This window comes from Monodon monoceros, unplaced genomic scaffold (assembly GCF_005190385.1).
Source record: "Monodon monoceros isolate NGI ecotype Baffin Bay Population unplaced genomic scaffold, NGI_Narwhal_1 Super_Scaffold_1, whole genome shotgun sequence".
Taxonomy (NCBI): Eukaryota; Metazoa; Chordata; class Mammalia; order Artiodactyla; family Monodontidae; genus Monodon; species Monodon monoceros.
Genome location: NW_021703765.1, coordinates 25,673,467 through 25,817,645, shown reverse-complemented (window position 1 = coordinate 25,817,645; position 144,179 = coordinate 25,673,467). Strand labels below are relative to the sequence as shown.

Below are 144,179 nucleotides of genomic sequence, written 5' to 3'. Positions count from 1 at the left end.
CTTGGGAGGGACCCAAGGAAAAGCTGGGGCTTCCCCTGGGCCCTAGCCAACAGGAAGAGGTGGAAAGGGGTGATGGGGCTGCCCAGAACAAGACAGAGGCCTGGGTGAGCCCAGTGCAGGCAGGGAGGGATGGTGGGCAAGCCAGCCTGGGCACTGACCTCTGGGCACGTCCATGGGGTTGAAGCTGGCCAACAGGTCGCGACACCACTGGCGGTCACCCTCCACCTTGCTCAGCCAGTTGTTGCAGTTGAAGTAGTAACGGAGGTGAGGCCGCTTCATGTCGGTCACAATCACACGGTCCAGGTACCAGCTGGCGTTCAAGCCTGTGTTGTCATGCTCGATCCTGGTGCAGAAACAGACACCCGCACCGTTACTGGCAGAACAGAAACGACGCCCCTTCCATACCAATACCCCAATGTTTGCTCCCAAGAGAGGTTTAATCATTTTGATGTTGTTGTTACTTTACCTCTCCAACCTCAGTTTCCTTATCTACAAAGTGGGGACTCCTTGCAAGGTGGATGAGCTTATGAATGAATGTTGCATCGTTACATTGCCCACAAGGAGATATTGCCTTCCATGGAAAATCCAGGATTTTTAAGGCTTGCAGCGGGACCATCTTGAGCTTCCCCTCTCTCCCTGACTCCCAGACACACCCCCGCACCCCAGATACTCAGTCCCACCACCCAGAGGATCCCCCATGGCCACATAGAACTGGTGTTGCCCCATAGAAATATCACATGAGCTTCATGTGTGAGCCAGATAGGTAATTTTAGATTTTCTAGTAGCCACATTGAAAAAGAAAGACACTGGTGAAACAATTTTAATAATATATTTTGTTTAATCCACTTATCATTTCAGTGGGTAACCGTGTAAACATCTATTAATGAGCTATCTTACATCCTTTACTTCATACTAGTTTTCCAAAGACCTGGTGTGTTTTTGCACACACAGTGCATCTGGTTAGGGCTAGCCACATTAGAGTGATCAATCGCCCCGTGGGGCCAGGGGCTGCTGCGCTGGGCAGCAGAGATCCAGACTTTTCAAAACCTGGCCCCGATTATCTTCTGCCACTTCCTACAGTCCTCTTCATCCTTGGCAAGTCCAGTTTTCTCTTTGAGGCCCAGCTTCTTCCCCAGAACTTGACCCTTGGACGACCTCACTTTGCACCAAGCATCCCATCACAGTGAGGCCTTACAACTTGCAGGTCTTAACGGGACAACCACAGTCCAAGACGACACACACATGGATGACACATATGATGTACCCAAGGATGCATGCCTCTGCCCGGCATGGAGCCTGGCACATAATGGACCTCAGCTTAGTGGCTGCCTTTCCCACACACTGACACCTTCTTCCCGACCCTCCCCCATAAGAGCCCCTTCCATGTTCATAACCCCCTTTCCCCACACAACCGGTGCCAGGGCCCTCATAAGTCCCTTATTTTCCCAGTAAATAGAGTTCATGGCCCTATATTTTCTAGTGGGAGGAAAAAAAAAAAACAAGGACTGAATGGAGGCAGCATTTCCCTTCTGTCCAGGCCCTCTAGTCTGGGTACAGTCAGACCATAAGTGATCTTGACATGCTGGCAAATGGGCATGACTTGATTCGGGGTGGTAGTAGGTGGAGGGGGGCAAACAGGGGCAATTGAAGGCTGTTCCTTAGCAACCAGGCTGGTAGAGTTATCCCTCCCCACACATTCACAAAAACTCCACCAGACAGAGCAAGATTAGGGGAGATCTCTGTCAAAAGGCATCCTGCAACGTGACCTGGCATCTCTAACACTCACTGGGCGCTTACTGTATGCCAGTTAATATTCTAAACACTGACTCATTGAATTCTTACTAACTCTAATGGTGCCCTAGGAGCTGGGCACCATTATTACAGACAAGGAAACTGAGGCCTGGAGAGGAAACCTTCCCAAAGTCCCACAACTGGTAAATGGCAGGGCAGAAATTTGAACGAAGGCAATCTGGACTGAGTCTACTAACCACTTTGCTAGGGTTTCTCAGAGCATATTTCCCAAGTGTGTGAAAAATGGTCTCAAGTTGTCTTAACCCAAAGAAGTGAAACTCTAATGGGCAAATTTAGGGCACAATGACTCAGAGTGGGAGGGAAAGATTTGGGCCTTTGGTCACCCGTCAGATGATGTCAGGAGAGCAATCAACACCCAAAAGTGTCAGTAGTGAAATCAGTTCCTATTCTACTTGCCTTCCTCTCACCCAACCTGGTCAGGGGCCAGGTTCTCACCTGATTTTGTAGATGAGGCCCACGTTATTGGTTCTCACCCGGAACACATCGACGTTGGCTTTCTCAAAGGCAGATTCGCTCCTGCAATGAAGGTGTGCACAGTTAGCACAGACCAGCACTTGGTTCACAGGCCCTGGAGGAGAGCCAAAGGCTGGCATCCCCCTACTTCCTCCACCATCCCACTCCAGGAAGTGCTACTGCCAGCCAATCCCATTCTGAGATTCCTTTCTGACATGGTTTGGAGAGGTGGAGGGCAAGGATGGTTAGTATTCATTCCTTGCTTTCACGCCCAGGTTCTTATAGGATCCTTGCTATGTATCATTAAGGCAAGCATGGTGGGCAACATTAGCCCCATTTTACAAACAAATAAATTGCTAGTTAGTAGCAGAGCTGGGACCAGAACCTGGCTCCCAAAGTCATGATCCAGTGCTCTGTGGTTGCTCTGGGTTGGGAGAGTGGAGGAGGAAGGAAGGTGTGATAAATGCCATGGTGCTCTTGGGTCTGCAGGCCTCCTGGCCTCTCCTCCTCACCTGCCTTGCTCTTGCTGGGAAGAGTTGCAATGGCAGCCCCAAGTGGATGCAAACCTTGGGTGGTGGGCCATGGTCCTGCCATTCCAAGGAAGGAAACATTCAACCCAAACCAGCGACCAGGGAAGTGGGGGCAGTGAGGGAACGCATATCTGGCATCCCGCAGAGGGTGCAAACAGAAGCAAGTGCACCTGAGATGTTTCTCAATGAGATGCCCAAGCAAGTCGAGACTCGGGAGCGTCCTAGCATCCACCAGCTTAGACACAGGAAGGCTGGAGCACCGAGTCCTCTGGGAGTGGAAGCCTGAACCTCACGTGGACATCTGCTCTGTCCTCTGTGTAGGCCAGGACGCCTGCCGCTTGAGCCCAGGCCTGCTTGCAGCTCTTCCTGCTACCACAGTGAAGGCCTCACAGGGCTGAGAGCTGTGGACCTCCCTCAGTGCTCCCGGCCAGGGCTTTCAGCAGCAGCACACAGCCCATGGGAAAAGAAAAACGCAGAAGGTATGTCTGTTCATTGGCCATCACGTGTTTCAAAATAAAGAGGGAGGTGAAAGGCCTTCTCCCCAAGGCAGCAAAGGCTCAGACTCTCTCAGTAACAGAAGGCTTTTAAGGTTCTAGAGACCCGGAAGCTGTGATTCTGCAAACAGACCCACTCTGGCAAACAGTCTGGTCTGGGGAGATATTTCCTTATGGTGGGCACAGCATGAGACATGGGGCCCAGGGCCCTCCTAAAGCAGTGCAGAGCTCACAAAATCAGGTAAAAATGTGCACCGAGGCCGCCTTGTCAGGGAGAAGAGCCCCCAGTGGTGTAGCCCGGGGAACAGAGCGGGAGGAGAGAGTGGCGGGAACTTCCGGGTTTTGCTGGAGTGAAAAGGCCCGCCCCCAGGCTGGCGACATGGACCTGTCAGAATCTCACTTCCAAGGGTGAGTGACAACATGGCCTGTATTCTGTTGCAGAGTCAAAGCAGTTGTTAAATGACTTGCAAAACACATGAACATCGATTATGTGCATCAGGACTGTGTGAATGGGAAACAAGGAAATGAATAAGAGGTATTTTCTGTTTCAGTATACAAGACAAGGAAATCGATTTTCAGAATAGACAGGAGTCTCTATATCATATAAATACCCTACAAAGCAATCACCCTGGGAAGCTCTATGATGGAATATCATGCAGCCATTAAAAATCCTATTGTGAAAGAGTATTTAATAAAACAGAAACAGGTTTATGAAATAGGCTTAAAAGAAAAAGCGGGTTAAAAATAGAACGTATAAACAACAACCAATACAAAAAGGACACCAAGTTCATTTAAAAACAATAAAGAGGGGGAGGATTTATACAAAAACATCATGTCTACATAATAAGACTATTATGAAGTGCTGGTTATTTATTCTTGTGTTCATTTTTTTCAGTTTTCTGAAGGGAGCACATCTTGATTTCGTAATTATGAAAAAAGTACAGTCCCCTGCTTCAGAACCCCCCGCTCCACCCAGCCCACAGCTGCTTGTGGTGAATTCTTCGGAATGAATTTGAGGCTCGCTGGGCTTCATCTGCTGAGGGTGCATGGAATTTGGGAAACAACCAACGCCAATGAGTAGGGGAAGTGGAGGGTGATTTGGAAAAGAAAACACAAGGTGTGATTTGGACGGAAAGCAGCTGGCTTTTTAGGGTGCTTCTCATAAGAGTTCCAGCTCCAGCAGCTGCATCCAGCAAGGGGAGCTCTGCACCTTCAAAAAGGCCCTGCACACGCGACCAGGTGGAATGTGGGTTGGCGCTTTCCAGCGTGTTTGTTAAATAATCGACCATGCTGCTTTACAGTCACTCAAAAAAGACATTTTAAAAAGCGAGGTGGAAGAAGGGAAACGAGGAGGAAAGGTTTGCCAGGATGGGCAGAAGGCGTGCTCCACGCTGTCTCAGGACCACACTGGAGCATCCAGGGCGTCACAGAATGTGACGCAATCATCCACAGTGTTTACAACATGGAGACCAATATCCTGGCGGACAAGAGCAAAGCCTTCTGCATTTCAGGGGTCTCTCTTCAGAGAAGGGAAAGCAAAGGACTGCAGAGACAGGGCTCTACAGACTCCCTCCTCTCAGGGAGGGGCCAAAACAATCCCAGATGAGCTCCAACCCCAGCCCACTTGGGGTCAGACTCCGAAATCCCCTCTTCCAATAAGTCAGAATGCAAATGCTGGTGGGTTTCAGAAAACTGACTGAAGGCGGTGTGGAAACAGCAAACGACAGAGGTCCCTGCCAAAGAAACATCAGAAATAGACACTTCTTCACATTTCCTTGTGGGAGATGGCAGGTTTTCCACAGCTCCTGGTCAATCCTCAAATGCAGGACACAGCTCCCTGCCCGTGCCTGCCGTTCCACAGGGATCCCACCCTTTCCAGGCAACACAGGGCATTTTAGCTGCCCCCTGGGCAGAGCCAGCAGGCTAAAATGCCAGGATTCTACCACACTTGCAGTTGGTGAATTCTCAGCGGGAGAACCGTGTTCCAGAAGATACACGAGATGCCATCCTTTTGCCATATCCTAAGCATGTGACTCGTTGTTGGGGGTGGTCCTGGGTAACGGGGAAGGGGCTTCCTCTGGGACCCAGAGCTGTTGGTATTTCGCTAGTGTGGAGGTCAGGGCAGAGGTCAGCTAGCAGGGGAATGAACTGAACGTGTCCCACTCTTTGCTGCCTAAGAGAGGGTCCAACGTGTGCCGAGGAATTTAGACCCCAGACCATGAGGGTGAGACCTGTCAGCATTTTAACATCAGGCACCGAGGTTCTTCTTGCAGCAGGAATTATTTTGTATTGGAGAATAAAAAATCCTAATAAGCCACCCGGGAGTAGAAGGTAAAGGCCTGGGGCAGAGGAGAAAGGCCACAAGAAAGAGTGGAATTGATGGGAGAGAGAAGAAAGAGGATGAGGGAGAGGCAGGAGAGAAAGGTGGGGTGAGAGACACAGCCAGAGGCTGCAGAGAAAGGGGTTGGGGAGAACTTCCAGGAAGGGTGGTGGCTTAACTTTAAGACCTTGCTGCGGGCAGGCGGGGCGTCTATCTAGTATTCCATTTTAAGTTGTCTGTGTTGCTTCCATGTGAACTCTGGCACCCCGAGTTATCAGTGAAGTCTGATGCACACCAAAATGCCTTGTGGTTTGTGTGCGTGTGTGCGTGTGTGCATGTGTATATGTGTGCTTGCGTGGATATATGTGTGTGTGTTTGTGGGTGTAAAACAAGGAAAAGGAGTCAGTTCCAGTTGACACAGGGGTGTGGGTGTGGGTTTGAGGTGACACGGTGTGGCCAGGAGGGAACAGCAACAGACAGTGAGAGGACAGGAGATTGCGAGACCAGTGGGCCAGGCCCCAGGGACTGTTGAGGGTGAGGGCTGGGCTGGGCTAACTGCACCTAAATCTCACAGAGCTCGGGGACCTCCGTGGCCATCTGCATGTTGGTTACACGGCAACCTGGACTTCCTTGAAAGCAGTACTCCCCTCCCAGACTCGAGATCTCCATCTTGAATTGGAAGGGTCTCAGATGGTGAGGATTGTGTCTATGCGATTCTCTTTATAGACAATTTCTCAGGTCTTGCAACAGCCAGACTCTGGTCTCCTCTTTCCCCATTTATCCTGCTCACCGCGGTCAGATTAACCCTTCTTGTCTGCACCGTACGTCAAGCCTCCACAAGGCCTTCTCCAGTCTGGTCCTCCCCTGCCTTTCCCACCTCCCTCCTCTCTGCCCCTTCATGCAGCCGGTAAGTCCCCATCCAGCCCCCATTGGTCTGCAATGTCCCTTGTGGCCTCCATATTTTTTCAAGCTGTTACCCCTCATCTAAAGTACCCTCTTTCTGCCCCTCCTCTGTGAGTCCTTTTCACCTGTCAAGGTCCAGATCACATATCCTTCCCTGTAAAGTCCTATTCTAGCCACACTGATACCAAATCGTTTAGTGAGCTCTATTTGCAAAGAACTGGGATAGGTGCTGCAGGCACAAAACAGACCTCCCATCATCCTCTGGCTCCACCTATGCATCCCTCTATGCATCACCTCTCCAGCCTCTCCAAGGACATACAGCTGATGCTGCAAATATGCCTGTATCCCTGAAACTACCCATTTCCTGTGGGCCCCTGAAGCCTCTGGACCAGCTGGATTGGGATCCTGGCCTAATCTCTGCCCCTGATGCCCAGCTTGGAGCAGGACACAGATACAGGAGGGAGCCCTACCAGCAGACCCGTGGAGTAATTGGGGGGAAGTTGATTCCCACATGCAGGCTATGTCAGAGAAGCTGGCTGCCTCTGTGTGGCTTCAGAAGCACCCGGAGACCTGCTGGCCCTGCCAGCTCAGTCACGCCTGAGACCCTTTACCGTGACGCAGCCTTCCTTCCCATTGAGAAGGAAGGCTGGAACTCAGACTCCCAGGGCAAGGGGACACAGTGACAGACCTTCACATGGGGTTATAAAAGTTGACTCTGGGGACCTTCCTGAGAAGGTGTTTTAACAGAGGAAAAAGGTGAGGGGGGAGAGTCTGAGGGTCCAGGTGCATGAAAGGAGGAAAGCCAGTGAGGAACCACCACAAGAGGGGAAATGGTTCTTTTTGTTAAAAAAAAAAAAAAAAGACAGGCTGGGGACTCCAGAAACGAAGCTGGCCGACTCCCCAGGGTCTAGTGGCTTCTCCCTAGAGGGGTGCACTCCGGGGAGGACACATGGCAGAGAGGATGGGCATTTCATGTATTCTCTTTACCGTGCCCACAGCACTGGAGAAAAGGGCTTCCACAAGCGAGTCACTCGGCAGTGTAAGCAGTACAAGAGGGCAGGTACCCTGTTCTGCGGAAATGGACAAAATAGGACGTTACGCCTGCCTCAACGCTGTCTCATTTACACCAGAGGCTGCCCTCAGGGTAAATGTGTTCCACTGGGCCTGGTCCGTCTGCTAAGCACAGAGTTTGTGGATGTCCTCGCCTGTGGACCCACCTTTCTACTGCTTCGCCTGCCGCCCCTGGAGGTGCCAAGCTATAAACCCCAGAGGTCACACCCTGGAGCCCCAGGAGGCCTGCAGGGGAGTCTCCCACACACCCTCTAGGGCCACGGGGTCATGTGCTTGAGGAAATGTCTGCATCAAGACCCTGGGGTTTGAGGACCAGCTTTACCATCAAAAGCTCCATGACTCAGAGCTGCTCACCACTCCCCTCTAGGCCCCAGATTCCCCGTGAGCAGGTTGGAATAGATTTAGTTGTTTTTAAATTTTTCTTGGCTACAGAGCCCACGGTGCAAAGAGTATCTGACTGAGAATCTCGGTGGATATGATAAACATAAGTCAAGCTGCTCCAGGGGGAGGAACGCTAGGGTATTGGGAGCCCAGAACCAACTGACCAATCCCCTGTTCCACTCAGCACAGGGTGAAAAACAGCTGCCCAGGCCACCAGTGAGGTCCCTGGCCATCTCTGGAATTCCATGATTCCGCTAGAATGTTGCCATGTCTAGTAACTGTGTGTGCACATGTGTGGTGGGGGGGAGGGGATGGAAAGGAAGAGACAGCAACCTCTGCTCTCAATGGGACACAATGAAATGGAGGGCACAAGTGCGCACACACACACACACACAAGCACATCTACACAAACACACGCACTGACTTGAGTGTGTGTTAGCGGGCAGGCAGGTTCAGTTTGATGCTGGTCCCAGGTGAGACGTAGGTGCAGAGCATTTAAGCTCATGGCTCCCTCACATGCATGACCTTGTCCCCTCTTCCCAAAAGTCCTATGCGTTTGGTAAAATGAGGATTATCACTTCCAGATGACATATGAGGAAGCCAAAGCTTTGGATGCCAAGAGATTTGACCAAAGTTATATGGCAACTAAATGGTAAAGCTGGGCCTAGACCAGGTTTCTTGATCCCGAGGGCTTATTCTCCCACGTCAAAGGACAGCCAATATGAATTCTTGGGAATTCTGAGATCCAAAGTAAGCATTACTATACACAAAAAAATCAAGAGAGGAGCCGAGGAAATCACTGGGAGGGGCCTGGCTGGCACGTGATCGGTTGTTAGCAAGGCCCACACCACTTAATACACCTGTGGACACACCTGTCTTCTCTCATGGGTTCCAGAACTTTATCAACCCCCACTAACAGCCCAGGACCCCACCAATGCTGAGTTGGTACTCACTTGCTGGTAAGATGGAGCTTGGGAGAGAGCCCATTCTCTCCAAAAATGGTGATGAAGACATTGGCATTGGTCCCTGCGCCACGAACATCCCCCGTGGCTGTGACCACCTCGTACACTGGAGGAGGAAAAAAGACAGACCGCAGGCTCAGGAGAAAGCCCAGAATCCTACGTGGGCTCGGAGAAGCCATAGCTCCTGCCGGATCCACAGGGGGATGCCCAGCCACAGAGCACGCTCTGGACCCCTGCTGCAACCCGCAAGCCTCTGAGCCAGGGTCAGACCCACACCAAGCCCTGCTGTGAGACCACAATCTCCCACTTAATGCTGCACATTCATTCTACAGGTAAGGAACCTGCAGGCAAGGGGACAAGCCCAGGTCACACAATACACAATGTCAACACCAGAGCCCAGCCCAAGGCCTCCCAATGCCTGTCTGTGATCTTTCCAGCACAGCACATGTGTGCCATCCTAGCCAAGACCTTCTTCAGAGCCCGCCCCTTGCTCTCACCTTTCTCTCTGCCCTCTACACAAGGCTGCCTTGCAGGCCTCACTTCCTGTGACCTCCTGGGTGTTGCCATGGCAATCTCAGGATAACACATCTTTGCCAGTGAGTCCCTGTAGGCAGGGGCACTGAATTCCCCTCTCTTTGTCCCCTTGAAGCTTGTTCTGTTTGCTGTTGATGTCTTTTCTTTTGATGTCTCTGGTTCTGATGAAGGTCCCCGTGAGGGGGAGAAAGGAAGCAGTACATTTGTGTGACTCCCTGTCTCTTGTGATAACCAAAGCCTTCATTCTTCACAGTCTACACCACAGGGATTCCTGATCGGCAAACAACTCCTAGAGCCCTCCCTGAGATAACTCCAGGACCTGAAGTGTTGCCCATGTGGTTTGCACGTACACAAGGGTGTTTCCCAACTGAGTGTTCGTAGGAAAATGACCAGCACGGTGGAAATTCTAGAACCACATCACATGAGAGAAGACATATAGGCCTGGAGATGCCTGGTTTAGAGAAAGGAGTCTGGGGTATGGGGGAGGGATAAAGAAACTACCTCCATAGCTGCCCCAAGTGTACAGAGCTACTTCTCAAATAGGACACTAACCATTAAAAAATGATAAATTAGACAGTTAAAATTAAGACCATCAGGAGAATGAAAAGGCAAGCCACAGACTAGAAGATATTTGGAAGGCACACACAGGCATCCCACATAATACCTTGTTTTATCACAATTCCCTTTATTGTGCTTTACAGATATCATGTTTCTTACAAATGGAGGGTTTGTGGCAACCCTGTCAAGCAAGTCTATTGGTGCCATTTTTCCAACAGCATTTGCTCACTCAGCATTTGCTCACTCCTGTCTCTGTGTCACGTTTTGGTAATTCTCGCAATATTTCAAACTTTTTCATTATTATTATATTTGTTATGATGATCTATGATCAGTAATCTTTGATGTTACTATTGCAAAAAGATTGACTTGCCAAAGGCTCAGACGATGGTTAGCATATTTTTTAGCAATAATGTATTTCTAAATTAAGGTATGTACATTTTTTAGACATAATGCTATTGTACACTTAATAGACTACAGTATGGTGTGAAACATAACTTCCATATGCACTGGGAAACCAAAAAATTGGTATGACTCGCTTTATTGTGATATTTGCTTCATTGCTGGGCTCTGGAACCAAATCCACAATATCTCCGGGGTCTGCCTGTCGCCAAAAAAAGGACTCACACTCAGGAAATGTAAAGAATCCACACAAATCAGTAAGAAAAAGAAAGACCAGACAATCGCTTTAATGGGCAATAATTTGTTTTAAAGATAAACATACACTTACCATAAGACCCAGAAATTCCCCTTTTAGGTATTTACCCAAGAGAAATAAGAACATGTCCACACAAAGATCTGCACACAAACTTTCATAGCAGCTGTATTCATAATAGCTCTAAACTGGAAAAACAACCTAAATGTATCAACAAGTGAATGAATTTTTAAAAGTGTGATATATCCAGACAGTGGAATCCTACTCAGTGATAAAAAGGAATGAACAACTGACATATGCAATACGGATGAATCTCAGGCACACAATGTGGAGCAAAAGAAGTCAAACACAAAGCACTACACGATATGTAATGCCAGCTATGTGAACTGTAGTCTATTTTAACAGAAAGCAGAACATGGTTGCCTAGGGTTGAAGTTAGGGGGAATTGCCTGGGAAGGGGCACGTGGAACTTTTGAGGGATAATTTAAATGCCCTATATATAAATGGTGCTAGTGGTTACATAGATGTATACATTTGTCAATACCCATCAAATGGCACATTTAAAGTAGATTCATTTTATTGTTAATTATATTTCAATAAAGTTGAAAAATGGGCAAAAGACTTAAATAGGCATGTCATAAAAGAGGACATCCAAATGGCCCACAAACATAGGGAAAAGGGCTCAGCATCATTATTCATAAGGGAAATGCAAATTAAAATTACCATGAGACACTACATATACCCACCAGAATGGCTAAAATTAAAAAGATGGACAAATACTAAGTATTGTCAAGAATGTGGAGCCATTGGCACTCTCATACATTGCTGGTGGGAGTATAAATTGGTACAATTCCTGGTAACTAAACATAAGCCCACCCTATGACTCAGTGATTCTACTTCCAATTATAAATCCAAGAGAAATGAGTGCATGTGTCCATCCAAAAATGTGTACAAGATCTGTAGCAGCTTTATCCATAATAGCTAAAAACTGGAAATAACCCCAAATTCCATCAATAGAATGGTTAAGCAAATGGTGATATATTTATAAAATGCAGTAGTACACAAATAATAAAAAAGAACAAACTATGTAACAAGTCACAACATGGATAAATCTCTTGGATATAATGTTGAGTGAAAGAGAAGCTAGACACACAAAAATGTGTGTACTGTGTGATTCCATTTATATGAAGCTCAAGAGCAAAAAACTAATGTATGCGGGGCTTCCCTGGTGGCTCAGTGGTTGAGAGTCCGCCTGCCGATGCAGGGGACGCGGGTTCGTGCCCCGTTCCGGGAGGATCCCGCGTGCCGCGGAGCGGCTGTGCTCGTGAGCCATGGCCCCTGGGCCTGCGCGTCCGGAGCCTGTGCTCCGTAACGGGAGAGGCCACAGCAGTCAGGGGCCCACGTACTGCAAAAAAAAAAAAAACAACTAATGTATGTGATAGAATCAGGAGGGCCATTTTAAAGGAGCTTTCAGGAGGTTAGAAATGTTGTGTCCTGTTCTGAATGGTGGTTACACAAGCATGCACATGTGTTAAAAATTCACCAGCTGTTCTTTTTGAGTTTTGTGCTAATTATATATATTACACATATAATTTATATGTGCACATACATATTATATATATTCTATAATGTGCTGTATATACATATATATAACATGTATATTATCCTCCAAGTTAAAATTTTTAATTTAAAAAGTTCAGACATGGGCTTCCCTGGTGGCGCAGTGGTTGAGAGTCCGCCTGCCGATGCAGGGGACACAGGTTCGTGCCCCAGTCCGGGAAGATCCCACATGCCGCGGAGCCACTGGGCCCGTGAGCCATGGCCACTGCGCCTGCGCGTCTGGAGCCTGTGCTCTGCAACGGGAGAGGCCACAACAGTGAGAGGCCCGCGTACCGCAAAAAAAAAAAAAAAAAAAGTTCAGACAGCTGAAGAACTATCTTAGAGAAGACAGATATCTCATGAAAGACACAAAACTCTGTTTGGTCCAGAGAGGAGGGTCCCAACTAGTAACATCCCCTGGTCAGCACAAAGAAGAACTGTCAACAGCAACAAGCATTGTTCCTAGCACAGAGCATGACAAATGGGAGATGCTCGATAAATAATTACATGGATGAATGAATGAAAAAACAAATGAATGAATGAAACAATCAATGAAATGAATGTGGACTATGGAAATAAATTGACCAGTATGTAAATCTCAATTCTACCATACTGGCTGTATGATTTCAACCAAATTTCTTACTGAGATTCATTTTCCTTATCACCGAAAGAGAGAGAATTTCTTCCTTGAAGGATTATCATAAGGATTAAATCAAATAAAACAAAGTTTTCAGCTTTCATACTCATTGACCTAGCATATTTCCACTTCTGGGAATTTATCTTACAGACACTCCTTCGCAGCTGGATGAAAGATACACATTCCATAAGTGGTAAACTGTTACCGTCATCACATCACCATCATCATCTCCACTGTTGTCATCGTCAACATCACTACCACCATCTCCATTAACAACATCCCCAAGAAGGAAGGCTGCCTTGGGAAACTGTATTCCAACAGACGCTGGGTAGCCCCCTGTCTGGGATACAGGAGAGAAAAGGGCCCCAGGGCTAGAAGCTTGTGCAGCATGACCTCTGAGGTCCCTTCGGATCCCAGATTCTGGTAGGAGCCACTCTCTTCCCCTCACGGGCCCTGTAGTAGTCAGGAGGTAGACCAGTGCACCAGCCTCAGCCTACCCTCAGAGCATGGAGGGAAGCTGCTCTCCTTCCTCTGGCTGTTGGTAAACTCCAGTGTAGCCTGGAGGCGACCTGAGGAACAGAGAAGGAAACCTAGGCCTTCCTCCTCTTCCTTCTTCTTCCCCATCACACTCATCAAGATTCTCCACATAATGCAAGAACCCAGTGCTCAAAGGGAGTAGGCGACACATCGTTCTAGAGCAGAGAGGGTAACAATGACAGTGCAGGTAAAGTTCAGACAGTGACTACTGTCAGAATCTTACCCATTTATCGCCCAGTCCTGTAGCTGACTGCAGAGTCAGTGGGTCTGTGTCTCTTAGAAATGTCAGCATGGCACCCACCCTGGCCTGCTCTCCTCCAGCTATTTTCAGCAGAGTCAAGATTGGACAGTACAAGAGTAAGGACCAGCCGGAGCAGCAAGATTCAAATCCTAACTCTGTTACTTCCTAGCTTTGTGATCTTAGGCATGTTACTTAACTTCCCTGTACCTCAGTTTCTTCACCTGAAAAAGCAGATTTTAAGAACCCAACCCACCTTGTTGGGTTGTTGTGAAGATTAAACCGATCCACATGGGTAAAGTGCTCAGCGTGGTGCCTGATGCATTAAATACATGATTCTACCTTACAGCATCGTGGCCTGAAGTGGGGACTTGTCTTGGGAACCGTTGAAGTTCTTGTCTCTCCTGCTTGTGACCTTGTTGAAATCACGTCAGTTCTCGGAGCCTCAGTCCTTAACCTGAGACTAATCACACCTGCCTTGACTGTTCTCGGGGATATCGAGGATTCCAAGTGAGAATGGAAGTGAAGAGGCTTTGAGAAGGGTAAAAAGAAGAGGGAAGCTGTGAAGGATCATGTAGACACACTAAGGCAGGCAGAACCCATGCACAGAAGTGGACGGGATGACGGCTATGAGAGGCTTTCGAGTGCTCTCGCCAGCAGTCGTGCTGGCTGGGGCAAATCACCCCAAAGCTGAGAGTATTTGTTACGGGTGCTGCCCGCACATCTAGCCTCGATGCCCCTAGCCCCACCAGACAGAGCTTGGAGCACACGCGCTGAGAAAAGGCAGCAATACCTCACTTGTTCTAGGTCCTTCTTTCCTCCCCACAATACCCACCTCCACCCCAGAAGGTGCCCAGGACACCACGCCGGGAAAGAGGCTTCAGCAGAGTCACAGCCTCAAAGTGCCATAGCAGCGACCACCTTCTCTGAGCCTGGGGTCTGTGCTGGGAGCTGGGTTAGGAGTCAAGACAAATAAAGGAGCCCCACCCCCACCTCCCGCACAGAGGTCAGGATGGCTGAGGCCACAAGCCCAACAGAATCGGATATAATCAAGGAACTCCCAGCAGACAGGAATTAAGGAGGGCAAGCAAGCCCATGGCAGGCACAGAGCAAGCATTCGATACTTATCTGGTGAATGAATGGGGGAGTCTGGTGCTTACAGGGAGAAGTGAGCCAGTTTAGAGGAAGCACTGAGAATTTAAATGCCTTCAGGGACCAGGCAGGCAGCATTGAGGAGTAAAACAGACCTATGAGTGATAAAGTCCGCTGCCTATGGGCATTCACAGTCAATCATATTTTTTTTAACTGTAAAAGTAAAACACCACCAACAAAAACAGCAAAGCAACAAAAATCTCTCTGCAAAAGCCAACACTGGCTCCTGGGTCCCCCGTTCACCCCTTCTCTGGTTTACCTGACAAGAAGGTAGAGCATTTCTAAGCAGCTCCCATACACCCCAGAGGAAGGTGAGACTGGAAGGACTGGGCCCGGGGTCCAAAGCACCAGCTGCCCTCCACATGTGGGCCAGGGCCATCACCTTGCAAAGTCCCAGGCCCTCACCTCCATCGGCCGCAGTGGGCAGCGGCCCCCAGCCCCTGCTCGGCACCTGCTGAGTGACCAGGTCTCTTCCCACAGGCCTCTGCACAGCCTGATGCAGGCCACACCTCAGAGACCAGGCGCAAACATGGCTTCTGGGACGTGTAGGACCTGGAGAGTGTGGGCACTTCGGTTCTAGTCTATTCTGTGCCAATCAGACTCTGTGACCCTCGCTACAGTGGAGGCCCCAGTGTACCCCAAGGGGATGTAGGTTAGACCCAACAGGATAATCCACAAGAAAGGGGTTGGGTTGGAACCTAAAGTTCCTCCTTCAAAACCAGGGACAGGATGGTATGGGCCCCGTGGGCCCCGCCTGTGCCCCCGCCCCACAGGCCAGGACCCCGCACACCTTTGGCCTTGTAGTACTCGTGCTGCAGCTCCTCTTCGTCGTCTTCCGAGGCGTAGCTCAGCAGCTCCTGCTCATACAGGGCTAGAAAGTCGATGTCCTCCTTCCTCCTCTTTCTCTTCTGGGGCATCATTTTGCCGGCTGTCCCTTCCTGCCACTCACTGGCTCACGGTGCCCACCCCTTTGCACCTCCTTGGACCCGCGGCCCTCTCACCTGGAGCTCCCATGCACACGCCGGGGGGGGGCCAGAGCCCACACATGCCCACAGAGCTGCCCTGCTCCCCTCTCCTCGCTGGCCCCTGAGCAGAACCTCGGTGCTTTATCTCTGGCCCCTCTCTCTGGCCCCCTCCTCTGCACCTGCCGTTCTCTTTGGGTCTCATGACTTATTCATGGGGACTGAGGACAGGCTATCCTCCTTACCCCTCCCTTCACCACCCGCCCCCCTCCCCCTTTCATGGAGAATCAGGTGACATCAAGCCCTTGGCATCTGTTTCCTACCTGGCCTCACAGCAGGGGCAGGTGGGGCATCTCCCTTAAAGATGCCCCAGCCTCACAGCCCCAAGGGCCGTGAAAGATGCCCCCAGGGCCTGAGACCTTTCTGAGGAGGGCAGGGCCCCAAACAAGCTGGGCCCCCAGGACTCAGAGGACTCCATTTCTCTCTATTATTCATGACCTCTGCTCATCTTACGGGGCAGGCAATGTTTTTACTGGATCCTTCTCGATCTCTCTGCTTCCACCTCCTCAAGTCTGCTGGCTCTGGAAGTGGCCATTCAGCCAGGAGAGACCTGCTGCTCTGATGAGCCCTCAGACCACCCACAGAGTGTTTTCGGAGTCATGAGTTCCTGGTGTTGCAGCCAGAGCTGAGGGCACTGGGAAAGCCCGCCGAGTCCTAGGTGACCCCCACAGTGCCCCGACAGGCCGGCAAGATTAACCGGCATCTGTTCTAACAAGAGCTCTCCATTTACCCATATTGCCCTCTGCGCTCGCAAGGAGATAATAGAAACCCTGAGAGCTCGCCTGGATGCCCACCCCACTCAGCCCTTACCATCCCTGCAGCCCCACACGGGGATTCTGAGTGAGAGAGAACCAGAGGCCCCTCTCTACCCCAGATCAGCAAGCAAGTTTCCCTTAGGGCCACTGGACTCCTCTTCCTTGCTTATTTTATTTTATTAAGATTTTATTAAGATTTCTTACAACCCGAATTTAAGATTTCTATGTAAATCCTGAAAGCTAGAAATTTTCAATCCTCTCATTCCTCTGTCCTGGTGGTGTGAGGTCATCAGACAAAACTGGTCTGCCCACCGCCTCCTGGCTGTGCAGCCTGGGCAAGCCTGTCTCCCCACCTATAAAAGGGGGAGAATGACTCATTAAAGCATATTGAGCACTTGGAGAAAATACTCAGTAAGCGGAAGCCCCTGGAAGACAGTAGAAGCTTAATAAATGTTCATGACTGAGGATTTCTCTCTTTCTTATTTTGTATGGCGGGGGCGGGGGTGGTGGGTTGTGTGTGATGCTTCCTTATCATCTCAGATTGTCCCAGAAGCCCTCCTTCGGGTCCCGTAGGCAAGGACCAACCGCCGGTGTCCTCCTTCCTCTGTGGGTCCCGACCCACACTAACACATCAGAGACACTAGTGAACAGATGAGAAATCCAGTTTCCTGGGAGGACTGTCTTGTAAGGCCCTGCTTACTTGTTACCCATCTCCCGCCTCTCCCAGCCTTGAGCTCTGTGAGGGCAGGGCTGGTGTCCCCTTGCTCACTGTTAGGTTCCCAGTACCTATAAGATGCCTGGCACACTGTGGCCTTCAGTACCCCTTTGTTCAGTGAACGAATGGATGCACGAATGAGCAAATTGCAGCAGAGCTCTAAAGCAGCTACAAGGAAAACAGAATGGGCTGAAAAGCAAACACACTTTACAAGATAGATTGGTAAAGTGTTCCAGAACCAATATCCTTCTGAGCACGTTTGGCCTGGAGAAGAGGACATTTCAAGGGTCTACAAATGTGAATGATTGTCTAGACTAAGGCTGAAAGGGCAATCTTACACCCGCAGGTGGTGATTACAGAAAGGCAGGTTTCAGCTCAATCCATGAAGAAGGATGGGAGCACTGCCTGGGGTGACAGTGTCACAAGAGATATGAGGGCTGGATAGCATTGCTTGTCTGCCTACAGCAGGGGGCGCTCCAGGGGCCTTTGTGGATTTGGACCTGGCGGACTCTCCATCAGGTAGCTGGGACATTCTATGACACTGAGTGGCAGGTGCAGGTGGACATTGAGGAACAATGACAGGCCCCCCAGCTAGTGGCCACCGTGATTCGCCAGCTCTAGCTCTGCTGCAGAACCTAGATCAGACAGAGGGGCCTCTGTCCCACCACCACCGGGGACTGAGGAGGGCAGGAGGGCCTCTGCCCGCCATGCCTGGCCCCCCAGCCTGAGGTGGGGTGCAGAGAGGAGGAGGGAGCTGGTCTGCAACAGCCACAAGACTTTCATGGTTCCTTTCTGTCATCTCTGTGTCTCACAACCTCTTTGCCCGGAGCTGAGCCCACCCACAGTGCCCTTAGCCTCAAGCCGCAGTGCCCAGGACCCCCTGGCACCACCTCCCCTTCTCTGTTCTCAGTCTCCTACCCTCTGAGATGCTGTCAAGGTCAATTTTTCCTAAGGTGGGATTCCAGGACTCTGGATTCGACTCTGTGGAACAACTCATCAAAATGATAATTTCTGATCCCTTACCCCCAACCACTGAATCAAAATCTCTGAGGGGGAAACTTGGAACCTACATTTTCAACAACCCCCCTCTCCTCCCAGGGATTTTTCTATGTACTGAAATTTGGAGCCACCGTGACCTATATGTCCCAGGTGAACTCACTAACTTGATCAGCTCACCTGGGCCATGGGGGAGGATTAACAAGCTTCCATCCCAGGGTGCACAGCCCCGGCTGCACATCAGAGCCACCTGGAGAGTTTTTAAACGCTGATGCCTGGGTTGTCCCAGAGATCAGTCTGGGGCAGCCTGGGCAGTGGGAGTTTTCAAAGCTCCTGGGTGATGCAGGACATCCAAGCAGCAGTCAGCACTCACATCCCTCCCCAGAGCCTGGAGCAGCTTTGTGTTTTGGAGCCACCCAAGTCCCTACCAGGGGAAGGTATTTCTGGCCCTAAACGTCATCACTCAGGAAAGATCAACTTTACCTCCTCCTCTGTTCTGCTGAGGGATGGTATAGGGTCCCCTCAAAGACTGAATGAGGAATAGAAGTGGAGTTTAAGTGTGGGTGACGCACGCCCCCTGCTGGCACCATATGGTTTGACCTCCGTGGTTAATTACGCATTCGGTTCTTCAGGATGGAGACCTTAAAAGATTACTGGGAAATCACTAGGGAAATAATATTTTTCATGAGGATCCATTCAAAGAAAAAAATGAAATGAAGTGTTCATTTTACATGAGGACCCATTCAGAGAAAAAACAATTTAAATTTTTATTGGAATTTTTTCAAAAAACTGAAACCAAAATATTTTTAGAGAATCCCATGGCCTTAGAACACAATGATTAAGAGAGCAGAGTCTGAAACCATACCAAGTGTTGATGGGGACGTGGAGCAACTAGAACTCTCACACCGCTGGCGGCAGTGTAAAATGGTACCACCACTTTGCAAAAGAGTTCGGCGCTTTCTTATAAAGACCCTTCCCACACAACCCATAATTTCCGCTCCTGGGTATCTACCTAAGAGGAGTGAAAATATATGTCCACACAAAAGCTGCATTTGAATGTTCATAGAAGCTTTATTCACAACAGCCACAAACTAGAAACAACTCAGATGCCCATTGACTGGCCAAGACTATTCAGCCATAAAAAAGGGAAGAAGAGGTGATACACGCCCAAACACGGATGAGTCCCGAAAGCATTATTCGTAGAGAAAGAAACCAGTCAGAATAAACTACATGCTGTCTGATCACATGTATCTGACATTCTAGAAGTGTTGAAACTAGCCTAGTGGTTGTAGGGGCTAGGCACGTGGGGAGGGGATTGACTGGAAGGGAGCATGAGAGGGCAGTGCTGGGCCTCAGGCTCTGCCCTGTCTCTCACTGGCCTGCCTCACCTTCTGTCTTCCACTATGAAAGCTTATCTGGGCCAGGCCCCCGGTGCAGTCCTGGCTGCTGACCCGATCCCCATCCCAGGCTCTTTGGTGTGAGGACCCTGCACATGTTTGACTTGGGAAAAGGTGCTCAGGGCATGATTTGCAGACCTACCTTCCATCCCAGGCAGAGTGAGGTCTGCGTCAGCCACCTTGTCCAACCTAGGCTTACCATGAGGCCCTGAACATGGACGTATACTTCTGCACTCTTGATAAAGCTGACACAAAGTGCAGACAGGATAATTATTGGGGCCCCAAACTTCTGGTTAAAGGAGGGGCCCTTTTATCCCATTGACCACTGGCACGTGTGCACAAATGCATGCTTGCACACACATGCTCTCTCACACACACAAAACGATCTCATTGCCCAAGTCTCCTTCCCCTTTAACTACATCCCCCTGCTGCTGAATCAATTCTCCTAAAGCTTGCCTTTGGTCGTGTCACCCTCCAGTTCAAAAACCTTCAGTTATACCTCAGCACAGCCAAATTTTATCAGCCAGGATTCTGGATTGCAAGCAACAGAAACTAACACTGGCTAGTTTAAGTAGAAAAATTATTTATTTAAAAGTTAATGGGGGGAAGAGGGGTTTCAGGATTTTCCAGAGGGCTAAGAACCATGCTTAGGGGCTGCACCCTGGAAAGATGCCTGAGGTCATGTGGTTAGGTAAGGCCCCGCCCCCACCGATGCTGGACCAGAACGGACTCTGCTGCCTTGTGCCAATTCAGAGTCTGGGTCTTGTGCATCTGATTGGTTGAGCCTAAGTGGTATGCCCACACCTTGCTGGAAAGGAGGCTGGGAAAGTGAGGATTTGGCATTTTCAGCTCTTACCCTGGGACCTGTGCTCCCCTCAAACTTTAGAAGGGCATTCAGATGTTGGGCTGCCAAAAAAAGGATAACAAATACCCCCGGCACTAATAGAATTCCATGGCATTGGAGGTCCTGTAATCTGACCCAACCTCCCCCTTAGGAAACCCACACTGAATTAAACTGAAGAAGTTCTGTTTTCTAAACATACCTGGTGCTTTCCTTGTGCGAGCCCTAGTCTACTCTAACATCGGAGCTAGAGTGTGCATCTCCATACCAGCCAGCTCTTGCGACACAACCACCACAGAAATCTCAGTGGCATAAGCATTATTTCTCACATGTCTGGGGCTCAGCTGGGGTGACATCTACACTGGGCTCACCTGCTCTGCATCCAGCTACAGGACCAGCTGGCTGTGGCTAGGGCAGGCCTGCGCTAATGGGTTCAGCTGCCCGGAGAAAGCTCTTCTCATGGCCATGGTCGAAGGGCAAGGAGGGCCACCCTGACAAGGCAAGCACTTTCATCAATCTGCTAACATCCTCAACCAAGCAAAGCAATGCACATGTCTGAGCCCATTGTCAAGGGCTGTAAATGTACATAGCAAAGGGTGTGGACACGGTGAGGGGTGAGAACGAGGGCAAAAACTCAATCTTCCCCAATGACTTCTCTCTTCCACCAGACACAGCTCCTTCCCAGGAGGTCCTGTGTATCCCCCGTGCCTAGCAGAGTGTGAGTGTGACTCAAGCAATGATGAGTGAATGATTGAATTACAGGTATGTGTGTTGGGGGTGGCTACAGAGCATATACAAGTGCAAAGAACAGGAGTGCTCGTGCTGGCAGCTCTGGCTCCCTCCCGTGGCTCCCTACCCACCTAGTGTCCCTAATTTCTCATTCAAGGTACTAGCTGGTCTGGTATCTCAAAATGAACCACCTCTTATTCTGGGAGCAGGACAGGTGATGCAGTGATGTGGGATTGGTGGTTTTCCTGTTTCACTGAAATGTTAGTTCTCACAGACATTTTAGGCAAACCCTGTCCCTGTTCCTGCTACCTGGTGTATCAGGAAAGTACATCTTCAACCACTTCCGCTCCCTTCCCTCCTATCCACTCTGCTCAGAGCAGCCCGAGGGATTTTACTTAAAAATAAATCAGATCATGTCACTCCCCAGTGTATATGTTCCAAAGGCTTCTCATGCCCTTAGAATAAAGTCCTGATCCCTCCTCAAGGCCCGTAGGCTCTCATCTCCTCACCCCTCACTATCCCCCCCCCATTCTCCAGCCATGCTGGCTCCAGCCCCCCACCCCCATTTCTACCCACTCCTCTTCCCGTCCCAATCAAAAAAAGTGCACGTACACACACACCCATTGTCAAGGGCAAAACCCCTTAGAGCACGTCTTTGCAGTCGACCCCTCCTCTCTGTCCCCTGTGCCACCTTCTTAGTCTCCACCTTCCTCCTCTCTCACTGGGACCATGTCCCCTAGCTGGATGCCCAGCAAATCTCTGTCCTCCTGCCAGGTTGCTTTTCCAGAAAGTTGATGCGGACACATTATTCCCTTGTTGCCCCATCTCCTAGAAAACAAAGTACCCACTCCTTAGCTCCGCTGACTAGGACCCCAAACCTGGCGCTGTCTACTACTCCAGCCCAGTCCCAGGCCCCTGCACCCCACCCCACCCTGCCTGAACACACTCACCAAACTCATTCTTTGTGATTTTCACAAGGTCGGGGAAGGGGGGAGGTGCGGAACAGCCTTCTATCCCTCTGACCTCCTCCCTCTCTTGGGGACTGGAGGTCTGACCCCACCCCACACCCACCCCACTGCAGGGTTGGGTCCCTTGGATATTTAAGGCCAACTCTTCCTTGGGAAACTTTGTGTTTGCTCCCAGGACTCCTTCCAGCTCAGCTCCCTGCCCCTCCTTTGGATGGACAGTTCCTAATCCAACCTCAGCTTCTGCCCCAGCAGTGCATCCCCACAACCCCCTACTGCCAAGGGTCCCTCCCTCTGGCAGGCTACCCTCTTCCACAGAAATCCCCTGTCAAATGACCTCTGGCTGACCTCTCTGCCGCACATCTCTTCCAGGACTCTATTGGAACTTTCCCCACTCGCTGGACCATGCTGCCCTGAGCCACTTTATCTTCCCCAGGCAAGAGTGGGGCTCCAGTGCCCTGCATTCCAGGGTTAAGAGGTATCATTGACCCCCACCCCACCCCTTTATCTTGGGGGGGGGTGACTGGTCTCTACATTGGAAATCCTTCTCAAAAACCAACTATTCTATCAACTCTGCCACCTCTTTTATAATCTTCAGTCTGCATGAAGGGGCCAAGAACAGTTTAACTAGTTTTGAGCAAATTTGTCTAAAAATTGTGTACATGGTCCAGCACCTCCTGGGGAGGTGGCATCCATTGTTGGTTGGTACCTCGATTGAAACTTCCCATTTGGTGAATTTGTCACACTTGCTGATCTCTCTCCTCCACCGGCCAATCCCATACTCAGGGCAGAGCTGGCGTCTCAGCCTTCTGTGTCTCTGCTGAGAAAGTGTCATCCTTGACACCTCACTTCCCCTCCCCCACCCCCATCAATACCTCTCTGAACCTGATCCATGGTCTGCTTACTCTGTTTATCTCCTCCAGAGCTCTCAACTCTGCCCCTTTGCTCTACCCTAGTCCTCATCACCGTCAGTAGCCTCCCAACTGGTCCCCAGCAATTCCACACTCCACATCACAGAAGGGAAAATTGTCTTTTTTCCTTTGTTTAAAAATATTTTTAATTGAAATATAGTCATACATATTATGTTTGTTTCAGGTGTACTATATAGTGATTTGACATTGGTAGACATTTTGAAGTGATCACCATGATAAGTCTAATAACGATCTGTCCCCGTACAAAGTTATTATAATATTATTGACCATATTTCTTATGCTGTATATTACATCCCCATAACTTATTTGTTATATAACTGGAGGTTTGTCCCTACTAACCCCCTTCACCTATTTTACCCATCTCCCCACCCCCTCCCTTCTGGTAACCACCTCTGTATCTATGAGTCTGTTTTCATTTTGTTTTGTTTGTTTTATTTTTTAGATTCCACGTTAGTGAGATCATGCAGTATTTATCTTTCTCTGACTGACGTTTCACTTAGCATAATACCCTCTAGATCCATCCATGTTGTCACAAATGGCAAGATTTTATTTTTTATGACTGAGTAGTATTCCATTATTTATCTATATCTATAATTTCTTTATCCACTCATCTATCAATGGACATTTAGATTGCTTCCATATCTAAGCTATTGTAAATAACACTGCAATAAATATTGGGGTGCATATATATTTTTGAATTAGTGTTTTTGTTTTCTTCTGGTAAATACTCAGAACTGCTGGATCATATGGCAGTTCTAGTTTTCTTTTTTTTTGAGAAAACCCCATACTGTTTTCCATAGTGGCTGCACCAAATTCCGTTCTTACCAACAGCACACGAGGATTCTCTTTTCTCCACATCCTCGCCAACACTCGTTATTTGTTGTTTTTTCTTTGTGATAGCTATCCTGGCAGATATGAGTGGTATCTCATTGGGGTTTTTGATTTGCATTTACCTGATGATTAGTGATGTTGAGCATCTTTTAATGTGTCTTTTGGCCATCTGTATTTCTTCCTTGGGAAAACATCTCTTCAGGTCCTGAGGCCATTTTTTAATCTGGTTGTTCATTTTTTGTTGTTAAATTATAAGAGCTCTTTGTATACCTTGAGTATTAACCGCTTATCAGATATCTTCTTTTATTCAGTAGGCTGCCTTTTCATTTTGTTGATAGTTTCCTTCATTGTGCAAAAGCTTTTTAGTTTGATGTAGTCCCATCAAGCACAATTGTTTAAAGCTGTGCTTTTGTTTCCCTTGCCTGAGGAGACAGAGCCAAAAAATTTTGCTAAGATTGATATCAAAGAACATACTGACTGTTTTCTTCTAGAAGTTTTATGGTTTCAGGTACCTACATACAAGTCATTAATGCATTTTGAGTTTATTTTTATTCGTGGTGTGAGAAAGAAGCCCAGTTTGATTCTTTTGCATATAGCTGTCCTATTTCCTAACACCATTTATTGAAGAGGCTGTCTTTTCCCCACTGCATATTCTTGCCTCTTCTGTCAAATTAATTGATCATATAACTGTGGGTTCATTTCTAGGATTTCTATTCTGCTCCATTTATCTATGTGTCTGGTTTTGTGTCACTACTATACTTTTTGATTACTATAATTTGTATATATAAGCCTAATACCTACAGCTTTGTCTTTCATTCTCAAAATTGTTTTGGCTATTCACGGTCTTTTGTGGTTCCATACAAATTTTAGAGTTATTTGTTCTAGTTCAGTGAAAAATGCTACAGTTATTTGGATAGGGATTGCTTTGATCTGTAGATTGCCTTGAATAGTATGGTCATTTTAACAATATTAATTCTCCCAATTCATGAGCACAGTGTATCTTTCCATTTGTTTGTCTCATCTTCAATATCTTTCATCAATGTCTTATAGTTTTCTGAGTACATGTCTTTTACCTTTTTGGTTAGATTTATTCCTAGGTATTTTATTCTTTTTGATGCAATTGTAGATGGGATTGTCTTCTTAACTTCTCTTTTTGATAGTTTATTTTTAGTGTATAGAAATGTAAAAGATCTGTATATTAACTTTGTATCCTGCAATGTTATTGAACTCATTTACTAGTTCTAACTGTTTCTTGGGGATGTCTTTACAACTTTCGATATATAGTATCATGTCATCTGTAAACAGTGACAATTTTACTTCTTTTCTAATTTGGATTCCTTTTATTTCTTTTTCTTGTCCGACTGCTGTGCCTAGGACTTCCAATACTAAATTGTCAGTTGAATAAAACTGACAAGAGTGGTTCCTGATCTTAGAAGAAATGCTTTCAGCTTTTGACCATTGAGCATGATGTTGGCCATAGGTTTGTCATCTATGGCCTTTATTATGTTGAAGTATGTTCCCTCTACAACCGTTTTGTTGAGGGTTTTTATCATAAATGGATGTTGAATTTTGTCAAAACTTTTTCTGCAACTATTGAGATGATCATGTGATTTTTAGTCTTTAATTTGTTAATATGGTGTATCACATTGATTGAATTACAGATACTGAACCATCCTTGTATACCACTTGATCATGGTGTATGATCCTCTTCATGTACTGTTGAATTTGTTTTGCTAATATTTTGTTGAGGATTTTTACACCTATGTTCATCACTGATATTGGTCTGTAATTTTCTATTTTTTGTGATATCTTTTTCTGGTTTGGAGATCAAGGTGATGCTGGCCTCACAGAATGAGTTCAGAAGTGTTTCTTCATCTGCAACTTTTTGGAATAGTTTGAGAAGGATAGGTGTTAACTCTCTTCTAAATGTTTGGTAGAATGCACCTGTGAAGCCATCTGGTCCTGGACTTTTGTTTGTTGGAAGTTTTGTTTTGTTTTTTACTGATTCAATTTCATTAGTTGTAATTGGTCTGTTCATAATTTCTATTTCTTCCTGTTTCAGTCCTGGGAGATTGTACATTTCTAGGAATTTGTCCATTTCTTCTAGTTTGTTCATTTTATTGGCATATAATTGTTTGTAGTTACCTCTTATGATCCTTTATATTTCTGTGGTGTCAGTTGTAACTTCTTTTTCATTTCTAATTTTATTGATTTAGGCCCTCTCTCTTTTTTTCTTGATGAGTCTGGCTGAATGGTCATTCATTTGGCTTATCTTTTCAAAGAACCAGCCCTTAGTTTCATTGATCTTTTCTTTTTTCTTTTTTTTTTGGTCTCCATTTCATTAATTTCTGCTCTGATCTTTATGATTCCTTTCCTTCTACTAAGTTTGGGTTTTGTTTGTTCTTTTTCTAATTCCGTTAGGTGTAAGGTTAGGTTCTTTGAGATTTTTCTTGTTTCCTGAGGTAGGCTTGTATTCCTATAAACTTCCCTCTTAGAACTTCCCTTTTGCTGCATCCCATAAATTTTGGATCATTGTATTTTCATTTTCACCTGTCTCCAGGTATTTTCTGATTTCTTATTTGCTTTCTTCAGTGATCCATTGGTTATTTAGTAGCATATTTTTATCCTCCATGTTTTTGTGGGTTTTGCCTTTTTTTTCCCCCTTGTAATTGATTCCTAGTCTCATAGTGTTGTGGTTGGACAAGATGCCTGATATGATTTCAATATTCTTTCTTTTACTGAGATTTGTTTTGTGGTCTAGCTTGTAACCTATCTTGGAGAATGTTCCATGTGCACTTGAAAAGAACATTGCTTTTGGATGGAATGGTCTATATATATCTATCACATCCATCTGGTCTAAGGTGTTATTTAAGGCCAGTGTTTCCTTATCAGTTTTCTGTCTGGGTGACCTGTCCATTGATGTAAGTGGGGTGTTAAAGTCCCCTATATTATTGTAGTACTGTCAGTTTCTCCCTTTATGTCTATTAATATTTTCTTCATGTATTTAGGTGCTCCTATGTTGGGTGCATATATATTTACAATTGATTGATCCCTTGATCACTATGTAATATCTTTCTTTGCCTCTTGCTACAGTCTTTGTTTTAAAGTCTATTTTATCTGATATAAGTATTGTTACCCAGCTTTCTTGTCATTTCCATTTGCATAGAATACCTTTTTCATCCCCTCACTTGCAATCTATGTGTGTCTTTAGATCTGAAGTGAGTCTCTTGTAAGCAGCATATATATATATGTAAGATTGATTTGTATCTGTTCAGCTACTCTATGTCTTTTGATTGGAGGATTTAGTCCATTTATATTTAAAGTAATTATTAATAAATATGTACTTATTGCTATTTTGTTAATTGTTTGGGGGTTGTTTTTATAGTTCTTTTTTTCCTTCTTATTTTGTTCTCTTCCCTTGTAATTTGATGACTATCTTTATTGTTATGTTTGGATTCCTTTCTCTTTTTTGTGTATCTATTTTAGGTTTTTCGTTTGTGGTTACCATAATTTGTGGCTCATATATAACAACATAGTTAGCTAGCTAGCTAGCTAGCTAATAGAGATAGATATAAATATATATTATATATATACATGTAATTATTTTCAGTTAATGACTTCTTAAGTTTGAACACATTCTAACAACCCTACTTTTACTCCCCCCTCGGTGTTTAATTATTTTGATGTCATGATTTAATTCTTTTTGTTTTATGTATCCCTTAACTACTTATTGTGGATATAGATTATTCTACTACTTTTGTCTTTTAATCTTCCTACTAGCTTTATAAGTGATTGATTTTCTACATTTACTGTATGTTTGCTTTTACCAATGAGATTTTTCCTTTCATAATTTTCATATTTCTTGTTGTGGCCTTTTTTTTCTGCTTAATGAAGTCTCTTTAACATTTCTTGTAAGACTGGTTTAGTGGTACTGAACTCTTAGCTTTTGCTCATTTATAGAACTCTTCATCTCTCCTTCAAAACTAAATAAAAGCCTTGCTAGGTATTCTTTTTTAAATTTTATTAGTTTTTTTTAACATCTTTATTGGAGTATCATTGCTCTACAATGGTGTGTGTTAGTTTCTGCTTTATAACAAAGTGAATCAGCTTTACATAAACATATATCCCCATATCTCCTCCCTCTTGTGTCTCCTTCCCACCCTCCCTATCCCACCCTTCTAGGTGGACACAAAGCACCGAGCTGATCTCCCTGTGCTATGTGGCTCCTTCCCACTAGCTATCCATTTTACATTTGGTAGTGTACATATGTCCATGCCACTCTCTCACTTCGTCCCAGCTTCCCCTTCCCCTTCCCCGTGTCCTGAAGTCCATTCTCTACATCTGCGTCTTTATCCCTACCCTGCCCCTAGGTTCTTCAGAACCATTTTTTTTCTTTTTTTTTTTTTAGATTCCATATGTATGTGTTAGCATACGGTATTTGTTTTTCTCTTTCTGACTTACTTCACTCTGTATGACAGTCTCTAGGTCCATCCACCTCACTACAAATAACTCAGTTTCGTCTCTTTTTATGGCTGAGTAATATCCCATTATATATGTGTGCCACACCTTCTTTATCCATTCATCTGTCAGTGGACACTTAGGTTGCTTCCATGTCCTGGCTGTTGTAAATAGAGCTGCAGTGAACATTGTGGTACATGACTCTTTTTGAATTATGGTTTTCTCAGGGTATATGCCCAGTAGTGGGATTGCTGGGTCATATGGTAGTTTTATTTTTAGTTTTTTTAAGGAACCTCCATACTGTTCTCCATAGTGGCTGTATCAATTTACATTCCCACCAGCAGCACAAGAGGGTTCCCTTTTCTCCACACCCTCTCCAGCATTTATTGTTTGTAGATTTTTTGATGATGGCCATTCTGACCGGTGTAAGGTGATACCTCATTGTAGTTTTGATTTGCATTTCTCTAATGATTAGGGATGTTGAGCATCCTTTCATGTGTTTGTTGGCAATCTGTATATCTTTTTTGGAGAAAAGTCTGTTTAGGTCTTCTGCCCATTTTTGCATTGAGTTGTTTTTTTTTTTGATATTGAGCTGCATGAGCTGCCTGTATATTTTGGAGATTAATCTTTTGTCAGTTGCTTCATTTGCAAATATTTTCTCCCATTCTGAGGGATGTCTTTTCATCTTGTTTATGGTTTCCTTTGCTGTGCAAAAGCTTTTAAGTTTCATTAGGTTCCATTTGTTTATTTTATTTCCATTTCTAGATAGAGTATTCTTGGTTGTAGGTTTTTTTCCTTTCATAGCTTTGAATATATCATGCCACTTCTTTGGGTCTGCAAAGTTTCTGTTGAAAAGTCAGCTGATAGTCTTATGGGGGTTCCCTTGTACATAGCTAGTTGCTTTTCTCTTGCTGCTTTTAAGAGTCTCTCTTTATCTTTAATTTTTGCCATTTTAATTATAATGTATTTTGATGTGGACCTCGTTAGATTCATCTTGTTTGGGACTCTCTGTGCTTCCTGGAACTGAATGTCTGTTTTCTTTCACAGCTTATGGAAGTGTTCAGTTATTATTTCTTCAAGTAAGTTATCTATCACTTGCTCTCTTCTCCTTCTTGGACCCCCTATGATGTAAATATTATCATGCTTGATGTTGTCTCAGAGGTCTCTTAAACTACCCTAATTTTTTAAAAATTCCTTTTCTTTTTTCTGTTCAGCTTGGGTGATTTCCTCTACTAGGTCTTCCAGCTCACAGATCCATTTCTTTGTATCATCTAATGTACTGTTGATTCCTTCTAGTGTATTTTTATTTCAGTTATTGTATTCTTCAGTTCTGTTTGGTTCTTCTTTATATTTTCTAAGTCTGTTAAAATTTTCACTGTGTTTATCCATTCTTCTCCCAAGTTCATTGAGCATTTTTTGTTTTTACTTGAACTGCTTTATCAGATATATTGCTTATCTCCACTTTTCTAAGTTCTTCTGTGGTTTTATCTTGTTAATTTATTGGGAACATATTCCTTTGTCTCCTCATTGTGCCTAATTCTCTGTGATTATTTCTATTTATTAAATAGACCAGTTATGTTTCCCAATCTTGGAGAAGTAGCTTTATGTAGGAGATGTCCTATGAGGCCCAGCAGCATTCTCCCCTCTGGTCATCAGAGCTATATGCTCTAGGGACAACCCCTATGTGGGTTGTGTGGGCACTTCTTTGTGGTGGGGTCAACTACTGTGAGCATGTTGGTAGGCTGGGCTGGACTCTGGCCCAGTTGGCTGCCAGGTCTTGCCTTGAATGGTGGCTACCAGCCCACTGATGGGGATGGCCATGTCCTGGGGCAGCTGGCTGTATGACCCAGGAGCATCTTGGGGTTGTTGCCATCCCCGTAGTGGATGGGGCCTTGTCCTGCTGGTGGGTGGGTAAGCTCCCAGCACTTATAGGCTAGGTAGAGCACTCCAAAATGGCGCTTGCGAATGCCAGTGTTTTCGCAGTAGGACAAACTCACAAAAATGACTGCTGCTATCATTCCCATCCCCAGGGGGAGTCCAATTGTCTCCTGCCTCTCCAAGAGGCTCTCTAAGATCAACAAATAGGTCTGCCCCAGGTTCCTTTCAAATTACTGCCTCTGTGCTGGGACTCAGATTGTGTGAGATTTTGTGTGCACCCTTTAAGAGTGGAGTCTCTGTTTCCTGCAGTCCTCTGGCTCTCCCCTGTGCAAGCCCCGGTGGCCCTCAAAGCCAGCCATTCTGGGGGTTTGTTTTCCCAGTGCAGGATTGGGCTGGGAGTCCATTGTGGGACTTGGACCCCTCACTACTTGAGGAGAACCTCAGCAATTGTGATTATCTTCCCCCTATTTGTGGGTCACCTACCCAGGGATGTAGGTATTGACTATACCTCATCTCTGCCCCTCCTACCCATGTCATTGCTCCTTTTTTATATCTTTAGTTGTGGAAAATCTTTTCTGCCAGTCTTTAGGTCATACTCATAGATAGTTGCTCTGTAAATAGTTGTAATTTTGGTGTGCCCATGGGAGGAAGTGAGCTCAGGGTCTTCCTATTTGCTACCTTGGCCACACCTCTCAGGAATTTTTTCAGTGTAAATCTGACTATGTCCTCTTCCTCAAAATCCTTCAAGGGCTACTTGATTCTCTTCGAATCAAAATCAGAATCATTGGGCTTCCCTGGTGGCGCAGTGGTTGAGAGTCCGCCTGCCGATGCAGGGGACACGGGCTCGTGCACCGGTCCGGGAAGATCCCACATGCCGCGGAGCGGCTGGGCCCGTGAGCCATGGCCGCTGAGCCTGCGCGTCTGGAGCCTGTGCTCCGCAACGGGAGAGGCCACAACAGTGCGAGGCCCGCGTACCGCAAAAAATAAAAAATAAAAAATAAAAAAAAAAACAACAAAAAAAAACCAAAATCAGAATCATTAACATGACCCACCTCTTCCCCACAGAGTCTTGCCTCCATCCAGCCCTCCAGACTTATCTCCTGCCATGTACCCCCTCCCTACCCTTGCAAAATCCTTCCTCCAAGGTCCCAAGCTCTCTCTCCATCCAGGGCCCTCTACCTGGACTTACTTCCCACACAACTCCACCCTTACCTTTCACCTGGTTAACCCTTCCTCACTCTCCAGCTCTCAGCTCAATTGTCCCTTCTCCAGCAGAGTGCTCTTTGTGCTCAACCTCAGGCCAAGGACATTTGCCTAGCATCTCGTAGCACTGCACACTCGTTTGAAGCACTGTCTATAATTAAACTTTGAACTGTGGAACTTTTTGATTACCTTTATTGCTCTGGCCAGACTCTATGTCCTGTAAGTGCAGAGATGGCATGTGTGTTTGCTCACCTTTGTATTCCCCAATTCTCAAGTTGCCTGGCCCAAAGTAGGGGCTCAAGAAATGCTTGTTGAATGAATGAATGAAGTGACAAATTGTATGCATCTATTTATTAAATAAATGAACTACATTCAACTTCTTTCCCCAGTTCTTTGGGTCATTCATTCATTCATTCAAATATACATATTGAAGTCCTATTTCCCTGACCCTCAGCTCTTTTTCTTCCTATAATAGACAGTGCCCAGGTCTCAGGGATAACCTTCAAACAGTATCCTTAGGTTCCATAGTTGCTTGCTTGAGTGTTTGGCATTTTACAATGGTAATAAGGAAAGTTTAAATATCTTCCAGCTGGCATGGAAATTCTTGTTACGGGGAAGGTAAAAGGCGAGCTGAGATCTAGGCTCTGCAGGAAACCAAGCACACAGAGGATGTTTAAACAGCTCCAAAGAGAAATAGCAGAAATGTGTTCTCCATTGAGAGGGAGGTGGGGAGTAAGAACAGGAGGCCAAAGAAGGGGGAGGAGAGGAGGAGCCAGATAGATGGACTGAGGCTGGGGCCACATGAAGTATCCCCATTGGGAGGTTGGCCAGTGGGTTAGCCAGAGGACACCCAACATTACATTTGAGATTGTTTGTTTGGAATGTTTTCCATCCCTTTCCCATCTCTTCCCACATCACTCTGGAATGCATTATATGATCACTGATGTCAAGGAAAGGTCTGCATCTAATCTAGGTGGTTAAGGGTTATAAAACAGAAACATGCTCAGAAGCTCAAAAGTCTGAAGGCCACGGGATCATGAAAATGTTAGCCCCTGGGAGCTTGCAGAGATCATAGGAAAGGCTTTGGACTTCCCAAAATGCAGATACGTGAAATCCAAGCCATTTTATCTGCATCCCATAGGGCAGGCCAGACCCAGCCAGGCAGTTTGTGCATGAATATTTTTTTTATTTATTTAATATAATCCTATTTTAAACACACTCATGGATATTGGCATTGAAAGAACTTTCTTTTTTTTAAAAAATAAGAGGGTAATTAATGTTCAGATTCCTTTGCTGTGACTCCGGACCTTGACAGAGCTAGTTTGCTTAGAGAGAGACAAGTCTATGTAGCTAATGGATCTGTTTCCAGGTGTGAGCACATCTCAGATCCCACCTGCCCTAGCCCTCCAGCCCTCAGGGACCCTCCTTCCTTAGTGGAAGCCTGCGGTCCTCCATGCCCTCCTGCTCCCTGTATACTGTCAATTCAGCACTCCACCCAAATTAGTCTAGATCTTGGTTTCTGAGCCCTTCCTGTGAGCCCCTATGCTTACATTGCCACTCTTGTCAGACACAGACAGGCCAACGCTGCCCAAAGATGGGCCCCAAGTGGCCATGCCTTCTTCACAAGAGCTGGGAGCCTCCACACATTGGGCTGTGCTGCATCAGCCTAGTCCAGCCTCATCCCCAAACACAGACACACACAGACACACACACACACACACACACGGCCACAGCCAGAGAGTCTTTGCTAAATAAGCCATTTGACTGGTTTTACTGGATGGAAATTGAGGGCTTTTCAAACACAGTGACAGATACAAATTACCCTGATTATGTTCTTAGGCATAAGTCACAGTCACCACTTCAGGATCACTCAAGGACAGCCACATACATACAAGCTAGAATTATGCTGCAGGAGTTTGTATAAACCCCTGCTCCTCAACAAAATTTGCATGACAATAAGATAACGGCTGCAGCCCCATCTCCCCAACGCTTTGGAATGGCACAGAGTGTTTCTCTCCAGGGCAAACAGAGGGAGCAAATCAACCAGAGGAAGGGAGGGATTTTTTTTTTTTAAGCAATGCTCCAGCTCCACACCCAGATCGAGTTTCTCTACATCCCAGCAAACAACATCTCAGTCTCCTTTTTCTTCTCCAATGGGAAAGGCTCTACAGAACACAGTGCCATGTGATGTGGCCCTTGAGAGAGGAAAGCAAGGGAGGGATGGGGCTGCAGAGCACATGCATGTCACGTCCGCGTGGCCACTTTGTCTTTACACACGGTGGCCACTTAGGGATGAGTCCGTGCCACCAGCCCCTCGGAGGTACTCTGCTGGCTGCCTTCACATGCACTCCTGGAAACTGCCATCAAGCCTGGCTGAAAGCACGTGCAGGCGCAGGGCAGGGAGCACGCGGCTGCAGGGCCGAGGTTTCCGCAGCTCCCCTGTGGTCCACCATCATCTGTCCTGGCTTCACTTGGGGAGCAAGGTGGCAGGGGCTTTTGAATCCAAACTGTAGCTCTGAACAGTTGAACGCTCATTGAGTTAAAGTGTTAGTTTAAAAAACACATATGCATTTACATATATTTCACAGTTCAAACAATACGGCTTTGAAGAAGAGTTATGGCTTTCTGAAGGGAGGTCAGTTGGGTCCAGAAAGGGAATTTGCAGGCCACCAAGACCCTGCCTCACCCCTAAAACATGTGTGCAGAGCGTGGAAGCCTCAGGGAGGACCAGCTGTCCCCCAAACCTTGGGAAGAGGGACTGGCTCAGAAGCCTGCCACAGTGAGGCCAGGGTCCTGCCCGAGAAGGTGCAGGAGGGCTGGCAGGAGCTGTCACTTGGGATCCCAGCAGCACCCCCCCGCCCCCCGCAAACGGCCACAGCACCAGCGGGCTGCGTCGCTGTGTCTGCTGCCAACTCCCTGCACACTCCTGCTTTGCCGCGGCCTTGGGTGACCCTCTGCCAAGGGCAGCTGCCACCTTCCCCACACCAGGTACAGCCCCCATGCTTGGGGCCTGGAGGGGAACGGAGCCCAAAAAGGCCCCTCCTCACTGACGCTGGGCAAGGCATGAGGCCAGGGGTAAAGCTCAGGCCTGAACCACACTGCAGTCAGCCTGAAAACCCAGAGGGAAGAAAACACAAGGGCTTCAGGGGTGAGAGCAAGACACGGCTGCCTCCCCCTGCCCCTTGGGGAGCTTGGGCACCCAAAAGAAGCTCACCACCATTCCATGTGACCCGGGGCATGCCTCTGTCACCTTCCTGGGCCTCAGTCCAGTCGGGATGCCACCACCTGCCTTACCCTCCTCCTAGGAACACAGCGAGGGCTGGTGAGAAATTAGATGATGAAGATGTGTAGAAAGTAGAAGTGTTCACTTTCATAAGAATATGAAAAAAATAGTCATATTCTTAAATTCACAAATAAATCCAGGCCGAGTCACTGCAGAGCCTGCCCTGGCCCCGGCTGAGATCCACATCCCCCTCCCACATGCAATAGAGACACCACAGGTGGAAGCAGAGGTGCAGGAAGAAGACACCCCGGCCACCACAACCAGCCCCACTGCACGTCCCCTTTAAGACGGGAAAGTAGAAGGGGTGCCCTTCTCCCTCCTCCTTGGGGGCGGGGGGGGGGGGCGGCAAATGTCAGAGGGAAGCTAAGTCTAAAAGAGTGAGTTTGCCCATCTCATGAAGCCTATATTATCAGATAACGAACTAGTTCACCTACCTGAACTTCAAGATAACTAAGGGCTAATCCTTTAAGCACCAAGACATCTATGAATGTGTTTTAAGTGTTTGGGGATGGAAATAATTCCAAGTGGATAAAACGCTTCTCTGCCTTCTTAAGCACAGTCTACCGAACGTTGTTTGAGCGTTTTCGTACCTCTACGTGGTTGTGGATACCGCAGGATGGGCTGCTCTGAGGGGTCATTTGTTGCCCTTGGGGTTATTACTACATATTGGGCCCTCCACTAAACTACTTGCCCCTCCACTAAATAGCCTCAGATCACTTGGTATTTTCTGAGATGTATAGATTTGGTCTTTTTAATGCCATTATTATTAGTCTATTAGCTGCCACTTTTTGCTAAATCTAGCACCTGTTATCATTCTCTTAATTTGCTTTATTATTAGAAACCAGAATCAAGTTCATTAGATTTGAATTTAAAATTAAAGTGAATGCCATGAGGGATTTGCTGTTAGCAAAATATTTGGTCTTTGATACAGAGCTTTATAGCAGCTACTTTGGGGGCTTAAAATTAATTTTCCTTTACCTGAGTCCACAGCTGCCTGGGGCTTAGTGAACTTGCTGGGTAAGTGGCCCTGGGAAGTGAGGTGTGCTTTGACCTTGTTTCAATAACACAGTAACTGTTTCCTCCCTTAACAAATTTTTGTGGCTGAATGAGGAATTGTGAGCTGCCATGGGGATAAAGTGCTCCCTGGGACCACACTGCTGGGGGCATCTTCAGAGGGAAGGGGCAGGGGACTTGCCTCCAGTTGGAGACAGAAGAGATTGAGGCAGTTTCCAGGCACTAGCTCGCTGGTTGCAACTGGAGCCTTTTCCAGCGGAAGGTGGGAAAGGAAGGCGGAACATAATGCAGGTGTGAGCCCTGGGTCACATTAGCCCATTTCTGTGAGATGTTTCCTCATCACCACCTTCCTTTTTTGTTTTCCATGGGCATGGTAGGCAGAGTGCCTGGTCCAGCTTTGTGTTAAAGAGAGCATTGTTGTGCTCTGATCTTTCCCCAACATCAGTTACAGGGTGACCCTCAGCTGGTCACAGGCTGGTTCTAAGCTCCAGAGACCCAACCCCTTAGCTCTGATCCCAGAATGCAGCCTGATCCTGGGCACAGATGAATTCTTAATTCAGGTACTCTGAGCTTACTAACCCTGGGAGAAGAAATCTATGTAACTTTGCTTTCAAAAGATTTCTAGTGTTTATTTAAATGTTGAAAATGTTCAGAAAAAGAGCTGTTTGGTACCTTTCAGAAATCTCAAGCGTGAATCGATGCTCCCAACCCCTAACCAGGAAACAAATGCAGCAGAGCAGGGCCGAGCTTCTTACAATATCATGTAGAGCAGGGCTCCTCAACACGTAGTCCCAGGAGCAGCCTCAGCATCGCTTAGGAACCAGCGAGGAAGCTCCACGCCAGGCTCGCCAAATCAGACTCCAGGGAGGGGCCCAGGAACCAATGAGCTCTCCAAGTGATTCTGACACAGGAGCTGCTGACCTAGAACAACAGTTCTCAACCTCGGCTACATAGTGGAATTATTTGGAGAGTCAGAAAAGCCCTCACACTCAAATCACACCTCAGACCAACTGGGTCAGAACTTCTGGGCACAAAGTTCAGGCATGAGTCGGTCTTAAAGCTCTTCAGATGACCCCGATGTGCCACCAAGGCAGAGACCTTCTGCCTCAGGACAACGAGCCTCAACCACTGCGCAACAGAGTCACTCAAGGAGATTTTTAAAAATAAGAATATGGGGTCCCATCCCCAGGCCAAGTGAATCAGATTCTCTGGGAAGATGAGGATCTGGAATGGGGGTGGTTTTTTTTGTTTTGGTTTGGTTTGGTTTTTTTTTGTGGTACGCGGGCCTCTCACTATTGTGGCCTCTCCCGTTGCGGAGCACAGGCTCCGGACGCGCAGGCTCAGCGGCCATGGCTCACGGGCCCAGCCGCTCCGCGGCATGTGAGATCTTCCCGGACCGGGCACGAACCCGTGTCCCCTGCATCGGTAGGCGGACTCTCAACCACTGCACCACCAGGGAAGCCCATGGGGGTGGTTTTATAAAGATCCCCAGGTGAATCCAATGTGCATATAAGGTTGAGAACCATAATTCTAGAGGAAATAAAACTTTTACCTCAAAGCTGAGCAAGTCATTTAGTTGAAAAAAAATGAGTTACTTGGTTGCCAAGGGAACCATCCCCCTACTGGAAAGAGAGACAGTCACTGATTTCTGGCTTTTGTGCCAAGAGCTAAGTCACTGTAACATATGTATGTATGTATGTATGTATGTTTGTCTCTCTCTCTCTCTAGTGAAAAAAAGAAGGTTCACTGAAGAGACCATGCAGGGGAAATATCTAAACACTTATAGAAGCTGTGCTGTTGCCTCTTAGGACACTGGCTGGCCAGCACAGCTGAGCCAAGCTAGCAAAGCAAGACCAGGTCTGTTCTGACCCTCAGCAAAGGATGCTGAGGCTGCCAGAAGCTAGGGACCAACCAAGGGCCCAGGACAACTGCTCCAGGCAAAAATCAAAACCAGAATCCTATTATAGGGACACTAAAAACAGTTCATGTCATTTGAGAGCAGCTTATATCTAAATGATTCTATATGAAATAAGCCAGTTGCAAAAAGTCAGATATTGTACAATTCCATTCATACGAGGTCCCTAGAGTGGTCAAATTCAAAGAAACAGAAAGCAGAGTGGTGGTTGCCAGGAGCTGGGAGGAGGGGAAATGGGGAATTGTCCTTTAATGGGTATAGAGTTTGAGTTTTGCAACTAAAAAAGAACTCGAGATTGGCTGCACAACTTAACACTACTGAACTGTGCACTTAAAAATGGCTAGGATGGTAAATCTCATGTATATTTTACCATAGTTGAAAAATAGAAAAAAAAATCTCTGATAGTGTTGAGGCCAAAACAGATTTCATAAATGTTATAGATTCCTGAGCAGTTAATTTTTGTTGCTAATTTAATAGTGGACTATATTTTATATTCATATTTCCAGAACTCGCTGAAGTTATGTGCCAGATTCTTGGTTTTGCTCTTTTATCACTTAAGACTCCAGTCTGAATATCAAGCCAGACATCACCACTCACCTGGCAGTAGCCACTGACCCACAAGCGGTGCAGAGCCCAGTTCTCCAGCGGACATGGGCTCTAAGACCACCCACCGGGAGATGTCCCAGTGCTGGTTGCTCAGCATCACCACCCCACCCCTCCCCCAGGTTCTGAGTCCAGAGGGAGGGGTTTTAACAAACACTCAGGGGATTCTGATATAGGTGATCTACAGTCTACCCTTTGAAGAACACACTGCTTTATCAGGACGCCTTGTAGGATGTAATCAACCTCAGACTGTCCTGGCTTGACCAGCCCTCCAAAGAACAAGAGAACAGGGCACACCCTGGGCTTCAGCACACCCCGAGCCTGGCCTCACCTGGCTGTAAGCCACAGCCAGCCTCCTCCTAGAAGGGTGCCCTGGTTGCAGGGAGAGAGGTCAGGGTATGTGTTGAACTTAGAGCAGCACCGTCCCCTCCCCACAGGGAGACCCCCAAGCTCCTGCCTTCCACTGGGCAACTGGAGTGGACATTTTGCAAAGCTCATCTCATCTGTTTCCCAGCCAATAAATAAAGCACTTTGCACTTGTCCTTGAGCCATTATTGAAAAGTCCCTCGTATACTGCTACCCAGCCTGTACCTCAGCACAGCAGTTTCAGATCCTGACAAATCTCTATGGTTCTGAAGGAGGGAAGGGAAAAAAGAAAATCTTTCCCTCTTTTGTTTAAACTAGAGAAAGAGGGTTGAAGAACAGGCAAGAAGCAGACGAGCAAGATTATAATGGGAGGAGGCAAAAAGAAGGTAGCGGAGACTGGGTGATGGAACCGACAAGCAATTGCAACAGGGACATTTCAGCCTCCTGCGTCCCAAACTCCCCAAAAGCAGGTGGGCAAGTCTTTGTATAGCTCAGTGCTTCCCACACAGAAGGTACCAGGCAAAAAAATAATGAGCAGAGTACTCTCTTAAGCTGGCAATTACCCCAGGGTGTTACTCGGTTTATTAATGGGGTCTCCTGAACCACTGGAACCCACCAGCTAACAGAGACCCCACTGCTATAGTTAACACATGGCTCTGTGCCAGTGCTGAGGGCCCCAAGATGAGCCAGATACAATGCATTCTCCTGGGGAAAGGACAGACCCTCGGCCAAGGACACACGTAGTATGCTGTGAGGACGTCCTAATAGAAGTCAGTGATGGTTGCTACAGAAGCACAGAGAGTGCCCAGCCCACAGAGGGGAAGAGGCGGGGACCATCACCTGACATTATCTGCAAAAGTGGTGGGGTAAAGGGGAGGAGGGAGGAGGTTGGAATGTGGAGCCATTCCAGGCATTTCCAATAGCTTGTGCAAAGGCACAGCACCTAGAGGAGTATTAGAGGGATGGTGCTGGCAGGAGGGTCTCTGGAAAGGTGAGTGAGCCAGCGTGGGACATACTCTGCACATCTGGGTAAGGAATCTGGACTATATGGTATAAGATGGCAATGGGCTCCACCAAAGGTGTTTCCAGAAGTTAATTCTCTAGAAGCAGAACGGTCAGTCAAAAGGGTCTGAGTTAGGGCAGTGGCAGAAGGAATGCAGGTAGGGAATGAATTCAAGGGATATTTATGAATCAGAATTGATAAAATTTGGTGAACAAATAGACATAGAAAGTGAAGGAGAAGGAAGAGCCAAGAGTGACCCAGGTTTGGGGCTGAAGGGCCATTGATGTGGTAGAGCCATTCAGCAGGGGAAGAAAGGAGGAAGAGGGAAACTGCTCTCTGGGTGTCTAGTTTGTGCCGGCACTGTGCTAGGCATCGTGCAACCCTATTCCACAGCTGGTGAGGCTGGTGTCCTGGCCTCAACCTCAGATGATGAGTCAGAGCCTCCAGGGGCTTTGGTAGCTCCCCCAAGGTCACTAGTAAGTAAGGGCACATGACTTTGAACCCAGATTGCCCTTTTAACTGTACCAGTTGAGGACATGTTGAGGTCTGAGATGCTGAGCAGGTACAGACATTCAGACGGCCATGGCAAGCGTGTTCCTGATGCTCCAAGGGAGAAATGGCCTCCAGGAGAGGGGTGTAAGATGCAAGGACAGGAGAGATTTGAGGCTGCGAACAGACGTAATTTCTGCAGAAATGCTCCTAGAAAGAGAAAAGAACCCTGAGGAAGCTTCACAGAAGATGAGTCAACAAAGAAGCCTGAGCAGGAGCGTTCAGAGAGGCAGGAGGAAAGTCGGGGGAAAGTGGTTCCTTATAAAAAAACAAAAAGGAAGAGAGGACTCAAAAGACCAGTGTGGTCACCCTGTCACACGTCACATGAATGTTGAGAATGAGGCCTGACATGGATCCACTGCTTTGACAATTACAGTCATTCTGCCAACCTTCAGAATTCAGGACTGACCCCGGCATGGCCAGGTGTTCCTCTCGTGCTAACTGTCCCTGAGCCCAGACTTGCTAGCACTCAGCTCAGCTCCTACGTGTGCCTGGGGGACTCAGTTCAGTACCTGGACATGCCCACCGGACCATAAGCTCCAAGAGGGCTGGGGCTACATTCTGCTCATCACTAGTTCAACGGCCCCTTGCACGATGCCCAGCACAAAATGAGCGCTCAGTAACAATTTGCTGAATGCCTGGCTGAAGCCAGCTCTGTGCTGTCCTTCAGTTGTGAGGAGGTGCTGCCACTGCTTCCCCCCTCTCCACTTACTCAGCAGAGTCAAGGGCAACGGGCTCCCTGCTCTCTGCAGCGCCAGGTCGTCAGTGGGCAGAGTTGCCGCAGCAGCATTGCTGAAACGGTCTCAGAGGCCACATCTGACCTTGAGCCACCTTCCTTTTTGCTTGGCTGAGCACCAAGTCGTTTACTTGTTTTTGCTGCCTTTCAAGCCTGGAGCAGTGGGCTTAGCACAAAGGAAGACACGATGGTTGTTTTGTTTTGGGGAATTGATTTCCCTTATACAAGAGTGTCACTGGTAGTCTGCATGGTGGGATGGGGGTGGAGTTGCGAGGAAAGTGGTGGGGTGGGGCTTCCTGAGTCAATGCCCAGGTCTCTTCGAGCCTTTGAAAAGGTGCATTGCCTACAAACACTGGCTGCAGGAGAAAAGTGTAGCCTGGAAGTCAGGAGGCTGAGTCCCAGTTGAGTCACTAGCCGGCCATGTGGCCTTGGGCAAGTCCCCCAACATGCTATCTTTTAATATGTACCCCTTCTGCAAAATGTGGAGACAGCCTCAACTCCCCTGCATACATTGCACTGTGGGCGCATCTGTACTGCTGCCAGGGCCAGGGCTGGGTGGGTGGGGGAGAACCTACAAGCAGCCTCCCTCCTGGACCCATAACAGCCTCCCAGAGCACTGTCCCTAGAGCGGGGCCCAGCACCACCCTACAGTGGCCTCTCAGTCAGGATCCCTCTTGTTCCAGCCCTGGTGACACTGGCTAGGAAGCAGCTAAGACAGGTTTGGAGCACAGGCTTTGGGGTTCTACAGACGCGGGTGCAGTTTCCTCCACCGGGTGCTTGGCCATCAGCCAGACACTGAATGGCTCTGAGCCTCAGTTTCCCCACCTGCCCAATGGAGTCTTCTTACCCAAGGGGGTTTTGTGATGATCACAGGAGACAGTGCAAAGAAAGTGTCCAGTGTAGGGCCTGACACAGAATAAGCGTACAGCAAATCTTAGCTATTATAATAATAAATATTATTTATGGCTTAGATCCATACATCATTAGTACTTCCAAAAACTTAAATAAAATTAAAGATTACAGAGACCCTAGGGATATTTTTTAAGCCTTTAGTTGTAGAGATGAAGAAACGTAGACCCTAAGGGAGGAGAAGGGACTTGCCCTAAGACCCAGCAACTTAAATAGGACCGAGAGCAAGGAGTCCAGCTCCTTCACAGGATGGGTCACGAGGCTCCATCCCCAGCCCCTACAAGGGACCTGGCTGGGGCAGACACTAGCCCATGACACCCTTGGCTGTGAGAACCATGGTATTTGACTCACCAAGGCTGTTGCCCCCAAACACTGCCCTATCTGGAACATAAACAGGGCTTCTGGCAGAGGGTTCTGTCCTCAGCAGGCACTCAACAGAGCCCCTGGCACGACTTGACCCAGGTCACCTCCCTGTTCTGGGCCTGTTTCCTTATGTGGGACAAAATGGTCTTTAAGAGCCTTCCAGTTCTGACATTCTGTAGTTTCAAGAAAGGGGCTCAATTAACCACAAACAAGTGGCTGGAAACCTCAGTTAACTGGAATCTTTCCAGCCATTCCTTCCTTGGGAGAAATAGGCAGAGCACAAGAAAGCATAACCATCCACCATCCTTAGTAGTGTTTCCTGGTTCGCCAAGTGCTTGGGCCTAATTTACCTCATTGGCTACTTCCTTGCTCTGCAGACAAGCAGACGGGTTCAGAGCAGCCCCAGGTTTTCCCAGTGAGGACCAGGGCTCAGAAGCAAAGACAGCATGTAGAGCAGTGTCGTGCATGGAGTACTTGCTCTATATTGGCCCACCAACATGAAATCCAGGCAAGAGGAAGGGGTTCTGCCCTGGATGGGGAGCCTGGGGGCCCGGGACAAGGCCTGTGCCCACCTGTCTCTCACCAGCTGGGCCTATTGCTCTGCCTGTAAAATGAGGTGATCAGATGAAAGGTCCCGTTCCCTGCTGTGCTCTCACAGTCCCTCCCCCTCTGAACACCCAGTGGGCGGGGCCAGAATTTGCCTATGGTCTGCCCTCCACTCCTAGAAGACAGAGATACTGCCTTTATGTATCACCTTGTCTTCCCAAGCCCAGCCCCAAACCAAAGCAGAATAGGCTTCTGGAAATATTTATGGGAAGGAGGGGAGAAAGGAGGAAGGGAAGAAGGGTGAGAGCAAAGAAGGGAGGGGGGAGGGAAGGAGGGAGGAGGGAGGAGGGAGGGAGCTGAAGGTCTTTCAGGACTAATACTCTACGATTCCACAAAGCTAAATTCTAAGGCAATTCATACCACGCAAAATTCTAAGGCAAAACACCACGGGGGAAGCAAAGGGATGTGAAATGACATGTGAACCCCTTTTAGCCTAGGTACAGCTGACTTCCCAAAGCAGAGGCCCTGAGGGTCCGTGCTTGTGAAGGCCACCAGGCTGAGTGCTGTGGGAAGTCCCGCCTTTACAGTAGAACCTCAGTGATGCTGGTGTTAGAGACCATGGCTCACTCCCATCGCTAAGCTCACCAGTCACATGTCAGCGTTTTCCAGTCTGGAGCCTTACAGTTCCAATTCAGGAACATTATACAGCAGGATTGTGCAGTATTCAGGAACACACAGAGGGATGGATCTTATAAATAACTCCTGGTTAAAACAGAGCTGAAGATAGGGAGACAGAAGAGGAAGCAAGTCGCTAAGCACTTATTGAGTCGATAACATTGGCTTGGAAACCTTAGTGCAAATGGCTGGTCTGGTTTATTTCCTTCTCATCAAAAGATCAAACGCAGGATTGAACTTGGAGGCACCAAGACTTATGTGTGTGCCTGCGGATGCGTTTGAAGGGAGTGGCTCTCCTTGGCTGACGGTGTCTCGGCGAAGATTGGAACACACAGGCCTTGCATCAGATCTCACAGTGCCGCTTAATGGACTCGGTTGGTGGAACCTTGGTTGGTAATCCCTGGACCTCTCTGAGCCATTGTCCCCACAGGAAGATCTGGCCGCTGGGTTGGCCTCTAAGCTCTGAGGTTCTCTACAACAATTCAGGGCTGAGGCCTGGGTATAAGGCTCAGGAACCCAAAATCCTGAGTTAAATCTTAACCATGCTCACATGTCCTGTCTCCCTCTTTTCCGTTCCCGCTGGGGCCTTCCTTTAGCTGCAAAGAGGCCATACAGTTTGTGCTCTCTTGGTTGCTAAAACTGAGTGGAAATGTGCTTGATTCACTTGCAATCCCCAGGGCCGTGACCTTGAGCTGTGGCCCAGCAGTGCGCTACCCATGCGCAGGTGGGGGGCGCTCGGCATGGAGCTGACTCCGCCTGGCCCCCAGCCCAGCCTCCCAGCCCACAGGACCCAAGCCCAAAGCCGAGCGTCCGAGGGCGTGCCAGCCTCAGCGCCAGGCCTTCGCCCTGCCCTGCGGGTGGGCGGGCGAGGAGGAGCGAGGTTCCGTGTGCCGGGCTGGCGGGCAGCCTGCGCCGCCCTCAGCAGCAGTTGCAGGTGCCCGTGTGCACGCGCAGGATGCCGCGGCTGTGCAGATGCAGGAAGTTGAAGATCTCGGAGGGCATGGCGTGGAAGCCCGGGCGGGGCTTGACGTTGTCATAGTAGTGGTGGGTGATGTAGAGGCCCGAGGGGTTCATGGGGAAGGCCCAGAAGCCGAACAGGTGCACCTCCTCGCACAGTTCCAGCGCCGCCGTGACCAGGATGAGGCCGGTGCTGATGCGCTTGGCGCGCACCCCGAGGCTAAGCCAGTAGCGCGACACGTTGACCAGGTACTGCGGGTGGAAGTAGTACACGGCCTGCGGCGACTCGAAGTCGTCCAGCACGTACTTGACGCGGATGGACACGTCGGTGTTGCGCGTGTTGTAGAATGCAGGCAGCAGCACGGATGCGTTCTCGTACACCTGCAGCACCCGGTAGAAGGGCCGCCGCCACTTCTCCAGCTTGTGGAACCTGGCGGGAGCGCAGGGTGAGACGAGGCCCCGGGACCCTCCGCTTGCCCCACCCCTGCACCCTGGGGTCTTTTCAAAGGACGTAGGAGCCCCTCAAGGCCACCCCCCCTTCTTTCGGCTCAGTCACTTAGCAGATGAATGTCCACCTTCCTCCGAGACGGTTATATTTTTGTAAGTGAGTGCCGGAGAGGGCAATCTGGACCCAAAGGGACAAATATCTAGTGTGTGGTTGCAGGGGAAGGGTAACACTTAACCCATACGGCTGAGGGTGCCCGGGGCGGGCTCAGAGGGGAAGGGGCGAGGGAGTGGAGGCTTTCCCTAGAGCCCTCAGGACTCACCTGTCCTGCCTTCCCCAAGGACTCACCTGTCACTGCCTTCCCCCAGTGAAGAACACCAAACCAGCTGCCTGTCCTCTGAGCCCTTCCTCCCCTCGCTCGCCTTTCTCTTTACACTGAACAGCCCTCCAAGCTGGCTCACTGCGCACCTCTCTGAATGCTCCCTCACTCAGCTGACTCCTTGTAAATGTGCCCGGGCATCTGACCGGATTTAACAACTCCCCCTCCTCTTACCCTTCATCTGACCTGGAGGTGTGACTATGCCCCAGTTGGAGTTTTAACCCCATTAGCCCCTCCCCCAGGCCTCCCAGACGACCCCAGGAGGGGAGTCAGGAGCGGGGGTTGAGGTCTTTGCATGAGGCTTCTCCCCACTGCCAGGTGGACACACTGTGTAGGGAGCTGCCTGCCCCCGTCACACACTGGAAAGCTCTCTGGCCCATCTCTAGGGAAAGAGACCAGTGCTGTCCAAAAGAAATATAACGCAGGCCTAGTAATTTTAAATGTTCTAGGAAGCACATTTAGAGAAGTAGAAAGAAGTAGGTGAAATTAATTTTTACAATAGATTTTATTTAACCTGATATACCCCGAATACTATCATTTTAATATGTAATCAATATAAAAATTTAATAAGGCATGGCCCATCCTCTTTTTCATATTAAGCTTTTTAAATCAAGTGTGTGTTTTGCACTTACAGATGGCACATCTCAATCTGGATAGAGCCCAGTGGCCACACATGATGAATGGCTATCATATTGGACAGCACAAGTTTAGAAAGAGGGCCACTGACCTCTCTGTGATGATGCTGGGGTTCACCGTGACCACATCTGTCTTCACCCCTACATCCATGGTGTACTTCTCCGAGATGGGGGGTAGGTTGCACCTGCAGAAGAGATGAGGCAGCCCGACTGCATGTGGTATGTCATTCTAGATGGAGATGGGGAGCTGGGGTGTGGCGAAGAAAGGGCTGGTGATCATGTGGGCAGAGGGACACAGAGGAAACCAGCTGGGTGGAATCTTCGTGCCTGGGCATGGAAGGGCAAGTTCAACCCCTTCCCTCACCAACCCTGGGTGACCCAATGGCTGTAGATCCACGACCCATGAGATCCCACTGCAGCCTCAACCCAAGTCTCTTTGCTTTAAACTCTCATCTTCAACCTATCTTCTTCACCCAGGCTAAAGAGGTAAGTGAGGGTCCCCAAAGAGATAAGAAGGGCTTCTACATAAGGAAGAAGAAATACAAGGACAAGTGTCTAGCTTAGGTAAGGCAAGGGTGAAGCTCATATTGGTGTCAGCCACAAGACTACCCTGGTTCCAAGCGGTGCTTCCAGAAGAGTGGAGCCCAGCCAGAGAGGTGGCTGCCCAGACGACCTCACCAACAGATCTGCATGACCCCTGGGAGTCCTCAGTGTCTTCACATCTATTATGCCATTTGCTCCCATTCTGCAGATGTGGAGACTGAGGACCTGAGAGATTCAACCCCTTGCAAGGGACAGAGTTAAAGGGGGAAGGGACAACCCAGAGCATGAGGTCTGCAGGGGTGGGGAGTGGGGATTAATCATGTAAATGGCAGCATTAGCAGGCTGGGGAACCAGAAAGGGGGCAGGCACGGAGGGGGAGGGCCATGGCAGGTGCAGACCCGGGGCAATTCTTACCGGAAGACAAAGTCAGCGCTGTTGATCTCCCTCCCACAGCGGCTGTTCTTTAGGATGCCCCCATTGCCCACCACGGCACATTTCTTAAATTGGGACCGGTAGTAGGGCATGTCCTGGGGAGACAGGGGCACAGCTGTCAGAGGCGATGCCCCGCCTGCCTTCATCTGGTGCTCTCACCTCTGCGCCCACGTCCACCTCCACTCCTCGTAGCCTCACAAGACAGCCTTGTAGTAAATGTGGGAGAAAAGTGGTTATTCCACTTTGCAGATGAAAAGAGAGGTCAAAAGCTTCATTCTCAGTTCCACGGGCAATTAGGAATGAGCTAGAACTGGAAGCCAAATCTCCACAGCCTTTTTCAATAAGCCCTGGGATGCCTCCGGTTTCCAGAAAGATGAGAGTACAAGTTATGGCTAACCCTGCTTGCCTTTGGTTTTCCCAATGGAAGCTCAGCTTCTTTTACTTCTAATCCACATATTTTAATGGTTAATGCAGACCTTCTGGGAGATGACAGCAGCAGAGATGTGGCAGAGCCACCAGGGACCAGGGCCCTAAACCTAGCCCTCACCCCTTTCAGCTCAGGGTAAGGTACAGACCCTCCCTCTGCTCCATGGGGACGGCACAGGCCTGGGATAGAAAGGTCATATAGACTGGGACAGATGCCAGGACTTGGTAGCAGCAGAGACAACTGACGGGGGTGGGCAAGCAAGGCCACACCAGGGGAGCAGTGAGAGGCAGGGACACTGGGATCTCTGTCAAGAAAAAGCGTTGAGCACAGAGAGCTCAGGACTCACTCTAGTAATGATGACAGCCACGGGGGCACTGGGAGGGAGCATCCCCCAGCTCTCCAACCTGGTCATGCCTCGGCTGGTGGTGTTACCTTGGTCTGGGCGCTGGCTGCCCACAGAGACTCCCTGGGCATGCTTTCCAGGGGACCACAGGCAAGTAGGCAGGAAAAAGCAAATACTGGCCTGATTAGGAGACCTGGTTCTAGGCCACGTCCCCGTTCTAGGCCTCGTGGGCATCCTGAGGCAGGTGGGACCAGGCAGGCTCAGGGCACGAGTGTAGACCTGGAGTCCAGGGTAGGGTGACCAACCATCCCAGTTGGCCCAGGACTAGGGCACTTTGCTTGGGATGCAGGACTTATATTTGGTCAAACCAGGATTGGGCACCCTAGTCAACGGACCCAGTTCAATCCTGGTTTTGCCCCACAATGAGGTGAGGAAACCACGGACAAGTGTTTCGAGCCCTCGGTGACTTGGTTTTGTAAATTTTGTAAAGTTTATTACAAATTAAACTTTGTAATTTGTAAAATAAGAATAGTAACGTGTATTTCCTGTGACTCTACATTTGAGATGATGTAAAGCAGAGCTTCTCAACTTGGCACTACTGATACTTTGGAGCAGCTCATTCCTTGTGGCGGGGCTGGCTGTGCAGTGTAGAATGTGTAGCGGCATCTCTGGCCTCTTCCCACTAGATGCCAGGAGCTCCCCGCCCCCCCACCGTCATGACAAGGAAAAGCATCTCCAGACACTGCCAAATGTCTCCACCTCCCTGCCCCCCATGTTGAGAACCACTGGAGTAGATGAAAAGCTTACCCACTGCAGTGCTTGGCGCAGAGATGTCTCTGCAAGGGGACCAGGTGGTTATTACGGGATGGCCCTGAAGTTACCCTCCATCTCTGTCACCCAGAGGCTGCCGGGCAGCTTTCCTCCTATCTCACACCAGCTGGCCAGCCCTGAGTGACAGTGGCCCTGGTCAGCACCTGGGGCTTACGTTGGAACCAACTTCCAGACAAGTGTCACGGAAAATCCCAGTACAATAGGATCATCAGCAATTAGGCTAAATCCAAAGGAGATGCTGCACCTGTCTGTGGGAGACTGTCCTTCTTCATGGCACATTTTCCCTGGAGGGACAGGCTCCAGGAACCGGGACGGGGAAAACAAGGGCGTCTCATGGCCAGTGCGGGGAACTGCACTGTTTGACTTTGACCAGAGAAAGAATAAAAACAAAGTCCTTTTTGGAGAGATCATCAAGGGCTTTTTATGTTCTATGTCAGTGTTTCTCACACTTCTGTAAATCGAAAACTACCTGGGTACTTTCTGAAACTACACATTCTTAGCTCCATCCCAGAACCACAGAATCAGAAGCTTCAGGGTCAGGGTAGGAGCCCAAGAAGCTGCATATTTTTCAACCCCCCCAAAAAAACTCACCTTAGGGAAGTTTGGGAAATACTTCTACATCACATGCTCTAATTCGGGGGTGGTAAATTACGGCCTGTGGGCCACATCTGACCCACCACCTATTTCTGTACAGCCAGCAAGCTAAGAATAGATTTTATATTTTTTCAAGGGTGGGAAAAAAGAATACTTTGTGATGTGTAAAACATGTAAAATTCAAATTTCAATGTCTAATGGGAACTAAAGCGTTATTGGGACCCAGCCACACTCTGTTGCTTACTTGTGTCTGTGGCTGCTTCATGCTATAACGATAAAGGTGAGTAGCTGTGACAGAGACCATATGGCCTGCGCATTTGGCAACCCCTGTTCCATTTCCCTGGGCCTCAGTGGCCCATCCCCATGGCCCTCCTTGCATCCATATGTCATACCCGAGCTGTGTGTCACCCACTGGCATTACCTGCAAGTTCACCTGCTGTCACCAGTCTCACGTTCCAGGCCTTGAAAGACCCACCTCGTAAAGACGACTCACACCCCATCGTCCTCCAGCGCTGCTGTGGGAGGGTATGTTTGACACCCGTCCACCTCCAGCTCCTCCCCATTGCTCCCCTCCCCACCCCAGGCCCAGTCATACCAGTGCACTCTGGTGCTCGTAGCAAGAAGCAATTATACTCCAATAAAGATATTTTTTAAAATAAATAAATAAATAAAAAAGAATGCAGGGAACCCCTGGGCTTTGCTTCATTAGCACTACCCGGAGCAGGGCAGCCCAGCCCCGCACATTTCATCCAGCAAGAACTGAACCCACCCCACCCCCTAGTTTGCTAGAACGCCAGCAGTTCTACAAACTGGACCCGCTAAACCCTGCCCTGGGCTGGCACTCTCCAGGGGGTGCCTATAAACACCTCGCATGGAACCTCCCTCTTCAGGTGGTAACCATCCTCATGCGCTGAACATACAGGCTCCAGGGTCCCTTCTCCAAGGGTCTGGTGCAACGACTAGGCCAGAAGCGCCTGCCTGCGCCTGGGTTCTGTGATCTGAGCGCTTGGCTCACGTGGGTCACTCATTCTGTGGTCCCCCTGGCCAAGGAGCCTCGTGCTGGCCCTGAATGAACAGCCTCCCTCCAGGCTTCTCACAGGTGAAGGAAAAAATAATAATAAACGTCTCTCCTGTTTAAGTCTCTGATATTTTAGATTTTCTGTTCTAAGCAGCCAAACCTATTCCTAGTCCAAACCCCGGTGTTACAGACAGTGAGGGTGGAGGCTTGGGAGACAAAAAGGACTGCCCAAGGTCAGCCAATACGAGATCAACCTTTCAGCGCTTTACTTTGTATGGTTTGCGCTTTCTTGTGCACACAACCTTTGCATGTACATTTTTTAAAATTATTAATTAATTTATTATTTTTGGCTGTGTTGGGTCTTTGTTGCTGCGCACAGGCTTTGTCTAGTTGCAGCAAGCAGGGGCTACTCTTCGTTGTGGTGCGTGGGCTTCTCGTTGCAGTGGCTTCTCTTGTGGTGGAGCACGGGCTCTAGGCGAGCGGGCTCAGTAGTTGTGGCTCCAGGGCTCTAGAGCACAGGCTCAGTAGTTGTGGCACACGGGCTTAGTTGCTCCGCGGCATGTGGGATCTTCCCGGACCAGGGCTCGAACCCGTGTCCCCTGCATTGGCAGGTGGATTCTTAAGCTCTGCGCCACCAGGGAAGTCCCTGCATGTACATTTTTGCTCTTGTGCCTCCCTCGGGATGGGGACAAATGCTTAATCCTGCTCCCAGATAGCTTCGGGATGTTCTCTGCAAGCAAGGCAATAACCAAAACTTCACAACCACTTTCTTGCCAACAGTCATTCAAATAACAGCCAGTTGGCATTCTTTGTGCTCCGACAGAACCCCCAGGAACCCCGGAGGACGGTCTACTGAGCCTAAGAGAATGGCAAGCCAGGACCAGGACAGCTGGGTGCAGGGCACAGCTGAGTGATGCCACGCGACACGGGCATGGCCACAGAGGGCCCTACTGGGTCAGCTCCATTGTCCCACCCGGACCGCCCTGCCCAAAGCAGCACCTTGGGAAACATGTGGAAGATCTCCCGGTTGATGTGGTACATGCCGCTGGTGTCCACCTCATACTTGAGTTTCGTCCCCAGGGGCGTGTTCTTCTGGGTGGTGAAGAGGAAGGAGGGGGCATTGCAGCACCTGGACAGAGTGGACCTGCCGGGCAGGAGATGGACGGAGAGAGACCAGTGACACAGGGCAGAGCAGAGCCTCTCAGAGAACAGAGGGGTCATGGAACTGAGGTCCCTTGGGGAGGCCAGGGAGCGCCATACTCTCCCACCCACCCCCGCACCTCTGCTTCAATACTCCTCCCAATGCCCAAGCCTTTCAGGGTCCAGCCTGGTCTCCCTCTGTGAGCTCCCAGCTGCCCTGTCCCCACTGACCGCACTGGCCTCTAAAGGCCCAGAGCACAGACTGGGCATCACTCGCTTCAGCATCTGTCAACTCCCTCTCCGCCTGAACGAAAGCGCCTGCGTGGCAGGGACCCTGCCTCTCCGGATCCTGCACAATGGCAGACATGTGGGGGTCAACTACCAAAGTCCTGCCAACTGCGGGCTGAAGCATTCCCCACATGAGACTTCACAAGAGCCGCTAAGCCTTCTACTACTTCTCAGAAATGCTTCCTTATCGAGCTCTAAAGGAAAACACAGGCATGAGAGCTCTTCCTTGGTTTTTGGCCCCCATATCTGACTCCAGACAAGGCTAACCCTGTCTGATGGGGTCAAAAGGCAAGACATACACAGTCAACAGAAATGTGCCATTTCAGTGATTTACAAACTGTCTTAGGAACAGGGGAGGGTCAGAAATTGGGATGGTGGGTTGATACTAGATGACTGCCTGCAGAAAGTGGAACCTGGCTTCCAGAAGTTTTAAGGAGTTCATTATTTAAAAAAAAAATCGCTGTGGTTTTCGCTGACAAAAACACTCAGACATGAGCTACAGAAAGGTTAGAGCTCAGACGACGCAAGCAGGCTTAAAAAAACAGCCTTCAAGGGAGAGTGGGGCTGTGAGGCAGGCTCGGGAGCTAGTCAGGCCAGAGAATCCCGATTTCCTCTTCTCTGCGGCTGGTGTTCCGCCCGGCAATGTATTCTCCCAGGGTGCCTGCAAGGCTTGGTGATGGGGTCAGATCCTAGGCACACGCTGCTCCCCTATCCTGGGGACCCAAAGCCCCACCCTGGCTGCAGAGGGGCTGGATTTGACAAAGGATGCAAAATGCCACCCTCTCACAGGGGGCTGTGAGCCCACGAGGACCCACTTTCTCCACAAACAGCAGCAGGGGGCCAGTACACACTGGCCTTCATCCCCCAACACTGGCTCTGGGCACAGTTACCTCCAGCCTCTGGGCAGCCCTGGGAGGAACGGAACGCCATCCCCATGGAGTCTGGATGATGACCACTAACTAAAGTTGAGGACGAGCTTTCTGGAAAACCCACACCGAAGGTGTGGCATGGAAACTTGAGCCGCCAACCTGGTGTCAGGAGGCCGGGCTTCTAGTTTCTGCTCTGCCCCCACCAGCTGTGGGGCTTCGGGCAGGTCTCTTCCCCTCTCTGAGCCTCCGTTTTCTCAACTGTAGAATGCAGGGCTGGCTCTTCTGACCCTCTGTAATCCTGTGACTCCAGATTGCCAAAGCCAGGAAGGCTGCACCCATTGCTTTTTGTGACTTTATCTCTTGCAGGGACTTCACTGGGGAGCTCAGTTGGCTGCTGGCCATAGAGAGCGGTCTCTGCTGGGGAGGGTTGGGTTTTAAAATGTGACTGAGGCTTCCCAGGGGCAAGGCCAGAGGCCTGGCCAGGCAGGAGCCATAGGTCAGCATTACAAACAAGCATCTGGCTGGTCCAGAAACTCCATTTTGTCAGCCCACTGGCGAGTAGCCAAGTGAGGGAGACTGACTCAAACTAACCAAGCTCACGAGTGACTGATATATAAACCAGAATGCCAGAGTGTCCATTTGTAAGCAGCAGGGCCGGGGAGGGCCTCTGTTACAGGATTCCTTTCCTGTCACTGGAATGCTCATGCCTGTGTTCTAGCACACTCCCGCATCCCACCCCACTTCACTGCACCAGGTTCTTGCACCTAAATTAAGAGTCTCATCATCATTCAATGAGCTTGTAATGAGAGCAAAGGGGGACGACCCACTGGCCTTGAAGCTTTTCCCATTCAGAGCATAGCAAGACTGGATGTCACTTCTCTTTCCCCCACCGCCAGAAAGGTCTCAGCTCCCCCAGAGCCTCTTCCCGGATCGTGCTGGCTGATCCCTGCCAAAGGCTTCCCCGCGGATCCTGGTTTTTCTCTTGCCACATCATTTTGCCGTTGCTACATTACTTCCTTAGGTATGTGAATCCCACTGGCGAGGCTTCTGTCCAGCTCTCAGCCTGGACAACATCCTTTGGCATCTCACTGACCTCGTCCACGCTGAGTTCGATTTCAGTGTGCCCTCAGTGTGCTTGGGCCTCCCCGTCATGCACCACCCTCAGTATCGCTTCACTCTAAGGGCGGAATTGGGGCTGCATTTACAGCACAGACCTTGGACCCGTTGCCCACATTCTAGTCTATGGTACGTGGGTCTCTGCAAACTACTGCCGGGCCTTAGCTGGGTTTCTGCAGAGTCTCCTAGAGGCATCTGGTTGGGGGCTGCTGGCACCTGCAGCACATTCCTAAAACGTGCCACTTAAAACTGCCTCTCAACTTGGCCCAGAATTGCAACAAACTGGAACAAATGACTTATACAGAAAATACAAAATACTTAGTGTTATTTGCTTTTCACAGCTTCCCGTGTAGGATTCCTTCATGCAGATGGCTCTTCAGCACATTCAAACTACAGCCTGAGTTGCTAAAATCCAACTTATACACACATTCCCAGGATTCTGTCAATTCCATTCAATAAGGTCTACCCTGCACTAAAAATATACCATTAACTCCTAGAATTTTAGAGTGGAGAGGCCCCTATAGCTCACCACTAATCACAGAGACTGTCTGGACATCTGCTAGGCTCTCAAAGACAGGAGAACATTAAGATACAGCTCTTGCCTCCTGGGAGCTTATAACCTGTCAGTTTCGGTTAGAGAGCAGTTAGGGAATAAGCTACAGCAGGGCTCAAATGGCTGGTCTAGGCTGTAGAAGCCCAAGCTCTCTGAGAAGGAGAGGACTGCTAAGTTAGAGCAGCTGCCCGAGGAGCGGGGTGGGGAACGGGGTGAGGCCTGGAAGATGCTTCATGTAGCTGAACGCACGGGCCTCCTGGAGACCTCAAGCACCTCACCTCACAGTCAGGGGCTGTACTGGAGACAATAGCACTGACCACACAGGGCTGCTGCTAGGACTAAGGGCAGGGACATGGTGGACAACACTCAGCAAGATGCCAGCCTCAGCCTGTGTGCTGAGTCAGAACCTCCCCACTCCCAGATTCCAAAGCCCAATCAGAGCCAGCTCTGGGGAAGATGTCCCTGGGGGCTGGCCTTGCAGGACGGGGGAGCTCTGAAGAGGTGCCTGGGAGGACCATATGAACAGAAGGGCTGGGGAGCACAGACGAGTCATAGATACTTGAACTGGTTGGCTTCAGAGATGTTCATCGCCCATTTGCACATCTGGAGGCTCTTCCACCTGTCGAACAGCTCCAACTGCTTCACCCTTGGGAGTGGAGGACAGAGAGTGCATGAAAGGGCCAGGCTGAACAATGTCATCATCCCCAAACATGCTCCCTTCCTCTTCCCCCTTATGCCAAATCCTGGGCTGGTCCTTTGTATTAACTGTATTTTCTAATTTGCTATACTCTTGATTCTCTGACATCTGGGGACTTGTGAATTCCTAGAGATAGCAAACCACTCTCCTGCAAGCATGCCTTCCATACACACCTCAGCTAGTCCAGAGCCCACACCTTCAATCACCTCCTTTATGAACAGAGCCACTAGTCCCTGCCCTCATCAGCCCAGAGCTAAGGATCAGACAACCAGGGGCAGTCCTTATGCCCCAAAGCCCACGGAAATTATTCAAACTAGCCAGTCGTGAACCTTTTTATCCTGCCTTGTCCATTCCTTTCCACGAAAACCACAATAAAGGGTCTCACCTCTGCTTTCCCCTCATCCCTTTGCCTCCTGACCAACCCTGTTGCTTCCCCATGTGTCCCTGCATGGTGTGCCATGCCTCCTGTCTCTAGGAATCTGTGAGCATAAGAACGTCTTCCTTCACAATAGCCGTTTGCATGTCTGTGTGTCTTACTATATGTGATCAAAACAAATCCCGGCACATTTTAAAACACCTTCCTCACATGCCCACCCCCAAGGGCCTTCACAGTTCTCCCAGGAACATCTGTCTATAGAGGGTGTAAGACCACTTCCCTAAGGTCTGTAGATCACCCCACACTGTGCTCAGCACACAGTAGGGCTCATTGCAAAGGCACAATGCCCTTCTCTTTCTCTTTTCTCAAGGGCAGATCACAATTTCCAGCGACAGAGAAGGAGAGGTGAGAAGCCTTTTGTCTGAACCACCATCTGCAAGGCTTTATGCCAGTTGGGTTTAGACATCTCAGCATTGTGACATCCCAAAGCACTCCCTGGAAAGGGAATGTCTAAATCATGTAGGATTCTTCCTTTGACTGAAACCAGCAAAAAGAATTGGATCATGGAACCCTTTTCCCATTGAGCAGCGCCTCTGACTGGAGTTCTCAGGAATGCTGGGAGATGCTGGACAGACCATAAGTTCCTTAAAGGCAGAGCCATGACTTTTGTCTCCTGACCTCCCACATTCCCCATCCCACAGTTAGGCATTATACGGTTGTCCAGGGTTACCTGGCTGTGGCCCGGTTCAGATGCTGGCTTGTCTTGGACACTGATGCAAGGGGAGCCTTTAAAGGTCATTCTGGTTTGGTCATGAATGGGAAAGTGACAAGCCCCCAGGAGCTGACTGTTATCAAAAAACTACCATTAATTGTGGTTCTTACTTTGAGGTCCACCAAAGGTGTTAAGGAAACCTATGAACCCTCTGAATTATAGGCAAAATCCCCTGTCTGTCCACCCATGTGCACATCTTAGGGAAAATCTGAAGCTTTCATCAGCTTCCAAAAAAGGTGCACGATTTCGAAAAAAGGCAAATACTTAACTGTAAAGTAAAAAGACAGGTTCATTCTGCAGAGCTGTGTCCCCCTGTGTTTAACTGGAGGGGGAAACAGTTGTTCCCAAACTAGGCAAGCCTCACCTACAGAGAGAGTATATGACTGGTGCGGGGAGGGATGATTGCAGGAAAAGTCATACAGGATAGTGACTAAGTACATAGATTTTGGAACCAGAAGGGGAGTTGGGCCTCAGACCCAGTTTAGGCACTTCCTAACTATGGGACCTCAGGCAGGCTATGTGACTGCTCTGAGCCTCAGTTTTCTCGCCTAGAAAATGGTCATAACACTAGATTATTGCTCACCCACCCAGATTTGTTAAGACTACTAACTAAGACGATGCAATAAATGACTAAGAATGGTGTCTGGCACGTGGAAAGTGCCCTACAGGTGTAAGTTATTATCGCTGTTAAACTAAGCTGTCTGGACAATGCTGACTCCCAGCCCCCGTACTTTCCCCTTCTGTAAAACCCACAACCTGTCATTACCTATGCCTGATACTTCCCACTAAATAGTAAACACCCTGGGGCAGGGGATCATGCCTGACGGTGGCTCCAGTGCTAAGGCGCATAGCAGATGAGTGGTAAATATTTGTTGAGTATATCAATAATTACTGAATGAATCAATAAGTCTGAGTTCAAATAAATTCTATAACTATTTATGGAATTCCTCGATATGGCAGGAACTGGAGATACTGTGGTGAACAAAAAAACTCCCTGCCCACACAGACCTCACAAATGGGAAGCAAATATACAGGGATACGACACCGACAGCACAAGCAATAAAAACAAAAATGGACACGTGGACTCCATCAAACTAAAAACCTTCTGCACAGCAAAGGAAATAATCAGCAGAGTAAAAAGACAACCCTACCAAACAGGAGAAAATATTTGCAAACCATATACCTGATAAGGGGTTAACATCCAAAATACATAGGAACTCCTACAATGCAATAGCAAAAAAACAAATAACCTGATTTTAAAATGGGCAAAAGACTTGAAAAGACATTTCTACAAAGAAAACATACAAATGGCCAACGGGTACATGAAAAGGTGCTCAACACCACTAGTCATCAGGGAAATGCAAATCAAAACCACAATGAGATACTGCATCATACCTGTTAGAATGGCTATTATCAAAGAAACAAAAGATGACAAGTACTGGCGAGGATATAGAGAAAAGGGGACCCTCATACACTGTTGGTGGGAATGTAGAATGGTGTGGCTGCAATGGAACAGTATGGAGATTCCTCAAAAAATTAAACATAGAACTATCATATGGTCCAGCAATCCCACTTCTGGAATTGAAATCAGAATCTTGAAGAAATACTTGCACCCCCATGTGCACTGCAGCATTATTCACAATAACCAGGATATGGAAACAACCTACGTGTTCACTGATGAATGAATGGATAAAGAAAATGTATTATATACATACAATGAAATATTATGCAGCCTTCAAAAAAAATGGAAATCTTTCCATATGTGACAACTTGGATGAATCTGGAGGACATTATCCTAAGTGAAATAAGCTAGTCACCAAAGGACAAATACTGCATGATTCTACTCGTATGAGGTATCTAAAATAGTCAGTCTTATAGAAATAGAGTAGAATGATAGATATCAGGGGCTCGGGGAAGGAGAAATGAAGAGTTGCTATAAAGTTTCAGTTATGTAAGACCAATAAGTTCTAGAGATTTGCTGTAAAACTTAATGCCTACAGTTGACAATACTGTATTGGACACTTACAAATTTAAGAGGGTAGATCTCATGTTAAGTATTCTTACCACAACCAGAAAAAAAACAAACCCAGATATTTAATGTCATGTTAGGGAGTGGTGAGCGCTACAAAGAAAAATGAAGCAAGGGACTTCCCCGGTGGTCCAATGGTTAGGACTCCATGCTTTCATTACCGAGGGCCCGGGTTCAATCCCTCGTTGGGGAACTAAGATCCCACAAGCCACTCGGTGCAGCCCAGAAAACAAACAAAAAACCAAATTAAAAAAAAAAATTAAAAAAAAAAAAAAACCAAATTAATCCATTAAAAAAAAAAAAAGAAAAATGAAGCAAGAGGCTCTAAGGTTATATCATACAGCACAGGGAATATAGCCAATATTTTATAATAACTATAAATGGAGTATAACCTTTAAAAATTGTGTACCACTACATTGTACACCTGTAACTTATATAATATAGTACACCAGCTATACTTCAATTTAGAAAAAAAGAAATAATAAAAAAAAGAAAAATGAATCAGGGGTTGAAAAGTGACTATTTCAGATGGGTTGATCAGGGAAGCCTTCCCTGAAGAGGGGAATCTTGCACAAAGGACTGAAATGATGCATGAGTGAGCCACACAAACATCTGGGGAAAGAGTATTACAGGCAGAGAAGAGTGAGTGCAAAGGCCCTGGGGCAGGAACCTGCCTGGCAGCTTTAAAGAGCTGGAAGGAGTCCCTCCTCTCATCCTGATGCCTTCTTTCCAGCTTTCCCAAACCTCCCACAGCAGCTTTTGCTTATTTAGCTCATGTGACATTGGAGGAGAGGTGCCATTACACAGCGGCAACCTTGCTCACCCACTGCTGCCCTCCCTCACTCCCTGCAACCCACAGGCCCCTAGGGCAGCACCCTGAACAGCCAATGCCTCTAACGCCTCCAGAAACACAACCTTGGCAACACTGAAGGCCAGGGTTCCAAGTTCAACTGTTACCAGTGTCCAGACCCCATTCTCTGTGCCTCCAATGTCCTTGTCACACACTGGATCAAGGTCGGGGCCTGGATATCCAGCCTGGAATCCTGGTTCCATCTCTAACTGGCAATATGACCTCAGACAAGTCATTTAATCTCTCTGAGACTCAGCTGCTTTATCTGTAAGACAGATATAACCTCTGCTCTGCTGATCTCAAAGGTTGTCAGAAAGATCAAACGAGGCAATATGTATAAAAATATTTTATAAGTTGCTTTACAAATGCACAGATCACCTTTACTCTAAGATGAAGGGTTGAGCCAGCCACTTGCCTCCTTTCACCCAAGACATGACTGTTATTCCAGAAGAGGGATAAAAAAAGACTAGATTGCTCTGAGAACAATCTAAAAAGAAAGAGCTCTTGGGGAAAAATGAAAATTCATTAGAAAAGTTGGAAGGTAAAGTCAAGGAATTTCTCAGAAAATAGAAGCAAAGGGCAAAGAGATAGAAAAGATGAGATTAAAAGATATTCAAGGAGCAATCCAGAAGAATACCACCCTTAGAGGTACCGGAAAGAGGAAGTGGAGCAAATTGGAGAGGAGGAAATATGAAGAAATCCAAGAGAAAGTTCAAGGGTTTGGAGTGAGCTCCAGATTAAGAGGTCTCCATGAGCGTGTATCCTGAGGTCCACCATCGGGCTATTCCAGAACTGTCATGATCTGTAAAGACTCCGGACAGAAGAAAACAGGTCACCTCCAAAGGAACAACTAGTACCGTGCTCATACAGCCCCGGATACCAGAAGATGATGGAGAAGGTCTTCAGCGTTCTGTGGGTGAATGATTTTCACCTAAAATATCAACCCCACCAAACCAAAAATTAAGAGAAGAATTAGGTCATGGAGACACAGAAGGACTCAAACCCTTACCTTCCACCCACTATTTGGGGGAAATTTACTTGAAGATGGGTGGAAGCAAAATGAAGGAGTAAACCAAGAAAGAAGCAGCTCCAGGTGAATCTAACCTACGGAGGCAGAGAAGGGAAGTGACAACAGTGTGTGACCCACCAAGAGAGCAGCCTGTCCAGGATGGAGAAAGAGGATGAGGGGAAACCCTGGGGGAATGCCTGGTCGATGGACAGGCAGGAAAAAAAGGGGGGGGCATGATAGAGACAAAGTGTTCAAAGGGAAAAGATGACTAGAAGCTCGAGAAAAAAAGGGGAAAAAATGAATAGGAAAAGAGATGAGAATCACTGTTTTCTGATCTTCAAATTTTAGAGTCTGCCCATAGCAGGCCCCAAAGAGGCTTGCTATGGTTACAAACAGAATGTAAATGTTATCAGCCTTGACATTCTAAAGGTAAACTCACGGATGACTGAAGCCAGAGGCTGGAATTAAAAAGTTGGGGTAATTTTAATAGCCTCATCTTACAAAGTACAGGATCAAGAGATACTGCCAACATTTGGTAGAACAAAAAATAGGTTACTTAGGCGATCTATAGATAGAAGAACTAAAAATAGCAGTACCCCTCAACTGGGAAAAGTGGGGGGAATGGTTTGGGCTGGGTAAGGGAGCTGAATCCCCACGCACCACACCAGGATGTCAGTGAATGCTAAACACGGCATACATGGCACGCATAGGGCTGAGAGGTACAAGGTAATTCCCAGAAGAAACAGCTGAGTAGCAGGCCTGGGGGAGAGGCTGTGGGGAAGGGGACCTTTGCTTTTTATTATTATAAACTTTTGTATTCTACCTGATTTTTCTAGTCGTGTGCAGGAGATGCTCACCTTCATCTCGTTCTCCCTCATCGTTCTCCCCCTTTTCCGCCATGGCCTCTTCTGTTCCCACCTAGGTTTCGTCCACTTTCTCACTCATTTAACAGACACATTCTGAGCCTGGGTAGGGTCAGGCAACAAGACTCAGAAAAGTGTGGGCACAAAGGGACATCCAGCCCTGAAAGCTCTGCCCAGCCAGCCCTGCTCCCAGCCTCTCTCCTGGTCTCAGTACAGGGCTCTGTGCAGGGTTCCCCAGCCCGGAAAGATGGGGAAGCGGTGGCAGGAGACACCAAGGGTGAGGTCCCAGGCATGGCCCCCATCAGTGTGTGAGCACAGGCAGCAACTGGTTTAAAAACAAAGAGGCCCTAGAATGACTAAAAGTCAGCATAAATAATTTTTACAAGTATTAGGGACAATGTGATTTCGTAACAAATCATCACAGAGTAAATCCTCATTGTATTGGATATTGTCTGGGAACGAGGCCTTTACCATATGGGAATTTTCCAGCTGACTGATTTTTACCATTGACTGGAGCAATTTTGGATCAGAATCATTCCCAGATGAATCACACACCCCACTGTCTCCTCAGATGGAATGCCAGCTGACGTTCATATACCGGAAGGGCCTCTGGGCACATCCGTCCAGCCCCTTCCATTCACAGATGGAGATTTAACCTTTTCCAGAAGACTCAGGGTCTCCACCGTGAGCACCACTCCTGGCTCTGGGCTGGAGCACAGTGATGCCCACAGGTGCCCAGGTATCATCAGAAAGAGTCGGATTAGAGACCAGCCTCTGGCTTCTCTGATTCCAGCCCTGGGGGAGCCCACTGACCTCAGCTTGAGGACTCAGGAAAGGTATCACTCAGGAAAGATATCACTTGGTATCACTGCTCCCTGATGACCCAGCAGGCTCACATGCCCCATGAACAGCCCGGCCTCTCTCCTCTTAGACCCCCAGTACCACCAGTGCCAAGACTCCAGGGTCAGGGGACCACATGGAGGGCAATTGACATGGAAGAGACAGATGGGGTAAAGCTCACAGGTCGCCAGCTGGGATGGCCGCTCAGGTCAGGAGAACAGAGAGGGTACCCCAAAGGCAGAGACAAGAAGTAGAGCCAAACACGCAGAGGACCTTTTGTCACCAACACAAGTCCCTGACAAGGGACAAAGGGTGGCCACAGATCATGGGGGGAAATGAGGTTCCCATCACACCCCGCAATGTTCAAGACTTAGGCTTGAAACAAAGGGCCTGGTAACTTCTAATATGGTCCCTAAATGGAAGCTGTGATAAGGATTATTATTGGCTGAATTATATCTCCCTCAAAATTCATCTGTTGAGCCCTAAACCCCAATATATCAGAATGTGACTCTATTTGGAGGTAAGGTCTTTAAGAGGTGGTTAAGCTAAAATGACATCACCAGGATGGGCCCTAATCCAATATGACTGATGTCTTTATAAGAAGAGGAAGTTAGGACACAGGTACGGAGGGAAGACCCTGGGAAGACAGAGAGAGAAGATGGCCATGTATCAGCCAGAGAGAGAGGCCTCGGGAGCAACTAAGCCTGCCGACACCTTGATCTAAGACCTCCAGCCTCCAGAGCTGTGAGAAGATAAAGTTCTGTTGTTTAAGCCCCCCAGTCTGTGGTACTTTGTTATGAGAACCATAGCAAACCAAAACAAGGACTTAATACTAATGCAGAGAAAATATATGGGTAGAGGATGGGATGTGACAGAAGGATGGCCCATTTACAGGGTCTCTCAGACTTCCTGTCTAGATCTTGAAGTAACCATGAAGAAACTGTCTGCATTTTAAAATTTAAAAGATTAATTCTTTACCCTTTGAAAACTCTAATGTATGCTCTCAGTGAAGAGTGCTCCGGCTGTCCCCAGCGAGACATTTAAGGGGCCAAGATCTTTGAGTTCTGAGAAAAGATAAGGCCCTCTGCTTATACATTTGGCTCCTGCCTGCGGGCTGGACAGACGTCTTTGTCACTAAGTCACAGCTCCTCGGCAGAGCGTATCAAACACCAATCACATTATCCTCCCCCCACCCCCACTTGTTTAAAACCTTTCCCATGGGTGCCCATGGACCTAAGAAAAGGATAAAATCTAAATCCCGGTCCACACTGCAAGGCTCCACAAGGTCTAGCCCTGCCTGCTCCTCCAGGGACATGGCTCCTGTTGCCCCTCAGGCCAGCTCTCAGAGCCTGGAACACAGTGGGCCCCTCCTGACACAGGCCTTGGCACAAACTGTCCCCTCTAGAATCCTCTTGGCCCAGTTAACTCCTAGCGCCCTCCATGGTGTGCTCCGCTCAGGGCTGGGTGGGATGGACAGAAGGTGAGCTGCCTCCTGCGGTCCCTCTAGAAGCTATACAGACCCTCGAACAGAACAAGGACCGTGAACAATGCAGCTGATCCCAGCTGGACGTTTGGCCTTATCCCTGGAGCTTTCCCGCACTACTGAGCTGATGGAGTCTGTGAATGTCAGCCCAGAAAAGCTGCTGCTGGTTCCAAAATGGAAAGAAAGGGGGGGGAGGAGAGAGAGAGGGCACATTAACATTTACTGAGCACCTACTACGTGTGCTGCTGTAGATGTGCACTGTTGGGCTATCTATTTCACATGTTACTTCAGCTAGTCTTTACTGCAACCCTTAAAAGTAGGTAATTGTGTCCCCATTTTTATAGGTAAGGAAAGACTCAAAGAGGTTAAGTAATTTGTATAAAGATGCAGAGCTTCTAAGGCCCAGAGTCAGCTTTGGATCCCAAGTCTGCCTGACCCCAAGCTCCAAGCTCTTTCAATGACCCACATGACCTGGAAATCATGTCAAGTGGCTGAAGGAGCAGTGGCTCCTGCCTGTGGGCCATGGATGGAAGTCCTGGGATCGTGTCAGGGCCCATGAGTCCACATAAGCACCCAGCACTGCCTGGCTCCAAATCAACTGTACTTCTCCCACATCAGATGTTCAGTTGTCCCTTGAACAGCGCAGAGCTTGTAGTCAGCCCTCCCTGACCACAGCCCCTTGGCATCCGCAGATCCAACCAACATCGGACCAAGCAGCACTGCAGCATTTACTCTCAAAAAATGTCTGCATATAAGTGCACCTGCGCAGTTCAAACCCATGTTGTTCAAGGGTCAGTGATAACTGTTTTCAAATAAACATACATCCTGCCATGATTAACATGACACAAATTCCTCTCAATTCATGGCAGTGCTGTGAGGGAGGCACATACACACTGGTGAGTCCAGAATGCAATGCGTTTTCCCTCACACAGGTTGTAAAAGAGCCACAGGTGATACACTGTTGGTGGGGAGTGGGGAGCACAGTTTTCTTGCTATTTGTATTAAAAAAAAAAAAAAAAGGTAAAAGACATCCACCCATGGGTGCTGGTTATGCAGACCCTCTGGAAGGATGCACGAGGCTACATGGGTGGCCTCTGAGGGGCAGACTGGAGGGGGATAGCTGTGGGAAGGGGACTTCTCACTGTATATCTTTTTGTACCACTTGAATGTTGTATCCTTTAAATAATTTTTAAAAATTTAATGAATAGCAAGAGGGCAATGCTTAAGCCACAAAGTACTGAATTTCAGATAAGATGCTCCGGTGCCCTCTTCGATTTCTATCCAAGAGGAGCCCAGTGATGATAACCATGGACGCTGGTAATTGAGCCGGGGACTGGAACGCCCAGTCACCAGAGGTAACCTTGCAAACTTGGCAATTTTCATAAAACACGAACAGTCATCCCTGTGTCGAGCCCTCCAGAGCTCTTCGAATGCCAGAGGCCCCGGGGAAGCACCCTAATTCTTTCTCTGCAGTGATGCACCAAGTTTCCAGTTTCCTTGGGCCAATCCCTCACCCCCCACCCCACCCTGCCTTGCCCGTCCCCACATGCCCGACCCTGCACCCACCACCCACCCGGCCACACTCACATGGAAAGCACCTTCACTTCCAAGATCTCGTGCCTCAGCTCCAGGCATCTCGTGGAGTTATACTCAAAAGGGCCCTCGTAAAATTCAAAGTACCTGGGGACCAATAGGGACAGAGGTTACTACGCAGAGAAGCGGCCAGACTTTCAGGGACCTGTCGGGGCTCTTGTTGTCGGGAGGCGGGGGGCAGAGGGGTGGTATCTGGCCAAATTAATAGAGCAAACCAGCCCACCCCAGCAGACGACCTGAAGAGGGTCTGTTTCCAGGACTGCTGGCGCCCTCTGGCCTGATCACTTGGTGGCTGATGACTCTCAGCACCCCCATCAACCTGGAAGTATAAGCATGAACCCATTTCAGTAAATCATGACATTTAGAAGCAGGTTTGGCTCCACGTGGTGGCTTCGAAGGAGAAAGAGGATGCTCTGGGCAGGTTCTCATTTGCGTTCTTCCTCTGACCAGTCATTGATGGAGGCAGCCCTGGGAGCCGGGGCAGTGAGGCTACAGGTCTTCAGCTGGTCCTGCCCTTTCCTGCTCTTTTCTCCTTTCTCCTCCACTTGGGAGAAATGTCACACAACGACAGTCACAAGCATAGCTGAAAAAACACAAGCTGCTTTTTCTACTATAAAAAGCATTTGTTTCCATTAGCTCACTGATGCCCATGCTCGCGCCGTGACTAGGTGAGACTCTTTCTTTCTCCCCATTTGGCAGCTGAGAAAACTGAGGCTAAACAGGCGGCACTCCAGGTGGTGCTGTCAGTGTAGAGGGGCCCGAGCCCACTCCCACACCAGCTGGCTCCAGGCATGTCAGAGTCACCTCGCAGTACCTTCTGCAGCTTCACGCAGAATAACAGTAGCAATTTCAGCCAATACTGCTGAGCCCTTGTCATGGGCCACGTTCAGGGCCCGGCACTCTACGTGGAAGCATTCACTTTTCTTTCTTTTTAATTGAAGTATAGTTGTTTACAGTATTATGTTAGTTTCAGGTATACGGCATGGTGATTCAGTATTTTGCAGATTATATTCCATTATGGATTATTACAAGATAATAGGTATAGGGCTTCCCTGGCGGCGCAGTGGTTGAGGGTCCGCCTGCCGATGCAGGGGGCGTGGGTTCGTGCCCCGGTCTGGGAGGATCCCGCGTGCCGCGGAGCGGCTGGGCCCGCGAGCCATGGCCGCTGGGCCTGCGCGTCCGGGGCCTGTGCTCCGCGGCGGGAGAGGCCATGGCAGTGAGAGGCCCACTTACCACAAAAAATTAAAAAAAATTTTTTAAAAAAGATAATGGGTATAATCCCCTGTGCTATACAGTATATCTTTCTTGTTTATCTATTTTATATACAGTACTTTGTATCTGTTAATCTTATATTCCTAATTTATCCCTCCCCCCTTCCCTCTCCCCTTTGGTAACCACAAGTTTGTTTTCTAAGTCTGTGAGTCTGTTTCTGTTGTGCATGTACAATCATTTGTATTATTTTTTAGATTCCACATATAAGTGATACCATAGAGTATTTGTCTTTCTCTGTCTGACTTATTTCATTAAGCATCATATTCCCTTTCAATCTTTATTACTAGCCCACCAGGAAAGTGGGCATCACAAGGAGGCTCTGGGAGTTAACTCACTTGCCAGAGTCGTGTGGGTGGCAGGTGGCAAAGCTGCATTGTGAACCAGTGCATACAGTCAAGACTGCTCTTGTCCACCCACTTACGAGGACAGCTGGTATCCCCTGGAAAGTGCCCTCTGGCCTCCCATAGCTGCACCTGACAGTTTTCACCAGCCCAGGGAACATCCGCCTGCCTGGGGGGGTGGGGAAGTCGGAGATGGGGAGGTGGGGGAGTCAGGGGGGAGGGTTCCCACCAAGGTAAAACACAGTAGTTCACTGCTGGACTTGGCCACAGAGGCAGAAGGGGCCTCCAGGTGCACCCTTTCCTCACGGCCTCTCTTTCAGAAGATGCTTGGGCAGATTAAGCTGGGAGGGTGGGATCCCGTGACAGCCCAGAATCAAGAAGTCTGCAGGGTCAGCCTCTCTAAACTTGGGGCAGTGGCCTCTCAACAGGTAGCCCTGGAGAACAGGAGGTGGGGATGGAGCCCCAGGACTGCTGCTGGGCACTGCAAGCCACAACCAAGGATTTAAAATAAAGTCAGTCCTTGAGCATTTCCCACAAACCTCCCAAAATGTGGTAGCAGCTATTTCACATATATTCTCACTAACTTATGTAGACAAACTTATGTCTGTGCTGCTTTAGAAATATTGAGACATTTATCCAATAAATTGGCTTCTTTTTAAAATATCGGTATTTTAAATAATTTAGAAATACAATTTAATATTTAACACTTTAAAACTATTATATTTGTAAATATTTGTTCTTTCATTTTAATGTGATTTAAGTTAATTTTTAAAATATTATAATTATATATTTAAGAAATTTTAAATAATATTTTAGAATATTAAAATATTTTATACAACAAATTGGCTCCTATTTATACAAAATAAATCCTCTCCTTTCTCTCATGTCTTAAAAGAATTTAAGCAGATTTCATAAGAACTAGGCACTGAGGATCCCCAAAATATCACACTCTCCTTTCTCTGTTTCCCTTGTGTTTTACAACTCCTTTCTCTGTCTTTCTCACCTGGCAAACTCATATTGATCCTTCAGTACCCAGCTCAAATGCCCCCACTTCTGGGAAGCCTTTTCTAATGCTCACTCTCAGGGTCCCTCTATACATTTGCCCCTAATTAGAGCAGATACCATTGTATCATAATAGTCTGTTTATATATCTATTTCCCCTTCCAAATGAGGAGTATCTCAAACACAGGGACTTTGTCTTTGGTATCTCTGTACCTTTTGTACTACAGAGACAAGAAAGCTAAAAACTACATTTCCCAGACTCCCTTGTAGCTAGGGTCCTTGAAGCAATTTAGGTTCAACAATCAGGAGCATGAGACTGAGTCAGAGCCATGTTCTAGAAGAATAACAAAGCTCAATGTATTGTTTTGCTGGTGCAGGATGTGGCAGAGGTGGCATGGCTCTTGGAAATTGTAGTGGTGGCAGCACCTTTGCGATTATATCAGAGGCAGCAGCTTCCACGGTGGCCCAATTTCACAATGCAGTCTGCAGAGACATTCCTGGAAGCTAGCCTAGAGTCTTTCTTCAGCTTTCCCAATGATTCTGTGCTATCTCTACCCTTAATAAATCCCTTTCTGCTTTAGCTAAAATGGATTCTGTTATCTGCAACTAAGAACAAGGTATCAGCCTGGGGCTACAAAAAAGTCCATGACCTTGGCTCCAACTCATGTCATTTTTCCAGTCACATAACAGTAAGTGAGGTCTGGTGTCTTATCACAAAGATCATCATTTGCAACCAGGGCCAGTGACACAAAGCCCTTTGGAATCCACTGGGTCATCTGAAGCCATGATCTCAGGATGCTACTAAGAAAAGCTCCAGATTATAATGACGCAGGAGATTATTGAGAGGAGGCTTATCCTAGCATTCTCAGGGAGTTGGGACACTTGCAGACACATCTAGGATATGCCTCTAAACCAGCTGTGTGGCTTTGGGTAAATCACTTCCCCTCTCTGGGCCTCTTTTTTCTCCTCCTAAAAATAATCTGAAAGAGGTGGTATCTAAAGTCCCACCCAGCACTTAAATACAATCCCCAAGTTTCTCTCAGTTTTTCCCACTTACTAACCAAGCCAGAACAATACTATGAATTAATGATCCACAAACAGGAGAAAGAAACTCTCAAAGGAAGTTAAAACCAAGCAGCACCTCCCTTTGATCAGCCAGCCCCTCCATTGCCTTCACAAGGCCATCCTGGCCTTACCTCTGCCAACCTCCACTCAGTCTTCCTTTTTCCTGAATCCCCATCATCACTCATATGCACATCACTAGGCAGTTCAATGATTCCAAATGGTCTTGTGTGGTGTGTTTAGTGGCTATTAGGTGGAGAGGATTTCGGAATAAGGTTCACGTCCTTCTTTGCCTCTCATTAGCCACCTTAGGCCCATCACTTTCCTGAGCCTTAGTTTCTTCATTTGCAAAATCAGCACTAAAAATGCAGTACACTTGTGACAGGGCTGAGAGAAGATATTGATGAGAATTTCAGAGAAAGCACTAGTAGAGTGCCTGGCACACAGGAAGTGCCCAAGGCATGTCCATTTCCCTTCTTTCCCTTTCTCCTGCCGTTAAAGGGCAAGAGCTGCCAGTGGATGCCCAGGGAGTCAGAGACATGCTTACAGTCCCTCAGCTAGCTGATGGCAGAGCTGAGTCAGAGATGAATAACTCAGGAAGTTCTCCACCATCTGGATTGGCTGCCATCCTCCTTCTGCTGCTATTAGTAAACCTCTCCCCTACCACCCTGAGGATAAAGCCCATGCTGAATTCTGCTTGGACGTGGGGATGTCCCTGATCACCCATCTCTGCTGCAGACTCCACAGATTAACTATGTGTTTCTGATGCTTTGACATCTGGGGCCTTGCTGGCCCTGGAGAGACTGCCTCTCCTAGAACGAGTCAATTCCTAGAGATGGTAAACAGCCCATGAGCACACCTTTCATACGCAAACCAAGCAATCCAGAGCTTATACTCCACCACCACCACCACCTCCTCCTCTCACACTTAGGGCCACTTATCCCTCTGCCCTAATCACCCCAAGGCCAGCTGCCAAACAACTAGGGACAGCCCTCTGCCCCAGAGCCCACTGAAATTATTCACACTAGCCAATCTTAAGTCTGCATACCCTGTCGCATCCATTCCTTCCATATAGGCTTTGCCTATATGGCTCTTGCCCACTTTTCCCCTTCACTCCTCCTGCTTCTTGACCGACTCTGGTGCTTCCTGTGTGGTCCTACATGGCATGGTGTCCTTCCTGTTTCTAGAGATCTGTAAGTATAAAAACCTCTTCCTTCATGACAGTCATTTCCACGTCTGTGTGTCTTACCACACGTGATGATAACAAATCCCAGGTACTCTGAAAACACTCCATGTGGTACCTCAGCCACGTCATCAAAATCACTCCAGGCCTGGGTCTAAAGCCTAGTTTTCCACCTGAAAAATGGAGCTAATAGCCCTTGCTTCTTTCTCCAGCATATCTGCGCTTTGCTTTGGGGAGGTTGTGCTGCTCCATCTCACTCTTTAAAGACGAATGACTTGAGGAAATAAGACTGCAAGAAGCATTGCCACATGGGTCACCCCTTGATTCTGCTTCTGACAGGAGGCCCAAGGACGGCATTCTGGAGGAAGCCATAGATATCCCTTTTTGGTCTGGATACTGACCATCATGCAGACATCAAAAATGATGCTTAAGTTTTTGTGTGTAATGGGAAGATGCTCATGATAATGTTGAGTGAAAAAGGCAAGTTACAAAACTATGATCTCCAAAACGAATTATATATACATACGTGAACACATGGGAAAAGGGAAGGACTGCAACAAGATATTAATAGTACGTTTCTCCCATAATTCAAAAAGAGTCATGTACCACAATGTTCACTGTAGCTCTATTTATAATAGCCAGGACATGGACGCAACCCAAGTGTCCATCAACAGATGAATGGATAAAGAAGATGTGGCACATATATACAATGGAATATTACTCAGCCATAAAAGAAACGAAATTGAGTTATTTGTAGTGAGGTGGATGGACCTAGAGACTGTCATACAGAGTGAAGTAAGTCAGAAGGAGAAAAACAAATACCGTGTGCTAACACATATATATGGAATCTAAAAAAAAAAAAAATGGTTCTGAAGAACCTAGGGGCAGGACAGGAATAAAGACACAGATGTAGAGAATAGACTTGAGGACACAGGGAGGGGGAAGGGTAAGCTGGGACGAAGTGAGAGAGTGGCATGGAAATATATACACTACCAAATGTAAAATAGCTAGTGGGAAGCAGCCGCATAGCACAGGGAGATCAGCTCAGTGCTTTGTGACAACCTAGAGGGGTGGGATAGGGAGGGAGGGAGGGAGACGCAAGAGGGAGGAGATATGGGGATACATGTATATGCATAGCTGATTCACTTTGTTATAAGCAGAAACTAACACACCATTGTAAAGCAATTATACTCCAATAAAGATGTTTAAAAAAAAATAGTAGGTTTCTCTGAGTAATGGGATTATGAATGATTCAAAAAACACTTTTCTATATTTTTATAAGTTTTCTCTTACTATTGGAAACCACTAAAGAAAGGCCCCTTTAAATCATGGATCTCTCTCTAAATATCTCCAGCCTTCCCTTGAGCTGCTATAAGACTGAGAGCAACAGTTTCTCGAACTTCCTTGACTCCATTAGCCTCTCAAGGTGAGTTAGTCACTGTCTCTTCTTTCAATTCTGGAAAGACGATCTCCACCCACCTCAAAGGGGAGGGGACGCTGGCACCACATTCGGGCACCTCACAGGTATAAATAGTCCCAGCCGCTCAGATCAGGAGCCCAGCTCATCTCAGATGCCACTTGGCTTCTGGCAGCCAAGTCCAATGCTGGTGCCAGGCTGCATCCATCCTGCCCCCGTCTCTGTGCCCTCAGGAGTGTGGCGGGCATAGCTGGGCAGCGCTGCTGCCGGATCAGCAGGCGAGGGCCCCTACTAAGCGAGAAGACAAATGAAGACGTGACCGCAACGGTTCTGAATATTGGTTCCCCTCCTCCCACGCAGGCTTGGGCTCCCGCTTGGAAGGCTGAGGAGGCCTCGTTTCAGCATGCCCAGGATCCAGTGTGCAGAGTCTGGCTCTGTCATTCCTCCCAGCCCCTCCACATGAGCCTGCCCCACAGAGGGCTCCCCTGTTCACCTGATCCCACCTCCAGAGCTCCTTCAGGACCGTGGGACCTTCCTTAGGGGCCACAGTACTTTGAGACCCAGCAGCCACTGGCTGGTACAAGATGAAGCCCACGCATTCAGCTTTCTATCTAATACGCCGCTTCATCCCTAGATACTAATGCTGTTCAAGAAAACAGGAGCCCAGGGCAGTCCTTGTGTCATGCAAGAGCACACCTCTTGGACCTCCACCAGCCCCAGGAATAGGGAAGCTGCCCCAGCTCAGCAATCTGAACCCCTGGGCCCCTGTCAAGCCTGGTGCAGAGTCTCAGAGAACCACAGAGTGGTTTATTTATCCCACACTGGGTAGGAACAGTGTGGGTATGGCACCTCTGTGTGAATTAGGAAAAAGCACCTTTTTCTCCACATGCCAGGCACATGGCTTGTCAAATGAGAGTGAGCTGGATTGCAACTCCACTTGGCTAGATACTTTTGTGCAGTGCCCACCTGGCACAACTGTATGTGGTAGCCTGATACTAGATCCTTAACTTGGCCTCACTTAATCCTCCCAACAGCCCTAAAAGGCAGGCATTACTGCCCCGGTTTACACCAGAGACTCAGGCTACAAGAGGTAAAGTAACTTGCCCAGGGTCATTCAGCCAGTGGATGGAGGCACTAAAAAAGGAACCTCACACTTTCAAGAGCCCAGAACCCATGTCCTTAGTCACCTCAGTGCAGCCCGTCTCCCTGACTGCCATAAGCCACGGTCATTTTAGAGCTTCTCAGTAAGCAGCCCCCTCCCCTTCCCAAGGCCGACAGCCCTTCAGTGAGCTCAGTGCTATTTTAGAGCAGAACAGCTGCCATCTTGAGATACTATACTAACCGTGAGGGCAAACACACAGAAATCAAAGTCTGAAAATTACAGCCTGACACACAAAGGACTGGAGTGTCTTCTCAGATAGGTGCAGGGAGAGGCAAGAAGGGCTTAGCTGTTAACAATAGCAGGTCACAGCTGCCAGGACACACTAACCCTCCTGGGTGGTGGAGGGACCTGACTCAGACCCCTGCGTGGACCAGGGCCCTCTCTGGACCAGTGTCTCTTCATTTGTCCACAGGAATCCCCAGAGCTATTTTGAGAAATCAGAACTGAAAGCTACATAGCCTGACGCTCTGAGCGCAACCCTTGATTGTATTGTGATTAATCTGCTTCCATCGTGAACCTCAGTGGAGCGCTATTCTTGGCACAGGTTAGGGGGAGGGTCAGGGGCAAAGCCTCATGCTGACACTCCTCCTCCCCAGCCAGCAGCTCTGCAGGGCCCCAGATCCAATATCTAGCACATTCCCTGCAAGAGTACATACATGGCAGCCTTATTTTCTGGGCCAGACCAGGGAGCCCTAAGAAGCTCCCCTTTGGGGCTTCCCTGGTGGCGCAGTGGTTGAGAGTTCGCCTGCCGATGCGGGGGACACGGTTTTACCCCGGTCCGGGAAGATCCCACATGCCGCGGAGCGGCTGGGCCCGTGAGCCATGGCCGCTGAGCCTGCGCGTCTGGAGCCTGTGCTCCGCAACGGGAGAGGCCACAACAGTGAGAGGCCCGCGTACCGCAAAAAAAAAAAAAAAAAAAAAAAAAAAAGGTGGGAAGGAGGAGAGGAAGGGATGAAAGACCCTAAAGATTGTCTTGCCTCTAGTGCTAATGACAATAGTCGAAGAAGATATGCATGTAATCACCTACTTAGATCAATATGGCCATTTTAGTCCAGTCTAACAGCCAGGAGCTGAGGGCAGGAATAGGCGGTCTGAGAGGACTTGGCAAGGAGAAACGAGGGGACCCAACCCAACCCAACCTTGGATGTCTGTCCACAGCCCAGAAAGAAGAATCCCTCCGTCGTGCATGGCCCACTAGTGCTAGGACTCAGAGTCACACTGCATGGGGTGTGCTCCAGCTGCACCACCCACCACACCTGGAAATGGGGACTCAGTTCCTCCTCTGTAAAATGGGGGCAATGACAGTACCCACCTCAAAGCTCTGAGTGTGAGGATTAACTGCAGTAATACGTGTCAGGCGCCCAGCACCATGCCTGGCACACAGCCAGCCCCCGGTAGCACTCGACCACAGGCATCACCCATCCACATCCAAGCCAAGTCTAGCCCCTCCATGGAAGCGTCTCTGACTTCTACACTAGGCTCCTGGAGCACTTGTATCGCACAATTTATTCCTTAATTATACACTGTCTTGAAACAATTAGGGAGAAATTCAATATAGCATAACAAAGTGCTAAATTGAATTCAGTCTAGTTCCTTCCAGCTCTGAAATATGACGATTCCACACCCCATACTGCACAGTAGATGCTAGGCACAACACAGACCTTGACCCAGAGAGAAAAGCTCTAGCCTTGACACTTACTCGGCCTGCTGTTCTACAGAGCGAAGAGGCTTTTGTGTCACCAGTTTGGGGCCTGCCCTTTACTCCTGTGGCTGGTGCCACCTTCCTCTGTAGAAAGTCCCCAGCACCCCAGTCAGAAGCCCAGCAGCACAGGGAAAACGCTGTCCCAGGAACAGACAGCTTGGGCGGGCAACAGTCTGGGTCAGCTCTGCCCTAGACCTCAGAGAGAAGTGTTCCTTGAGCTGTCTTTGCAAGCCATCTCCTGCCAACCATCTCGGACCAGGGGGCCAAGGCTGTGTGCACCCTGGGAGGAGGGGCTGAGGAGGCCAGCCAGCCAGGCCGCCTGTGGGCTGTGTCTGAAGCTATCATGTTCGGAGGGCCCTGAAGTTGCATGCATAGGCAGTCCAGCCCAGTTCCCCAGGGTAGGAGGCTCCTCGAGGTCTGGGGAATGCCCGAGCAAACACAGAGGGGTTCGTGTGCACTTGCTGGAGAGTTCTCTGCCTGCGTAATGATAGAAATAGCCCTCTGTGCAGACACATCTTAGAGTGAACATAGAGTGAAAGGGGCTATCAGGGAAGGCTTCAAGGAGGAGGCCTAGTGGGAGGTGGATCCTGGCAGGAGGACAAGGGCTGGGATATGAAACAGGATCCATTTGGCAGAAGTTGAGTGAAGCCTTTTGAGCTGTGGCTACAAGCCAGGCTGTGAGTCAGCCCCTTGGGGACTCCTGCCTCAGCTGCCCTCAGCCCTTGTGACTGGGGGAACCTTTCCTTGGGATGTCCTGAGGCAGCGGAGGCAACGCTGCCTATGCACTGTGCAGGACAGACGGCTGCTGTGCCTCCCCTTGCCCTCCAGGTGGTCACTGGTCTTGCAGGCAGCTGGCCAGGCTGGAGAGGTCAAAGCAGTGGGCTGACAGGACAAGTGCTCTCCCTCCCCTTCCCCTCCCCTATCTACCCTTTCCAGAATCACCATGCGCCGTGGTGGGGGTGGTTTGGGGGGGTGTAGTTCTCAGTCAGTTATTGCAAAAGTACGTCATCTGCCTTCATTGCCTTCTATTTTCCTACGTACCCCTCCTCCACTATCAGTCTCCCCTTCCCCACCCTGCCACCCAGAACTCTCAGACTTCCTTACTACCTGCTCTTCTCAAGAGAAAAAACTCTCTGGTCATTCCAAACTGTGAATGAGTTTTTGATTCCAAAGTGTTTCCCTTCCCCAGGGATTAATTTTCAAAGACAGTGCCAGAAGACAAGGTTTAATCCAAAGGAATAAATCTCTAAGGGAGAATTCCAGGACACTGACATTGAAGTTTGCGTTCTTAACAAAAGTCTTTACTATGTTCTTGCTTAATGCATTCTTTTATTCAATTAACATTTGTTGAGCCTGTGCCATGCTGGGTGCTAAAAATTCAAAGATGGAGAAGCACAATCACTGTCTAGGTTGGGAGACAGAAACATAAACACATAATTTGAACATGATGAGAGCTGTCTTCAAAGACCTTCCTGCTTGTTCAAAGCACCCACTTAAATAGAAGCATTGGCTGATTAACAATTATTCCTATCTGTTCACTAAAGCAGTTCTCCTAGGGATGCTTATTGGATGCTTTTAGATCTAGACTTGAAATCAATAAAGCCATATGTCAATGTATATTTTGTAACTCATACACTTTCCAGTTGGGTCTGGACTTCCCCAGCTCATGTCCAAAGTGAAGACCTGGCCACAGCCTTTATGAGCACCATCTGGCCTGGATTTCCTTTGCGGTCCTGTTCGGAGTGCTCCAGACACATCATTTGGACCTGCTCCTTCTTGTGGCTCCTGGTTGAGTATTCAATTTATGAGTCATTGCTTTTTTTGCCCCTCTTTATCCTCTGTTATAAATGGTACCTCCTGACTTCCCTTCCAACAGTGTTAATAAAAAATGACATCAGGTCGCTTCAACATACCACACAGTTACGTATAGCAAAATATGGCATAGGCTGAATTATTCAGTAGGTGAACAATACCACAATACCACAAAGCTCATCCCGTATTGCAGGCACGGAGAGCTGTCCGTTGGGATGATGCACTTTCACTCTGCAGAGCCCTTTTCACGGTGTCATTAGGTCCTCCCCCAAGCCCTGCACGTCTGCTGCCAGGAGCTGTCCTGCCCATTTTAAAGAAGGCAGAAGCTGCTCCCACGCCAGAGAAAAGAATCACCAACATACAGGTCAGTTCTACTTACATTAACCATTATTTTCTACACGTGTGAAATACATACCATGTTTTCTCACATATGTGGGGAGTTTGGGGGTCAACTGGAAATTGGGATATGAGTTGGAAGTGTCCCAGAAGAACTTGGAATGTGTGGCCATCACATTTATTCAGTGGCTAAGGGAGCTCTTGGTCAAATGGCGGCTCTCTGGAAGGAAATCAACTCAATTGGTAACAATGTTGAATAAAGGGCACCTGACAGATGCCAGAGGTGTCTCTGGCCCTGAGGGACCCCAGGAGACAGGGAAGGGAAGGCTGGCCTGAGTTGCTGAGAGAGGGAGAGAGGATAAAGGGGAAGGGAGATGAGAGGGAGGAGGAGAGAGGCAGAACACAGGGGCTGAGAAAGAAAAGTGGACAAAGAATGGGTGACAGGAAGAAAGGGAGAGGAGAGACTAGGTGGGGTGAGATAGGTAGAGAAATTAGAGATAAGATTGCAGGAAAAGGGCAGAGAGAACAAAGCCGCTGGCAGGAGGAAAAGTTAGAATTCATGCAGCCCCTGCCCAGGACATCTGCCCAGAATGGCCTCCAGGGGCCTGCTCTGTCTTGCTCAATTTGTTAGCACCTTCTAGCCAAAACCTCTCGGTGAGCCCTTCAAGGAGCCCTTCCCAGGGAGACACCTGAAGACTTATCTAGACCACCCCCCATCTGTGTGGGCGGGTCACACAGCAGAAGGACCAACACTGGAGGCTCAACATATGGAACAGACAACTCTGGACTTGTCACTCTCACTGGGTGACATCCCAGGGGCCAAGCGGCTGGCCAGGGCTCCCACCACACATATGTGGAAAGAACTGGGCTCCTAAAAGGTCAGAATAAGCCCTTGATCCCAGGCCACGGCCTGAGGCCACCCACCACAGCCCAAGGCCTGTCTGTGGACACCTTCCCAAACAGCTTCTGACACTGGAGCCACATCTTTTCTTTTTCAAAGCATTGAACAAAATCAGATGTATTGAGGTCCCTGAAAAACATACTACTTCTCCTCTGCAGGATCGATTTGATGTTTTGGTGTCAAAATTAACAGTAGTGAAAACTCAGGCCTCTTTCCCAGGTAAACTGATCTGAAAGTTAGCCCATACTTATAAATGCAAAAATTAAGGAAACAAACAACTTAGCCCCAGGAAACCCTTAGCTGGGAAGTTCCAGCCACACCCAGCTCCAAGCAGAGAGAGCATCCCATCTTATCAGAAAAATTCCCCGCAATGCTCCCCCCTGCCCCCCACAATGAGTGTGCCCTGCCTGAGAATATTCCATTTTCATTCATTCTACAAATAGTTTCTGAATTCCTACTCCGGAATATACAGAGTGCCCTTAATGACTCATTTAACTCCAAACACTACAGCCGATCAAGAAGAAATAACCACATGGTGGTAGAATGTCAATTCTCAGCATCGTATTTTTTTTTAATAAATTTATTTATTTTATTTATTTATTTTTGGCTGTGTTGGGTCTTCATTGTTGCATGCGGGCTTTCTCTAGTTGCGGCGAGCGGGGGCTACTCTTCGTTGCAGTGCGCAGGCTTCTCATTGCAGTGGCTTCTCTTGTTGCGGAGCACGGGCTCTAGGCACGTGGGTTTCAGTAGTTGCGGCACGCAGGCTCAGTAGTTGTGGCTCACGGGCTCTAGAGCACAGGCTCAGTAGTTGGGGCGCACGGGCTTAGTTGCTCCACAGCATGTGGGGTCTTCCCGGACCAGGGCTCCAACCCGTGTCCCCTGCATTGGCAGGCGGATTCTCAACCACTATGCCACCAGGGAAGCCCTCAGCATCGTATCTTGATGAAAACATTCGTCCCCAGCCAAGGTCAGCCTCACAGATGGGCAGAGTAGGGATGGCCTGTCCAGTGGGATTGCAGAGGAACAGGGAGCCCACGACACTCACCCACCCTGATTTCACCCCCCACAAACCTACACACACCCGTGGCCTGGTATCTGGAAGCCTTGCAGCAGGGGTGGAATGTTGCCCCCATCTCAAATGGAGGCTGGAGACCCAGACTCCCTCTCCAGCCCCCATCCCAGCCCCCACCCCAAAAGATAGGGGCCCAGGAGTCCCTGCTTTGTTCTGGCTGGATTCTAGCCCTCACCCCTCCTGTCAAAGCAGACAAGGCAGGATCCCAAAGTGAGCTCTGGGCCACTGTGCTGAGACTGCTTCTTCCCTGAGGGCAGCCCTGGGGGGTAGGCCATGGGGTAGGGGATGCAGGGTCACCCTGGGATGAGCTTCCCTGGTCGTTCGCCGGGGTCTGTACCTGGAGCTGGAGTCACTGCCACTCTGCACTGCTGGGTCGTCCATGACATTAAAGAGCCCCGTCCAATTGGCCAGCTGGTCACCACTCTGCCAACCAAACTGGAGACCTCTGGCAAGAGAACGAGGCAGTCGGTACTCATGCTCACGTGCTGGGTAAGCCCATCACCAGACAGTCACATTCTGGCATGTGCCACGTGACACCTCGCCTTGATCACGCCTAGTGGAGATGAGAGGGATGTCCACCCAGGAGGATGACAATAATAAATCTCTGCTCGTCTACATCCGTGCCCTTACTTCACCTTTACGGGCAGGGCAGGGTTACACATTATACACGCAGGGAACCTGAGGCTTAGCGAGATCAAGGTCGCAGAGCTCCCCTACCCCATCTGGTGCGCCCTTCAATTCCGCCTCCAGAGACTCACACCAGAAGAGCTCCAGCTCGCCAGCTCTTTGCCTTCCCCAGAGGCCCCACACACGGCAAAGCTTTTAATGAAATCTAGTTTTCCAACTCATAAGGACACACCTCCTGGTTTAAGATGATGGACTCAACACACATGGTTCTCTTCACTCCCTCCCCCAACCTGACTGAAAGGACAGCAAAGGCATTAAACAAGGGCGTGAGCATGGACGGAGAGGAGTAGCAGGGGCCAGCGACAAGATTTTGGAAGATGCAAAGCAGACGAGTAATTGCCTTAGGCCAGAGACAGTGGAGCCCTGACCGCCTGTAAGAAGTAAATCTATTCTCCGTGCAGGATGTGCAGGATGTGCAGGATGTGGGAAGGCTCGGGAATTCATGGCACCACCGGGGCCATGAGTCCCCCGCAGAAGAGTTGCTTCAGGTTTATAAAGAGCGTTAAACACTCCCCACCTCCACACACCCAAGTCCCCTGCCTTAAGCCCAAGCAGTCCGGGCCTTCTGCCTGCCCACCCTGCAGACGGCACTCTTCATATACCGAGATACTAGGCTAAAAACAGCTGGGCTGACCTGGAAGTCAGCTTACTGAGCACGCCCGGTCCCAGCCACCCTGCCCCCAAAGGTCTGGGCATGGATGGGTTTCCCGGAGGGAACCTGACCAAGTCAAAAGAGAAGGCTACAGAGGAAAGGGCTGCCGCCGCCCCATCAATCTGGCACTGCTGGCATTTGAGGCTGCGCAGTCCTTGCTGTGGGACTGTCCTGTGATCCTCTGGTGAGCAGGACCCCTGTTCTCTACTCTCTGAGGCCAGCAGGTCCTCATCCTCCACCCTCCTTCTGTGATGACCAAAACTGTCTCCAGACGTCGCCAAGTGTCCCCTGTTGAGACAATCAACCCCGTTAAGAACCACTGCCCACAACACGGAGCTTCAGTGCACCTTCTAGAGACTGGCTTGCCCTTAAATGTGAATTTTAAAGTCCCATTAAAGACCCTGGTACGTGGGGTAAACTTTAACTTTTAAGTAGAGAATAAAGCAAGCAAAAATAAAACAGTTAAACCCCTAAAAATAAAGCCCTCTAATAAAGTCTCTACACTAAGGGAAATGGGGCAGCGACAGTGGTTGAAGCTGGGCTCTGGTCCACCCGGATCAGCCACTAATGAGCTGAGTGACCTCAGTGAAGTCTCTACATCTCTCTAGGCCTCTATTCCCATCTTTCAAGTCGGGAGAACTATCTCGATGTCTCCAAAGTTCTTGACCGAAAGTTTTATAGGGCTGAGCTCTGTCCTCAATGGCAAGGCCAGGTCACCTCCCGCCTGCGAGTCTGCCCCATTTCCAGCCAGACGCTGGGCGGAGGACGCCCTTGGGGCCCCGTGAGCAGAAGGCTACACACATGAGGTGCTCAATCGATGATTTTGCCAAGTGACTCCAATTCTCTTCTCACACTCTCCAGCCTCCTCGGCAGAGCGGAGCTGGCCTGGGAGAGGAATAGGCACAACTCACAGGACAGAGCCCGAAGCCACAGCAAAATGCCCATCCAGTTCTTAGTGTCCAGGGAACAACAGCGTTCCACTTGCTTCTGGCTCAAGTGCTTTATATATTTATCTATTCATAATATAAATATTATATACGTATAATATATAAATCTATCTTATATGCATTTATAAATACATTATAAACATCTATAATATAAATACCTTTATTTATGTATCTGTTATGTTTCCTTTCAAAGAGATATTTTGAGGTAATATTGCAAGATATTTCTTAGAGAGAATTTGAGTTTGGTTTATCAGGAAAGGAAACATTTACTGAGCACCTACAGTGAACCAGGCCCTTCACATACATTATCTCTATTCCAACAACAGGCTAATGTGGCAAGTCCCATTTTCTGCACTTATAGGTGATGACATGTGCAGCTCAGAGAGGTTTAGTAACTTGCCCAAGGCCACAAGGCTAACAAGTGGCCAACCTAAGGTTTAAACCCAGCACTTTCTGGCTTTCTGACTGTAAACACTTTTATTCCTAAAAGCTTGTACCAGACTGTCTATAGGCCAAGAAAACAGTAGTATTTCCACCTGCGATTTTGAAAATTAGCTGGTTCACAAGCATATTCAAGCAATTCCCAGCCCAGCACTCAGCTAGGAAACTCACAGGCTCCTTAGAGAGAGTCCGGCCAGAGAGACTCGTGTCCACCGAGTGCACGAGGGGTGAGCCAGAAGCACTCTCACTCTCCTGCCCAAACTGGCCCCTGTGAGACCCGGATGTCCCTTCACAAGACCGCCCTCCCAGGGTCGTAGAAGTGACAGACTACTAAGAAGACATCAATTATTACAATATTTAGCAGGAACTATGACACAGAAAGGTGTGCATAATAAATTCAGTGAAAAATGCAAGTTATAAAAGGGGATATGCATTAATGATCCCATTTTTGTAGGCTTTTAAACCATAAAGCTGGTTATCTTTGAAAGGAGGATTCAGGTTTATTCCTTCTTTCAGTTTAGCAACATTTTCTAATTTATCTCCAAAAAACCTGATTGTGTAAGTTTCAAAACCAATATATTTTACACAGTAATTTGAATTCTATTCCTGAGCTAAGTGTAAGAATTGTCCGTTATTAGCCAACGAAACACCAGTGAGGAAAGGGTACGTGGAGATATGAAGGAGGATAACAAAGGAAAAAGAAGCTTTATTCACTCATTCATTCATTCAACAAAAATCTATTGAGCATCTACTCTGCGCCAGCAACTGTGCCGGGGCCTGGGTCAGGACCCCAAGGTGAGCAAACTCTTGTTTTCTCAATGTTTACCCTACAGCTCCGGTGATTACACAAACACACATGAAAATATTAGCAAACAAGATAAAAAATATTAGCAATCAAGTGCTACAAAGGGTGCTCTGTTTTTTATGTCTAATTTATTTTAAAAGAGAGGAAAAGATTTGAAATACATAGGGCAGAATGTTAACATTTGTTAACATTGATAATTCACAGTTGTGACTACATGGTTGTTTGTCACATTGTTCTCCATCTTCTTCTCAATTTGTTCATGATAAAAATGTGTTAAAATAATTTTTAAAAACTAAAGTGCAGAACTGAAATCACTAACAGGACTTGGAGTCGGTGCAGGGAACTTCCTGGGCTGTGGCAGCCTCGAGAAATCTTTGCACCTTGCTGGTGAAACTAACATTAAACATTGCCTTAAACCTGGGGAAATCCGACATGTAAAGAATTATTTAAACTGAGTTATTCAAGACTGGATTCAGATATTTTAAGGCCCTGAGCACTGAAAAGCTTAGGGTGCCACTTCACACCTTGTACTTACTTAAAAGTTCTGTGACTGTTAAAATTCAAATAGCTCCGGTCTAGACTTTCTGATTATGAAATCTGTGATAGGCTCACTGAGGCTCAGCTTTACTCTGTTGTCTCTGAGGCTCAGCTTTACTCTGTTGTCGCTGACGGCAGCCCAGCTTAGCTAGGTCTCCTGCTGTGTAACCCACAGTCATGTCTGTCAACCCCTGACTCTCATGGCAGTAATTCCTGCAGCCGTCGGAGGGTAGCAAAAGCAGCCCAGGCTTCCCAGAGTCAACTACCAGGGGGAGTTTCAGGGCAAAAGACAAAATTATACACTGGAGAAGCAATTTAAAAACAGACAAAAGTGCCCATGAGAGTGGCATTACCTCCATTGATAATATCTTCCAAAAATTATGAAGTGTTACTAAGATGTATGGCAGTGAGTTAAAAAATATATGTTCCAGGGAATTCCTGGCAGTCCAGTGGTTAGGACTTTGTGCTTTCACGGCTGGGGCCCCGGGTTCGATCCCTGGTCAGGGAGCTAAGATCCCACAAGCCACACAGCACAGCCAGATAGATATATATATATATATATATATATATATGTTCCAGGCACCGTGATAGGGTTTTCTTATTTTGAATCCTCCCAACAGCTTGTAGGTAGGTATTATTATCCCCCCGTTTCACAAATGAGGAAATTGAGGCTCATAATCTAATCATAAGATTAGATTCATAATCTGCCCAGAACCTGGAAGGAGCAGAGAAAGTATTCAAGTCCATGTCTGATCCCAAGGCCCTTGCTTCTTCCTCCCCTTCTGTCCCCTGCTTTTTACACACACACACACACACACACACACACACACACACACACGACTTTTCTAATACCCAATATTCTGCAAAAAGATTTTATTGAAGTATAGTTGATGTACAACATAGTGATTCACCATTTTCAAAGGTTATATTCCATTTACAATTATTATAAAATATTGGCTGTATTCCCTGTGTTGTACAATATACCCTTGTAGCTTATTTTAAACATAACAGTTTGTACCTCTTAATCCCCTACCCCGATCTTGCCTCTCCTCTCATCCCCTCCCCACTGGTAACCACTAGTTTGTCCTCTATATCTGTGAGTCTATTTTTGTTTTGTTATATTCACTAGTTTGTTTTATTTTTTAGCTTCCACATAGAAGTGATGTCATACAGTATCTGTCATTATCCAACATTTTTAACTATTTATAAATTTATATTATTATTATTTTAAGTATTAGAGCTGCTGCCTTTGCCGTCAATCATTTAGTGATAATATTTTTATATAAAACAAACCATAGACTATAGTAAAATGAAGGAGCTTGCTTAAATATTCTCTGAGACCCTCCCCCATTTTGATGGGAGACTGAGCGTCACAGACTTCTAACCTGGGACTTCAGCACTGGAGGAGGCCAGTGGAGATGGCTTATGGGGGCGGGGGTGTGGTGCATCCATAGCGCTCCATTCACAGTGTGTGGGTAACTGCACCACCTGCCTTTGCATACAGCAGGCCCTGGGGCCAAGTGTCAGGAAATGCCGCCTCAGATGTCGGAATCACCAGGGACATTGAGCCAAAACAGGCTGAATCCGTGGGGTGCAGGGCACTGGGCACTGTGGACACTTGGGTTTCCTTGGGAAATCGCACCCCTGATGCCAGAGCCCAGGACTCCAGGCGCTGAGTGCCCAACCCAGTGGGGCACTGGGCCTGCAGCCCAGATCACGCAAAGTCTGGCCGGGTGCCTCCGGATGAAATGGCATCTGCGTCCTGTCCTCACAAGCCACCTCCAAGGAAGGCCGTGCCTCCTCGGGCTCTGCAGGGGGAGACTGAAGCCACTGTCATTTCTACACTCCCCAGGTCAGTAGAGGATGGGAGGGCACCAACCTCCGAGCCTCATCTCCAGTCTTCACGCACTCCTATGCTCCCTCAGAGCTGGCTCCCTGAGAACCATGCCAGCAGCACCCCTCCTCTGTTCCAGAACCTTCCAAGAATCCCCATCGCCAAAGGACAAGTTCCAAACCCTCAACTCAGGGGCCCTTCCAGCAGCTGCCTGCAGCTTTGCCTGCAGCCTCGTGACCCGCCATGGCATTTCAACTCTCACGCCTTTGCCCTTGGCATTCCCACTCACCCTCATCCCATCCCCCACTTACTTGAGTCCCACCCAAACTTCAAAGTCCAGCTGAAGTGTCTTCTCCTCCCTGAGCCCCCTGGCCCAGTCAGCATAAGTCGCTCGGCACCACACATTCTGCCGAGTCACTGGTCCCCTTTGCCTACCTCTCTGCGTGTCGCCCCTACATGCTTGTAGCCCTTTCGAGAGAAGAGACGTGTATATAAACCTGATGTAAAATTGTCTTACCCAAGATCCCTTAAGCAAGCAGAGTGGGGAAAAGGGGCTGACTCGGGTACCTTTAGGTTCTAGAACTCCAGGATCCTGAATCCCACCCTCTCCAGGGTCCCTCTTGAGGAAAATTAGAGCAGGAGGTTTTCACGTCCCAGGAAAGAGGAAGAAACAAGATAGGGTGGGGGGACACACCCCAGATGGCTCACTGGGTCCAGCCCTCCTGGGGTGGGTAGAGGGGTTGTAGACACAGAGGTGTTTCTAAACTCTCACCCTCCCAGGCAGAGAGAGGCCAGATTTGAAGGGCAACTGGCTAGGGGGCCTGAAATGGCCTGGGGTGGGGTGTGAGGGTACCAGAAAAGCGGAGAAGAGGAGGCAGGGCCAGGGCTAGGCCACGTGCCACGTGCAGTGCTCACCTCAGAAACTGGCAGTTCTCAGACACTGGAATGGCCCAGCTGCGGGCCAGCCTTTGGTGGGATTTCAGGCGGCAGCAGCAATTTGATGAGGGAGACATTCCTGGATGAGAAGGCGCTCCCTCCCAGTCACACGTGCCTGCAGCTGCCTCATTCCTGCCTCCAAAGATTCCCGGATAGAGATACCCCCGGAGCTCACCCGCTTTTGCTAACTATGTGACTCCTGGCATTTCACTTCTTGAAGCTTCAGTTTCCTCGCCTGTCAAAGGGGAGAAATAAAACTCGACCTAAGGATATAAACAGTCCACAGAAGCAGATATATAAATTCTAACAAATGTGTAAGAGCTTAAATCTAACAACATACAACTTAAATGCATGTAACTCAGTGTTCTCTTCCAGAGAAGACAAGAAAGCTGTTGGAGGACTAGGTGAGAAGGGGTCTTACTTTCCACATCCGTACTCTTTTGTGCTTTTTGAATCTTACACATGCAAAATCAAGGAGAATTGTGGTGTGGGTTTAATCTCACTAGTAACCAAAGACTTGCAAATGAAAGTTATGCAATTCTTTTTTTTTAACCTATCAAGTTGACAAAATACATGTAATGTTAATACCTAGGGCTGGTCATTGGTGTCAATCACCTTTCAGGAAGAGAATTTGGGAATATGTATCAAAGGGTATAAGAATGTTTATACCTTCAGTCCCAATGATAACCCTTCCAGGATCCTCGGGAAATGATCGAACTTTGATCTGATGAAATAAAATTTATATTTTAAGGCAGGACAAGAAAAATTAAACATAAAATTCTCTCTCTGTGTTTGTTTGGGCCTTCTCCCTCCCTAATGTGCAGGGCGCAGCTGCATTAATGTGCAGAGCTCCTCAAAGATGGGAGCGCCTGCTCAACCATAAAGATCAATTTTTTTTTCTTTCTGCTGAAGCTAGCAGTGTAACTTCTTAAAAGAACAGTGTTCTTTCCCACTTCTGTGGGCGGTCATGGTGACTTGCTGTTCGCTTTGTATGTGTTTACGTGGACTTTATGTAAAATACCAGTATGTCATTTTGATGTACAAACCTTTGTCTCAAAAACGTATATGACTGGGCTTCCCTGGTGGCGCAGTGGTTGAGAGTCCACCTGCCGATGCAGGGGACACGGGTTCGTGCCCCGGTCCGGGAAGATCCCATATGCCGTGGAGCGGCTGGGCCCGTGAGTCATGGCCGCTGAGCCTGCGCGTCCAGAGCCTGTGCTCCGCAACGGGAGAGGCCACAACAGTGAGAGGCCCGCACACAGCAAAAAAAAACAAAAAAAAAAACAAAAAAAAACGTACATGACTGTGTCTTCGACTTCTAACAGGTGGAACAGTTCCCAGAGCTTTCTTAGAATCTGCTTCCCCGGTTATAATCTTCAGTTTGGCTCAAATAAAATTCCCTTTTTTTCTTCTTAACTTGATAGTTAATTGAATTTTTGTCGACAGATCAGAGGGCTTCGAACCAGACACACAGTTGCCTGGAATCTTTTATTAATCAGGAAACATCCTAAATACCCAACATTGGGGAAAGGCTAAGGAACTGTGGTGCTAAATGACAGGTGGCCATGTGGCCCCCAAAACATCATATCTATGAAGTCATTTTAAACGGCGCAGGGAAATCATTAACTTTAAGTAAAAAATAAATAAATAAATAGAATATATGTGTAAGTTCATTTCTTTAAAAAAAATGCTCAGAGGAGAGCCTAGGAGAAAACATTCCCTAAAGCTAATATGTCTCTGAATGTGGTATGATGAGGGATTTTTTTCCCCACTTATTTATACTTTTCTGTCCTTTCCATAAGCTCTAAAACAAACATGTATTATTTTTATAATCACAGTAAAAAAGTAGAAACAATGCAAACTCAGAGCAATACAATAATAATGATAATAATAATAAATAACAATCATCGCAGACAACTTTATAGACCTTTGGAGGCACTTAGTAGGTCCTTAGTAAATGATGCTTGGACTTTCTCAAGTAAGAAAAAGCAGATGCAAAAGCCTTCTGGTAACTCTTTCACGTTGCACAAACAGGAGGGATGGTGATGAGGACAGCTGGTATTCACACAGAAAGGAAAAATGGGGAAAACCAAGCAGGGGAAGTTTTTTCATGCTGAGATTTGAGAGGAGGAGCTGCTCCAGAGAGTTTTATGCCTTTCTCCTGAGTAACTGCTGCCACCCAAGCCCCTCGGGGGCCAGTGACCTGCTGTGTGGGTCACCCAGACTGTGGCCCCTGTCCTCTCCCCGCGTCATCAGGAGAGCCCAGGCCCCTGTGAGGATCGGGACCTAGGGATCAGCAGCCGGAAGTGGCTGCAGCAGTTGAGCTAAAAGCCCTTCTTGACTCAGGTCTTGACCAAGAACGGAACCAAATCCACCTCTTTTCCTTGAGTCAACTTAGTCTCAAGCAGGTGGGCCACCAAGAACATGGTGCCCTTGCCCCCCTGAGGGACCCGGTGCTGGTCAGAAGGGCCACTCTCATTCCCTGACATTGATCCCTAAAGCGGGGGATGGTCCCATAATTCCCTTACTCTCCCTTAACCAATCATCATCTTCACTCTCCTTGGGCCATTTCACCTGTAACACACCTTGGATAAAACATCCCATAAAAATCCAACTGTACGTCAATACTTGTGCTTCACTTCCACCAGTGAGTGGTCAAGTCTCCCGGGAGGCAGACAGTGAATGAAGTGAATGAGTGAAGCAGAGGCAGCAGGAACTGGGATTCTTATGCTACCCCTGCCTGGGTAGGTGTCCTGAGCCCCAGCCCGCTGCTGCCATATGAGAAGATAGGCCCTGTGTTGCCATTTTGTTCATTCTTCCAAGAGATGCTGGAAACCCAGACTTTTATTTTTAATTTCCCAATTTAAATGCTGTGCAGACCAAATACCCCCTGCTGAGGGCTGCACGCAGCCTGGGGACCCCCAGTGACGGCCCCTGACTTATATCCTTTTACTCGATGCTGCCGCTAGTCCTAGGAGGGAGACAGAGCGTGTATCATCCTTCCCAGCTGAGGAAACTGAGGCCGAGAGTGGGAGTTACCTCTCAGCCAGCTGGAGGCAAAGCTAGGCCTGGAATTGAGGAGACTGGCCTCCCAGTTCAGCCACCAAAGTGCGGGATCCTATGCCAGGAGTCAGCACACCTTGGGGTCTTCCATCTCGGGGGCTGGGTCAGCGACCCTCAGCCTTTGCCTCCTGCACAACGGACGGCCTCATCGTCACAGAAGGCACCCACAGAGGAAGCCCAGGGGTGTGCAGCTCCTGAGCCCTGCCTGCAACCGCCCTTTCCCTCCCACTGGACAAAGCATATATTAGGAATGCAAATTACTGAGCTGCTGTTATGACAAGATAACCTCGAGTCGGCTCTATTCGCAAAGAATAATAGAAGAAGAAAATCACTCACAAAACAGCAGTACTTAACTTTCCTGGGAGGCTAACCTATTGAACTATTCATTTGTATTTTCCCTCCTCCAGTCCAAGAAGGTAGCTTGGCTTTTTCAACCTCTTACTTTAGGACCATGTGGGTTGTGGAGGCTGAACGCTTCCCAGCTCACCGAAGAAACTGTGCAAGGCCAACCTGGAAGGCAGTGGGAGGCCCTTCAGGTCTGGGGATGGGTGGGTGGGACCATGGCTGAGCAGGAAGTTCCTCAAGTCCAGAAAGCCCATGATGGTGGTCTGGAGTTCCTCCCCATTGTCCCCTTCTAAATGGACAGCAGGGCCTCAAAAGGACTGCTGCTTGGGGCACTTTGGGAGGCTCGATCCAGGGTTCCAGAAGCCTCCAGGGAGCAGAAGTGGACTGGCTGAGGCAGGGATGGCCCGGGGAGCTCCCCGGCTGTTTTGTTCCACACAAGCCTCCAGGACCTTCACACTACCCTGTGGGGCGGTGGAGGGAAGGCACCTCAATAATGATAGACTAAGTTTCCCACCAGCTGGTGGATACAGTTTAGTCTTTTTTTTTTTCAATTAAAAGAAAATGAGGAGGGCTCCCCTGGTGGCGCAGTGGTTGAGAGGCCGCCTGCCGATGCAGGGGACACGGGTTCGTGCCCCGGTCCGGGAAGATCCCACATGCCGCGGAGCGGCTGGGCCCGTGAGCCATGGCCGCTGGGCCTGCGCGTCCGGAGCCTGTGCTCCGCAGCGGGAGAGGCCCCAACAGTGAGAGGCCCGCGTACCACAAAAAAAAAAAAAAAAAAAGAGGAAATGAGCCATTTCTTTCACACCAAGCTTGTCAAATAAAATGTATAACCACTCTTCTATAGCTAATCAGCAAAGCACTCGTGTTGCACCTCACAGCTGACGTGTGTGTGTATGTATATATACACATATATTATTTTATTATTCTATATTTGTTGAACAGCCATGCCAGGCTGGGGTTCAACAGTGAACAAACTAGCAAAGGCCCTGCCCCAGTGACACTTAATTTTGACCAGAGGGAGACAGATAAGCTAATAGGAGACACAACACATAATGTGTCAAACGGTAAAAAGCGCTGAGGAAAAAATAAAGGGCGGCAAGGGGAGTAAGGAGTTTGGGGTGAGGAGATATCCCACACAGGGTGGTCTTCTCCCTGAGAAGGTGACATCTGAGCAGCATAAGAAGTAGGTGATGAGGAAACGGGTGGATCGGGAAGAGAATGGTCCAGAAGAGGACTGGCACCTGCAGTGGCCTGAGGCGTGAGTCCAGTGGCTCGTTCTGGGGCTGGCAAGGGGTCCAGGGCAGGTGGCAGGTGAAGCAGTGCCACCTTTCTGCGGCCCCTCAAAGCCTTCTAGGGGGGAGGTGACCAATGTCATCTTCTGGACATCTTCTGGACAAACCCCTCCGGGGCTTGCAGACTGCCCTCCTCCCCTCCCACAGTCCTCCGCTGTCCCCAGGTCCACAGAGGAGCTGGGGTGGGTGCTCAGGAAGGCCCTCTCGGAGAAGGTGCAGGCCCTCCCCACCCAGCTCAGAGAAGAATTGCCTGCCAGCTGGGAAGCCTTTGCAGGGCGATTAATGGGCATAATTACCAGGTTCCACGTACTCCCTCACCCGGTCTCCATCCTGACTCACTAGTGACTCACCTTATTTCCCAGACGGTAACATTACCCCCAAGAAGAACCTCAGGGGGAAAGGGAAGTGCGTTCATTCCCCAGGGTTTGCCTGTGGAGCCTTTCATTGGGGGCAACAGAAAAGATGCTGCAGGTGAAGCATCCTGAGGACAGGAATGGGGGTCGCTCCCCAGGCTGACACCCCCATGCTCTCCACCCCCAGAGGGGAAAGAAGGCTGGGTGCAAGTGGTGGGCACTGGCATGGGTGGGGGTCCGCGGGCAAGTGCCAAAGGGCTGACCTCCTTGAAAGGCCCTTGGTGTCGGTGAGCCTCCTGGATGCCAAGGCCACCCATGGTTCTGCGGAAGCCTCTGGCTAAGGAGTGGTCCGCAGGGAGTCCAAGTACAGCCAGTGCCAACGTGAAGGGAGGGGAGGGTGCACACGGGGGCACCAGCCATAGGAGGGGTCCAGAGAGAGAAACCAGATGAGCTCCAGGCACAACTCTGGGGCAACCTCGCCCCACCCCAGCCTCTGCGTCACAGAGAAGCTGGGCTCCCCCCTGGCCAACCCCCAAACAGTCCTGCTCCACTGCCTGGCGTTCCAGACCTCTACTGTCAGGGCCAGACCCAAAGAGTGGGGACCCGAAGCCATCCAAAAATGTTACAGCCCTTCCAGCTACTCTTTGTCAAATCTTTGCTCAACATTTATTTCAAGGAGGGGAGCCGCTTTCAGGAGGAGCATGGGGTACCACGGGGGTGCGCACACCAGCCCTCCAGCTTCTTCCGGGACTCAGGCCGCAAACAGCACACCACAGAGAGTGGAGTGGGGGCCCCCTCCCTCCTTGGATGGCAGTGGAGTGATGGGGACATGGGGGAGGGTTCAATCAAACACTCATCCAAGCATTCATTCCAACTACTCTCTCTGTCGAGAGCGCCCACTAATTCTATTTTCTCCATCCTATGGCAGCCCCCAGATTCTCCGTGTGCAGGTGCCTCCGAGGTTAGCACCTCACACTGTTGGCCAGACCTGTGGAACCCAGTCCAGCTAAACTTCTCCAATCATTTCATTCCTGCCCCAGCCTTGCCTCCTCTTAGTTCCTTTGGCTGTTATGGGTTGAATTGTGTCTCCCTGCCCCCACCAAAAAATACCATACGTTGAAGTCCTAATCCCAGGGTGAACTTATTTGGAAATAGGGCTGTTGCAGATGTAATTAGTTAAATTAAGATGAGGTCACACTGGAGTACGGTGGACCCCTAATCCAATATGACCGGTGCTCTTATAAAGAAAGGGAAATTTGGACACAGACATGTGCACAGGGAGAAAACCTGTGTTAAGATGAAGGCAGAGATCTCCAGCCAAAAAATGCCCAAAATTACCAGCAAACCACCAGAAACTAGGGGAGAAGCATGGCCTGCAGACACCTTGATCTTAAACTTCAGCTTCCAGAACTGTATGATAATAACATTCTGTTGTTTAAGCCCCCAGACTGTGATACAGTCAGCCCTTCGCACTGGCAGTGTCCAAGTCCACGGTTGGTTGAAGCCATGAATGTGGAATCCGCAGATACAGAGGGCTGACTGTAAGGAAGCTGAGCGTCTGTGGATTTGGGTATTTGTTTCTCCCAATAGCCCCACCCTCTATGCATGGCATCACACACACACCTCCTGGCTTACCTGCCCCATTTCCATCCCTCCACAGTCCAGGGCCTCGGCAGGACCTGTGGGCACCCTCAAAAGATCTGGCAAAGCCCAACCTGTGACAAAAGCATCTAGGCCACCCACTCATACTACCTAAGACTAAACCGAGACCAGAGAGGCCATTGGCCTCAGAGCGCCAGGGAACACAGACAAATGTAAAAGCCTTCAGTGACTTCCATCACCTGCTCCTCCAGCCTCAGCACCCCAGCCTGTCCCCCAGAGTATCTCCAACCCCAGTGTCTGCAGCCCACTAGTTCTCCAAAGCCCACATCAAGTCCCACCTCGCTACTCGCCATCCTGATTGCTGTCTCCTCTGAAACCTACAAGATTTATAGTCTTTGTCACACAATTCCAAATGTATTTATATACCATCTTACCTATTTTTCATGTTTGTCTCTTTCAGGGTTCTGTAAGTTCCTTAAGGACATGTAGCATACTTAATAATTCTTGAGTAACATCCCTTCTCGCCCAGCACAAAGCTGAATGAGTGTTTAATGGACATTCATTGACTGTAGGGCAAAAATTGGGGTATTCTCTTTGTATGCACCTTTCATTCAACAATTAATGTCTGGCTCTGTGCTAGGTCCTGGGAATTCAGAGATGAATAAAATATCTCTTACAAGGGTTTTATAAGCTGTGCGGACTTACAGAAGTTACTCATCCTCTCTGAGTATTAAATGAGGAGGATTGGATCTGTTTAACGGGACTATGGTGAAGATTAAATGAGATAATCCTCATTTAGGATTATCTGCTTAAATTAGAGTCTGGCTCATGAACCTCTAATGAATATTAATAATTCATGTAATTACCTGATGAAACCATCACCTGTAGGTGTATGTATGTGGAGGGGGGGTGGTGTCCCTACACAGAGGGTTAAGAGCTAAATTTGAGAATTATTGGATGAGAGCCTATTAGATGAGAAGTGAATAGGCCTGGATAAGTCAAAGGGGAGAAACCAGATCCTCTAAGAGGTAAAATTTGCCTGGAAAGTACAAATATCAAAAAGAAAAAAACTAGAGAGAGAGATGGGCAAGGGTGAGGAATGAGAGGCTAGCTCTGCATCCCTGAGGGACATCTGGGGAAGGGACAGGAAGCTGATTAATACCCACCACCTAGTGCAAGCTGGGCACAGAGAGCCCAGGGCCAGGACTAGAGGGAGGCAAGCAAGGCACCCAGGGCACAAAATCGAGGGCGGCCCCACCCTCCACCTTGTGCAAGCGCAGGGTCGACACCTGAGAGGGAGCCTTCTTAAACTTTGTCCCCTGGGTGCCTTGCTTGCCTCTCCCCAGTCCCAGCCCTACAGCAGGTGCCCCATCAAAACTTGCTCTGACCAGCAAAACTGTAGCGGTTCTGCCAGCAAAGCACAGACCCCTGGCGGTGGTCAGCTCAGCCCCTTCCTCCTCTCTAGGGCGCCCTCCAACTCCACCCTCTCCCCACTAGGCACCGTCCCCCTCCAGAGCCACCCCCCGGTAGATCCTCCAGCCCCTGTGATCCCCACCTCCTGGGGCTGTGCCTGTCTCTCCAGGCAGTCAAACAGAGGGCTTTGCCCCTCGGTAGGGGGAGAGTTGGATCAGCGGCGAGAGCCTTCGAATGTGCATTTGAGATACAGCACGAAGTCAGGCTGTACTTTTCCTTGACCCAGTTTATCCTCAAGCTTCAGGCCTGCACCAGCCATACGCAGGCAGCCCAGATCTGCCCCCTTGAGGCACAGGAAAGAGGAAGGCTGGAGGGAAGACAGAGTATAGAAGAGTCCTGTCTACACCAGACAGGACAAGGCAGGGCCAGCCTGGGCTCCTGCCTGCTGTGCAGTCACACAGAAGGCAACAGGACAGTGCTGGGCAGCCTGTGCTAAGTACACACAGCACAAGTGCTGTGAATTCAGGGCAGGGGAAGCGCACTGTGGGCTGAGAACAAAAGGAGAAGCAGGATTTGGACTGGCACAGAGACAGTCGGGGAGGCATAGCAGGTGGGAACACAGTGTGGGTAAAGGCACAGAGTCAGGACAGACGTGATGTGTATAAAAGACCCTTGGCTGGCAGGAGCGATGTTCTCCTTTAAGAGTAGGGCTTCAGGTGATCCTTTTGGGGCTTGCAAGGTGGGTTGTTCCGTCTTCACTAAAGGGGTGAGGTATAGTGGGCTCTTCAAGTTTTTGGAAAAGTCACTTTAATAAAGCTTTGAGAACTCTATTCTTTCAAAAAAATAGTGGGGCTTTAGGCACAGGCTGATCATGGGGGTAAGACTTTTGTTTGGGGAGGGCGTAGGGGATGGAGACATTCGAGGACTTCTATTTCTGGCAAAATGGCAGACTGAACAACCCTCTGTGGCAGGTGCCCCCTCAGGAATGAAGGATTTCTTCCCCACCTTCTGGGGGTGCCCAGAGTTGACAGCCCCCAGCTCTCAGTTCCCTCTGGGAATTGCCTCATGTAAGGAGAGCCAACTTGGTCAAGACCACCCTCTTCCAGAGGCAGCTGCATCCAATGACTGAAAATTCAACCCAGAGGTATAAAGGCCCAGCCTCCTCACCCTGAGGAAGGCTCAACTCAGGGAATCCTACAGGGTGGCTAAGGCCTTCTCTGGGACTGCACTGCAGCTCAATTTCTCCCCCTGCTCAATCTTATTCCTTCTCCCTTCTTCAGGTGTTGATCCCAAGAGCACATCTTAATCAACCTTCTGCCTTCTAGTCTCTGGCAAAGAGTCTGCTTTCCAGGGAACTCAATCTGTAACATCTCCCACTACAAAACACTAAAATACAACTAAAATATACATAATATGTGTAAAACTCCTTCTTAAATGGATGAATAATATGGCAAGGAAAGTAGTAGATGAGTTCTAAAGCCAGCGGCTGTCCTAGGGGCATCGCTCAATCCCCACGATTCATGCTTCCCTTGCAATGGCAACAGGGCCTACCTAAGATGAAGATTCTCGTTAGAAACCTCTTCCTACAGCCAGGAAAACACAAATAATCCAAAGGCAAGACAGAAAAAAAAGCAAAGCAGAATACATAAAAAAACACAGAATATGATGGCAGAAATAATATTCTAATATCATATGGTATTCATCAGTAAGCACAATAGACGTAGATACACTAAGCTTTCCAGGTAAAAGATAAATATTGTCAGACTAGATATCAAAACTGGAACTATATGCTGGTTACATAGACATGGAATGAAAGACATGGAAATGTTGAAAAAAAGGATAGAGACAGTCATGACAAGCAAATACTAGCCAAATGAAAGCTGTTTCACTATATTAATATTAGACAACGTCAACTTTAAGGTTCAATGTATCAATATTACTAAAAATAAACTCACTACACTTTAACAAAAGATTCAGTTCACTAGAAAGACAATTTGTCTAAACTAGTATGCATTAAATAACATCACTTCAATATGTATAAGGTAAAAGTTGGGAAGTTGACAAGGAGAAACTGATAAATCCACTGTCACAGAGGAAGATTTCTATACACATCTTTTAGAAATTGACAGGACAACTGAGCCAAAAAACAAAAAAAATAAGGATACAGAAGATTGAAAAATTAAAAAAACAACTTGATAGAAAAGACAAGTAAGAATACTGCACCTAACAATGAGAGAATCACATTTTTTTCAAGTACACACCTAATGTTTATGAAAATCAACCACATACGAGATCACAAAGAAAATCTCAACAAATCTCAAAGAATCAGCATTATAAATACCATATTCTCTTATTATCACAATGAATTTGGGTTAAAAATTCAAAAAGATAAATAAAGTAGTTGGAAATTTTAAAACATTTCTAAATTTATGAGCAAAAATAAATAAATCATGAGAGAAATTAGAAAATATTTGGAATTCAAGACAATGAAAGGGGCTCCCCTGGTGGCGCAGTGGTTAAGAATCTGCCTGCCAATGTAGGGGACAGGGGTTCGATCCCTGGTCAGGGAAGATCCCACATGCCATGGAGCAACGAGGCCCATGTGTCACAACTACTGAGCCTGCGAGCCACAGCTATTGAGCCCGTGCACCACAACTACTGAAGCCCACGTGCCTAGAGTCCTTGCTCCACAACAAGAGAAGCTACCACAATGAGATGCCCGCGCACCACAATGAAGAGTAGCCCCCACTCGCCGAAACTGGAGAAAGCCCGTGCACAGCAACAAAGACCCAACGCAGCCAAAAAATTTTTAATATATAAATAAATAAAAAGTTTAAGACAATGAAAATACTTCTGGTAGTTACAAGCTGTATGACCTTGAACAAATTACTTAACTTCACTGTGCCTCTGTTTCCTCACCTAGAAAATGAGAATAGTAATTGCATCTATTACTTGTTGTTAGAATTCAGTGTGGTGATATATAAACCACTTGGGCTGGCACCTGGCATATGGTAAATGCAATATAACACCAAACTGCTGTTATCATCATCATCATCCCAAAACATAGGGCTTTAACTAGAGAATTATTTAGAGGAAATTTTATAACCTTAGAAGTGTACAATGGAAAATACTAAAGACTGAAAATTAAAGAGATAAGCATCCAACTTAAGAAGTTAGAAAAATAACACTAGAATAAAACCAAAGCATAAAAATTAATGAAATAGAAAGTAAAGATACAAGAGAGGAATCAACGAAGCCCAAAGCTGGCCATTTAATAAACAGCAGTAAAAGAAATAGAAAAAGAAATAAACAATGTTAGGAATAAATAAAGTGGCCAAAACTCAGATGTAACAGAGAATATTATGAACTTCATATGAATAAATATGAAATCTTTTGAAAATTTTCTGTAAAAATATAATTTGCCAAAAAATGACTGAAGAAATATAAAAACCTAAACAGTCTTAAACCATTAAAGAAACAGAATTAGTAATTTAATTTAAATAATTAATAATTTAATCCTAAAATTCTAGTAAGTTTAACAAGGAAAACATTAGGTGCTGGTGGCTATACAGGTGAATTCTACGAAGCTTTCAAAAAATAAATGTCAAACTTCCATAAACCATTCCAGAAAACAGATAAATAGGAAACATTCCCAACTCATTTTACAAGACTGGTTTTAAAACTAGACAAAAACAGCATTTAAAAAATTACATGCCACTATCATTCAAGAACATGCGATACAATATCCTAAATAAAAATATTAGTCAATAAAATCTCACATCATATAAAACAAATACTGTACCATGAACAATATGGGTTTATCTCTAAAATTATAAGTTTAACATCTATTAGTACAATTTACCACATCAAAAGAGTAAAGGAGAAAAAGTCCATATCGTCCAATAGATGTAGAAAAAGCATCTGATTAAAATTAGTATCCAAACACAGTAAAACAACAAAACTTTTTAGCATACTCCACAAGGGAACCTTCTTTACCCTACTAGAGGATATCTACAAAACAACAACAAACAAAACAAAACCAAGCACACAGACTCAGTGGTGACACTTTACCACCATTTCCCTTAAAATCAGGATTAATGACACCATATACAAAAATTAATTCAAAATGGATCAAAGACCTCAACGTAAGAGCTAAAACTATAAAAACTCTTAGAAGAAAACATAGGTGTAAATCTTTGTGACATTGGATATTGTACACAGGCAATGGTTTCTTAGATATGACACCTAAAGCACAAGCAACTAATGAAAACAGTAGATGAATTGGAATTCATCAGAATTAAAACTTTCATGCTGTAAAGGACATCATCAAGAAAGTGAAAGGCAACCAATAAAATGAGAGAAATGTTTTTCAAATCATATATCTGACAAGAGACTTATATTTGAAATCTATAAAGAACACTTAAAACTCAATAATGAAAAGACAAATCATCCAATTTAAAAATGGGCAAAGAATATGAATAGGCATTTCTCCAAAGAATATATACAAATGGCCAAGAATAAGCACACAAAAGAATGCTCCACATCCCCAGCCATCAGGGAAACACAAATCAAACCCACAATGAAATAACACTTCAAAACCACTAAGATGACTGATCAAAAAGACAAATAAATAATGAGTGTTTCCAAGGATGTGGTGAACTTGGAATCCTCATACACTGCTGGAGGGAGTGTAAAATGGTATAACCACTTCAGAAGACAGCCTGGCAATTCCTCAAATGGTAAAACATAGAGTTAACATATGACCCAACAATTCCACTTGTAGGTATATACCTAAGAGAAATGAAAACGCATGTCCACACAAAAACTTGTACACAGGGCTTCCCTGGTGGCGCAGTGGTTGAGAGTCCGCCTGCCGATGCAGGGGACACAGGTTCACGCCCCGGTCCGGGAAGATCCCACATGCCGCGGAGCGGCTGGGCCCGTGAGCCATGGCCGCTGAGCCTGCGCGTCCGGAGCCTGTGCTCCGCAGCAGGAGAGGCCACAACAGTGAGAGGCCCGCGTACAACAACAACAACAAAAAAAAAACTTGTACACAAATGCTCATTGCAGTCTTATTCATAACAGCAAAAATGTGGAAAGAACCCAAAAATTCCATCATTAATGGATAAATAAAATATGGTGTATCCATAAATTGAATATTACTCATCAAAAAAAAGAAGCGAAGTACTAACTTGGGACTGACATATACACACTGCTATATTTAAAATAGATAACCAACAGGGACCTACTGTATAGCATGGGAAATTCTGCTCAATATTCTGTAATAACCTAAATGGCAAAAGAACTTGAAAAAGAATAGATACATGTATATGTATAATTGAATCACTGTACTATACACCTGAAACTAACACAACATTGTTAATCAACTATACTCCAATATAAAATAAAAATTAAAAAAGGAGAAATGAAGAACTGACACATGCTACAACATGGATGAACCTTGAAAATATGCTTAGTGAAATATGCCAGTCACACAGGACCATATATTGTATGTTTCCATTTATATGAAATGTCCAGAATAGACAAATCCATAGAGACAGATTAGTGTATTTATTCATTTCTAGAGCTGGGAGATATAGGGGTACTAGGGGATGATGGCTAAGGGGTACAGGGTTTCTTTTGCAGGGTAAGGAAAATGTTCTAAAATTGATTGTGGTGAGGGATGCATAACTGTGTGAATATGCTAAGAGCCATTTAATTGTATACTTCAAATGGGTGAATTTTATGAATTTATAGATGGGTGGATTTATGAGTATATTTCAATATAGCTATTCTTTTTTAAAAAAAATTTTTAAGGAAAAAATCAGAATTAAGGCCAGGATATTCACTATGACATTTTTATTGAACATGATATTAAAAGGTCCTAATCAGCACAGTAAGATAAGAAAAGTAAATTAAGGTATAAGGATTGTAATTTCATTCTTTTACATGTAGCTGTCCAGTTTTCCCAGCAACACTTATTGAAGAGGCTGTCTTTTCTCCATTGTACATTCTTGCCTCCTTTGTCATAGACTAGGTGACCATATGTGCGTGGGTTTATCTCTGGGCTTTCTATCCTGCTCCATTGGTCTATATTTCTGTTTTTTTGCCAGTACCATACTGTCTTGATTACTATAGCTTTGTAGTATAGTCTGAAGTCAGGGATCCTGATTCCTCCAGCTCCATTTTTCTTTCTCAAGATAGCTTTGGCTATTCAGGGTCTTTTGTGTTTCCATACAAATTGTAAAATTTTCTGTTCTAGTTCCGTGAAAAATGTCATTGGTAACTTGATAGGGCTTGCTTTGAATCTGTAGATTGCTTTGTATAGTATAGCCATTTTCACAATATTGATTCTTCCAATCCAAGAACATGGTATATCTCTCTATGTGTTGGTGTCATCTTTGATTTCTTTCGTCAGCATCTTATAGTTTTCTGAGTACAGGTCTTTTACCTCCTTAGGTACGTTTATTCCTAGGTATTTTATTCTTTTTGTTGCAGTGGTAAATGGGATTATTTCCTTAACTTCTCTTTCTGGTCTTTCATTGTTAGTGTATAGGAATGCTAGAGATTTCTGTGTATTAATTTTGTATTCTGTGACTTTGATTAGCTCTAATAGCTTTCTGGTGGCATCTTCAGGATTTCTATGTATAGTATCATGTCATCTGCAAACAGTGACAGTTTTACTTCACTCCCTAAAACCATACACAAAAATAAACTCAAAATGGATAAAAGACCTGAATGTAAGGTCAGACACTATAAAACCTCTTAGAAGAAAACATAGGCAGAACACTCTTTGACATAAATCGCAGCAGGATCTTTTTTGACCCACTTCCTAGAGTAGTGAAAATAAAAGTTAACAAATGGGACCTAATTAAATTTAAAAGTATTTGCACAGCAAAGGAAACTATAAACAATACGAAAAGACAAGATTCAGAATGGGAGAAAATATTTGCAAACGAAGCAACGGACAAAGGATTAATCTCCAAAATATACAAACAGCTCATGCAGCTCAATATCAAAAAAAAAAAAAAAAACCCAATCACATAATGGGCGGAAGACCTAAATAGACATTTCTCCAAAGAAGACTTACAGATGGCCAAGAAACACATGAAAAGATGGTCAACATCACTAATTATTAGCGAAATGCAAATCAAAACTGCAATGAGGTATCACCTCACAGCAGTCAGATGGCCATCATCAAAAAATCTACAAACAATAAATGCTGGAGAGGGTGTGGAGAAAAGGGAACCCTGTTATACTCTTGGTGGAAATGTAAATTGGTGCAGCCACTATGGAGAACAGTATGGAGGTTCCTTAAAAAACTAAAAATAGAACTACCATACGACCCAGCAGTCCCACTACCGGACATATACCATATTCAAAAAGACAAATGCACCCTAATGTTCATAGCAGCACTATTTACAATAGCCAGGACATGGAAGCAACCTAAATGTCCATCAACAGAGGAATGGATAAAGAAGATGAGGTACATATATATAATGGAATATTACTCAGCCATAAAAAGAAACAAAATTGAGTTATTTGTAGTGAGGTGGATGGACCTAGAGACTGTCATACAGAGTGAAGTAAGTCAGAAAGAGAAAAACAAATATCACATATTAACACATATGTGGAATCTAGAAAAATGGTATAGATGATCTTGTTTGCAAAACAGAAATAGAGACATAGACATAGAGAAAAAAACGTATGGACAGCAAGAGGGGAAGGGGGGGATGAATTCAGAGATTGGGATTGACATATATACACTATTGATAGTATGTATAAAATAGATAACTAATGAGAACCTACTGTATAGCTCAGGGAACTCTACTCATTGCTGTGTGGTGACCTAAATGGGAAGGAAATCCAAAATAAGGGGATATATATATACATATAGCTGCTTCACTCTGCTGTACAGTAGAAACTAACACAGCATTGTAGAGCAACTATACTCCAATAAAAATTAATTTTTTAAAAAAATGGTATGAGGATTGTAATGAAAGGGAAAAAAAGCCTACAAAGAAATCCCAGAAGACTCTACAGATAAATTATTATCATTATGTGTTGATTATTATTATTATCATCAAGCTTGCTGATTATAAAATCAATATACAAAAAAATAAAATTTATTTTTTATACTGCCTACAAATGGTTAGAAAATATAATTTTTTAAAGATTTTTTTTACAGTAGCAGTAAAAACTACGTAGCTAGAGATAAATCTAACAAAAAATGTTCAAATTCTTTATGGAGAATTATAAAGCTCCACTGAGAGACAGTGAAGGAGGGCATTCAAGGCCCATGCCTATCTAGTCGTCCTCTGAGATTAAGTTTAAAAGGCAGGTTGCGACCAGATCACACAATGTCCTTTCTTCCTTAAAAAAACCAAAAAAACATAAAAACAGAAACATTGCCCTTTCCTTACCCCTCTGTTAAAGTATGAGTAACTGAAGTCCTTAACACTCCAGGGATATGAGTTTATGTGAAGGTTTTAGCACTAACAAAGGGAATTTGGAGCAGTGGAGAGCTCAAAGGGAGAATTTCCTTTTTGTACAGTAGAAATTAACACACTTTGTAAAACAACTATACCACAATTAAAAAAAAAAAAAGAATTTCCTTTTTAAGGCTGAATTTATGTGTTAAATGAAGTGAAACAGAATTTTTTAATGAAGTAGAATAGAAAATACTAAAGTGAATTTCTCATAATAAGGCCAAATATTCTTTCACAAAATGCTTGTTTCAGATGGATGTATATGTGAGTGTGTCCTGGATCCCTGGGTATAACATATTTCTTAACTGTGGATAACAATCCTAAAAGTTGGAAAAATGCTGATTTTGATGCTTGGCGACTCCAAGATCTCCATTGTTAGTCTGGCTCTTGTCCACCCACAGTTCCCGAGCTCCTTTCCAATGAGCTGCTGGAGAGTTCCAAGTGGATTGCCTTGCAGGATCTGAGCAGATCTAGACTCGAACTTGTTACCCTCTTTGCTCCAGACAAGCTCCTTCTCACATATTTCCCACTTAGTTCTGCATAACCCGGCCCTGCCTGCCTCACCCTGCCCCACCCTGCCCCCCAGCTATATAGGAGGTATGAAGAATTACTCAAGTCTCCCCTGCACCTTTCTACCGTTGTTCAACCTGGGTACCTTCCACCATCCTTCCACATTCCCATGTTTTTATGGGTCATTCCCCTTTCCTTAAGACTTCCTTCAAATGCCTCCCTGCACCTTGAAGACACCCTGATTCACTATGGCTCCCTCCACATCCTTAGAGTTCCTTGTCCACAACTCCAGTGTGGCTTGTGTATGTATTATGTGTCCTTCTGTCTTCCCCATAGACTGTGAGCTCCCGAGAACCCTGGGCTGTGTCTGTCTTGCACACCATTGTGGTGTTCAGCGTGTAGGAAATCTTCGTTAAGGATTTGTTTAATCAAGAGCAGATGTGGAGCCAGGAAGCACCAAGGGCAAACTTCACAGCTCTGTTTCTTGCCTTTCCCTCCTAATCCACATACAGTGCACCTTCTCCTGTAGAGACCCTGAGCCCACTAAGCCACGTGCGCTGCCCCACCTTCCTCCTCTCCTCCTCCCTCCCCCTCCCCTCCGTCTCCCCTCCGCTCCCCTTCCCGGCAGTGTCCCCTGTACAGCACAGGGAGAAGCCAGGGGCCCAAAGAAAGAATGCAGACTGACTCACACCCCCACTTCCTTCGGGTGTAATCTGTCCCTGATTCTCACCGGAACAGCTGGCCCTCTTTGTGCCCCTGAGCTCTTTGTGTCACATCAAACAATGAAGGCTCTGCCGAATGCATCCACACAGCTCAGCACAGAAGCAAAGAATGGACAAAGGAATCCCTGGCGCCAAAGTAGATCTGCCCCCAGCACCACGTTCTCCTCACTTCTGACCAGGCTGTAACAACAGCCTCCCCTTCTCTCCTTTTCTCTACCCCTTCCTTAAAAGGCTTTGATCACATCCCTACTCTACTCAAGGACCACATGTGGCTCCCTATGGCCTAATGAACCAAATTCCAGCTGTCCTTCCCAATCCGCAAAGCACTTCACTGAAGCCGCTGACCCAATATTACGTCTGTCCCCTCCTTCCCTACACTCCCCCTTACGCCAGTGGGATCCATGTCTTCACTGTGTCCCTGTGATCACTACCCCTGCCCGTGTGCACGCACACACCACTTTCAATCATTACCCAATATTTTGAGAACCTACTATGTGCCAGGCACCATATTTGGCGCTCAGGGTACAGCTGGGGACAAAACAGACTGAACCTCTACCTCATGGAATTTTCATCTAGAGTAGGGTTTCTCCCCCTCAGCACTGCTGACATTTGGGGCTGGATAAGTCTTTTGTCGTGGACAGGCCATGCATTGCAGCATCTTTAGCCCTATCCCTGGCCTCAGCCTGCGAGATGCCAGATGCTCTCCTCTCCCCATTGTGACAAGCAAAAGTGTCTCCAGGCATTGCCTGGGGAACAACACTGCCCTCTATTGAGAACCACGGGCCTAGAGCAGCAGAGGGGACTTGTTACAAATCATCTGAGGAGCTTGTTAAAAAAGCAGGTTACTGGATGCCACCCCTGAGAGGGGCCCAGGAATCTGCATGTCAATGGCTATGCAGGTGACTCTGATGCAGGCTGTTCCAGGACATCTGCTGGAGGAACACTCAAGTGTTTCTACACAGGAGACAGACCAATAATCCCATCAAGTTAATTCATTACAGTGATGAGATGTGTAGGAAACAAGATAGGGGAGCAGGTGCTATTCGTGCTCCGATGTGGCAGCCGCAACCTGGTTCAGGGTCAGGACAGCCCCAGGAGCAGCTAACCAAAGGTTAAGCCAAGTGTGACAGCACAGGTAGGGTCAACCTGGGAGAGGTGCGAGGAGGCGGTGCCACATCTCCGCACCTTTTCTCCTGCCCCCTTCGGTTCCTGATGTGCACTTCCGCTCACCTGCCCAAAGCTTCTCCTTCCTTCACAGGCCCACTCAGGTCAAGCCTTCTCCGGGCAGCCTTCCCTAACAGCTCCAGCCCAGTGGTGCCTCCCGCCTTAAACATTTCAACACTCATTCCTATCTCATGTGTGGCCATTGTGTTTCCCCAAGTAGACATCAAGCCCCCTGAACACCAGGAACACATCATCTTCTTTAGAGACCACATGGTGCCCTTCCAGGATTGAATGCATGCAACTTTTGCTTGCTTGATTGGATTCATTCAGTCCCTGGAGTGAGGCCTGTGAGGCGGCCTCTGAGACTGAGGGGCTCAGGGTCTCTGTGTGAGAGGATGGGATGCAACTGGTATGCCCGCTGAGCTCCGGGCAGCTGGCACACCCACCCAAGATCAGGGAGGGCCTGCCGGGGCAAGCACCTAGAAGCTGAGCTGCCATTTGCAGTGGGCACGGATATTCTCCCGCTGTTGACAAGACGGCAACGATCCCGGCAGCCCCGGCAGCTCTGGGTAGGTGCCAGCAGTGGGTAGGAACCCACAGCCATCCTGTTGAGGAGCAAGTGCAGCAAGCAGGCCATTTGGGGCCCAGCAGGGTCATCTCTGGGGGGCAGCAGGCCCAATGGGCTCCGGCAAGCCGGGAGACTCTCTGAAAATGTCCTTTAAAGATACCAGCACCAGGCAGAGCTCGTCAGCTGCCCTCAACCAGAGAAAAACGCTCTCTGGGAAGGTCAGGAGCAGCGGCTGGTTGGAAACAAATGTCCTGGCCAAGGCGCCTCATCCTACCCAGCTCTGGGACATGGAGCGGAAAATGGCCTAACTGCTTGGCTTTCCTACTGTGAGCCAAGGCCCGGCAGCAATGTCACTCTCCCATCCCTGAGTGCCGCCCAGACTAGGGGCACAAATGACTGCTGTGGAATCCAAAGGATGAAAAGAGAACAACTCTTTTATTATTTAGAAGTTTAGAGAAGATGGGATGTTTATATAGCTAGCCAGGCATTTTGTTTTCTATCAGCCTCGCTGGGGAGGGGCAGCGAGAGTAGGAAGACAACTGACAGCAAAGGAAAAACCTCCAGTAGAAAAGAGAGGTGGGTTCTTTCCAAAAGAGGCTCTGAAATGGGAGGATCCTGGGGCAGCCCTCTCCCCAAGCCCCGAAACCAGGCAGAGTAACCCGAAGCTCTTCCCCTGCCAGCAGGGCAGGCAGACGAAAACGGTTGGCATTTCCGTATATTTTCCGCACACACAGGGACTGAGGCTGGGCCCGAGTTTCTGAGTGACACCTCCTACTGCTCTGTCTCTTAATGGAGTTTGCCCGTGGATGAGGTGGGGTGGGAGGAGAGCCCAGGAGGGGAGGGTTAACTTCTGCGGCAGCTCTGACCTTCTGCGTAAGGATGAGAAAGAACCATCTGTTTCAGAGGGATCAGGGTGTGAGTTTCACAGATCCAGTGGTTACTGGTTTATAAGGATTCACTATCTCTGTCGCATCGTCCTAGCCCATTATCCCCCCAACCTAACCCGGCACTCCTGCGGGGAACAATATGCTTTTTCCTCTAAGGGCCACCACAAAAGTTCAGGACTCGAGTGGTAAGCCTATCCGATTTTGAGCCCTCCACACCCGGCAGCCTCCCCTCCAACCAAGTGGCCATGGCGCTGTAGATTTGGGGACACCGATCTGACCCCTGCGGCCGCTCAGGGCATTCACATGGATTTATCGTCAGCTTGGCCCCTCCGAACTCCAACCTGTCCCCCATTTTTCACAACAGAACAAAGTTGTTGGGCGCCTCCGGCCAGCGCTGGGCAGGAGTTCTCCTCTAGCTGGGAGTAGAGATGCGCTTCGAGCGCGGTGACCCGAACCTAACGCGGCGGTGCTCGAGGCTAAATTCAGACCCACGGTCGCTCACCCCGGGGACGCCGAGGCGGATGCTGCGGCCGCCACCTGGGGACTCACCCGCGGGCTCCGCGCACCCCGACCCGCGCTCGGACTTTCTTACCTCTTGATGTAGTTCCTGCCATACAAGATCTGTTGCAGCAAGGTCACCAAGGCGAAGGCGCAGATGAAGATGAAGAGCAAAGTTCGGTTCCCCAACAAATCCCGGTTCGCCGAGGGGTCTGCGTAGCGCATCCTGGCGGCCGCTCGCGCACGGCGGGTCGCGGCGTGCGCCAGGCGCCTGGGGGCCCCCGCAATCACGCGCGGGGCTGCGGGGCCCCTGGGGGCGCGCGGCCCACCAGGCGCCTCTCCCCGCGGTCAGGAGGGTGGAGGATTTCTCCGGGCAAAGTTTCCGGCTGGCGAAGACGGAGCAGGGGCATCCGAGCATCGCCCGCGGCGGGGCGGCTGGCAGAACAGGGCAGGCCTCTGGGAACTCGACAGCGGCCCCGGGCCTTCCCTCCGGATGCCTTTCCCTCCCGGCGTCCGCGCCCGGCAGCCTCCGATTTCCCTGCGGAGCGGCGACGCCAGGTGCCCTGAGCGCGGGCGGCCCCTCCCGCCGAGGTGGCGGCCAATGGGGAGCGGGGCACGGGCAAGGTCCGCCTGTGCGCCCGAGAGCGCCGCACACCGCCCCCTCCGGCCGGGCTCCGGATGGGTCTTCGAGCGCAGTGCCCGGCCCTGGCAGGCCAAGTCCGATCTCCGGGCCCGCAGCGAGGGAGCGCGAAGGTCGGCCTTCAGTTCTGCAGATGGGAGGTAGGGGACAAAACACCCGGACAGTCTGGGTGAAGACAGGCGGGCGATGGAAAGGGGAAGGGGTGGAGCGGAAAATGCCGGGTTTGAATCGTGGAATTTAAAAAGGAGGCAGGGAGGGAAACCGCGGCTGCGGAGCTGGGCTGGCTGGAGGGGAGCGTTTGCATGCGGCGCGCAAGGCACCGAGTCACCGCCGCGGCCGAGTCCTCGCGCTCTCGGGGAGATTTCTCCGGAGAAAGCGGAGCAAGGTCAGCCGGGTAGCCCTTCAAGGACGGAGCGCGCTGCTCCTGCGTGCTGATGGCCTGCGGGATCGCCCGCCCGCGTCCCGGGAGCCCCACTCCAGCAGGGAGGAGATTCAGGGGCTCTCCGCCAGGGCCACAGGCCTCCTCGCATTCCCCAGCCGCAGCTCCCGCCTGTTCGTCAAAGACCTCATTGTCACCGAGACACTGGGACCTTGTCTCATCCTTGGAACTACTCGTAAATCTTAGGTCAGGCAGCTGGCCGCCTTCGGGAGCCACTGTCCCCCAAAGCTTTAGTAAGTCAATGTCTAGAAAGGTCTGTGCTTCAAGAGTGCACACCAGGGAGAAATAAACAAATGCAATGCCAAAGCCGTACCGCATCAGAAATCCTAACCTCGAACTGTGCTCCCCGCTCCTCCCCTCACCCCGCACCCCACCCCGCACGCCCAGCCACAGCCCTGGCAGCCTGGCACTGCGAGTCTCCACCGCCTGGGAGTCACGTGCCCCCGGCGGTCACCACGTAGCCCTCACTGGATGATTCTAGGGCGCCCCTTCCCAGGGCCCTCCAGCCAGTCAGGGAGGTTCTAGAGTCAGGTCGGGGCTTCAACTTGGAACTTGACTGGAACTCGAATCTCTCAGCGAGAAAAAGAACTTTGACGGTGAAGTACCCAGACTCCAATATTCTGGTCTCGGCATTTAATAGTTCGCTCTTTGAACTGAAAAGACCAAAGAACACATGGTTAAATCTCATGATTAGGGTTCCACCAATGTCTTGGAATTCATGCTAATTTACAAGGTGAAAGTGGACCCTGTGCTATCTATGTATCAAATGCATATTATCCATGAGGTTGCCAGTAGGCGTTTTAGCCAACGAAAGAAATAATACATAAACATTTAGATGGTCCATTATTATTATAATCCCCACATTTGATTGGTGTCTTGCACATCAAAATGCTTGCTTTTGCATGTACTAATGAGTTAGCACCTCCTAGGCTCCAGCTAACCCAGTCTACAGTCAATAGGCTCAAAGACTGGAATCGGAGAGGTAGCTCCTTCTCCCACACCCACAGGCAGGGTTGGCTTCCAGGGAGTGGGACCAGTGCCGTAACCACACCCTCAGCCTTGGCTTAACGTTCCACTCTTACTGTCTTCAAATTCTCAATTTTTGAACAAGGAGGTCCAGTACTTCACTTTGCAATGGGCCACATAAATTATGTAGTAGGTCCAGCACGCAGGCTCAAGTTAACAGAGTCCTAGCTCTTCACTTAGTTGGCCCTTGCCCACAGTGTGCATAAGGTATATCAACATCACGCCAGGCAAGGCACTCTCTTGTCTCCTTTCCTTTCCTGCTTATTCTCCACTCACGTCAGGTACCGACACTTATAGCTGTCTTTGGATGCACGCTTCCCTGGAAAAACCAAACGACTCTATTTTAAAGTAATAAATCCAAATTATTCTAAAAATGTACAGCTTGCTGAGTTTTCACAAGTTAAATACACCATGTAATCGGCACACACAGATCAAGAAACAAAAACGTTATCAGTCCCCCAGAATCTCCTCCTGCAGCTTTCTAGTTACTACACACTCAAGAATAACCACCATTTGACTTCTAACACCAAACATCAGTGTTTCCTTTTCTTGCATTTTATGGAAGATGGAAATGGAATCATACATTATATGTTCTTTCATGTCTGACTGCCTTTGCCCGCTATTGACTGTGAGATTCATCCCTGTTGTGTGGTAGGCAGAATTTTAAGATGGCCCCCAAGATTCCTCATCCTCTCTTGTACTCGCAGCCTCTCCCAGTTATTCAATTGAACATTAATCTAGGTGCTGCTGTAAAGGCATTTTGCAGATGTAATTAAGACCCAAATCAGTTGGCTTTAAGGTATGGAGATTGTTCTCAGTGGGCCTGATCACATGAGCCCTGAAAAAGGATGGGGCTTTTTCTGGTGAAAGGGAAATGAAGTATGAGAGGAATTGACACAAGGGAAATTCTTCATTGTTGGTATTGAAGATCGAGGGGTCCACATGGATACAGACGGTCTCTAAGAGCTGACATTGGCTCCTGGTGACAGGCAGCAAGGAAATAGGGACCTCAGTCCTCCAGTCACAAAAAAGGGCCCGAATTCTGCCAACAACCCAAATGAACGTGGAAGAGGATCCTGAGCTTCAGTACCTAACACCTTAACTTCAGCCTGTGAGGCCCTCAGCAGAAAACCCAGCTACACCGGGCCCAGATTTAAGACTAGCACAACTGTGAGCTGGTAAGTGTGTGTTGATTTCAGCTGCTAGGTTTGTGGTAATTTGTTTCACAGCAACAGAAAACTAATGCCTTGTGTGTTAGAGTTTAGTTTGTAGTATGCCATTGTTGGACTGTGGTACAACTTGTTTATCCATTCTCCTGTTGCCGGACATCTGCGTAGTTGCAGCCATGAACATTCCAGCGCACGTCTTTTGGTGAATATATGCGTGTGTACCCGTTGGCTATCAGGATTTAGAAGTGAAATTGCTGGGGCATGGAGTACTTATGCTTAGCTTTAGTGACTACTGCTAAACAGTTTCCAAAGGGATAAGTTATTTTTTCATAGGTAATTTATTCAGACTTGCCGTGACCTAATAAGGAACTGGTCCCATCCTAGCTGATACTAACTAGCTAATCTAATAGCAAAAAGCCCACCAAGCCAAGAGCCAAAATAGTCAAGAGAAAATAACAGCTTTAGACCCTGGATACTGTCTCTCCTCAATGGCCTGGTCACCTGCATGAATCAGCAGTGAAGAATATTGATGCTGGCATTAGCCATAGATAGAATCTCGTGGCAGTAGAGTGGGCCCTCCATATCCACAGGTTCCACATCCTCAGATTCAACCCCCCAGGGATTGAAAATATTTGGAAAAAATTCCAAACTCCAGAAAGTTCCAAAAAGCAAAATTTGAATTTGCTGTGTACCAGCAATTATTTACATAGCATTCAAACTGTATTTACAAATATTTACATTGTAGTAGGTAATATAAGCAGTCTAGAGATGTGCATAGGTTTTATGCAAATACTATGCTATTTTATGTAAGGGACTTGAGCACTGGTGGATTTTGGTGTCCACTGGGGCCCTGGAACTTATATATGGGAGGTATTTGGATCGCTTGATACTCTGCAGAGCAATAGTCTGGACTAGCAATAGTCCAGATCTCTGCTGACACTGCTCTTCTGATCCTAATGGCATTTTAAACCTGTCTCCACAGGAAGTCAAAGAAGTGTCTTTCACATACACACAATTGCAAGCATCTATGATGGAGTCAGAGCCTGAAGATCTTGAAACACGGAGGTCTGCAGTCCCTGTTGTTTCTATTAACGGAAACATGGTTTTATTTTAAGCCAAATTGATATTCTGATTGTAGAATTGCAGCAAGTACTCAGAAGGCCTTGCAAACAAAAGAGTAAACACATGGAGAACTGGTCCCTCTGCCAGATTCAGCGAACACCATTTTTATATCCTAATTGCCGGGAATGGGGACAGCTGCATCATTGTTTAAAACACACACTCATGCACAATTGAGCCAAGAATAAATGTCAACACTGGCACAATCTGCTAAATAACTGATAACTGATGGGCATTACTCATGCTGTGAGCATTGTCTCCAATAGAAAATGGAAAGATTCCTATTTTGAAAAGATTTTAGAGGTTTCTACTAGTTTAAGAAAGCTGGGTTTACCGAGGGGGAAAGGGGGGTGGTGGGATGAATTGGGAGATGGGGATTGACATATATATACTATTGATACTATGTATAAAATAGATACTAATGAGAACCTACTGTATAGCTCAGGGAACTCTACTCCGTGCTCTGTGGTGACCTAAATGAGAAGGGAATCCAAAAAAGGGAGCATATATGTATATGTATAGCTGATTCACTTTTCTGTACAGTAGAAACTAACACAGCATTGTAAAGCAACTACACTCCAATAAAAAGAATTTTTTAAATGCATCCACTATAAAATTTTTTAAAATACATCCACTATAAAAAAATTTTTTTTTAATTTTTTAGAACACATCCACTATATCCCTTATCAGATATATAATTTGCAAAACTTTTCTCCTGTTGTATGGGTTGTCTTCTTACTTTCTTGATTTTTTTCTTTTAAAACAAAAGGTTTTTAATTTTGGTGAAAAAAAAAGAAAAAGAAAGCTGGGTTTTATAACAAACGGCACAACTGCAGCCTGCCAGATTATGTAAGTGGCATTCCACCCATGTGTTCAAGGAGTTTGTGATAAGAACATGCCGTTCTTGTGCATCTTTATATTTGTAGGAACAAGGCAGATTTGTGGTTTGGGGACACTTTTTCTGGGATAAGGGTGTCTTGTGGCCACTGACTAGAAATGCCCAGGGATGGCCTCGTAATCCAGAGAGCCAGGGTTTGCCACTTGCATGGGCAGCTTCAGACACTGGACTCTGTGCCATCAGTCTTGTTTTCAATAAATTATTATTATAGACTGTAACTATAACTTAAACTCCTTGTTCAGTTCCCTTATGAAGGGAATTGAACATGTTCATGTCCCTTGAACATGGATATGAAGTCACCATTGGCCTTCACATCTCCAACCTGAGAAACATCCTTCTTCTGTCTCAGCACCACCTCCCAGGTGACAACTGAAAGAAAAATGCACAACATAAAGTTGTGAGTTAAGTTTTATTTGGGGACCTTACTGAGGACTATAGCCCAGACAGCTCTGAGGAACTATGCCAAAGAGGTAAGGGAGGAGGCAGGATACATGAATTTTTTTTTTGCTGGAAAAAACATGTAGTCAAACATCAAAAGATGACTGCTAATCACAAAGAACAGACATCTCAAGTTAATGATTTTAGTGCTTTTCTATGTATGGGAAGGTGCAAGAATCTGGGATCACTTGAAAATTTTCTTTAGATACACATCTTAACTATCTAGGGGCCAGTATATCCAAAGCACAGAATGCTTCCTGTTTTTCTCCATCCTGAATTTTCTTCAGGGCTCAGTGTCAGTGGGTGACTGCAGTGGCTAATGGCTTTATCCTTGTAGAACTGGAAAGGTGGGCAACACTTTTTGTTTACACAGGTATTTCTCTCCTGCACTTGCCCCAGTTTACCCAGTTTGCTTCAAAAGGTAGAGACGTTATTATTATTCCATAATAGTTTATGCATCCAGGGCATTGCAGTGCAGAGAGATTCATTTCTACTTCGGGCATGTCATATTCCCACAGGTAGAAACTGCTACACGGTTTATAATAAGGTCACTCAGAACACTTTTAGAGGGAATTCCCTGGCTGCCCAATGGTTAGAACTCCGCACTTTCACTGCCAAGGGCACGGGTTCAATCCCTGCTCAGGGAACTAAGATCCCACAAGCCGTGCAACGCAGCCAGAAATCAAACACACTTAGATGACATGGTGGCCAAAAAGGGACCTGGGATCTCCTTTGCTCACCTTAAAGGCAGAGTCCTGGGGTAGAAACATTGGGATCAGGTCCTGTCCTTTGAGGAAGAGCACTGATGAATTCAGCTGAATGTTTTTCATTACAACCCAGGGCTGGCCCCGAGTCACATTTTGCTGCTGGTCTGTATAATGCCAGAATTTCAAAAAATGCCTATCAATGTAGCTGCCTAGAAATGTTTAATGTTCCTTAGGTACCTGAGAAATAGAAAGGGATGACTGCTCCCCTGTGATCATCCATTTCTAAAGCACCAGGGGAGGTTCCCAGCCCTAACACCATGGTCTTAGCAGAGCACGTGTCATTTACCCGCCGTCCTGTGTCCTAAAAGCTCCAGATGTTCGGTAGCCATGATGGAGGTGCTCCCATGTTCTTGGTATTGTATGACATGCCAGGGAAACGAGATCAGTAAGTCATAGTCTGTGCCCTTAAAGGAGCTCACAGCGCAGTGAGGCCAGACACACAGCGCCCTAGAGCAGGATAAGTGTGACTATAAACCCAAATCGGGGTGTCAGGGGTGGAGAGGTGGGCAGGGGCCGAATGGCAAGGAAGATGTCCAGAGGAGGCAGTGTTTGGCATGAATTGAGACAGGTAAGGAGGTTGGCCAGGTAGAGCACTGGGACGAGGCATGCTGGGCAGAGGAGCCACGTGGGCAGCAGCAGACGTGGCACAACCAGCTCAGTGTGGCTGGAGATGAGGCTGGGGGGTAGCAGGAGCCAGAGCACAGGGAGCTGGGACTTATCCACGGAACTATTGCAAGATTTTTATTTATTTATTTATTTATTTATTTTTGCGGTACGCGGGCCTCTCACTGCTGTGGCCTCTCCCATTGCGGAGCACAGGCTCCGGACGTGCAGGCTCAGTGGCCATGGCTCATGGGCCCAGCCGCTCCGCGGCATGTGGGATATTCCCGGACCGGGGCACGAACCCGTGTCCCCTGCATCGGCAGGCGGACTCTCAACCCCTGTGCCACCAGGGAAGCCCATATTGCAAGATTTTAAGTAGGGGAATGATATGCTCAGATTTGCATTTTAGATAAATCAATCTGCAGGATGGTGGAGAACAGTGTGAGGGAGAAATGCCTGCAAAGACATGGATGTGACAGACCCCTCCCCACTGCTGCAGCGCCCCACACCCCATTGGCAGGTGGCCCCACCATGGATTTCTCGTTACGGTACCAACTTGAGAAGGCATTCTCTGCCCCTTCCAGGGCAGCAGGCAAGGAGTAGAGGCACAGGCTCACTGCTTCATGAAAGCTGTCACCGTAGTCAGTGCTTCACCATCCAGCTCATTTGATATTCATGGAAATCGGTAAGCATGCTCGGAACAGGTCCACTGTGCACTGGGAAGCTCAGAGCCCATCTCTGATACTTTTTTTTTTTTTTTTCACTTTCCAGGGCTCCTTCTGGTTCCTGGTACAAAAACACACTCTTTCCCCTCCCTTTTAAAGCCCTGCTCTTGGGAAAATCTTTCGTTCAGTGCTCGTGATGGAAGGAAATTTAATGTGAAGTATCATCTGTGCCTGTAACAAAGGCCAGTCCCAGGAGAGCTGCACAGAGAGTACTGGAAGGAAACCTTCAGGTGAACAGCACCTTGACCACATCCTCCTGTGTCTTCAATGCAATCTAATGGAGAGTGGTTTTCTGGAGGAACATGGGGATCTGATGTTATAATAGGAATTAGTGGAAACAGGGCTCTTTAAAGGAAACTTCTTGTAACGCTTTCTTGTCAGTACTGTCATATGAAAAACAACAGGATTGATGTATTCTGCCTGAAGACAGAGCCTCGTCCACAAGCACAGTCACCAGTAGGATGGCCTGGCCTTGCTATGTGGTGGGTTAGCCCAGACCGTTGTTACTTACAGGCCAAGCAGATGGTGCTGCATACCAGGGGTCAGCAAGCTTTTACTGGAAAGGCCAGGTTCTGTAGGCTTCATGGGCCATACCCCTTCTGTTGCAGGCAGCTCTGCCGTTGCCCAATACAGGAATGAATGGGCATGACCAGAGTTGGCCCACAGGCGGTAGGTGGCTGCCCCTGGTCCATATCATGTGATAGGCAGAGCCCTACGCAAAAGTCCTACTCCATTGACATAAAGAGTCACTGTAAAAGGCATTCCCCTGCGTTCAGGCATTATGTCTACAGAGGCCTGATAGATGATAACATGTTAATCCATTATCCATTGTCAACAGGTTAGCACAGATTCATTTATCCTTGAAGTGCAGCCTGGAGATCACAGGATGACATTCCCATGCATAGAATGCCCTCTAACTTTGACCAGCTGTACCATAAACACATGCCCCTGGTCATCAGGAACCACTGAGCATGAATATGGGCTGCTTGATGAGACTCCATCTCACTTCTGGAGATAATAAATCTTGTGTCTTGAAGGTCAGTGCACCAGTTAAGAGCTTTTGAGTAAAATAACAGGAGCCATAGGGAAATTTATGTTCCCACATAACAGAAAAACTAGAGGTAAGGTGGGATCAACAATTAGCTAACCAATATTTCTAGAACCCAGTTTCTTTCTATCTTTAGCTCTGCCATGTAAAGTATAGGCTTCTTCCTAAGCATGGCTGTCCTCATGGTTATATGGTGGCTTTCAGCAATAATTGAGACATTAGCAGAACAGAGAGAGAAAGAGAGAGAGAGGAAGAAAGAGAAAGACACTCTCCTCCAACCTGGGACCCATAACAATCACTGGACGGATGCCACGCACGGGATTGGCTTACATCTGGGTCCTTGAACCAATCATTGACAAGGCAATGGTGTTATCATAGTTGGCTTAGTCTACTAAGAACCCTCCCCAAGAGCTGGGGTCAATTCCAGAAACCACACTGCTGCTACAGAGTTGAAGATGGAATGAATGTTGGAGAGTCAATCGCCGTGTCCACCAAGAGCAGCATTTATTTTTCACTTATGTTTCCCTTTTCCTCTTTTTAATAGGACACTGTTGCTGTGACCGAGTAGTGCTGAGAAAAAAGAAATGAGAGAGTAGGGACCTGTGCCCCTTCAACATCCCAGAAATGCCATTTCAGAACCATGTACAGCATCACCCATGGCTCTGTCTCCTGCCTATCCCACCAACCCCCAACACATGTTACTGATTTACTGGTGCTACACCCATGACTACAGTCACCAAGCTCAGAGGAAAAGAGAGAAGCCAGGCAACAGGTTGGCCAACTTACAAGTGAGGAAGCAGATTACGGTTGTTTTCTGAACGCCCTGGTGTTTGGCTGCAAAGCCTGCCAGGAGGGAGAGAGTGGTTGACAGTGTCCTGGAGTGTGGGGATGCTGCTGGATGGTGGGAAAGACCTAGGGATGGGGGGTCAGAAGGTGACACGCTTTAGGTCACAGCTCTGTGAGCTCGGGAGAGACGGCTACCTTCTGTAGCCCCCTGGTATCTTCATATGTAAACCGGAAAATATACTACCTACCCCTCAAAGGAGGAGTCTGTGAAGATTAAATGTAAGAACATTTTGTAAACTCTAAAGCTGTACAACTCTAGACAGCAGTATTTACTACGGCTGGAGAGAGAGGGAGAGTTGAGTCTTAATGAATTTGTGAAGGTGGTCAGGAATCCCCAGTGGCTTTCCTGGTCCAGCCTATCTGCTGGCCCAGCATCCCCACTGGAGCCCAGACCATGATCTGCCCCCTTCACTTTCCTCCCACCAAAGATTACCTGTCTTGTGTCTCACTACACACCTGAAGCTGACCTAAGGACGTATGGAATCATGGAAAAAGCATGATCCTAACATCAAAAACCTGAATCTTAGGTCTGGCTCTGCCATTAACTGGCCATCTGAATTCAGGCTTGATTAATCTTTTGGCAACCTTGGACTTTGAGCCTATAAAAGAAAAGAGAGCTCTGGTTTTTAAAACTTTTTCCAGCATTAAAATCCTGGCTTCAAAGAAAAAGGGTGCTCTGTGTTCTTCATCCCTCCCCTTGCGCCCCTTCTCAGCCCAAATGGCATTCCCTAGGCACCCTCATAGAAAGGCATGGGCTTACTGAAGCATAGTTTGAAAACACTGGGCTAAGTGATCTCCCAAGGTCCCACTCATCTTTAAAATTCTCTAACTCAGTCTCTACTTCTAAGATAAAAGCCTTCATGCTAATGTGAGAAGTAATATAATATAATATAACATAATATAATATAATATAGTATAGTACCCCTACTAGAATCATTTGTATTTGAGTAGGAATTCTCATAGCCGTATAATCTTATGAATTAATACATAAAGATAGAATTTCAGGCACCATGTGTGTGAGGGAGGTAGTTGGGAGACCCCCTGGATCCCCTAAGATCATACGACTTGGGTTTTCCATTCAGCTTTCATTTAAAGCCTAATCTTTTGAAGTGGTTAATGGTATTTTTCAGGCTGGTGAGTGACAGCTTGGCTTCCCAACAGCTCCTTGGTTAACGGTGAGGCCCAAGGAGGACAAGGAAAAGCCATCATGTCTTTCATGGCGGGAATATGAGTTAGAATCAGGTTCAGCTCTGAGGGACAGAAATCCAATAAAGTTATACATTCTTTTCTATTATATAACAGACATCCAACAGCAATCTAGGGCTAGGAGAATGGCTTCATTCAAAAAAGTCTTTGAAGATCCAGGCTCCTTCTAGCTCATCACTTTAATATTCCAAGGAAGTAGCTCTTGTCTTCATGTTCCAAAATAGACACCAGAGCTCCAGCCATCAGATCTAAGTTCCAGTTAACAAGATGAGGAAAGAGATAAAGAAATGGAGGTCTTTCTCCATTTAAAGACATTCTCTGGGGGAAAGGGATGGAGGGATAAATGGGAAGATTGGGATTGACACATAGACACTACAATATATAAAATACATAACCAATAAGGACCTACTGTATAGCACAGGGAACTCTACTCAATAATCTGTAATGGCCTATATGGGGAAATAATCCAAAAAAGAGTGGATATATGTATATGTATAATAGATTCACTTTGCTTTACACCTGAAACTAACACAACTTTGTAAATCAACTACACTCCAGTAAAAATTTTTTTAAAAAAGACATTCTCTGAAGTTTCACATAACACTTCTGCTCACACCTCATTAGCTAACCTGAGTTTTGTAGTCAACCTAAATAAAAGGGAAGCTGGAGGAAATCACCTTCTAGATGGGAAAAGAAGGAAGGATGACCTACGACCGCTGGTGGGTTCCATGTCAGGAGCTAGTCAGCCACAGGGAAGGGTCAGTGATCCTCGGAATTTCAGTTCTGGGATTTATACATTGACCCGGGCTCTTGGGAATTGTACTTGGATACCTTCAGATTCTTAAACATAATTTTTTAGTGTCATTAGAACAGACGCAGATGAGATCTGCATAGGCAATAATGAGTATGAACTTTAAAAATACATTTGTACTAAGTGTATGCAGCAAAGTCCTATTTTCTTTTAACCTTTTAAAAAAGTATAACATACGTACAGAAAAGTGTAAAACTCATGGTGTACGGCTCCACAAATTATCACAAAGTGACGACACCCAGGTAACTGCCACTAAGAAAACAAAAGAAACCACCAGCACCCAGAGCCCTCCTGGGCTCCCCCAATCCAATCTGCCCATCTGGAATCCTTCCCTGTTCTCCTTTTTCCTTCGCAGCTCTGTCCTAGCCCCATCTCCTCTTCTGCTCTCCTCATTTCCCGGGCCTCCCAGACAAGCTGGAGGTCGGGGCGGGGGGTGGGGGGATGGTGGTAATTTTTTGAGGCTGTTGTGCCTTCTGGCGCAGCATGACCTTTGGAGCCAGGCTCACCAAGATCTAGATCTCAGCCCCTCTGCTCACAGCCTCTGTGAATCTGGAGAGACGTAACCTCTCTCACCCCAGCCCACACACCGTCCTGAGGGTCAAATCCGCTGGTTCCTGTACTCCGCACAATACCCGTGCGTGCTGGCACTCCACACATGGGGGCCCATATGACAGCCACTGCACTTTCATTTTTATACTTTTGGTTGGGCCTTTTAAAAGCGCTGTGAGATGACACTCATTATGCCCATTTCACAGATTGACACTGTGACGCCCACTGAGGCAAGACGACTTGCCCATCATCACACAGCGGGTCAGCAGCACCGGTAAGGGTAGACCCTGGGCTCCGAGGCTGGGCCAGCCACTGCCTGGAGCTGCAGCCCTCCTGACGGGGGGTGGGGACACTGGGGAGGGAATTCTGACCTGCCCACAGTCCTGTAGCCATCCAGGTGCTTTTTTGGCCCAGGGATGCCTGGTTCTTTCCCAGACTCGCTGGCATCCTCACTAATACTTGTCTCAGTCTCCAGAATGTTTCCTAAACAGATGCACAAATACCAACCTTATGACACTTGCTAATAAAAACAGTTCCCTCAGCAGGATTGTGTTCCAACAGTGCCTAATAATAACTGCAGACATGAGTGAGGAAATCACTAGCCGTGCGTAGTGTGTGGGACCCTCCGGAACCAGATGGAATGTGAAACAGTCAGGGCCAAGGCAGTGTCTACAGCCAGGGCAGGGGCGGGGCTGGAAACTGGTCACCTGGCCGGATGAGGAGGGCAGTGGACCAAAGTCAGGTCGCATCCTGGCCACATGAGCAAAGCTGGGCAGCTCTTGCCGTCATCCAACAAACACCATGTGGACAGTGACCATGAAACAGGTGCCTAGTGATACCCGGGCATGGGTTCAGAAACCCATGGGAGTTTAGAGGAAAACTCCTCACCCTTCCCGAGATGCTCAGACATTTACTTAGAAGGGGTCAGGTGGTTCCTCATATTATAAACATGAGACTGACAAGCAAGTGACCCAGGAGAGGAGGCCCAGGGACACGTCAGGAGTGATGTGCAGAGGAGAAGGAAGAGAGCCTTCCCTGACAGGTGGCTTGGCCCCGTGGTTCCTGCATGGAATCCTCTCACCGTCTGCCCTCACCTTGATCCACTCTATCCCTGCCCCTTCCCTTCTCCACGGAGCTCTGTGAAACAGCAGCGGCAAGAGTATTGAGTGCTCACCTTGCGGGCGCTGTCCATAGTGCTTCCCCGGTGTTAATTCATTTTATCTGCATAGTCTTATGAGGTAGGACCTACTATTATGCCCATACACAGGAGGACACTGAGGCACAAAAGGTTAAGTAACTTGTCCAAGGTGACACGGTGAGGAAGATGGGATCTGACCCTAGGCCATCTGGTTCTAGAGCCTACCTTTCTTCTGCTTCCACCGAAATCTAACTCACACTGCAGGGTGCTGGCTCCCTAGGGCCCTGTGTCGTCTTCCAAGCCCTCAGAACCCCAGGGCCCAGGGCAGGGGTCTGTCGACTCAGCGCTCGGTGCTGTGACTCGCCGCCTCCCCTCCACCTCACCTCCTGCCACCGTGCTGGAAGATTCACACACCCAGCCTCCAGCCAGCCTCGCAGGCCTTCACCCCGCTGGGCTCACACGCTTCTCCCCGCTCTGCCCGGTGGTCCCCAGTGCCGTGCAAGGCAGAAGCTAGGGCTGGCTGAGAGCTTGGGCGCTGGAGTCACACCGCCTGGGTTCTACTGCCAACCCAGCCAGTCACCAGTTCCATCCCCTCAGATTAGTTTCTTGACCTCTCTGAGCCTCAGTTTCTTTATTTATGAAATAGGCTAATAAAAGAAACTACCTTCCAGAATTATAGTGAGGAGTGAGTGTAGGCACACCAATTACTTAAAAGGGAGCCGGTCGCACATGAAGTATTTAGGAAACCTTAGCACTTACTATGACCACATCTTGTCACGCAGACTCTGAAACCATAAAATCAGAAATTCTGCTTTCTAACCACAGCTTTCTGTTTTCCATTCTTAAAGATCCCCTGCTCCCAATAGACTACTCTGCTGCGTTAGTGCCCAAAGGGTGCTGGAGTCCCCATTCCCAGTGTACCGGCCACCTCCTGGCTTCTTTCCTACTTTGCTCAGACCCCATGGTCAATCACTTTACTGACATCCTTATAATTACCCACAATTTCCTCATACTTGATCTGTGTCTGTTAGAATTAGGTTCAGTGGCGTATAATAGAAAACTCAAAATAGCAGTTCTTAAGGTCATCAGGGTTTATTTTTCTCTCACATAAAAGGAATCCAGAGGTAGTTAGCCCCGAGGGGATGGTGGCTCTAAGTGGATGGGGGACCCATGCTCTTCTCTTAACTGTTTGCACGTTGTCTCATAGTCCAAGATGGCTGTTTGAGCACCAGCCATGGTGTCTACGTTCCAGACAGCACAACGGAGGAAGGAAGAGGAGGGAAGAACAAAAGGGAGAGCCCCAGCAGTCTGTCCTCCTGCTCTGGAACCTTCCCATCCAACACCTTCCTCTTATCTCTCATCGGCCAGAACCTGGTCACATAGCCACACCTAGTTGCTGCTTACTTCCTGCTCCAAATAAAAGGGAGAAGGGGAGGATGGTCCTCCTGCTGTGCAGGGCTTGCCTGGCCAATGCACAGCCAGTGATGACTTCGCCATCCACTTCTGCTTCCAGGCTGTCCCCAGTGCTGGAGAAAACGACCCAGTCATGCTGACAGGGAGGTCTGTGGACGTGTGGTTTCCAGCCCCACTCCTGGACAAGGCCATGTCCCTCTCTGCTGCATGCCTTATTGCAATTTTTCCAAGTATTCAATCATTTTCCTGAAACCCTCTTCCCGCCCCTGTTCCCAGCCTTGGTCTTGCCTCCCGTCCTCCCGCTCATCTGTACCTCTTGTTTCTCTGAGGCTGCTCCAGCTCCAACCAGGAGGTTACTGTGCCCAGGCAAGGGCAGACCCCCTCTCTCCCTGAGTCCCACAGTAGCGCTCAGCACACAGCTGAGCGCATAATCAACAGAAACAAACAATGAGAGCGAAGGCGCTCATGGCTAACGGCTTAATCCCCACACGCTCCCAGGATGCTCCAGAGCCTCCCGTGTGCACCCAGGGGAGGCCCTGCGCAGGCTGACTGGGGCCATCTCAGGGATACGGCTCCCCCAGCAGCCCCTCAATCCCTCCTCTGAGCCGCTGATGAGCCTCGGAACAGAGAGAGTCCCCCTGCAGGAAGCTCGCTCCGCCAGGACACTTCTGGCCACCCCCAGGCTCAGTGCCCACTGGCACAGGGGCACCGGGCACTCCCTCTGCCTCTCAACAGAGGGAAAGCACCTTGAAAGAGAAAGCCAGCATTCCCCCAGGTTCAGGGTACCGGGTCCATATTCTTGTGAAAACGGCCCCCTTGCATTCTTGGCTGCTGGTGAGCGGACATCCCTGGGTCTAGGGGCTGACTGAGGTCGCCACCCTATTCTTCAGTAAACGGAGGGGAAGTGAGAAGAACACTGGCCTTCGAAGCCCTCCAGCCCCCCCTGCTCAGAGCCTCAGATCAGCTGTGCCTGGCGCCTGGGCCTGGGGTACTGCTCTGAGGGCTCACACACTGTTCCCAGGGCCCCGACGGCACCCTCCCTCCTCCCCTGCCATCCGGGCTCATGAGTGCTTGGGTCAGGAAATCGCTCAGCAGCTAAGGTTCCTACTTGGTGTGAAAAGTCTGACTTAGAGGTTGCTATAAAAGGAACAAAAATAACAGATGTGCCTCTTGGTCTGTCTTTATGTTCCCTGCTTCATTTATCACACACATCTTGCAATAGCTACTCATTTTCACATTTTCCTCAGTCACTTCCTCCTCCAGTATGAATTACTTAAAATAACAACTGCCGCTGGGGGTCAGCCTCATAGCTGTGCAGAGCAGGCAGCTGCTCCAGGAGAAGCCTCAGGTGACCTTCGCTCACCACGGTACCCACTGCCTCTCCGGCCTGTCAGCAGCCAGAGGCAGCGCTGAGTAAGGAGGCCTGGGGACTCCCCTCCCACTGCAGAGGCTGGGATGACTTTGGAAATTTCCTGAGGACAAGGTTGGCTAAGAGAGCAAGAGAGAGCAGAACACAGACTGTCTGGCATGGAAGGAACACCCGACCAGAGATGGGAGCTGGGTTGCCGTCCAATATATGCTTGTCAGCATGCTGTGTGGCCACAAGCAAGTTGCTTCCCCTCTCTGGGTCTCAGACTCCCCATCTGTAAAATAAGGGTATATGAGGGCCTTCCGTGCTGGGTGCATCCCTGGAGCCTCTCTAACGTTCAGTCCCACCTCCTAAACCTCCTCTTCACCCCTTACCAATTAGGCTTGTCAACGCCTTAGCTAGCTTCCTATTTACGTCATGCCTGGTCTAGTGTACTAGACTCTGGATGGTTCTTCCTGTCTCCCCTGTCAGCCCCTACAGTCTTTTCTCCTCACGGCCACCAACTGCTTGTCAATGCTGATCTCATGTGCTGTTTAAAATCCATTCGTCACTCTCCATTGTGTTCAACTCTTCAGCCAGGCATGTGATGACTGCCACTATCTTAATCTACCTCTCTTTCTATGGCTTTCAGCTTCATTCACAAATACTTGTTGAGCACCTGCTATGTGCCAAGCACTGTTCTGGGAGCTCAGGATATGGTAATAAACCTTCAAGACTTGGTTCAAATGTCACCTTCCCTCCCACCACTCCTTCATGCCCACCTGCAGGCTAAGCTCTTTGCCGCCTCCTCTGCGTGCAGCTGCCCTACCTGGCCACACCGTGGAGAGCTGAGGACAGGAACCTTTCTCTCCTCCATTACTATATCACCATTAGGCACACCTAGGGACGTTACGTCCAGTCAGTGTTTGCTGAATGTGATGGTTAATTTTACGTGTTAACTGGGCTAGGCCACGGTACCCAGATATTTGGTCAAACACTGTTCTAGAAGTTTTAGATGAGATTAACATTGAAATCAGTAGACTCTGAGTAGAGTGGATCATTCTTCATAATGTGGGTGGGCCTCACCCAATCAGGTGAAGGCCTTAAGAGAAAAAAGACTGACCTCCCCTGAGAAAAAGGGAATTCGGCCTCCAGTAGGCCTTCAGGCTTCAGCTGCAACTTCAGCTCTTCTCTGGGTCTCCAGTCTGCCAACCTGCTCTGCAGATTTTAGACTCCCCAACCTCTACAGTCGCAAAAGCCAGTTCCTTAATCTCTCTCTCTCTCTTTCTCTCTAAACACACACACACACACACACACACACACACTCACCCTATTGGTTCCTTTTCCCCTCACCCACACACACACTTATCTGATACCTGTGGCTAAAGAAGGTGTTGGAGGAAAAGGAAGAGAAATTGATAGCTTTTTCATATGCTTATTAGCAGCTTTTTATATCTTCTTTTATGAAGAGCCTGTTTAAAACTCTTGCCCTTTTCATGATGCTGTTATATTTGTCTTTTATTATGGATTTGTTTGTAGGAGGTTTTCAAAATATATTCTGTATACATGTCCTTTTTCAGATCTATGTGGCTCATGAATATTTCCCACTAGAATGTGATTTTTTTCATTTCTTAATATTGTCTTTTGATTATTAGAAATTTAAAATTTTGATGAAGTCAAATCTCTCTATTTTTTCTCTTTTCTGATTAGGTACTTTGGAGTTCTAAGAATTCTTTTTCCACCCCAAGGTTGCAAAGATATTTCCCTCTGTTTTCTTCTAGAAGGTTTATAGACTTAGCTTTTGTATTTCAATTTATAATCCATCTCAAATTAATCTTTGTGTGTGGTGTGAAGTAGAGGTAAAAGTTCATTTTTGTTCCATAAGAACATTCAGTTATTCCAATACCGTTTATTGTTAAAGACGTTTTTCTCCCATCAAAATGCATTAGTGCTTTTATAGAAAATCAAGTTATACTGTATCTATGGGTTTACTCAGATTTGATATTCTATTCCATTGATCTATTTAATAATCCCTATGCCAAGTACATATTGTCTCATCTATTGTAACTTTATATATGTCTTGAAATCTGAATGTATAAGTCCTCCAACTTCAATCTTTAAGATTTTTTTGCTTATTCTAGGTCCTTTTGCAATTTCATATGCATTTTTAGAATCAGCTTTAATAAGTAGAAATTGATATTTCTACAAAAAGTCTGATGGAATTATAACTGAGATGTCATCTACAGGTGGCCAACAGGCACACAAGAAGATGCTCAACATCACTAATTATTAGAGAAATTCAGATCAAAACCACAATGAGCCATCACCTCACACCAGCCAAAATGGCCATCATCAAAAAGTCTACAAATAACAAATGCTGGAGAGGGTGTGGAGAAAAGGGAACCCTCCTACACTGTTGGTGGGAATGTAAATTGGTGCAGCCACTGTGGAGAACAGTATGGAGGTTCCTTTAAAAACTAAAAATAGAGTTACCATATGATCCAGCAATTCTACTCCTGGGCATGTATCCAGAAAAGGCAAAAGCTCTAATTCAAAAAGATACACGCACCCCAATGTTCATAGCAGCACTATTTGCAATAGCCAAGACATGGAAGCAACCTAAGTGTCCATCAGCAGATGAATGCATAAAGAAGATGTGGTTTATATATACAGTGGACTATTACCCAGCCCTAAAAAAGAATGAAATAATGCCATTTGCAGCAATGTGGATGGATCTAGAGATTATCATACTAAGTGAAGTCAGACAAAGATGAATATATGATAATACTTATATGTAGAATCTAAAAAATTAATACAAATGAACTTATTTACAGAACAGAAACAGACTCACAGACATAGAAAACAAACTTATGGTTACCAAGGGGAAAGGGGCTGGGAGAGATAAATTAGGAGTATGGGATTAACAGATACACATTACTATATATAAACTAGATAAACAACAAGGATTTACTGTACACACAGGGAACTATATTCAATATCTTATAATAACCCATAATGGAAAAGAATCTGAAAATGATTCTATATATATTCATATATATGTGAATCACTTTGCTATACACCAGAAAATAACACTATATTGTAAATCAACTACACTTTAATTTTTTAAAATTCAAATTAAAAAAACAAAACAAAAATGGGATGTCATCCTAACAATATGACATCTGAAATATATTATCTTCCAATCTTTGAACATAGAATACATCTTCATTTGTTCATATTTTATTGAGTTTTTCTCAATAATATTTCATAGTTTTCAGCATAGAGGGCTTCTACGTCTTTCGTTAAATTTCTTCCTAGGTATTTTATGTTTTTTGATGTTATTGTGAGTGGCATTTAAAAAATAAACTATTTTTAGAACCGTTTTGAAGAAAAATTGTGAGATAGTCCAGAGTTCCTATATACCCCACATACTCAGTTTACCCTGTTGTCAACAACTTACATTAGTATGGTGCATTTGTAACAATCAATCAACCCATATTAATACACTGTTATTAAGTAGAGTCCAGAGTTTATTCAGACTTCCTTAGTCTTTTTTGTATAGATTGTATCAAGAAGGTTCAATGACTTTCGTTTTTAATGTTTTACATTTATAAAATTTGGTTTCTAAGAATATTTAATTTGTTAGACATTGATACAGGTTTCGTTTGCTTTTATTAGTTTTGCCCCCCCAATTTTTTAAACAAATATTTATTGTATCATTAGATAATTATATTTCGTTTATGAGGACATGTCTTTGCAATATGAAAACAAATTTTATTAATAATAGGGTTATTAAGTTGAAATTGGACACAACATCATTTTGCTAAGCAACCTTTTATAGAGAGTCAAAAATCAGAAATATGAAACTGGCCATGGCATCTCATTATCACAACTCGGTTTGATGACGGTGAAGATTGCACACTTCATCTGAGTCTTCTGTGGAATAGCATCCTATTGAGCCTCCTTTTTAAATTGTTTTTATTTTTAAAAATTTATTTTTGTTATTTTGATAAAATACACACAACATAAAATTTACTATTTTAATCATTTTTAAGTGTACAGTTTAATGAGTGGCATTAAGTACATTCACACTGTTGTGCAACCATCATCACTATCCATCCACAGAACTTTTTTCATCTTGTCAAACTAAAACTCTGTTCCCATTGAGCAATAACTCCCCATTCCCCACTCCTCCCCCCAGTCCCTGGTAGCCACTATTCTACACTCCACATTCAGATTCATCTCCCCTCACTTTCTGTGAAGTCTGAGTTTTACAGATTTCCTTAGTCTTTAACTAAAGTCCTTTTTCTTTTCCAGGATCTCATCCAGGACACCACATTACATCTAGTCATCATGTCTCCTTAGGCTCCTCTGGGCTGTGACAGTTTCTCAGATTTTCCTTATTTGTGATGACCTTGATAGTTTTGAGGAGTACTGGTCAGATATCTTGTAGACTGCCCCTCAGATGGGTTTGTCTGATGTTTTTCTTGTGACTAGACTGGAGTATGGGTTTTTGGCAAGAGGACCTCGGAGGTAAAGTGCCACATTCATCATATCATATCAAGGGTACATGCTATCAACATGACTAATCACTCTTGATTTTACCTTCCTTGATCACCTGGCTGAGGCAGTGTTGGTCAGGCTTCTCCCCTGTAAAGTTACTTTTCCCCCCCTCTCCATACTATACTCCATACATACTCTTTGGAAAGAAGTCACTGTGATCAGCCACACTTTGGGAGTGTGGAAGTAGTATATCTACATAAATTATTTGGAATTCTTCTGCACGGGTGATCTTTCCTTCCCCATTTATTTATTTAGTCAGTCATTTGTTTATAAGAGTATGGACTCACGGATATTTATTACATACTTTGGATTATAATCTAGTACTACTTTATTTATTTTGTTGAACAAATTGTTCCAGCTTTGAGCCTTTGGGAGCTCTTTCAGTTTCTTGTGTTGCTTTGACATATCCCTATCAAAGTGTGTTTTGATTTTGTTTGTTTGCACTTACTCTTAGCACTTACTCTCTGGCACTGCAGGATGCTCCAGGTTCATCCTGTAAATTTCCTGCCCCAGTCCTAGAATCAGCCATTTCACCAAGGACCCTGCTCCTGTTCATTGAAGAACGGTTTTAGAAACAAAGATCTGGCCACTAGATGTGCTCACTGCTACTGAGGAGTTGTTGTTGTTGTTGTTTTTATATATACAATTTTTAAAGGTCACTTTCCATTTACAGTTATTACAAAATATTGGCTATATTCTCCACGTGGTACAATACATCCTTGAGCCTATTCTACACCCAGTAGTTTGTACCTCCCACTCCCCCTCACTCCCTTCAGCACTGGTAGCCACTAGTTTGTTCTCTGTATCTTTGAGTCTACTTCTTTTATGTTATATTCACTAGTTTGTTGTATTTTTTAGATTCCACGTATAAGCAATATCATACAGTATTTTTCTCTGACTGAGGACTTGTTGCTTTAAAATGGCATCTTTTAAACCCTGTTTTTCAATTGTTTATCATTAGTATATAGAAATAGGAATAATTTTGAACATTGATCTTGTGCCCCATAGTACGAAGCACTTATTAGTTCTAGAAGTTTCTTTATTGATTCCTTTGGTTTTGTACATATACAATCATATCTGTGCACACAAAGTTAATATTTTTTTCCTTTGCAACTCTATTATTTCTTTTTCTTGCCTCCCTGTATTTGTTAGGGCTCCCAGAACAATTTTGAATAGAAATGGGAGAGTGGCTATCCTTACCTTTTTCCCATTTTAGAGGAAAATTGTTCAGTATCTCACCATTAATTATATTATCTGTAGGTTTTTCTTTGATATCCTTTATTAAGTTGAGGAAGTTCCCTTTCATGCCTAGTTTGTTGAGAATGTTTATCATGAATGAGTGTTTTTAATGAATTTTTCAAATACATTTTTCTGCATCTATTGAGATGATTATATGATTCTCCTTTATTCTGTTGAAATGGATTTTTTATTTAGGAGGGTCAGGTTTATTGATATATACTTAGTGTATTAGTCAGGGTTCTTCAGAGAAACAGAACCAATAGTAGATAGATAGACAGATAAATAGATAGATAGTTAGATAGATAGGTAGATAGATAAAGAGGACATTTATTACAGGAATTGGCTCATGTTATTATGGGGACCAAGAAGCCCCATGATCTGCTGTCTGCGAGCTGGAAAACCAGGAAGGCTGGTGGTGTAATTCAGAGTCTGAAGGCCTGAGAACCAGGGGAGCAGATGGTGTAAGTCCAAGTCTAAAGACCTGTGAACTGGAGGACCAATGGTATAATTCCCAGTCTGAGTCCAAAAGCCCAAGAACCATAAGCAGATATCTGAGGGCAGGAGAAGATGGATGTCCCAGCTCAAGCCAAAAAAAAAAAAAAAAAAAAGTAAATTCACCCTTCCTCTGCCTTTTTGTTCTATTTACACCCTCAAGAACAGACTGGATGATGCACACGTGCACCAGTGGGGGCAACTTTCTTTACTCAGTCTATCAATACAAATGTTAATCTCTTCTGGAAACTTCCTCATAAACCACTCTCTGGGCACCCCTTAGCCCAGTCAAGTTGACACATAAAATTAACCATCACATTTACCTACCTTAAGATTCACCCTTTAAACTATACAGTTCTAGGAGATTTAACAAAAGCAGAGTTGTGTAACCACCATGAAAATTAAAATAAATAAAACAGTTCTATCCCCCCTTTCAAATTCCATATGACTCTCTGTAGTCGATATCCCCTGCCACCCCCATCTGCTGGCAACTACTAATCTGTTTCGTGCCCTTTCCAGAATGTCACGTAAAGGGCATCTCATGTTACGTAATTTTCTGAGTCTATCTTCTTTCACTTAACAATGCATTTGAGAATCACCCATATTATTGTGTATATCAGCAGTATTTCCTTTTATTGCTAAGTATTCTATTGTATAGACGTATCACAGTTAATATCTATCCAGTTGAAAGACATTTGGGTTGTTTCCAGTTTGTAGCAATTATGAATAAAAATGCTATTATAACTATTTATGTATAGGTTTTCATGGGAATAGTGGTTTTGGTGGGAATAAATATTCATTTATCTTAGGAATGGAATTGCCAGATCATACTGTAAGTGAATGTTTAACATTAGAAATTTCCAAACTGTTTTCTGAAGTGGTGTAACATTTTGCATTCCTCCCAGCAATGTATGAGGGCTGAACTTGCCAGTACTGGTATCGTCATTTTTTTTTCTTTCTATGCTAACAAGTATATAATGATGTCTCACTATGGCTTTAATTTACATTTGCCCAGTGACTAATGACGTTGAACTTCTTTTCATGTGATTATTTGCCATCTATACCTGTTCTTTGATGAAATTTCTGTTCAAATACTTTGTCCACTTAATAATTGAGTTGCTTGTTTTCTTATTCTTGGTTATTTACATATATATCATATAGAGAGATATAGATATGTTTTTCGCAAATATTTTCTCCCAGTCTATAACTCATCTTTTCCTCTTTTCAACAGTGTGTTTCAAAACACAGAACTTTAGCGCTTCCCATCTCAGGAACGTGTCACACTGGTCATCAGCTGGTGGGCTGCTGAGATCAATACAGGCTGCTAACACACAACAGGAGAAAGCCTGAGTTAGTCCAGCCCAGGAATCATCTTGCTCACATTTGACAGATATTTCACAGTGCTATAGACACCATAATGAAAATTCACCTGTTGGAGTCACCTTAATATTGTCACCTTTATATTGAATGTATTATTGTAAATTCTGTGGTAGGGAAGAGAGGTATGCTTTCATTGATTACAGCCTTTTGATGTCAGCTAGGTGGCTTTTAAAAATCTTGAACGAGGTCTTCCCTGGTGGCGCAGTGGTTGAGAATCTGCCTGCTAATGCAGGGGACACAGGTTCGAGCTCTGGTCCGGGAAGACCCCACATGACGCGGAGCAACTGGGCCCGTGAGCCACAATTACTGAGCCTGCGCGTCTGGAGCCTGTGCTCCGCAACAAGAGAGGCCGCGACAGTGAGAGGCCCGTGCACCGCGATGAACAGTGGCCCCCGCTCCGCAACTAGAGAAAGCCCTCGCACAGAAACGAAGACCCAACATAGGAAAAATAAATAAGTAAATAAACTCCTACCCCCAACAACTTCTTTAAAAAAAAAGAAAAAATCTTGAACGAAATATCTTCCTGTATGCATTTTATTTTCTAACTACCTTTCCTCTTTGAATTTTTTAACATCTTTATTACAGTATAATTGCTTTACAATGTTGTGTTAGTTTCTGCTTTATAACAAAGTGAATCAGCTATACATATACATATATCCCCATATCTCCTCCCTCTTGCGTCTCCCTCCCACCCTCCCTATCCCACCCCTCTAGGTGGTCACAAAGCACCAAGCTGATCTCCCTGTGCTATGCGGCTGCTTCCCACTAGGTATTTTGCATTTGGTAGTGTATATATGTCCATGCCACTCTCTCACATGGTCCCAGCTTACCCTTCCCCCTCCTCATGTCCTCAAGTCTATTCTCTACGTCTGCGTCTTTATTCCTTTCCTGCCCCTAGGTTCTTCAGAACAATTATTTTTTTTCTTTGGATTCCATATATATGTGTTAGCATGAGGTATTTGTTTTTCTCTTTCTGACTTACTTCAATCTGTATGACAGACTCTAGGTCCATCCACCTCACTACAAATAACTCAGTTTCGTTTCCTTTTATGGCTGAGTAATATTCCATTGTATATACGTGCCACATCTTCTTTATCCATTCGTCTGTCAATGGACACTTAGGTTGCTTCCATGTCTTAGTTATTGTAAATAGTGCTGCAATGAACATTGTGGTACCTGACTCTTTTTGAATTATGGTTTTCTCAGGGTATATGCCCAGTGGTGGGATTGCTGGGTCATATGGTAGTTCTATTTTTAGGTTTTTAAGGAACCTCCATACTGTTCTCCATAGTGGCTATATCAATTTACATTCCCACCAACAGTGCAAGAGGGTTCCCTTTTCTCCACACCCTCTCCAGCATTTATTGTTTGTAGATTTTTTGATGATGGCCATTCTGGCCCGTGTGAGATGATATCTCACTGTAGTTTTGATTTGCATTTCTCTAATGATTAATGATGTTGAGCATTCTTTCATGTGTTTGTTGGCAATCTGTATATCTTCTTTGGAGAAATGTCTATTTGGATTTTCTGCCCATTTTTGGATTGGGTGGTTTGTTTTTTTGACATTGAGCTGCATGTGCTGCTTGTAAATTTTGGAGATTAAACCTTCGTCAGGGGCTTCCCTGGTGGTGCAGTGGTTGAAAATCTGCCTGCGAATGCAGGAGACACGGATTCGAGCCCTGGTCTGGGAGGATTCCACATGCCGCGGAGCAACTAGGCCCCTGAGCCACAACTACTGAGCCTGCGCGTCTGGAGCCTGTGCTCCGCAACAAGAGAGGCCACAATATTGAGAGGCCTGTGCACCACGATGAAGAGTGGCCCCCACTTGACACAACTAGAGAAAGTCCTCGCACAGAAATGAAGATCCAACACAGCAAAAATAAATAATAAATTAATTAATAAACTCCTACCCCCAACATCTTCTTTAAAAAAAAAAAAAAAAAACCTTTGTCAGTTGCTTCATTTGCAAAAATATTCTCCCATTCTGAGGGTTGTCTTTTGGTCTTGTTTATGGTTTCCTTTGCTGTGCAAAAGCTTTTAAGTTTCATTAGGTCCCATTTGTTTATTTTTGTTTTTATTTCCATTTGTCTAGGAGGTGGGTCAAAAAGGATCTTGCTGTGATTTATGTCATAGAGTGTTCTACCTATCTTTTCCTCTAAGAGTTTTATACTGTCTGGTCTTACATTTAGGTCTTTAATCCATTTTGAGTTCATTTTTGTGTATGGTGTTAGAGAGTGTTGTAATTTCATTCTTTTACATGTAGCTGTCCAGTTTTACCAGCACCACTTATTGAAGAGGTTGTCTTTTCTCCATTGTATATTCTTGCCTCCTTTATCAAAAAACAATGTGACCGTATGTGCATGGGTTTAGCTCTGGGCTTTCTATCCTGTTCCATTGATCTATTTCTGTTTTTGTGCCAGTACCATACTGTCTTGATTACTGTAGCTTTGTAGTATAGTCTGAAGTCCAGGAGCCTGATCCCTCTAGCTCCGTTTTTCTTTCTCAAGATTGTTTTTGCTATTAGGCGTCTTTTGTGTTTCCATACAAATTATGAAATTTTTTGTTCTAGTTCTGTGAAAAATGCCACTGGTGGTTTGATAGGGATTGCATTCAGTCTGTAGATAGCTTTGGGTAGTATCGTCATTTTCACAATGTTGATTCTTCCAATCCAAGAACATGGTATATCTCTCCATCTGTTGGTACCATCTTTAATTTCTTTCATCAGTGTCTTATAGTTTTCTGCATATAGGTCTTTTCTCTCCTAAGGTAGGTTTATTCCCAGGTATTTTATTCTTTTTGTTGCAATGGTAAATGAGAGTGTTTCCTTAATTTCTCTTTCAGATTTTTCATCATTAGTGTATAGGAATGCAAGAGATTTCTGTGCATTAATTTTGTATCCTGCTACTTTACCAAATTCATTGATTAGCTCTAGTAGTTTTCTGGTAGCATCTTTAGGATTCTCTATGTATAGTATCATGTCATCTGCAAACAGTGACAGCTTTACTCCTTCTGTTCTGATTTGGATTCCTTTTATTTCTTTTTCTTCTCTGATTGCTGTGGCTAAAACTTCCAAAATTATTTTGAATAGTAGTGGTGAGAGTGGACAGCCTTGTCTTGTTCCTGATCTTAGAGGAAATGGTTTCGGTTTTTCACCATTGAGAATGATGTTCGTTGTGGGTTTGTCATATATGGCCTTTATTATGTTGAGGTAAGTTCCCTCTATGCCTACTTTCTGCAGGGTTTTTATCATAAATGGGTGTTGAATTTTGTCGAAAGCTTTCTCTGCATCTATTGAGATGATCATATGGTTTTTCTCCTTCAGTTTGTTAATATGGTTTATCACATTGATTGATTTGCATATATTGAAGCATCGTTGCATTCCTGGGATAAACCCCACTTTATCATGGTGTATGATCCTTTTAATGTGCTGTTGGATTCTGTTTGCTAGTATTTTATTGAGGATTTTTGCATCTATGTTCAGCAGTGATATTGGCCTGTAGTTTTCTTTCTTTGTGACATCTTTGTCTGGTTTTGGTATCAGGGTGATTTTGGCTTTGTAGAATGACTTTGGGAGTGTTCCTCCCTCTGCTATATTTTGGAAGAGTGAGAAGGATAGGTGTTAGCTCTTCTCTAAATGTTTGATAGAATTCGCCTGTGAAGCCATCTGGTCCTGGGCTTTTGTTTGTTGGAAGATTTTTAATCACAGTTTCAATTTCAGTGCGTGTGATTGGTCTGTTCATATTTTCTATTTCTTCCTGGTTCAGTCTCAGAAGGTTGTGCTTTTCTAAGAATGTGTCCATTTTTTCCAGGTTGTCCATTTTATTGGCATATAGTTGCTTGTAATAATCTTTCCTGATCCTTTGTATTTCTACAGCATCACTTGTTACTTCTCCTTTTTCGTTTCTAATTCTGTTGATTTGAGTCTTCTCCCTTTTTTCTTGATGAGTCTGGCTAATGGTGTATCAATTTTGTTTATCTTCTCAAAGAACCAGCTTTTAGTTTTATTGATCCTTGTTATCATTTCCTTCATTTCTATTTCATTTATTTCTGATCTGGTCTTTATGATTTCTTTCCTTCTGCTAACTTTGGGGTTTTTTTGTTCTTCTCTAATTGCTTTAGGTGTCACTTTAGGTTGTTTATTTGAGATGTTTCTTGAAGTACGATTGTATTGCTATAAACTTCACTCTTAGAACTGCTTTTGCTGCTTCCCATAGGTTTTGGGTCGCCGTGTTTTCATTGTCATTTGTTTCTAGGTATTTTTTGATTTCCTCTTTTATTTCTCCAGTGATCTCTTGGTTATTAAGTAGTGTATTGTTTAGTCTCCATGTATTTGTATTTTTTGCAGATTTTTTTCCTGTAATTGATATCTAGTCTCAGAGCGTTGTGGTCGGAAAAGATACTTGATATGATTTCAATTTTCTTAAATTTACCAAGGCTTGATTTGCGACCCAAGATATGATCTCTCCTGGAGAATGTTCCATGAGCACTTGAGAAGAAAGTGCATTCTGCTGTTTTTGGATGGAATGTCCTAAAAATATCAATTTAGTCCATCTTGTTTAATGTATCATTCAAAGCTTGTGTTTCCTTATTTATTTTCATTTTGGATGATCTGTCCATGGGTGAAAGTGGGGTGTTAAAGTCCCATACTATTATTGTGTCACTGTCAATTTCCCCTTTTATGCCTGTTAGCATTTGCCTTATGTATTGAGGTACTCCTACGTTGGGTGCATGAATATTTACAATTGTTATATCTTCTTCTTGGACTGATCCCTTGATCATTATGTAGTGTCCTTCTTTGTCTCTTGTAACAGTCATTATTTTAAAGTCTATTTTGTCTGATATGAGAATTGCTACTCCAGGTTTCTTTTCATTTCCATTTGCATGGAATACGTTTTTCTGTCCCCTCACTTGCAGTATGCATATGTCCCTAGGTCTGAAGTGGGTCTCTTGTAGACAGCATATATCCAGGTCTTGTTTTTGTATCCATTCAGCCAGTCTATGTCTTTTGGTTGGAGCATTTAATCCATTTACATTTAATGTAGTTATTGATATGTATGTTCCTATTACCATTTTCTTAATTGTTTTGGGTTTGTTATTGTAGCTCTTTTCCTTCTCTTTTGTTTCCTGCCTAGAGAAGTTTCCTTAGCATTTGTTGTAAAGCTGGTTTCGTGGGCCTGAATTCTCTTAGCTTTTCCTTGTTTGTAAAGGTTTTAATTTCTCCATCGAATATGAATGAGATCCTTGCTGGGTAGAGTAACCTTTGTTGTAGGTTTTCCCCTTTCATCACTTTAAATATGTCCTGCCACTCCCATCTGGCTTGCAGAGTTTCTGCTGAAAGATCAGCTGTTAACCTTATGGGGATTCCCTTGTATGTTATTTGTTGCTTTTCCATTGCTGCTTTGAACAGTTTTTATTTGTATTTAATTTTTCATAGTTTGATTAATGTGTCTTGGTGTGTTTCTCCTTGGGTTTATCCTGTATGGGACTCTCTGTGCTTCCTGGACTTGATTGACTATTTCCTTTCCCATATTAGGGAAGTTTTCAGTTATAATTTCTTCAAATATTTTCTCAGTCCCTTTCTTTCTCTCTTCTTCTTCTGGGACCCCTATAATTCGAATGTTGCTCCATTTAATGTTATCCCAGATGTCTCTAATACTGTCCTCAATTCTTTTCATTCTTTTTTCTTTATTCTGCTCTGTGGTAGTTATTTCCACTATTTTATCTTCCAGGTTACTTATCCATTCTTGTGCCTCAGTTTTTCTGCTATTGATTCCTTCTAGAGAATTTTTAATTTCATTTATTGTGTTGTTCATCATTGTTTGTTGCTCTTCAGTTCTTCTAGGTCCTTGTTAAACGTTTCTTGTATTTTCTCCATTCTATTTCCAAGATTTTGGATCATCTGTCCTATCATTACTTTGAATTCTTTTTCAGGTAGACTGCCTATTTCCTCTTCATTTGTTTGGTCTGGTGGTTTTTACCTTGCCTATTCATCTGCTGTGTGTTTCTCTGTCTTCTCATTTTGCTTCACTTACTGTGTTTGGGGTCTCCTTTTCACAGGCTGCAGGTTTGTTGTTCCCATTGTTTTTGGTGTCTGTCCCCAGGGGCTAAGGTTGGTTCAGTGGGTTGTGTAGGCTTCCTGGTGGAGGGGACTGGTGCCTGTGTTCTGGTGGATGAGGCTGGATCTTGTCTTTCTGGTGGGCAGGACTGTGCCCAGTGGTATGTTTTGGGGTGTCTGTGACATTATTATGATTTTAGGCAGCCTCTCTGCTAATGGGTGGTGTGTGTTCCTGTCTTGCTAATTGTTTGGCATAGGCTGTCCAGCACTGTAGCTTGCTGGTCATTGAGTGGAGTTGGGTCTTAGCGTTGAGATGGAGATCTCTGGGAGAACTTTTGCTGTTTGATATTACATGGAGCTGGGAGGTCTCTGGTGAACGAATGTCCTGAACTCGGCTCTCCCACCTCAGAGGCTCAGACCTGACAACCGGCTGGAGCACCAAGACCCTGTCAGCCACACGGTATCTAAAACCATCTGGGAGAAATTGCAACAAGGCTGGCTTCTTAGCAGTTGCAGCCATAACAGGAAGCTTATTCCTCCCTATGGATGGGGCAACAAATTGTCCTGCAGGTGCAAGGGCACCTCCTTTGTTTTAAAGAAACTAAATTCTTGTCACCCTTGCTCTGGACTAGGCATTGACATTGTCCTCCTTGAATTTTTTATCACACATACATGATTTTTTTTTTTAAAAAGAACGAAGTCTGTCACTAGTTTTCAAAGTGACAGAAAAGATCCAGAGAAGTACTGATTCGTAGACCTCTCATGAATGTTGTTTTTGTAAATAGTCTTAAACACTACAATTACGTGAATTATTAAGATACAAATGCAATTACAAAATTAAACAAAAGAAAGGCAAAAAAAAAAACCACCAGAACTTTATTTTGATGAAGCTCAATGTATCTTTTTTCTTAGTGAATGTTAATGGTGTTGGCTTAAGAAATCTTTGCCTAACACAAGATTATAAAGATGTTCTCCATGTTTTAGAGGCAACTGACTATTGACAGTTGATGTATTTCCATGCAATTTTTTTAAGCTAATAAAGTTTAAACTGTTTGCTGTATACCTTGCCTTTACAAAAAAAAAGGCTTTATTCTTCAAAGAAGTTTTAGGATCACAGCAAAACTGAGCAGAAAGTACAGAGTGCCCATATACCCCCTGCCCACCCTCTCCCCACATGCACAACATCCCCCACTTCAGCATTCTCCACCAGAGCAGTACATGTGTTACAATCGATGAACTTACATTGACATGTCACTATCACCCAAAGCACATAGTTCATATTAGGGTTCACTCCTGGTGTTATACATTCTATAGGTTTTGACAAATGTATAAGACATGTGTCCACCATTATAGTACCATACAGAGTAGTTTTATTGCCCTAAAAATCCTCTGTGCTCTACCTTATTCATCCCTCCCTCTCCACTGTCCTCTGACAACTGCTGATCTTTTTACTGTCTCCATAGTTTTGCCTCTTCCAGAATGTCATAGAGTTCGAATCATACAGTATGTAGCCAGTTCAGATTGGCTTCTTTCACTTAGCAACATGCATCTAAGTTTCCTCCATGTCTTCATGGCTTGATGGCTCATTTCTGTTTAGCACTGAATAATATTCCATTGTCTGGATGTACCACTCTCCTACTCTTCTACTGAAGGACATATTTGTTGCTTCCAAGGTTTGGTAATTATGACTAAAGCTGCAGGTTTTTGTGTGGACATTAGTTTTCAACTCCTTTGGGTAAATACCAAGAAATGTGATTGCTAAATGGTATGATAAGAGCATGTTTAATTTTATGAAAAACTAGCAGATTGTCTTCCAAAGTGTCTGTACCAGCAATGAGTGTGTTGCTCCACATCCTTGTCAGCATTTGGTGGTATCAGTGTTTTGGATTTTGGCCATTCTAATAAGTTGTTCTAATTTGCAATTCCATAATGACATGATATTAAGCTTCTTTACATATGCTTATTTGCCAGATGTATATCTTCTTTGATGAGGTGCCTTTTCCCCATTTTAAAATTTGAGTTGTTTTCTTATTGTTGAGTTTTAAGAGCTCTTTGTACATTTAGAATAACAATCTTTTACCAGATATATATTTTGCAAATGTTTTCTTCCAGTCTGTGCCTTGTGTTCTCATTCTCTTGACAGTGTCTTTAGCAGAGCAGAAGAAGCTTATCAGGGGAATTCCCTGGCAGTCCAGTGGATAGGACTCCATGCTTCCACTGCAGGGGACACGGGTTCAATCCCTGGTCAGGGAACTAAGATCCCCCATGACACGATGCGGCTTACAAAATAAATTTAAAAAATAAAAGCTAGACTTCAAAGGGGAGGAATTGAGGAGGAAGTTTAAAAACAAAAACAATCCAGCTTATCAACTATTTCTTTCCTGGATCATGGCTTTGGTGTTGTATGTAAAAAGTCATCATTGTACCCAAGGTCATTTAGATTTTCACCTATGTTATCTTCTAGTGAATTTGTCATTCACTTCTATCTTTGTGAGATCGTTGCCTATTTCTCCCTTGAGGGAAGCATCATTTCTTTAAAAATCTCTATATTCCCCACAGCACCTGGCATACAGTAGATGCTCAATTAAATGATGGCTGGACAGGCCAATTTACCCACAAAGAAAAATGAAGGCTCTATAATCAGAGGCTTCACTGCATCTTTCTGGACCCAGCTCACATCTGCCCATAGTTCTCTCTGTACACATGGAGATAGAAAGATAATGACAAGAGACCACTACGAAATTGTGAAGTCCCAGCGTCTTCTGTATACCTACCCTTCCTTTCCTATGGCCTTGTTTCCCTCAGTGGCCTCCATGGTTTCCTCATCTTTTTGCTATAATAGCTGTCCATATCTGCATGGAGCAGTGCTTTTTCACACTAATGTTTCTTATTATGTCAAGGATTTTTCTCTTGTAAAGGAAATGAGGGGCATCAATAATTAGATGAAGAAGGTCTTAAGGGGCTCTTGCTCTGATATCATGCCATGCCTGACACTAGTCTTGAGGGAATGTGGGGCAAGATGTAGGTCTGTTCTCTGAGAAATATGGGAGGGTGTGTGTGTGTGTGTGTGTGTGTGTGTGTGTGAGAGAGAGAGAGAGAGAGAGAGAGGGAGGGAGAGAGACATCAGGTAAGAGAATACTATTAATAGTCAATAGACTGGAGTGTTTATACAGTGAGAAGAGAAAAACATTTAATGTGTTGCCAATATTAAAATATCAATTGCAGTTATTTAGAAGAATGGCTTGCGATTTCTAGCAAATTATCACGCAGCATGATAATAAGTACGTAAGTCATTGATTTTCAGACCCTTCTTCAAAACCACAGGTTTCTATGGCAACGCTTCCAGAGATAGGCTCCAGGCCCTACCCCCATTTCACCGGGGTCACTCCTCTTCATCTACTCATAAGATTTAATTTGAAAGAAAAAGTGTCACCAAAGATGAAGAAAAGAGAATAGGGATCCAGGGCAAAGAGAGAAAGCATTTACAAACCACTGGCATGAAAGATTAGATCTAGGCTAGATAAACTTGTGACTTTGATTAAACCTTATTCTCCAACTCTGAAAAACAAGCACAATAAGATGGAAATAGCTTGACCACATATTAAAATGCATTATAAAGCCTCAATAATTAAAACAGTGCGGTAGTGATACTTGAATTGATAGATTACCAATAGGACAGAATAGAAAGCACAGAAATAGGCCAAAATACATTCAGCAACTTGATTAACAATGAAGATGGATTATAAGATAAAAGAAAGAATTCTTCCAACGCTGGTGGCTCGCATGTAGCTCCACGAGGGTGGTGCGTTGATGGGCTAAAGATGATGGTGCCCTCCGTGCGCTTTCGGTCTGCCTGGTGGCTGTGCAGGAAGAGACGCATCGCTGCATATTGAGCCCCCTTGACTGGGAGCCGGTGACGGGTAGGGACAGAAGTTCTGGAATTTCTGTGCCTAGCAGGGAGGGAAAGGCTACTTCCGGCCGCCTGCGCTGGGAGTCTTTGTGAGGAACGTGAGGCGAGGGCAGGCGGTGAAAAGTGGATTCCTTCAGTGGTGCTACACCTTTCACTCCTGCCCAGGCAAGCTTCAGTGGTAAGATTTCTGTAGTCCGTTTTGTACGTGTTTTTGCCAAAACACAGCCCCGCTCTGCTCCAGCGTAAGTGGTCAGTATCTAGCTACCTCCAGGAGTCTTGGTCCTTTCTTCTGGGATGTTCAGTAGGTGCTATAAATGCTGAATATTCCCTAATATATCTTGGTCTCCTCCCTCCCAAATTGCTTTCCAGGCTGGGTACCCCTTTTTTTTTAATACTCTCATGAGTTTCCAGCTTGAAAACATCAGTGTCTACATTTGACACCATTTCTTTCTTTCCCTTGCTCCCGTCAGTTGCTAAGTTCTGTCGATTCTACCCTACATTAATTCTGGCCTCCATCCACTCTCCATACCCACTGCCTCCACCTAGTCAAAGTTGTCATTATCACCCCCTGGACAGTGGGAATGCGATACCTTTCTCATTGATGCCCTTCCTCTAGCATCACTCTCCTACCTGCCCATCTTACACATCGCTGCTGTAGGTTTACTCATCTTTAAGATGATAGAAAATCTTCACTGGCTCCCTGTTGCTTGTAGATTAAAGGCCAAATTTATTCACTTTGGATTCAAAACTCTATTTTCTGCTGTCCCTCTTTCATTCTCCTTTTGCCCATAACAAACCAGACCATGTGAAGTGCCTCATGGGCGAACTAGCCATTACCTTTCTGTAGAGGCTCGTGTCTCTTTCTGCTTGGAATACTCTTCCCTCCCCATCACCTCGAGATGTTGAAATTCTATCATTAAAGCCGAATGAACAACAACAACAAAAAAAGATAAAAGAAAAACAGCTGCTCTGAATTATGAAATGATCCTTCATAGGGAGACAGATGAAAAATCTCCCAAATTCTTGGAGGAGGTAGGTTCTGAATGGGGTTTTTATTTTTTCTCTTCTACCCATGGTTTTGGGTTCGCCTGGGCTAAAAGAAGATACAGCACTTGCTGTAATTGTGTGTTCCTTTCTAAATTCAGATTAATTTGGGGCAGCTGGCAGCAGACTGGGTTCTCGCTTCATTAAGCCTCTGTTCACCAAGAAAGTTCTTCAAAGCCCCTACTCTGGCCCTCCCGCCTCAGGGTCCACGTCCCTCCCACTGCAGGGCCCGCTGTTCTTGGGCAATGATGCAGAGCATATTCAAAGGCCAGAGGCCCTTCCCAACCCTCACCCAGGCCAAGGCCCAGATGCACATTAAAGCAGAAAGTACAGCTCTACACATGACTACTGCTCCCACCTGGCTCCTTAGCCCCTGAAGTCTGATTGGCCTGGCGTGGAGCTTGGGCATCACAGATTTTTTTTCACTCCCCAGGTGTTTTGAATGTTTAGCTATGGTTGAGAATGACCTCTTTAAATTTTAGAGTATCTTTCTTTCCATCAGTTTTGGTAAATCATTCTCTGATGATGCTTGATTAAATAAGAGAATATAAGTAAAAGTGCTTTTAAACTACAGTGCTACCTAAATGTTATCCGTTAGTACCATCAGAAGCTCAGGGTGGGGACAACAGGGTGAATTTGATGAGGCTCTCAAAGTCTCGGGATGCTCACGTTTTAGCTGCTGTTCAGTGGCATGTTTGTGCTGGGGAGCAGGGTGAAGCCTTTTGTTACAGACGTTGATTTTAGATTGATCCACCTCCTCCAGGTTTTTTCTAATAGCTCTACCGCTGCAGATTACAGAAGCTGTCACTCATCTCTCACGGTATTCTTAGCTGAGCAGGTTCATGAGCAGAGCAGCAGCTCTGCTGCCCAGCCTGAGTCTGAGGGTCGTAACTGCCTCTGGTCCCCTCTTCACAGCCCTCTCCCCATTGAAAGCACAGGGGGATAATCTGTGAATGGCCATCCATTCCATTTCTGTGTCTTAATGTTAAAAACACTGCTTAGCTGTTTATATTGTCTTGTGAGTCATCTTTTTAAAATACTTCCTTTGTAGCCCACTTTGTTAAATGTTGTAATTTTGTACATTTTCTATTTAACTTTGTATTTATGGCTTATTTTAAAATAAAGCACTTTACATCTATTTTTATTCATTAGTTCATATATCAGTGTTTTTTCAGTTAGCTTTATCATACCAGTAGCCTTTAGTAATCATAGTTTGTTTCATTTACCCATTAAATACAAATAAACCAGTGTTCAATTATACACTAAGTTTCAATCTTGCTTACTAAATAAGTTTGGTAAAAAGCTATCAATATGCTAAATGCAGTAGAAATCTAGGTTTATATTTTACAAAATTCATTCTGTTAGTAATAAAGAAGTTTCCTGATTTGTTGCTTTATCAGTTATCCCCCAATTTGCCCTCCAATCCTAAGCGAGCCTGGGTCATAGCTAAATCTCAAGATTTGGACTCCAGGACAAGGGGCCTCAAGGAGAAAGCTTTGCAGACCTCCTTCTGTGTTTTCCCCTCCCCAAAATTAATATGTTGAAACCTAAATCCCCAGTGTGATGGTACTGGGAGGTGATAAGGTCATGAGGGTGGAGCCCTCATGGATGGGATTAGGGCCCTTATAAGGGGATGAAGAGACCAGAGCTTTCTCTTTTCACCACTTAAGAACACAACAAGAAGTCGGCAGTCTGCAACCTGGAAGCGGGTCCTCAGAAGAACCTGACCATGTTGGCACCCTGATCTCAGACTTCCAGCCTCCAAAACTATGAGAAATAAATTTCTGTTGTTTATCAGAAGTCCCCCCTTCTGAGGGGGTATCCTAAGGGAGGGTACAGTAGTCCCCCCCTTATCGTTGGGGGATATGTTCCAAGATCCCCTGTGGATGCCTGACACTGCAGACAGTACAGAACCTTATATATACCATGATTTCTCCTATACCTACATAACTATGTAAATTTTAATTTATGAATTAGGCACAGTAAGAGACTGACAACAATAACATCACAATATAGAACAATTATAACACATTGTAATAATAGTTATGTGAATGCGGTCTCTCTCTCAAAATACATTATACAAACTTAATGCCTTTTCCATCTTAACTGAACACTTACCATGCACTGTGGCTGCAACTTGTGCAGTTTGGGGTACAACAGAAAAACTAGCACAAATTTCGTTTCCTTTCCTCACAATTTCACAGGTAGAAGATTCGTTTTTACAGTAAATTTTAGCGACCTCAGTATATGATTTTTTTTCTTTCCTTATTATTTCAAGAACTTTTACCTTTTCACTTAAAAGAAGCACTTTACAGCTTCTCTTTGGCATATCCAAATTGCCAGCATCATGACTCTTGCATTTGGGGGCCATTACTAAGTAAAATATGGGTTATTTGAACACAAGCACCCTCTATGCACTTCCCCTTTGTTGATTTTAATCTGTACATTTTCATTGTAATAAGCCATAACCATGAGCATAACAGCTTTTCTGAAGCCTTCTAGTTTATCACTGAGCCTGAGGGTGGTCTTGGGGACTTTCAACACATTAGCTTTTAAAATTTTGAACTGTGTGATCTGTTTCTTTCTCAGTGAATATTTACTTTCATACCTAACCTTGTATTCCTAATATTGTATTTTCCTAAAGAGGGACCCCAAAATCGTATAATTTCCAAATTCTACAAAACCTGGATCAACCTTTGCTTAAATACAAGTCCTCTCACTTCTTGGGCCTTTTCCCATGGTGACATCTTCACTTGGATGAATGGATCCACCTGAAAATATCCTTCTTCCTTCGGTTGTCTGCCAGAACTTTGCCCTCCCTCCTCTAAGACAGAGCAGTTACTCCATCCCCACTGCCCATAACACTTTACATGGAATTCTGTTTTACCACCTATCACATTATAGTATAATTACTTACATTACAGATGGTTATGTGTCTGCCTTACTTGAACCAGGCAAGGACTGGCTCTGTCATCAACTGTTCCCTCAGGGAGGGAGGGGAGACAGAATGAGGTGAGGCATCTGGCAGAGGCAACATGCAGAATTAGAAAGAATTTGTATTTATCACCTGACAGACCCTGGGTCCACCATTTACTAGCTGTGAGATGTTGGGCAAGTGTAGCTCCTAGTGCTTCAGTCTCCTTGACGTAAAGTGGGTGAAACATCACTGGCCTTAAGGTTTGTTTTGAGGACTGAGTGAGAAGATGTAGGTGAAGAGACATAGGCAGCAATTTGAGTAAGAGGCTGGAATGCGGCAGCCTGAATTCTAATCTCATTTTCCTCACCTAGCAGTTGTGTGAATCTGGACGAGTAATTCCCACTCACTTCCTCAACATCTCCACCCTCACAGGGTCACTGGGCTGACTACATGAGCTAACCAGTGCCTTGCACGGAGTAAGGGGTCAATAACTGTTAGCTCTTATTAGACACTCAGTGAAGGCTAATTCCTTTCTGTTTTCTGGCATGCATAGCAGGAGTGGATCTGTTCATAAACTCCGGCATTTGTGTTTATTTCCTTTAAATAAATATAATCCTGCTTGCACCTCCACATTACCCCCACCCTCGGAGGAGGCAGGAAATTCAGCCTCAAGTACATGGAGAGCTTCCCCCACTCGCATACTGAAGAGGCGCTGAGGTCTGAGAGGTCCCAGGTACAGATCATTGGTTCCTGGATTGTAGGTTTCTTTGACTTGAGTGGGAACAGAGTT

General features: G+C 46.5%; 2 protein-coding genes across 4 annotated transcripts in view; both read right to left on the bottom strand.

Moving 5' to 3' along the window:
* Window positions 1–15,753, bottom strand: part of LOXHD1 (lipoxygenase homology domains 1) — a 201,602-nt gene extending 185,849 nt beyond the window's left edge. Inside the window, exons 1-4 of the mRNA XM_029227610.1 lie at window positions 15,624–15,753; window positions 8,918–9,032; window positions 2,248–2,328; window positions 159–343 (exon numbers count right to left, since the gene is read on the bottom strand). Of these exons, the coding sequence (XP_029083443.1) occupies window positions 159–343; window positions 2,248–2,328; window positions 8,918–9,032; window positions 15,624–15,753 (511 nt within the window). The remainder of the gene's footprint in view (window positions 1–158; window positions 344–2,247; window positions 2,329–8,917; window positions 9,033–15,623) is intronic.
* Window positions 15,754–43,221: 27,468 nt separating this feature from the next.
* On the bottom strand, window positions 43,222–106,143 carry ST8SIA5 (ST8 alpha-N-acetyl-neuraminide alpha-2,8-sialyltransferase 5). 3 transcript variants are annotated; one of them, XM_029228743.1, is made up of 8 exons: window positions 105,701–105,831; window positions 78,199–78,306; window positions 64,594–64,686; window positions 54,647–54,733; window positions 51,121–51,265; window positions 46,891–47,003; window positions 46,026–46,118; window positions 43,222–44,904 (listed from the first exon to the last, which is right to left on the bottom strand). In XM_029228743.1, exons 1-8 carry the CDS (start codon window positions 105,829–105,831, stop codon window positions 44,436–44,438), a joined length of 1,239 nt encoding a protein of 412 aa, XP_029084576.1. In that variant the 3' UTR covers window positions 43,222–44,435. The 3 variants fall into 3 exon arrangements, with proteins under 3 accessions (XP_029084576.1, XP_029084585.1, XP_029084596.1); XM_029228752.1 differs by lacking the exon at window positions 78,199–78,306; XM_029228763.1 differs by lacking the exons at window positions 64,594–64,686; window positions 78,199–78,306 and having other exon boundaries at window positions 105,701–106,143.
* Window positions 106,144–144,179: the final 38,036 nt, after the last annotated feature.

What these genes read in the sequence shown, in the direction of transcription:
- ST8SIA5 (XM_029228743.1), bottom strand. Translation starts at nt 105,831, where the DNA reads ATGCGCTACGCAGACCCCTCGGCGAACCGGGATTTGTTGGGGAACCGA. An exon ending in GAAGTGAAGGTGCTTTCCAT is followed by an intron (nt 54,734 to 64,593) that starts GTGAGTGTGGCC and finishes TCCACTCCCAAG; the next exon opens with GGTGAAGCAGTTGGAGCTGT. An exon ending in CCCAGCATCATCACAGAGAG is followed by an intron (nt 44,905 to 46,025) that starts GTCAGTGGCCCT and finishes CGCTCCCGCCAG; the next exon opens with GTTCCACAAGCTGGAGAAGT.